The sequence below is a fragment of the Natrix helvetica genome, assembly GCF_964273705.1.
Source record: "Natrix helvetica genome assembly, chromosome: 4".
Lineage (NCBI taxonomy): Eukaryota > Metazoa > Chordata > Lepidosauria > Squamata > Natricidae > Natrix > Natrix helvetica.
Genome location: NC_138550.1, coordinates 110,612,961 through 110,756,625, shown reverse-complemented (window position 1 = coordinate 110,756,625; position 143,665 = coordinate 110,612,961).

Genomic DNA, 143,665 nt, shown 5'->3' with positions numbered 1-143,665 from the left:
AATGGGATTTTCCCATGTATTTTAGCAGGAATCCTCGATAAGGTACGCTGGAAAAGTCGGTGCCCTCCTAAGCATACCAAAGCGCTCCAACTCTGTTAGCGATGTCCATTTTGCAGTACGAGTTCAGGGGGAGCTAACCCTAACCCTAAGTGGGATATTCCCATGTATTTTACCAGGAAACATCATTGACTTTTCCTGCCTACCTTATCCACGTTTCCTGGTAAAATACATGGGAAAATCCCATAAGGGGAAAATCCCATTTAGGGTTAGGGTTAGCTCCCCCTGAACTCGTACAGCAAAATGGACATCGCCAAGAGATTTGAAGCGCTTTGGTATGCTTAGGAGGGCACCGACTTTTCCTGCCTACCTTATCCACGTTTCCCAATAAAATACATGGGAAAATCCCATTAGGGGAAAATCCCACTTAGGGTTAGGGTTAGCTCCCCCTGAACTCGTACAGCAAAATGGACATCGCCAACAGATTTGGAGCGCTTTGATATGCTTAGGACATCATTGAATATTCCTGCCTACTTTATCCACGTTTCCTGGTAAAATGCAACTTCGCCACTTACGAATTACCAAAGCACTCCAAATCTGTTGGCGATATCAATTTTGCTGTACGAGTTCAGGGGGAGCTAACCCTAACCCTAAGTAGGTTTTTCCCCTAATGGTATTTTCCCATGTATTTTACCAGGAAACGTGGATAAAGTAGATCGGAAAAGTCGCTACTCTCCTAAACGTACCAAAGCAATCCAAATCTGTTGGCGATGTCCATTTTGCTGTACGAGCTCAGTGGGAGCTAACCCTAACCCTAAGTGGGTTTTGCCCCTAATGGGATTTTCCCATGTAATTTACCAGGAAACGTCGATAAGGTAGGCAGGAAAAGTCGGTGCCCTCCTAAGCATACCAAAGTGCTCCAAATCTGTTGGCGATGTACATTTTGCTGTACGAGGTCAGAGGGAGCTAACAATAACCCTAAGTGGGATTTTCCCCTAAAGGGATTTTCCCATGTATTTTACCAGGAAACGTGGATAAGGTAAGGAGGAAAAGTAAATGATGTCCTAAGCATACCAAAGCGCTCCAAATCTGTTGGCAATATCAATTTTGCTGTACGAGTTCAGGGGGAGCTAACCCTAACCCTAAGTAGGTTTTTCCCCTAAAGGGATTTTCCCATGTATTTTACCAGGAAAGGTGGATAAGGTAGGCTGGAAAAGTCGGTGCCCTCCTAAGCATACCAAAGTGCTCCAAATCTGTTGGCGATATCCATTTTGCTGTAAGAGTTCATGGGGAGCTAACCCTAACCCTAAGTAGGTTTTACCCCTAATGGGATTACGCCATGAATTTGAGCAGGAAACGTGGATAAGGTAGGCAGGAAAAGTCAATGATGTATTAGCATACCAAAGCGCTACAAATCTGTTGGCGGTGTCCATTTTGCTGTACGAGTTCAGGGGGAGCTAAACCTAACCCTAAGTGGGATTTTCCCCTAATGGGATTTTCCCATGAATTTGAGCAGGAAACGTGGATAAGGTACGCTGGAAAAGTCGGTGCCCTCCTAAGCATACCAAAGCGCTCCAACTCTGTTGGCGATGTCCATTTTGCTGTACGAGTTCAGGGGGAGCTAACCCTAACCCTAAGTGGGATTTTCCCATGTATTTTACCAGGAAACGTGGATAATGTAGGCAGGAAAAGTCAATGATGTCCTAACCATACCAAAGCGCTCCAAATCTCTTGGCGATGTCCATTTTACTGTACGAGAAGGGTAGCTAACCCTAACCCTAAGTAGGTTTTTCCCCTAATGGGATTTTCCCATGTATTTTACCAGGAAACGTGGATAAAGTAGACAGGAAAAGTCGCTACTCTCCTAAACATACCAAAGCAATCCAAATCTGTTGGCGATATCAATTTTGCTGTACGAGTTAAGGGGGAGCTAACCCTAACCCTAAGTAGGTTTTTCTCCTAATGGGATTTTTCCATGTATTTTACCAGGAAACGTGGATAAGGTAGGAAGGAAAAGTCGGTGCCCTCCTAAGCATACCAAAGCGCTCCAAATCTGTTGGCGATGTACATTTTGCTGTACGAGGTCAGAGGGAGCTAACAATAACCCTAAGTGGGATTTTCCCCTAATGGGATTTTCCCATGTATTTTACCTGGAAACGTGGATAAGGTAAGCAGGAAAAGTAAATGATGTCCTAAGCATACCAAAGCGCTCCAAATCTGTTGGTGATGTCCATTTTGCTGTACGAGTTCCGGGGGAGCTAACCCTAACCCTAAGTGGGATTTTCGCCTAATGGGATTTTCCCATGTATTTTACCAGGAAACGTGGATAATGTAGGCAGGAAAAGTCGGTGCCCTCCTAAGCATACCAAAGTGCTCCAAATCTGTTGGCGATATCAATTTTGCTGTACGAGTTCAGGGGGAGCTAACCCTAACCCTAAGTAGGTTTTTCCCCTAAAGGGATTTTCCCATGTATTTTATCAGGAAACGTGGATAAGGTAGGCAAGAAAGGTCGGTGCCCTCCTAAGCATACCAAAGTGCTCCAAATCTGTTGGCGATATCCATTTTGCTGTACGAGTTCATGGGGAGCTAACCCTAACCCTAAGTAGGTTTTACCCCTAATGGGATTTTCCCATGAATTTGAGCAGGAAACGTGGATAAGGTAGGCAGGAAAAGTCAATGATGTATTAGCATACCCAAGCGCTACAAATCTGTTGGCGATGTCCATTTTGCTGTACGAGTTCAGGGGGAGCTAACCCTAACCCTAAGTGGGATTTTCCCATGTATTTTACCAGGAAACGTGGATAATGTAGGCAGGAAAAGTCAATGATGTCCTAAGCATACCAAAGCGCTCCAAATCTCTTGGCGATGTCCATTTTACTGTACGAGAAGGGTAGCTAACCCTAACCCTAAGGGGGATTTTCCCCTAATGGGATTTTCCCATGTATTTTACCAGGAAACATCATTGACTTTTCCTGCCTACTTTATCCACGTTTCCTGGTAAAATACATGGGAAAATCCCATTAGGGGAAAATCCCAGTTAGGGTTAGGGTTAGCTCCCCCTGAACTCGTACAGCAAAATGGACATCGCCAAGAGATTTGGAGCGCTTTGGTATGCTTAGGAGGGCACCGACTTTTCCTGCCTACCTTATCCACGTTTCCTGGTAAAATACATGGGAAAATCCCATTAGGGGAAAATCCCACTTAGGGTTAGGGTTAGCTCCCCCTGAACTCGTACAGCAAAATGGACATCGCCAACAGATTTGGAGCACTTTGGTATGCTTAGGACATCATTGACTTTTCCTGCCTACCTTACCCACGTTTCCTGGTAAAATACATGGGAAAATCCCATTAGTGGAAAATCCCACTTACCAAACACCAAAGCGCTCCAAATCTGTTGGCGATATCAATTTTGCTGTACGAGTTTAGGGGGAACTAACCCTAACCCTAAGTGGGATTTTCTGCTAATGAGATTTTCCCATGTATTTTACCAGGAAACGTGGATAAAGTAGACAGGAAAAGTCGCTACTCTCCTAAACATACCAAAGCACTCCAAATCTGTTGGCGATGTCCATTTTGCTGTACGAGCTCAGGGGGAGCTAACCCTAACCCTAAGTGGGTTTTGCCCATAATGGGATTTTCCCATGTATTTTACCAGGAAACGTGGATATGGTAGATAAGAAGAGTTGGTGCCATCCTAAACATACCAAAGCGCTCCAAATCTGTTGGCGATATAAATTTTGCTGTACGAGTTCAGGGAGAGCTAACCCTAACCCTAAGTAGCTTTTTCCCCTAATGGGATTTTCCCATGTATTTTACCAGGAAACGTGGATAAGGTAGGCAGGAAAAGTTGGTGCCTTCCTAAGCAAACCAAAGTGCTCCAAATCTGTTGGTGATGTCCATTTTGCTGTACAAGTTCAGGGGGAGCTAACGCTAACCCTAAGTGGGATTTTCGCCTAATGGGATTTTCCCATGTATTTTACCAGGAAACGTGGATAAGGTAGGCAGGAAAAGTCGGTGTCCTCCTAAGCATACCAAAGCGCTCCAAATCTGTTGGCAATATCAATTTTGCTGTACGAGTTCAGGGGGAGCTAACCTTAACCCTAAGTGGGATTTTCGCCAAATGGGATTTTACCATGTATATTACCAGGAAATGTGGATAAGGTAGGCAGGAAAAGTCGGTGCCCTCCTAAGCATACCAAAGCGCTCCAAATCTGTTGGCGGTGTCCATTTTGCTGTATGAGTTCAGAGGGAGCTAACCCTATCCCTAAGTGGGATTTTCCCATAATGGGATTTTCCCATGTATTTTACCAGGAAACGTGGATAAGGTAGGCAGGAAAAGTCAATGATGTCCTAAGCATACCAAAGCGCTCCAAATCTGTTGGCAATATCAATTTTGCTGTATGAGTTCAGAGGAAGCTAACCCTAACCCTAAGTGGGATTTTCCCATGTATTTTACCAGGAAACGTGGATAAGGTAGGCAGTAAAAGTCTCTACTCTCCTAAACATACCAAAGCGCTCCAAATCTGTTGGCGGTGTCCATTTTGCTGTATGAGTTCAGAGGGAGCTAACCCTATCCCTAAGTGGGATTTTCCCATAATGGGATTTTCCCATGTATTTTACCAGGAAACGTGGATAAGGTAGGCAGGAAAAGTCAATGATGTCCTAAGCATACCAAAGCGCTCCAAATCTGTTGGCAATATCAATTTTGCTGTATGAGTTCAGAGGAAGCTAACCCTAACCCTAAGTGGGATTTTCCCATGTATTTTACCAGGAAACGTGGATAAGGTAGGCAGTAAAAGTCTCTACTCTCCTAAACATACCAAAGCGCTCCAAATCTGTTGGCGATGTCCATTTTGCTGTACGAGCTTAGGGGGAGCTAACCCTAACCCTAAGTTGGTTTTGCCCCTAATGGGATTTTCCCATGTATTTTACCAGGAAACGTGGATATGGTAGATAGGAAAAGTTGGTGCCCTCCTAAACATACCAAACCGCTCCAAATCTGTTGGTGATGTCCATTTTGCTGTACGAGTTCAGGGGGAGCTAACCCTAACCCTAAGTGGGATTTTCCCCTAATGGGATTTTCCCATGCATTTTACCAGAAAACGTGGATAAGGTAGGCAGGAAAAGTCGGTGCCCTCCTATGCATACCAAAGTGCTCCAAATCTGTTGGCGATATCAATTTTGCTGTACGAGTTCAGGGGGAGCTAACCCTAAGCCTAAGTAGGTTTTTCCCCTAATGGGATTTTCCAATATATTTTACCAGGAAACGTGGATAAGGTAGGCAGGAAAAGTCGGTGCCCTCCTAAGCATACCAAAGTGCTCCAAATCTGTTGGCGATATAAATTTTGCTGTTCGAGTTCAGGGGTAGCTAAACATAACCCTAAGTAGGTTTTTCCCCTAAAGGGATTTTCCCATGTATTTTACCAGGAAACGTGGATAAGGTAGGTAGGAAAAGCCGGTGCCCTCCTAAGCATACCAAAGCGCTCCAAATCTGTTGGCGATGTCCATTTTGCTGTACAAGTTCAGGGGGAGCTAACCCTAACCCTAAGTGGGATTTTCCCCTAATGGGAATTTCCCATGTATTTTACCAGGAAACGTGGATAAAGTAGACAGGAAAAGTCGCTACTCTCCTAAACATACCAAAGCTCTCCAAATCTGTTGGCGATGTCCATTTTGCTGTATGAGTTCAGAGGGAGCTAACCCTAACCCTAAGTGGGATTTTCCCCTAATGGGATTTTCCCATGTATTTTACCAGGAAACGTGCATAAGGTTGGCAGGAAAAGTCGGTGCCCTCCTAAGCATACCAAAGCGCTCCAAATCTGTTGGCAATATCAATTTTGCTGTACGAGTTCAGGGGGAGCTAACCCTAATCCTAAGTAGGTTTTTCCCCTAATGGGATTTTCCCATGTATTTTACCAGGAAACGTGGATAAGGTAGGCAGGAAAAGTCGGTGCCTTCCTAAGCATACCAAAGCGCTCCAAATCTGTTGGCAATATCAATTTTGCTGTACGAGTTCAGGGGGAGCTAACCCTAATCCTAAGTAGGTTTTTCCCCTAATGGGATTTTCCCATGTATTTTACCAGGAAACGTGGATAAGGTAGGCAGGAAAAGTCGGTGCCCTCCTCAGCATACCAAAGCGCTCCAAATCTGTTGGCGATGTCCATTTTGCTGTATGAGTTCAGAGGGAGCTAACCCTAACCCTAAGTAGGATTTTCCCCTAATGGGATTTTCCCATGTATTTTACCAGGAAACGTGGATACGGTAGGCAGGAAAAGTCAGTGATGTCCTAAGCATACCAAAGCGCTCCAAATCTGTTGGTGATGTCCATTTTGCTGTACGAGTTCAAGGGGAGCTAACCCTAACCCTAAGTAGGATTTTCCCCTAATGGGATTTTCCCATGTATTTTACCAGGAAACGTGGATAAGGTAGGCAGGAAAAGTCAATGATGTCCTAAGCATACCAAAGCGCTCCAAATCTGTTGGTGATGTCCATTTTGCTGTACGAGTTCAGGGGGAGCTAACCCTAACCCTAAGTGGGATTTTCCCCTAATGGGATTTTCCCATGTATTTTACCAGGAAACGTGGATAAGGTAGGCAGGAAAAGTCGGTGCCCTCCTCAGCATACCAAAGCGCTCCAAATCTGTTGGCGATATAAATTTTGCTGTACGAGTTCAGGGGGAGCTAACCCTAACCCTAAGTAGGTTTTTCCCCTAATGGGATTTTCCAATGTATTGTACCAGGAAACGTGGATAAGGTAGGCAGGAAAAGTCGGTGCCCCCCTAAGCATAGCAAAGCGCTCCGAATCTGTTGGCGATGTCCATTTTGCTGTATGAGTTCAGGGGGAGCTAACCCTAACCCTAAGTGGGATTTTCCCCTAATGGGATTTTCCCATGTATTTTACCAGGAAACGTGGATAAGGTAGGCAGGAAAAGTCAATGATGTCCTAAGGATACCAAAGTGCTCCAAATCTGTTGGCGATATCAATTTTGCTGTACGAGTTAAGGGGGAGCTAACCCTAACCCTAAGTAGGTTTTTCCCCTAATGGGATTTTCCCATGTATTTTACCAGGAAACGTGGATAAGGTAGGTAGGAAAAGTCGGTGCCCTCCTAAGCATAGCAAAGCGCTCCGAATCTGTTGGTGATGTCCATTTTGCTGTACGAGTTCAGGGGGACCTAACCCTATCTCTAAGTGGGATTTTCGCCTAATGGGATTTTCCCATGTATTTTACCAGGAAACGTGGATAAGGTAGTCAGGAAAAGTCAATGATGTCCTAAGGATACCAAAGCACTCCAAATCTGTTGTTGATGTCCATTTTGCTGTACGAATTCAGGGGGAGCTAACCCTAACCCTAAGTGGGATTTTCATTCGGTGCCCTCCTAAGCATACCAAAGCACTCCAAATCTGTTGGCGATATCAATTTTGCTGTACGAGTTAAGGGGGAGCTAACCCTAACCCTAAGTAGGTTTTTCCCCTAATGGGATTTTCCCATGTATTTTACCAGGAAACGTGGATAAGGTAGGTAGGAAAAGTCGGTGCCCTCCTAAGCATAGCAAAGCGCTCCGAATCTGTTGGTGATGTCCATTTTGCTGTACGAGTTCAGGGGGACCTAACCCTATCTCTAAGTGGGATTTTCGCCTAATGGGATTTTCCCATGTATTTTACCAGGAAACGTGGATAAGGTAGTCAGGAAAAGTCAATGATGTCCTAAGGATACCAAAGCACTCCAAATCTGTTGTTGATGTCCATTTTGCTGTACGAATTCAGGGGGAGCTAACCCTAACCCTAAGTGGGATTTTCATTCGGTGCCCTCCTAAGCATACCAAAGCACTCCAAATCTGTTGGCGATATCAATTTTGCTGTACGAGTTAAGGGGGAGCTAACCCTAACCCTAAGTAGGTTTTTCTCCTAATGGGATTTTCCCATGTATTTTACCAGGAAACGTGGATAAGGTAGGCAGGAAAAGTCGGTGCCCTCCTAAGCATACCAAAGCGCTCCAAATCTGTTGGCGATATTAATTTTGCTGTACGAGTTAAGGGGGAGCTAACCCTAACCCTAAGTAGGTTTTTCCCCTAATGGGATTTTCCCATGTATTTTACCAGGAAACGTGGATAAGGTAGGCAGGAAAAGTCTGTGCCCTCCTATGCATACCAAAGTGCTCCAAATCTGTTGGCGATATCAATTTTGCTGTACGAGTTCAGGGGGAGCTAACCCTAACCCTAATTGGGATTTTCAGTCGGTGCCCTCCTAAGCATACCAAAGTGCTCCAAATCTGTTGGCGATATCAATTTTGCTCTACGAGTTCAGGGGGAACTAACCCTAACCCTAAGTTGGTTTTTCCCCTAATGGGATTTTCCCATGTATTTTACCAGGAAACGTGGATAAGGTAGGCAGGAAAAGTCTGTGCCCTCCTATGCATACCAAAGTGCTCCAAATCTGTTGGCGATATCAATTTTGTTGTACGAGTTCAGGGGGAGCTAACCCTAACCCTAAGTAGGTTTTTCCCCTAATGGGATTTTCCAATGTATTTTACCAGGAAACGTGGATAAGGTAGGCAGGAAAAGTCAATGATGTCCTAAGGATACCAAAGCGCTCCGAATCTGTTGGCGATGTCCATTTTGCTGTATGAGTTCAGGGGGAGCTAACCCTAACCCTAAGTAGGTTTTTCTCCTAATGGGATTTTCCCATGTATTTTACCAGGAAACGTGGATAAGGTAGGCAGGAAAAGTCGGTGCCCTCCTAAGCATACCAAAGCGCTCCAAATCTGTTGGCGATATCAATTTTGCTGTACGAGTTAAGGGGGAGCTAACCCTAACCCTAAGTAGGTTTTTCCCCTAATGGGATTTTCCCATGTATTTTACCAGGAAACGTGGATAAGGTAGGCAGGAAAAGTCGGTGCCTTCCTAAGCATACCAAAGTGCTCCAAATCTGTTGGTGATGTCCCTTTTGCTGTTCGAGTTCAGGGGGAGCTAACCCTAACCCTAAGTGGGATTTTCCCCTAATGGGATTTTCCCATGTATTTTACCAGGAAACGTGGATAAGGTAGGCAGGAAAAGTCTGTGCCCTCCTATGCATACCAAAGTGCTCCAAATCTGTTGGCGATATCAATTTTGCTGTACGAGTTCAGGGGGAGCTAACCCTAACCCTAAGTAGGTTTTTCCCCTAATGGGATTTTCCAATGTATTTTACCAGGAAACGTGGATAAGGTAGGCAGGAAAAGTCGGTGCCCCCCTAAGCATAGCAAAGCGCTCCGAATCTGTTGGCGATGTCCATTTTGCTGTATGAGTTCAGGGGGAGCTAACCCTAACCCTTAGTGGTATTTTCCCCTAATGGGATTTTCCCATGTATTTTACCAGGAAACGTGGATAAGGTAGGCAGGAAAAGTCGGTGCCCTCCTAAGCATACCAAAGCGCTCCAAATCTGTTGGCGATATCAATTTTGCTGTACGAGTTCAGGGGGAGCTAACCCTAACCCTAAGTAGGTTTTTCCCCTAATGGGATTTTCCAATGTATTTTACCAGGAAACGTGGATAAGGTAGGCAGGAAAAGTCAATGATGTCCTAAGGATACCAAAGCACTCCAAATCTGTTGGTGATGTCCATTTTGCTATACGAGTTCAGGGGGAGCTAACCCTAACCCTAATTGGGATTTTCAGTCGGTGCCCTCCTAAGCGTACCAAAGTGCTCCAAATCTGTTGGCGATATCGTTTTTGCTGTACGAGTTCAGGGGGAACTAACCCTAACCCTAAGTAGGTTTTTCCCCTAATGGGATTTTCCCATGTATTTTACCAGGAAACATGGATAAGGTAGGCAGGAAAAGTCGGTGCCCTCCTAAGCATACCAAAGCGCTCCAAATCTGTTGGCGATATCAATTTTGCTGTACGAGTTAAGGGGGAGCTAACCCTAACCCTAAGTAGGTTTTTCTCCTAATGGGATTTTCCCATGTATTTTACCAGGAAACGTGGATAAGGTAGGCAGGAAAAGTCGGTGCCCTCCTAAGCATACCAAAGCGCTCCAAATCTGTTGGCGATATCAATTTTGCTGTACGAGTTAAGGGGGAGCTAACCCTAACCCTAAGTAGGTTTTTCCCCTAATGGGATTTTCCCATGTATTTTACCAGGAAACGTGGATAAGGTAGGCAGGAAAAGTCAATGATGTCCTAAGCATACCAAAGCTCTCCAAATCTGTTGGTGATGTCCATTTTGCTGTACGAGTTCAAGGGGAGCTAACCTTAACCCTAAGTGGGATTTTCGCCTAATGGGATTTTCCCATGTATTTTACCAGGAAACGTGGATAAGGTAGTCAGGAAAAGTCAATGATGTCCTAAGGATACCAAAGCACTCCAAATCTGTTGGCGATGTCCATTTTGCTGTACGAGCTCAGGGGGAGCTAACCGTAACCCTAAGTAGGTTTTTCCCCTAATGGGATTTTCCCATGTATTTTACCAGGAAACGTGGATAAGATAGGCAGGAAAAGTCGGTGCCCTCCTAAGCATACCAAAGCGCTCCAAATCTGTTGGCGATATCAATTTTGCTGTACGAGTTCAGGGGGAGCTAACCCTAACCCTAATTGGGATTTTCAGTCGGTGCCCTCCTAAGCATACCAAAGTGCTCCAAATCTGTTGGCGATAACAATTTTGCTGTACGAGTTCAGGGGGAACTAACCCTAACCCTAAGTAGGTTTTTCCCCTAATGGGATTTTCCCATGTATTTTACCAGGAAACATGGATAAGGTAGGCAGGAAAAGTCGGTGCCCTCCTAAGCATACCAAAGCGCTCCAAATCTGTTGGCGATATCAATTTTGCTGTACGAGTTAAGGGGGAGCTAACCCTAACCCTAAGTAGGTTTTTCCCCTAATGGGATTTTCCCATGTATTTTACCAGGAAACGTGGATAAGGTAGGCAGGAAAAGTCGGTGCCCCCCTAAGCATACCAAAGTGCTCCAAATCTGTTGGTGATGTCCCTTTTGCTGTTCGAGTTCAGGGGGAGCTAACCCTAACCCTAAGTGGGATTTTCCCCTAATGGGATTTTCCCATGTATTTTACCAGGAAACGTGGATAAGGTAGGCAGGAAAAGTCTGTGCCCTCCTATGCATACCAAAGTGCTCCAAATCTGTTGGCGATATCAATTTTGCTGTACGAGTTCAGGGGGAGCTAACCCTAACCCTAAGTAGGTTTTTCCCCTAATGGGATTTTCCAATGTATTTTACCAGGAAACGTGGATAAGGTAGGCAGGAAAAGTCGGTGCCCCCCTAAGCATAGCAAAGCGCTCCGAATCTGTTGGCGATGTCCATTTTGCTGTATGAGTTCAGGGGGAGCTAACCCTAACCCTTAGTGGTATTTTCCCCTAATGGGATTTTCCCATGTATTTTACCAGGAAACGTGGATAAGGTAGGCAGGAAAAGTCGGTGCCCTCCTAAGCATACCAAAGCGCTCCAAATCTGTTGGCGATATCAATTTTGCTGTACGAGTTAAGGGGGAGCTAACCCTAACCCTAAGTAGGTTTTTCTCCTAATGGGATTTTCCCATGTATTTTACCAGGAAACGTGGATAAGGTAGGCAGGAAAAGTCGGTGCCCTCCTAAGCATACCAAAGCGCTCCAAATCTGTTGGCGATATCAATTTTGCTGTACGAGTTCAGGGGGAGCTAACCCTAACCCTAAGTAGGTTTTTCCCCTAATGGGATTTACCAATGTATTTTACCAGGAAACGTGGATAAGGTAGGCAGGAAAAGTCGGTGCCCCCCTAAGCATAGCAAAGCGCTCCGAATCTGTTGGCGATGTCCATTTTGCTGTATGAGTTCAGGGGGAGCTAACCCTAACCCTTAGTGGTATTTTCCCCTAATGGGATTTTCCCATGTATTTTACCAGGAAACGTGGATAAGGTAGGCAGGAAAAGTCAATGATGTCCTAAGGATACCAAAGCACTCCAAATCTGTTGGTGATGTCCATTTTGCTGTACGAGTTCAGGGGGAGCTAACCCTAACCCTAATTGGGATTTTCAGTCGGTGCCCTCCTAAGCATACCAAAGTGCTCCAAATCTGTTGGCGATATCGTTTTTGCTGTACGAGTTCAGGGGGAACTAACCCTAACCCTAAGTAGGTTTTTCCCCTAATGGGATTTTCCCATGTATTTTACCAGGAAACATGGATAAGGTAGGCAGGAAAAGTCGTTGCCCTCCTAAGCATACCAAAGCGCTCCAAATCTGTTGGCGATATCAATTTTGCTGTACGAGTTAAGGGGGAGCTAACCCTAACCCTAAGTAGGTTTTTCCCCTAATGGGATTTTCCCATGTATTTTACCAGGAAACGTGGATAAGGTAGGCAGGAAAAGTCAATGATGTCCTAAGCATACCAAAGCTCTCCAAATCTGTTGGTGATGTCCATTTTGCTGTACGAGTTCAAGGGGAGCTAACCTTAACCCTAAGTGGGATTTTCGCCTAATGGGATTTTCCCATGTATTTTACCAGGAAACGTGGATAAGGTAGTCAGGAAAAGTCAATGATGTCCTAAGGATACCAAAGCACTCCAAATCTGTTGGCGATGTCCATTTTGCTGTACGAGCTCAGGGGGAGCTAACCGTAACCCTAAGTAGGTTTTTCCCCTAATGGGATTTTCCCATGTATTTTACTAGGAAACGTGGATAAGATAGGCAGGAAAAGTCGGTGCCCTCCTAAGCATACCAAAGCGCTCCAAATCTGTTGGCGATGTCCTTTTTGCTGTACGAGTTCAGGGGGAGCTAACCCTAACCCTAAGTAGGTTTTTCCCCTAATGGGATTTTCCCATGTATTTTACCAGGAAACGTGGATAAGGTAGGCAGGAAAAGTCTGTGCCCTCCTATGCATACCAAAGTGCTCCAAATCTGTTGGCGATATCAATTTTGCTGTACGAGTTCAGGGGGAGCTAACCCTAACCCTAATTGGGATTTTCAGTCGGTGCCCTCCTAAGCATAACAAAGTGCTCCAAATCTGTTGGCGATATCAATTTTGCTCTACGAGTTCAGGGGGAACTAACCCTAACCCTAAGTTGGTTTTTCCCCTAATGGGATTTTCCCATGTATTTTACCAGGAAACGTTGATAAGGTAGGCAGGAAAAGTCTGTGCCCTCCTATGCATACCAAAGTGCTCCAAATCTGTTGGCGATATCAATTTTGCTGTACGAGTTCAGGGGGAGCTAACCCTAACCCTAAGTAGGTTTTTCCCCTAATGGGATTTTCCCATGTATTTTACCAGGAAACGTGGATAAGGTAGGCAGGAAAAGTCAATGATGTCCTAAGGATACCAAAGCACTCCAAATCTGTTGGTGATGTCCATTTTGCTGTACGAGTTCAGGGGGAGCTAACCCTAACCCTAAGTAGGTTTTTCCCCTAATGGGATTTTCCAATGTATTTTACCAGGAAACGTGGATAAGGTAGGCAGGAAAAGTCGGTGCCCCCCTAAGCATAGCAAAGCGCTCCGAATCTGTTGGCGATGTCCATTTTGCTGTATGAGTTCAGGGGGAGCTAACCCTAACCCTTAGTGGTATTTTCCCCTAACGGGATTTTCCCATGTATTTTACCAGGAAACGTGGATAAGGTAGGCAGGAAAAGTCGGTGCCCTCCTAAGCATACCAAAGCGCTCCAAATCTGTTGGCGATATCAATTTTGCTGTACGAGTTAAGGGGGAGCTAACCCTAACCCTAAGTAGGTTTTTCTCCTAAAGGGATTTTCCCATGTATTTTACCAGGAAACGTGGATAAGGTAGGCAGGAAAAGTCGGTGCCCTCCTAAGCATACCAAAGCGCTCCAAATCTGTTGGCGATATCAATTTTGCTCTACGAGTTCAGGGGGAACTAACCCTAACCCTAAGTTGGTTTTTCCCCTAATGGGATTTTCCCATGTATTTTACCAGGAAACGTGGATAAGGTAGGCAGGAAAAGTCTGTGCCCTCCTATGCATACCAAAGTGCTCCAAATCTGTTGGCGATATCAATTTTGCTGTACGAGTTCAGGGGAGCTAACCCTAACCCTAAGTAGGTTTTTCCCCTAATGGGATTTTCACATGTATTTTACCAGGAAACGTGGATAAGGTAGGCAGGAAAAGTCAATGATGTCCTAAGGATACCAAAGCACTCCAAATCTGTTGGTGATGTCCATTTTGCTGTACGAGTTCAGGGGGAGCTAACCCTAACCCTAATTGGGATTTTCAGTCGGTGCCCTCCTAAGCATACCAAAGTGCTCCAAATCTGTTGGCGATATCAATTTTGCTGTACGAGTTCAGGGGGAACTAACCCTAACCCTTAGTGGTATTTTCCCCTAACGGGATTTTCCCATGTATTTTACCAGGAAACGTGGATAAGGTAGGCAGGAAAAGTCGGTGCCCTCCTAAGCATACCAAAGCGCTCCAAATCTGTTGGCGATATTAATTTTGCTGTACGAGTTAAGGGGGAGCTAACCCTAACCCTAAGTAGGTTTTTCTCCTAATGGGATTTTCCCATGTATTTTACCAGGAAACGTGGATAAGGTAGGCAGGAAAAGTCGGTGCCCTCCTAAGCATACCAAAGCGCTCCAAATCTGTTGGCGATATCAATTTTGCTGTACGAGTTAAGGGGGAGCTAACCCTAACCCTAAGTAGGTTTTTCTCCTAATGGGATTTTCCCATGTGTTTTACCAGGAAACGTGGATAAGGTAGGCAGGAAAAGTCGGTGCCCTCCTAAGCATACCAAAGCGCTCCAAATCTGTTGGCGATATCAATTTTGCTCTACGAGTTCAGGGGGAACTAACCCTAACCCTAAGTTGGTTTTTCCCCTAATGGGATTTTCCCATGTATTTTACCAGGAAACTTGGATAAGGTAGGCAGGAAAAGTCTCTGCCCTCCTATGCATACCAAAGTGCTCCAAATCTGTTGGCGATATCAATTTTGCTGTACGAGTTCAGGGGGAGCTAACCCTAACCCTAAGTAGGTTTTTCCCCTAATGGGATTTTCCAATGTATTTTACCAGGAAACGTGGATAAGGTAGGCAGGAAAAGTCGGTGCCCCCCTAAGCATAGCAAAGCGCTCCGAATCTGTTGGCGACGTCCATTTTGCTGTATGAGTTCAGGGGGAGCTAACCCTAACCCTTAGTGGTATTTTCCCCTAATGGGATTTTCCCATGTATTTTACCAGGAAACGTGGATAAGGTAGGCAGGAAAAGTCAATGATGTCCTAAAGATACCAAAGCACTCCAAATCTGTTGGTGATGTCCATTTTGCTGTACGAGTTCAGGGGGAGCTAACCCTAACCCTAATTGGGATTTTCAGTCGGTGCCCTCCTAAGCATACCAAAGCGCTCCAAATCTGTTGGCGATATCAATTTTGCTGTACGAGTTCAGGGGGAACTAACCCTAACCCTAAGTAGGTTTTTCCCCTAATGGGATTTTCCCATGTATTTTACCAGGAAACATGGATAAGGTAGGCAGGAAAAGTCGGTGCCCTCCTAAGCATACCAAAGCGCTCCAAATCTGTTGGCGATATCAATTTTGCTGTACGAGTTAAGGGGCAGCTAACCCTAACCCTAAGTAGGTTTTTCCCCTAATGGGATTTTCCCATGTATTTTACCAGGAAACGTGGATAAGGTAGGCAGGAAAAGTCGGTGCCTTCCTAAGCATACCAAAGTGCTCCAAATCTGTTGGTGATGTCCCTTTTGCTGTTCGAGTTCAGGGGGAGCTAACCCTAACCCTAAGTGGGATTTTCCCCTAATGGGATTTTCCCATGTATTTTACAAGGAAACGTGGATAAGGTAGGCAGGAAAAGTCTGTGCCCTCCTATGCATACCAAAGTGCTCCAAATCTGTTGGCGATATCAATTTTGCTGTACGAGTTCAGGGGGAGCTAACCCTAACCCTAAGTAGGGTTTTCCCCTAATGGGATTTTCCAATGTATTTTACCAGGAAACGTGGATAAGGTAGGCAGGAAAAGTCAGTGCCCCCCTAAGCATAGCAAAGCGCTCCGAATCTGTTGGCGATGTCCATTTTGCTGTATGAGTTCAGGGGGAGGTAACCCTAACCCTTAGTGGTATTTTCCCCTAATGGGATTTTCCCATGTATTTTACCAGGAAACGTGGATAAGGTAGGCAGGAAAAGTCGGTGCCCTCCTAAGCATACCAAAGCGCTCCAAATCTGTTGGCGATATCAATTTTGCTGTACGAGTTCAGGGGGAGCTAACCCTAACCCTAAGTAGGTTTTTCCCCTAATGGGATTTTCCAATGTATTTTACCAGGAAACGTGGATAAGGTAGGCAGGAAAAGTCGGTGCCCCCCTAAGCATAGCAAAGCGCTCCGAATCTGTTGGCGATGTCCATTTTGCTGTATGAGTTCAGGGGGAGGTAACCCTAACCCTTAGTGGTATTTTCCCCTAATGGGATTTTCCCATGTATTTTACCAGGAAACGTGGATAAGGTAGGCAGGAAAAGTCGGGTCCCTCCTAAGCATACCAAAGAGCTCCAAATCTGTTGGCGATATCAATTTTGCTGTACGAGTTAAGGGGGAGCTAACCCTAACCCTAAGTAGGTTTTTCTCCTAATGGGATTTTCCCATGTATTTTACCAGGAAACGTGGATAAGGTAGGCAGGAAAAGTCGGTGCCCTCCTAAGCATACCAAAGCGCTCCAAATCTGTTGGCGATATCAATTTTGCTGTACGAGTTAAGGGGGAGCTAACCCTAACCCTAAGTAGGTTTTTCCCCTAATGGGATTTTCCCATGTATTTTACCAGGAAACGTGGATAAGGTAGGCAGGAAAAGTCAATGATGTCCTAAAGATACCAAAGCACTCCAAATCTGTTGGTGATGTCCATTTTGCTGTACGAGTTCAGGGGGAGCTAACCCTAACCCTAATTGGGATTTTCAGTCGGTGCCCTCCTAAGCATACCAAAGTGCTCCAAATCTGTTGGTGATATCAATTTTGCTGTACAAGTTCAGGGGGAATTAACTCTAACCCTAAGTAGGTTTTTCCCCTAATGGGATTTTCCCATGTATTTTACCAGGAAACGTGGATAAGGTAGGCAGGAAAAGTCGGTGCCCTCCTAAGCATACCAAAGCGCTCCAAATCTGTTGGCGATATCAATTTTGCTGTACGAGTTAAGGGGGAGCTAACCCTAACCCTAAGTAGGTTTTTCCCCTAATGGGATTTTCCTATGTATTTTACCAGGAAACGTGGATAAGGTAGGCAGGAAAAGTCGGTGCCTTCCTAAGCATACCAAAGTGCTCCAAATCTGTTGGTGATGTACCTTTTGCTGTACGAGTTCAGGGGGAGCTAACCCTAACCCTAAGTAGGTTTTTCCCCTAATGGGATTTTCCTATGTATTTTACCAGGAAACGTGGATAAGGTAGGCAGGAAAAGTCGGTGCCCTCCTAAGCATACCAAAGCGCTCCAAATCTGTTGGCGATATCAATATTGCTGTACGAGTTAAGGGGGAGCTAACCCTAACCCTAAGTAGGTTTTTCTCCTAATGGGATTTTCCCATGTATTTTACCAGGAAACGTGGATAAGGTAGGCAGGAAAAGTCAATGATGTCCTAAGCATACCAAAGCTCTCCAAATCTGTTGGTGATGTCCATTTTGCTGTACGAGTTCAAGGGGAGCTAACCTTAACCCTAAGTGGGATTTTCGCCTAATGGGATTTTCCCATGTATTTTACCAGGAAACGTGGATAAGGTAGTCAGGAAAAGTCAATGATGTCCTAAGGATACCAAAGCACTCCAAATCTGTTGGCGATGTCCATTTTGCTGTACGAGCTCAGGGGGAGCTAACCGTAACCCTAAGTAGGTTTTTCCCCTAATGGGATTTTCCCATGTATTTTACCAGGAAACGTGGATAAGATAGGCAGGAAAAGTCGGTGCCCTCCTAAGCATACCAAAGCGCTCCAAATCTGTTGGCGATGTCCTTTTTGCTGTACAAGTTCAGGGGGAGCTAACCCTAACCCTAAGTAGGTTTTTCCCCTAATGGGATTTTCCCATGTATTTTACCAGGAAACGTGGATAAGGTAGGCAGGAAAAGTCTGTGCCCTCCTAGGCATACCATAGTGCTCCAAATCTGTTGGCGATATCAATTTTGCTGTACGAGTTCAGGGGGAGCTAACCCTAACCCTAATTGGGATTTTCAGTCGGTGCCCTCCTAAGCATACCAAAGTGCTCCAAATCTGTTGGTGATATCAATTTTGCTGTACAAGTTCAGGGGGAATTAACTCTAACCCTAAGTAGGTTTTTCCCCTAATGGGATTTTCCCATGTATTTTACCAGGAAACGTGGATAAGGTAGGCAGGAAAAGTCGGTGCCCTCCTAAGCATACCAAAGCGCTCCAAATCTGTTGGCGATATCAATTTTGCTGTACGAGTTAAGGGGGAGCTAACCCTAACCCTAAGTAGGTTTTTCCCCTAATGGGATTTTCCTATGTATTTTACCAGGAAACGTGGATAAGGTAGGCAGGAAAAGTCGGTGCCTTCCTAAGCATACCAAAGTGCTCCAAATCTGTTGGTGATGTACCTTTTGCTGTACGAGTTCAGGGGGAGCTAACCCTAACCCTAAGTAGGTTTTTCCCCTAATGGGATTTTCCTATGTATTTTACCAGGAAACGTGGATAAGGTAGGCAGGAAAAGTCGGTGCCCTCCTAAGCATACCAAAGCGCTCCAAATCTGTTGGCGATATCAATATTGCTGTACGAGTTAAGGGGGAGCTAACCCTAACCCTAAGTAGGTTTTTCTCCTAATGGGATTTTCCCATGTATTTTACCAGGAAACGTGGATAAGGTAGGCAGGAAAAGTCAATGATGTCCTAAGCATACCAAAGCTCTCCAAATCTGTTGGTGATGTCCATTTTGCTGTACGAGTTCAAGGGGAGCTAACCTTAACCCTAAGTGGGATTTTCGCCTAATGGGATTTTCCCATGTATTTTACCAGGAAACGTGGATAAGGTAGGCAGGAAAAGTCGGTGCCCCCCTAAGCATAGCAAAGCGCTCCGAATCTGTTGGCGACGTCCATTTTGCTCTACGAGTTCAGGGGGAACTAACCCTAACCCTAAGTTGGTTTTTCCCCTAATGGGATTTTCCCATGTATTTTACCAGGAAACGTTGATAAGGTAGGCAGGAAAAGTCTGTGCCCTCCTATGCATACCAAAGTGCTCCAAATCTGTTGGCGATATCAATTTTGCTGTACGAGTTCAGGGGGAGCTAACCCTAACCCTAAGTAGGTTTTTCCCCTAATGGGATTTTCCCATGTATTTTACCAGGAAACGTGGATAAGGTAGGCAGGAAAAGTCAATGATGTCCTAAGGATACCAAAGCACTCCAAATCTGTTGGTGATGTCCATTTTGCTGTACGAGTTCAGGGGGAGCTAACCCTAACCCTAAGTAGGTTTTTCCCCTAATGGGATTTTCCAATGTATTTTACCAGGAAACGTGGATAAGGTAGGCAGGAAAAGTCGGTGCCCCCCTAAGCATAGCAAAGCGCTCCGAATCTGTTGGCGATGTCCATTTTGCTGTATGAGTTCAGGGGGAGCTAACCCTAACCCTTAGTGGTATTTTCCCCTAACGGGATTTTCCCATGTATTTTACCAGGAAACGTGGATAAGGTAGGCAGGAAAAGTCGGTGCCCTCCTAAGCATACCAAAGCGCTCCAAATCTGTTGGCGATATCAATTTTGCTGTACGAGTTAAGGGGGAGCTAACCCTAACCCTAAGTAGGTTTTTCTCCTAAAGGGATTTTCCCATGTATTTTACCAGGAAACGTGGATAAGGTAGGCAGGAAAAGTCGGTGCCCTCCTAAGCATACCAAAGCGCTCCAAATCTGTTGGCGATATCAATTTTGCTCTACGAGTTCAGGGGGAACTAACCCTAACCCTAAGTTGGTTTTTCCCCTAATGGGATTTTCCCATGTATTTTACCAGGAAACGTGGATAAGGTAGGCAGGAAAAGTCTGTGCCCTCCTATGCATACCAAAGTGCTCCAAATCTGTTGGCGATATCAATTTTGCTGTACGAGTTCAGGGGAGCTAACCCTAACCCTAAGTAGGTTTTTCCCCTAATGGGATTTTCACATGTATTTTACCAGGAAACGTGGATAAGGTAGGCAGGAAAAGTCAATGATGTCCTAAGGATACCAAAGCACTCCAAATCTGTTGGTGATGTCCATTTTGCTGTACGAGTTCAGGGGGAGCTAACCCTAACCCTAATTGGGATTTTCAGTCGGTGCCCTCCTAAGCATACCAAAGTGCTCCAAATCTGTTGGCGATATCAATTTTGCTGTACGAGTTCAGGGGGAACTAACCCTAACCCTTAGTGGTATTTTCCCCTAACGGGATTTTCCCATGTATTTTACCAGGAAACGTGGATAAGGTAGGCAGGAAAAGTCGGTGCCCTCCTAAGCATACCAAAGCGCTCCAAATCTGTTGGCGATATTAATTTTGCTGTACGAGTTAAGGGGGAGCTAACCCTAACCCTAAGTAGGTTTTTCTCCTAATGGGATTTTCCCATGTATTTTACCAGGAAACGTGGATAAGGTAGGCAGGAAAAGTCGGTGCCCTCCTAAGCATACCAAAGCGCTCCAAATCTGTTGGCGATATCAATTTTGCTGTACGAGTTAAGGGGGAGCTAACCCTAACCCTAAGTAGGTTTTTCTCCTAATGGGATTTTCCCATGTGTTTTACCAGGAAACGTGGATAAGGTAGGCAGGAAAAGTCGGTGCCCTCCTAAGCATACCAAAGCGCTCCAAATCTGTTGGCGATATCAATTTTGCTCTACGAGTTCAGGGGGAACTAACCCTAACCCTAAGTTGGTTTTTCCCCTAATGGGATTTTCCCATGTATTTTACCAGGAAACTTGGATAAGGTAGGCAGGAAAAGTCTCTGCCCTCCTATGCATACCAAAGTGCTCCAAATCTGTTGGCGATATCAATTTTGCTGTACGAGTTCAGGGGGAGCTAACCCTAACCCTAAGTAGGTTTTTCCCCTAATGGGATTTTCCAATGTATTTTACCAGGAAACGTGGATAAGGTAGGCAGGAAAAGTCGGTGCCCCCCTAAGCATAGCAAAGCGCTCCGAATCTGTTGGCGACGTCCATTTTGCTGTATGAGTTCAGGGGGAGCTAACCCTAACCCTTAGTGGTATTTTCCCCTAATGGGATTTTCCCATGTATTTTACCAGGAAACGTGGATAAGGTAGGCAGGAAAAGTCAATGATGTCCTAAAGATACCAAAGCACTCCAAATCTGTTGGTGATGTCCATTTTGCTGTACGAGTTCAGGGGGAGCTAACCCTAACCCTAATTGGGATTTTCAGTCGGTGCCCTCCTAAGCATACCAAAGCGCTCCAAATCTGTTGGCGATATCAATTTTGCTGTACGAGTTCAGGGGGAACTAACCCTAACCCTAAGTAGGTTTTTCCCCTAATGGGATTTTCCCATGTATTTTACCAGGAAACATGGATAAGGTAGGCAGGAAAAGTCGGTGCCCTCCTAAGCATACCAAAGCGCTCCAAATCTGTTGGCGATATCAATTTTGCTGTACGAGTTAAGGGGCAGCTAACCCTAACCCTAAGTAGGTTTTTCCCCTAATGGGATTTTCCCATGTATTTTACCAGGAAACGTGGATAAGGTAGGCAGGAAAAGTCGGTGCCTTCCTAAGCATACCAAAGTGCTCCAAATCTGTTGGTGATGTCCCTTTTGCTGTTCGAGTTCAGGGGGAGCTAACCCTAACCCTAAGTGGGATTTTCCCCTAATGGGATTTTCCCATGTATTTTACAAGGAAACGTGGATAAGGTAGGCAGGAAAAGTCTGTGCCCTCCTATGCATACCAAAGTGCTCCAAATCTGTTGGCGATATCAATTTTGCTGTACGAGTTCAGGGGGAGCTAACCCTAACCCTAAGTAGGGTTTTCCCCTAATGGGATTTTCCAATGTATTTTACCAGGAAACGTGGATAAGGTAGGCAGGAAAAGTCAGTGCCCCCCTAAGCATAGCAAAGCGCTCCGAATCTGTTGGCGATGTCCATTTTGCTGTATGAGTTCAGGGGGAGGTAACCCTAACCCTTAGTGGTATTTTCCCCTAATGGGATTTTCCCATGTATTTTACCAGGAAACGTGGATAAGGTAGGCAGGAAAAGTCGGTGCCCTCCTAAGCATACCAAAGCGCTCCAAATCTGTTGGCGATATCAATTTTGCTGTACGAGTTCAGGGGGAGCTAACCCTAACCCTAAGTAGGTTTTTCCCCTAATGGGATTTTCCAATGTATTTTACCAGGAAACGTGGATAAGGTAGGCAGGAAAAGTCGGTGCCCCCCTAAGCATAGCAAAGCGCTCCGAATCTGTTGGCGATGTCCATTTTGCTGTATGAGTTCAGGGGGAGGTAACCCTAACCCTTAGTGGTATTTTCCCCTAATGGGATTTTCCCATGTATTTTACCAGGAAACGTGGATAAGGTAGGCAGGAAAAGTCGGGTCCCTCCTAAGCATACCAAAGAGCTCCAAATCTGTTGGCGATATCAATTTTGCTGTACGAGTTAAGGGGGAGCTAACCCTAACCCTAAGTAGGTTTTTCTCCTAATGGGATTTTCCCATGTATTTTACCAGGAAACGTGGATAAGGTAGGCAGGAAAAGTCGGTGCCCTCCTAAGCATACCAAAGCGCTCCAAATCTGTTGGCGATATCAATTTTGCTGTACGAGTTAAGGGGGAGCTAACCCTAACCCTAAGTAGGTTTTTCCCCTAATGGGATTTTCCCATGTATTTTACCAGGAAACGTGGATAAGGTAGGCAGGAAAAGTCAATGATGTCCTAAAGATACCAAAGCACTCCAAATCTGTTGGTGATGTCCATTTTGCTGTACGAGTTCAGGGGGAGCTAACCCTAACCCTAATTGGGATTTTCAGTCGGTGCCCTCCTAAGCATACCAAAGTGCTCCAAATCTGTTGGTGATATCAATTTTGCTGTACAAGTTCAGGGGGAATTAACTCTAACCCTAAGTAGGTTTTTCCCCTAATGGGATTTTCCCATGTATTTTACCAGGAAACGTGGATAAGGTAGGCAGGAAAAGTCGGTGCCCTCCTAAGCATACCAAAGCGCTCCAAATCTGTTGGCGATATCAATTTTGCTGTACGAGTTAAGGGGGAGCTAACCCTAACCCTAAGTAGGTTTTTCCCCTAATGGGATTTTCCTATGTATTTTACCAGGAAACGTGGATAAGGTAGGCAGGAAAAGTCGGTGCCTTCCTAAGCATACCAAAGTGCTCCAAATCTGTTGGTGATGTACCTTTTGCTGTACGAGTTCAGGGGGAGCTAACCCTAACCCTAAGTAGGTTTTTCCCCTAATGGGATTTTCCTATGTATTTTACCAGGAAACGTGGATAAGGTAGGCAGGAAAAGTCGGTGCCCTCCTAAGCATACCAAAGCGCTCCAAATCTGTTGGCGATATCAATATTGCTGTACGAGTTAAGGGGGAGCTAACCCTAACCCTAAGTAGGTTTTTCTCCTAATGGGATTTTCCCATGTATTTTACCAGGAAACGTGGATAAGGTAGGCAGGAAAAGTCAATGATGTCCTAAGCATACCAAAGCTCTCCAAATCTGTTGGTGATGTCCATTTTGCTGTACGAGTTCAAGGGGAGCTAACCTTAACCCTAAGTGGGATTTTCGCCTAATGGGATTTTCCCATGTATTTTACCAGGAAACGTGGATAAGGTAGTCAGGAAAAGTCAATGATGTCCTAAGGATACCAAAGCACTCCAAATCTGTTGGCGATGTCCATTTTGCTGTACGAGCTCAGGGGGAGCTAACCGTAACCCTAAGTAGGTTTTTCCCCTAATGGGATTTTCCCATGTATTTTACCAGGAAACGTGGATAAGATAGGCAGGAAAAGTCGGTGCCCTCCTAAGCATACCAAAGCGCTCCAAATCTGTTGGCGATGTCCTTTTTGCTGTACAAGTTCAGGGGGAGCTAACCCTAACCCTAAGTAGGTTTTTCCCCTAATGGGATTTTCCCATGTATTTTACCAGGAAACGTGGATAAGGTAGGCAGGAAAAGTCTGTGCCCTCCTAGGCATACCATAGTGCTCCAAATCTGTTGGCGATATCAATTTTGCTGTACGAGTTCAGGGGGAGCTAACCCTAACCCTAATTGGGATTTTCAGTCGGTGCCCTCCTAAGCATACCAAAGTGCTCCAAATCTGTTGGTGATATCAATTTTGCTGTACAAGTTCAGGGGGAATTAACTCTAACCCTAAGTAGGTTTTTCCCCTAATGGGATTTTCCCATGTATTTTACCAGGAAACGTGGATAAGGTAGGCAGGAAAAGTCGGTGCCCTCCTAAGCATACCAAAGCGCTCCAAATCTGTTGGCGATATCAATTTTGCTGTACGAGTTAAGGGGGAGCTAACCCTAACCCTAAGTAGGTTTTTCCCCTAATGGGATTTTCCTATGTATTTTACCAGGAAACGTGGATAAGGTAGGCAGGAAAAGTCGGTGCCTTCCTAAGCATACCAAAGTGCTCCAAATCTGTTGGTGATGTACCTTTTGCTGTACGAGTTCAGGGGGAGCTAACCCTAACCCTAAGTAGGTTTTTCCCCTAATGGGATTTTCCTATGTATTTTACCAGGAAACGTGGATAAGGTAGGCAGGAAAAGTCGGTGCCCTCCTAAGCATACCAAAGCGCTCCAAATCTGTTGGCGATATCAATATTGCTGTACGAGTTAAGGGGGAGCTAACCCTAACCCTAAGTAGGTTTTTCTCCTAATGGGATTTTCCCATGTATTTTACCAGGAAACGTGGATAAGGTAGGCAGGAAAAGTCAATGATGTCCTAAGCATACCAAAGCTCTCCAAATCTGTTGGTGATGTCCATTTTGCTGTACGAGTTCAAGGGGAGCTAACCTTAACCCTAAGTGGGATTTTCGCCTAATGGGATTTTCCCATGTATTTTACCAGGAAACGTGGATAAGGTAGTCAGGAAAAGTCAATGATGTCCTAAGGATACCAAAGCACTCCAAATCTGTTGGCGATGTCCATTTTGCTGTACGAGCTCAGGGGGAGCTAACCGTAACCCTAAGTAGGTTTTTCCCCTAATGGGATTTTCCCATGTATTTTACCAGGAAACGTGGATAAGATAGGCAGGAAAAGTCGGTGCCCTCCTAAGCATACCAAAGCGCTCCAAATCTGTTGGCGATGTCCTTTTTGCTGTACAAGTTCAGGGGGAGCTAACCCTAACCCTAAGTAGGTTTTTCCCCTAATGGGATTTTCCCATGTATTTTACCAGGAAACGTGGATAAGGTAGGCAGGAAAAGTCTGTGCCCTCCTAGGCATACCAAAGTGCTCCAAATCTGTTGGCGATATCAATTTTGCTGTACGAGTTCAGGGGGAGCTAACCCTAACCCTAATTGGGATTTTCAGTCGGTGCCCTCCTAAGCATACCAAAGTGCTCCAAATCTGTTGGCGATAACAATTTTGCTGTACGAGTTCAGGGGGAACTAACCCTAACCCTAAGTAGGTTTTTCCCCTAATGGGATTTTCCCATGTATTTTACCAGGAAACATGGATAAGGTAGGAAGGAAAAGTCGGTGCCCTCCTAAGCATACCAAAGCGCTCCAAATCTGTTGGCGATATCAATTTTGCTGTACGAGTTAAGGGGGAGCTAACCCTAACCCTAAGTAGGTTTTTCCCCTAATGGGATTTTCCCATGTATTTTACCAGGAAACGTGGATAAGGTAGGCAGGAAAAGTCGGTGCCCCCCTAAGCATACCAAAGTGCTCCAAATCTGTTGGTGATGTCCCTTTTGCTGTTCGAGTTCAGGGGGAGCTAACCCTAACCCTAAGTGGGATTTTCCCCTAATGGGATTTTCCCATGTATTTTACCAGGAAACGTGGATAAGGTAGGCAGGAAAAGTCTGTGCCCTCCTATGCATACCAAAGTGCTCCAAATCTGTTGGCGATATCAATTTTGTTGTACGAGTTCAGGGGGAGCTAACCCTAACCCTAAGTAGGTTTTTCCCCTAATGGGATTTTCCCATGTATTTTACCAGGAAACGTGGATAAGGTAGGCAGGAAAAGTCAATGATGTCCTAAGGATACCAAAGCACTCCAAATCTGTTGGTGATGTCCATTTTGCTGTACGAGTTCAGGGGGAGCTAACCCTAACCCTAAGTAGGTTTTTCCCCTAATGGGATTTTCCAATGTATTTTACCAGGAAACGTGGATAAGGTAGGCAGGAAAAGTCGGTGCCCCCCTAAGCATAGCAAAGCGCTCCGAATCTGTTGGCGATGTCCATTTTGCTGTATGAGTTCAGGGGGAGCTAACCCTAACCCTTAGTGGTATTTTCCCCTAACGGGATTTTCCCATGTATTTTACCAGGAAACGTGGATAAGGTAGGCAGGAAAAGTCGGTGCCCTCCTAAGCATACCAAAGCGCTCCAAATCTGTTGGCGATATCAATTTTGCTGTACGAGTTAAGGGGGAGCTAACCCTAACCCTAAGTAGGTTTTTCTCCTAAAGGGATTTTCCCATGTATTTTACCAGGAAACGTGGATAAGGTAGGCAGGAAAAGTCGGTGCCCTCCTAAGCATACCAAAGCGCTCCAAATCTGTTGGCGATATCAATTTTGCTCTACGAGTTCAGGGGGAACTAACCCTAACCCTAAGTTGGTTTTTCCCCTAATGGGATTTTCCCATGTATTTTACCAGGAAACGTGGATAAGGTAGGCAGGAAAAGTCTGTGCCCTCCTATGCATACCAAAGTGCTCCAAATCTGTTGGCGATATCAATTTTGCTGTACGAGTTCAGGGGAGCTAACCCTAACCCTAAGTAGGTTTTTCCCCTAATGGGATTTTCACATGTATTTTACCAGGAAACGTGGATAAGGTAGGCAGGAAAAGTCAATGATGTCCTAAGGATACCAAAGCACTCCAAATCTGTTGGTGATGTCCATTTTGCTGTACGAGTTCAGGGGGAGCTAACCCTAACCCTAATTGGGATTTTCAGTCGGTGCCCTCCTAAGCATACCAAAGTGCTCCAAATCTGTTGGCGATATCAATTTTGCTGTACGAGTTCAGGGGGAACTAACCCTAACCCTTAGTGGTATTTTCCCCTAACGGGATTTTCCCATGTATTTTACCAGGAAACGTGGATAAGGTAGGCAGGAAAAGTCGGTGCCCTCCTAAGCATACCAAAGCGCTCCAAATCTGTTGGCGATATCAATTTTGCTGTACGAGTTAAGGGGGAGCTAACCCTAACCCTAAGTAGGTTTTTCTCCTAATGGGATTTTCCCATGTATTTTACCAGGAAACGTGGATAAGGTAGGCAGGAAAAGTCGGTGCCCTCCTAAGCATACCAAAGCGCTCCAAATCTGTTGGCGATATCAATTTTGCTGTACGAGTTAAGGGGGAGCTAACCCTAACCCTAAGTAGGTTTTTCTCCTAATGGGATTTTCCCATGTGTTTTACCAGGAAACGTGGATAAGGTAGGCAGGAAAAGTCGGTGCCCTCCTAAGCATACCAAAGCGCTCCAAATCTGTTGGCGATATCAATTTTGCTCTACGAGTTCAGGGGGAACTAACCCTAACCCTAAGTTGGTTTTTCCCCTAATGGGATTTTCCCATGTATTTTACCAGGAAACTTGGATAAGGTAGGCAGGAAAAGTCTCTGCCCTCCTATGCATACCAAAGTGCTCCAAATCTGTTGGCGATATCAATTTTGCTGTACGAGTTCAGGGGGAGCTAACCCTAACCCTAAGTAGGTTTTTCCCCTAATGGGATTTTCCAATGTATTTTACCAGGAAACGTGGATAAGGTAGGCAGGAAAAGTCGGTGCCCCCCTAAGCATAGCAAAGCGCTCCGAATCTGTTGGCGACGTCCATTTTGCTGTATGAGTTCAGGGGGAGCTAACCCTAACCCTTAGTGGTATTTTCCCCTAATGGGATTTTCCCATGTATTTTACCAGGAAACGTGGATAAGGTAGGCAGGAAAAGTCAATGATGTCCTAAAGATACCAAAGCACTCCAAATCTGTTGGTGATGTCCATTTTGCTGTACGAGTTCAGGGGGAGCTAACCCTAACCCTAATTGGGATTTTCAGTCGGTGCCCTCCTAAGCATACCAAAGCGCTCCAAATCTGTTGGCGATATCAATTTTGCTGTACGAGTTCAGGGGGAACTAACCCTAACCCTAAGTAGGTTTTTCCCCTAATGGGATTTTCCCATGTATTTTACCAGGAAACATGGATAAGGTAGGCAGGAAAAGTCGGTGCCCTCCTAAGCATACCAAAGCGCTCCAAATCTGTTGGCGATATCAATTTTGCTGTACGAGTTAAGGGGCAGCTAACCCTAACCCTAAGTAGGTTTTTCCCCTAATGGGATTTTCCCATGTATTTTACCAGGAAACGTGGATAAGGTAGGCAGGAAAAGTCGGTGCCTTCCTAAGCATACCAAAGTGCTCCAAATCTGTTGGTGATGTCCCTTTTGCTGTTCGAGTTCAGGGGGAGCTAACCCTAACCCTAAGTGGGATTTTCCCCTAATGGGATTTTCCCATGTATTTTACAAGGAAACGTGGATAAGGTAGGCAGGAAAAGTCTGTGCCCTCCTATGCATACCAAAGTGCTCCAAATCTGTTGGCGATATCAATTTTGCTGTACGAGTTCAGGGGGAGCTAACCCTAACCCTAAGTAGGTTTTTCCCCTAATGGGATTTTCCAATGTATTTTACCAGGAAACGTGGATAAGGTAGGCAGGAAAAGTCAGTGCCCCCCTAAGCATAGCAAAGCGCTCCGAATCTGTTGGCGATGTCCATTTTGCTGTATGAGTTCAGGGGGAGGTAACCCTAACCCTTAGTGGTATTTTCCCCTAATGGGATTTTCCCATGTATTTTACCAGGAAACGTGGATAAGGTAGGCAGGAAAAGTCGGTGCCCTCCTAAGCATACCAAAGCGCTCCAAATCTGTTGGCGATATCAATTTTGCTGTACGAGTTCAGGGGGAGCTAACCCTAACCCTAAGTAGGTTTTTCCCCTAATGGGATTTTCCAATGTATTTTACCAGGAAACGTGGATAAGGTAGGCAGGAAAAGTCGGTGCCCCCCTAAGCATAGCAAAGCGCTCCGAATCTGTTGGCGATGTCCATTTTGCTGTATGAGTTCAGGGGGAGGTAACCCTAACCCTTAGTGGTATTTTCCCCTAATGGGATTTTCCCATGTATTTTACCAGGAAACGTGGATAAGGTAGGCAGGAAAAGTCGGGTCCCTCCTAAGCATACCAAAGAGCTCCAAATCTGTTGGCGATATCAATTTTGCTGTACGAGTTAAGGGGGAGCTAACCCTAACCCTAAGTAGGTTTTTCTCCTAATGGGATTTTCCCATGTATTTTACCAGGAAACGTGGATAAGGTAGGCAGGAAAAGTCGGTGCCCTCCTAAGCATACCAAAGCGCTCCAAATCTGTTGGCGATATCAATTTTGCTGTACGAGTTAAGGGGGAGCTAACCCTAACCCTAAGTAGGTTTTTCCCCTAATGGGATTTTCCCATGTATTTTACCAGGAAACGTGGATAAGGTAGGCAGGAAAAGTCAATGATGTCCTAAAGATACCAAAGCACTCCAAATCTGTTGGTGATGTCCATTTTGCTGTACGAGTTCAGGGGGAGCTAACCCTAACCCTAATTGGGATTTTCAGTCGGTGCCCTCCTAAGCATACCAAAGTGCTCCAAATCTGTTGGTGATATCAATTTTGCTGTACAAGTTCAGGGGGAATTAACTCTAACCCTAAGTAGGTTTTTCCCCTAATGGGATTTTCCCATGTATTTTACCAGGAAACGTGGATAAGGTAGGCAGGAAAAGTCGGTGCCCTCCTAAGCATACCAAAGCGCTCCAAATCTGTTGGCGATATCAATTTTGCTGTACGAGTTAAGGGGGAGCTAACCCTAACCCTAAGTAGGTTTTTCCCCTAATGGGATTTTCCTATGTATTTTACCAGGAAACGTGGATAAGGTAGGCAGGAAAAGTCGGTGCCTTCCTAAGCATACCAAAGTGCTCCAAATCTGTTGGTGATGTACCTTTTGCTGTACGAGTTCAGGGGGAGCTAACCCTAACCCTAAGTAGGTTTTTCCCCTAATGGGATTTTCCTATGTATTTTACCAGGAAACGTGGATAAGGTAGGCAGGAAAAGTCGGTGCCCTCCTAAGCATACCAAAGCGCTCCAAATCTGTTGGCGATATCAATATTGCTGTACGAGTTAAGGGGGAGCTAACCCTAACCCTAAGTAGGTTTTTCTCCTAATGGGATTTTCCCATGTATTTTACCAGGAAACGTGGATAAGGTAGGCAGGAAAAGTCAATGATGTCCTAAGCATACCAAAGCTCTCCAAATCTGTTGGTGATGTCCATTTTGCTGTACGAGTTCAAGGGGAGCTAACCTTAACCCTAAGTGGGATTTTCGCCTAATGGGATTTTCCCATGTATTTTACCAGGAAACGTGGATAAGGTAGTCAGGAAAAGTCAATGATGTCCTAAGGATACCAAAGCACTCCAAATCTGTTGGCGATGTCCATTTTGCTGTACGAGCTCAGGGGGAGCTAACCGTAACCCTAAGTAGGTTTTTCCCCTAATGGGATTTTCCCATGTATTTTACCAGGAAACGTGGATAAGATAGGCAGGAAAAGTCGGTGCCCTCCTAAGCATACCAAAGCGCTCCAAATCTGTTGGCGATGTCCTTTTTGCTGTACAAGTTCAGGGGGAGCTAACCCTAACCCTAAGTAGGTTTTTCCCCTAATGGGATTTTCCCATGTATTTTACCAGGAAACGTGGATAAGGTAGGCAGGAAAAGTCTGTGCCCTCCTAGGCATACCATAGTGCTCCAAATCTGTTGGCGATATCAATTTTGCTGTACGAGTTCAGGGGGAGCTAACCCTAACCCTAATTGGGATTTTCAGTCGGTGCCCTCCTAAGCATACCAAAGTGCTCCAAATCTGTTGGTGATATCAATTTTGCTGTACAAGTTCAGGGGGAATTAACTCTAACCCTAAGTAGGTTTTTCCCCTAATGGGATTTTCCCATGTATTTTACCAGGAAACGTGGATAAGGTAGGCAGGAAAAGTCGGTGCCCTCCTAAGCATACCAAAGCGCTCCAAATCTGTTGGCGATATCAATTTTGCTGTACGAGTTAAGGGGGAGCTAACCCTAACCCTAAGTAGGTTTTTCCCCTAATGGGATTTTCCTATGTATTTTACCAGGAAACGTGGATAAGGTAGGCAGGAAAAGTCGGTGCCTTCCTAAGCATACCAAAGTGCTCCAAATCTGTTGGTGATGTACCTTTTGCTGTACGAGTTCAGGGGGAGCTAACCCTAACCCTAAGTAGGTTTTTCCCCTAATGGGATTTTCCTATGTATTTTACCAGGAAACGTGGATAAGGTAGGCAGGAAAAGTCGGTGCCCTCCTAAGCATACCAAAGCGCTCCAAATCTGTTGGCGATATCAATATTGCTGTACGAGTTAAGGGGGAGCTAACCCTAACCCTAAGTAGGTTTTTCTCCTAATGGGATTTTCCCATGTATTTTACCAGGAAACGTGGATAAGGTAGGCAGGAAAAGTCAATGATGTCCTAAGCATACCAAAGCTCTCCAAATCTGTTGGTGATGTCCATTTTGCTGTACGAGTTCAAGGGGAGCTAACCTTAACCCTAAGTGGGATTTTCGCCTAATGGGATTTTCCCATGTATTTTACCAGGAAACGTGGATAAGGTAGTCAGGAAAAGTCAATGATGTCCTAAGGATACCAAAGCACTCCAAATCTGTTGGCGATGTCCATTTTGCTGTACGAGCTCAGGGGGAGCTAACCGTAACCCTAAGTAGGTTTTTCCCCTAATGGGATTTTCCCATGTATTTTACCAGGAAACGTGGATAAGATAGGCAGGAAAAGTCGGTGCCCTCCTAAGCATACCAAAGCGCTCCAAATCTGTTGGCGATGTCCTTTTTGCTGTACAAGTTCAGGGGGAGCTAACCCTAACCCTAAGTAGGTTTTTCCCCTAATGGGATTTTCCCATGTATTTTACCAGGAAACGTGGATAAGGTAGGCAGGAAAAGTCTGTGCCCTCCTAGGCATACCAAAGTGCTCCAAATCTGTTGGCGATATCAATTTTGCTGTACGAGTTCAGGGGGAGCTAACCCTAACCCTAATTGGGATTTTCAGTCGGTGCCCTCCTAAGCATACCAAAGTGCTCCAAATCTGTTGGCGATAACAATTTTGCTGTACGAGTTCAGGGGGAACTAACCCTAACCCTAAGTAGGTTTTTCCCCTAATGGGATTTTCCCATGTATTTTACCAGGAAACATGGATAAGGTAGGAAGGAAAAGTCGGTGCCCTCCTAAGCATACCAAAGCGCTCCAAATCTGTTGGCGATATCAATTTTGCTGTACGAGTTAAGGGGGAGCTAACCCTAACCCTAAGTAGGTTTTTCCCCTAATGGGATTTTCCCATGTATTTTACCAGGAAACGTGGATAAGGTAGGCAGGAAAAGTCGGTGCCCCCCTAAGCATACCAAAGTGCTCCAAATCTGTTGGTGATGTCCCTTTTGCTGTTCGAGTTCAGGGGGAGCTAACCCTAACCCTAAGTGGGATTTTCCCCTAATGGGATTTTCCCATGTATTTTACCAGGAAACGTGGATAAGGTAGGCAGGAAAAGTCTGTGCCCTCCTATGCATACCAAAGTGCTCCAAATCTGTTGGCGATATCAATTTTGTTGTACGAGTTCAGGGGGAGCTAACCCTAACCCTAAGTAGGTTTTTCCCCTAATGGGATTTTCCAATGTATTTTACCAGGAAATGTGGATAAGGTAGGCAGGAAAAGTCGGTGCCCCCCTAAGCATAGCAAAGCGCTCCGAATCTGTTGGCGATGTCCATTTTGCTGTATGAGTTCAGGGGGAGCTAACCCTAACCCTTAGTGGTATTTTCCCCTAATGGGATTTTCCCATGTATTTTACCAGGAAACGTGGATAAGGTAGGCAGGAAAAGTCGGTGCCCTCCTAAGCATACCAAAGCGCTCCAAATCTGTTGGCGATATCAATTTTGCTGTACGAGTTAAGGGGGAGCTAACCCTAACCCTAAGTAGGTTTTTCTCCTAATGGGATTTTCCCATGTATTTTACCAGGAAACGTGGATAAGGTAGGCAGGAAAAGTCGGTGCCCTCCTAAGCATACCAAAGCGCTCCAAATCTGTTGGCGATATCAATTTTGCTGTACGAGTTAAGGGGGAGCTAACCCTAACCCTAAGTAGGTTTTTCTCCTAATGGGATTTTCCCATGTATTTTACCAGGAAACGTGGATAAGGTAGGCAGGAAAAGTCGGTGCCCTCCTAAGCATACCAAAGCGCTCCAAATCTGTTGGCGATATCAATTTTGCTCTACGAGTTCAGGGGGAACTAACCCTAACCCTAAGTTGGTTTTTCCCCTAATGGGATTTTCCCATGTATTTTACCAGGAAACGTGGATAAGGTAGGCAGGAAAAGTCTGTGCCCTCCTATGCATACCAAAGTGCTCCAAATCTGTTGGCGATATCAATTTTGCTGTACGAGTTCAGGGGGAGCTAACCCTAACCCTAAGTAGGTTTTTCCCCTAATGGGATTTACCAATGTATTTTACCAGGAAACGTGGATAAGGTAGGCAGGAAAAGTCAATGATGTCCTAAGGATACCAAAGCACTCCAAATCTGTTGGTGATGTCCATTTTGCTGTACGAGTTCAGGGGGAGCTAACCCTAACCCTAATTGGGATTTTCAGTCGGTGCCCTCCTAAGCATACCAAAGTGCTCCAAATCTGTTGGCGATATCGTTTTTGCTGTACGAGTTCAGGGGGAACTAACCCTAACCCTAAGTAGGTTTTTCCCCTAATGGGATTTTCCCATGTATTTTACCAGGAAACGTGGTTAAGGTAGGCAGGAAAAGTCGTTGCCCTCCTAAGCATACCAAAGCGCTCCAAATCTGTTGGCGATATCAATTTTGCTGTACGAGTTAAGGGGGAGCTAACCCTAACCCTAAGTAGGTTTTTCCCCTAATGGGATTTTCCCATGTATTTTACCAGGAAACGTGGATAAGGTAGGCAGGAAAAGTCAATGATGTCCTAAGCATACCAAAGCTCTCCAAATCTGTTGGTGATGTCCATTTTGCTGTACGAGTTCAAGGGGAGCTAACCTTAACCCTAAGTGGGATTTTCGCCTAATGGGATTTTCCCATGTATTTTACCAGGAAACGTGGATAAGGTAGTCAGGAAAAGTCAATGATGTCCTAAGGATACCAAAGCACTCCAAATCTGTTGGCGATGTCCATTTTGCTGTACGAGCTCAGGGGGAGCTAACCGTAACCCTAAGTAGGTTTTTCCCCTAATGGGATTTTCCCATGTATTTTACTAGGAAACGTGGATAAGATAGGCAGGAAAAGTCGGTGCCCTCCTAAGCATACCAAAGCGCTCCAAATCTGTTGGCGATGTCCTTTTTGCTGTACGAGTTCAGGGGGAGCTAACCCTAACCCTAAGTAGGTTTTTCCCCTAATGGGATTTTCCCATGTATTTTACCAGGAAACGTGGATAAGGTAGGCAGGAAAAGTCGGTGCCCTCCTAAGCATACCAAAGCGCTCCAAATCTGTTGGCGATATCAATTTTGCTGTACGAGTTAAGGGGGAGCTAACCCTAACCCTAAGTAGGTTTTTCTCCTAAAGGGATTTTCCCATGTATTTTACCAGGAAACGTGGATAAGGTAGGCAGGAAAAGTCGGTGCCCTCCTAAGCATACCAAAGCGCTCCAAATCTGTTGGCGATATCAATTTTGCTCTACGAGTTCAGGGGGAACTAAACCTAACCCTAAGTTGGTTTTTCCCCTAATGGGATTTTCCCATGTATTTTACCAGGAAACGTGGATAAGGTAGGCAGGAAAAGTCTGTGCCCTCCTATGCATACCAAAGTGCTCCAAATCTGTTGGCGATATCAATTTTGCTGTACGAGTTCAGGGGGAGCTAACCCTAACCCTAAGTAGGTTTTTCCCCTAATGGGATTTTCACATGTATTTTACCAGGAAACGTGGATAAGGTAGGCAGGAAAAGTCAATGATGTCCTAAGGATACCAAAGCACTCCAAATCTGTTGGTGATGTCCATTTTGCTGTACGAGTTCAGGGGGAGCTAACCCTAACCCTAATTGGGATTTTCAGTCGGTGCCCTCCTAAGCATACCAAAGTGCTCCAAATCTGTTGGCGATATCAATTTTGCTGTACGAGTTCAGGGGGAACTAACCCTAACCCTTAGTGGTATTTTCCCCTAACGGGATTTTCCCATGTATTTTACCAGGAAACGTGGATAAGGTAGGCAGGAAAAGTCAGTGCCCTCCTAAGCATACCAAAGCGCTCCAAATCTGTTGGCGATATCAATTTTGCTGTACGAGTTAAGGGGGAGCTAACCCTAACCCTAAGTAGGTTTTTCTCCTAATGGGATTTTCCCATGTATTTTACCAGGAAACGTGGATAAGGTAGGCAGGAAAAGTCGGTGCCCTCCTAAGCATACCAAAGCGCTCCAAATCTGTTGGCGATATCAATTTTGCTGTACGAGTTAAGGGGGAGCTAACCCTAACCCTAAGTAGGTTTTTCTCCTAATGGGATTTTCCCATGTGTTTTACCAGGAAACGTGGATAAGGTAGGCAGGAAAAGTCGGTGCCCTCCTAAGCATACCAAAGCGCTCCAAATCTGTTGGCGATATCAATTTTGCTGTACGAGTTCAGGGGGAGCTAACCCTAACCCTAAGTAGGTTTTTCCCCTAATGGGATTTTCCAATGTATTTTACCAGGAAACGTGGATAAGGTAGGCAGGAAAAGTCGGTGCCCCCCTAAGCATAGCAAAGCGCTCCGAATCTGTTGGCGATGTCCATTTTGCTGTATGAGTTCAGGGGGAGCTAACCCTAACCCTTAGTGGTATTTTCCCCTAATGGGATTTTCCCATGTATTTTACCAGGAAACGTGGATAAGGTAGGCAGGAAAAGTCAATGATGTCCTAAAGATACCAAAGCACTCCAAATCTGTTGGTGATGTCCATTTTGCTGTACGAGTTCAGGGGGAGCTAACCCTAACCCTAATTGGGATTTTCAGTCGGTGCCCTCCTAAGCATACCAAAGTGCTCCAAATCTGTTGGCGATATCAATTTTGCTGTACGAGTTCAGGGGGAACTAACCCTAACCCTAAGTAGGTTTTTCCCCTAATGGGATTTTCCCATGTATTTTACCAGGAAACATGGATAAGGTAGGCAGGAAAAGTCGGTGCCCTCCTAAGCATACCAAAGCGCTCCAAATCTGTTGGCGATATCAATTTTGCTGTACGAGTTAAGGGGCAGCTAACCCTAACCCTAAGTAGGTTTTTCCCCTAATGGGATTTTCCCATGTATTTTACCAGGAAACGTGGATAAGGTAGGCAGGAAAAGTCGGTGCCTTCCTAAGCATACCAAAGTGCTCCAAATCTGTTGGTGATGTCCCTTTTGCTGTTCGAGTTCAGGGGGAGCTAACCCTAACCCTAAGTGGGATTTTCCCCTAATGGGATTTTCCCATGTATTTTACAAGGAAACGTGGATAAGGTAGGCAGGAAAAGTCTGTGCCCTCCTATGCATACCAAAGTGCTCCAAATCTGTTGGCGATATCAATTTTGCTGTACGAGTTCAGGGGGAGCTAACCCTAACCCTAAGTAGGTTTTTCCCCTAATGGGATTTTCCAATGTATTTTACCAGGAAACGTGGATAAGGTAGGCAGGAAAAGTCAGTGCCCCCCTAAGCATAGCAAAGCGCTCCGAATCTGTTGGCGATGTCCATTTTGCTGTATGAGTTCAGGGGGAGGTAACCCTAACCCTTAGTGGTATTTTCCCCTAATGGGATTTTCCCATGTATTTTACCAGGAAACGTGGATAAGGTAGGCAGGAAAAGTCGGGTCCCTCCTAAGCATACCAAAGCGCTCCAAATCTGTTGGCGATATCAATTTTGCTGTACGAGTTAAGGGGGAGCTAACCCTAACCCTAAGTAGGTTTTTCTCCTAATGGGATTTTCCCATGTATTTTACCAGGAAACGTGGATAAGGTAGGCAGGAAAAGTCGGTGCCCTCCTAAGCATACCAAAGCGCTCCAAATCTGTTGGCGATATCAATTTTGCTGTACGAGTTAAGGGGGAGCTAACCCTAACCCTAAGTAGGTTTTTCCCCTAATGGGATTTTCCCATGTATTTTACCAGGAAACGTGGATAAGGTAGGCAGGAAAAGTCAATGATGTCCTAAAGATACCAAAGCACTCCAAATCTGTTGGTGATGTCCATTTTGCTGTACGAGTTCAGGGGGAGCTAACCCTAACCTTAATTGGGATTTTCAGTCGGTGCCCTCCTAAGCATACCAAAGTGCTCCAAATCTGTTGGTGATATCAATTTTGCTGTACAAGTTCAGGGGGAATTAACTCTAACCCTAAGTAGGTTTTTCCCCTAATGGGATTTTCCCATGTATTTTACCAGGAAACGTGGATAAGGTAGGCAGGAAAAGTCGGTGCCCTCCTAAGCATACCAAAGCGCTCCAAATCTGTTGGCGATATCAATTTTGCTGTACGAGTTAAGGGGGAGCTAACCCTAACCCTAAGTAGGTTTTTCCCCTAATGGGATTTTCCTATGTATTTTACCAGGAAACGTGGATAAGGTAGGCAGGAAAAGTCGGTGCCTTCCTAAGCATACCAAAGTGCTCCAAATCTGTTGGTGATGTACCTTTTGCTGTACGAGTTCAGGGGGAGCTAACCCTAACCCTAAGTAGGTTTTTCCCCTAATGGGATTTTCCTATGTATTTTACCAGGAAACGTGGATAAGGTAGGCAGGAAAAGTCGGTGCCCTCCTAAGCATACCAAAGCGCTCCAAATCTGTTGGCGATATCAATATAGCTGTACGAGTTAAGGGGGAGCTAACCCTAACCCTAAGTAGGTTTTTCTCCTAATGGGATTTTCCCATGTATTTTACCAGGAAACGTGGATAAGGTAGGCAGGAAAAGTCGGTGCCCTCCTAAGCATACCAAAGCGCTCCAAATCTGTTGGCGATATCAATTTTGCTGTACGAGTTAAGGGGGAGCTAACCCTAACCCTAAGTAGGTTTTTCCCCTAATGGGATTTTCCCATGTATTTTACCAGGAAACGTGGATAAGGTAGGCAGGAAAAGTCAATGATGTCCTAAAGATACCAAAGCACTCCAAATCTGTTGGTGATGTCCATTTTGCTGTACGAGTTCAGGGGGAGCTAACCCTAACCTTAATTGGGATTTTCAGTCGGTGCCCTCCTAAGCATACCAAAGTGCTCCAAATCTGTTGGTGATATCAATTTTGCTGTACAAGTTCAGGGGGAATTAACTCTAACCCTAAGTAGGTTTTTCCCCTAATGGGATTTTCCCATGTATTTTACCAGGAAACGTGGATAAGGTAGGCAGGAAAAGTCGGTGCCCTCCTAAGCATACCAAAGCGCTCCAAATCTGTTGGCGATATCAATTTTGCTGTACGAGTTAAGGGGGAGCTAACCCTAACCCTAAGTAGGTTTTTCCCCTAATGGGATTTTCCTATGTATTTTACCAGGAAACGTGGATAAGGTAGGCAGGAAAAGTCGGTGCCTTCCTAAGCATACCAAAGTGCTCCAAATCTGTTGGTGATGTACCTTTTGCTGTACGAGTTCAGGGGGAGCTAACCCTAACCCTAAGTAGGTTTTTCCCCTAATGGGATTTTCCTATGTATTTTACCAGGAAACGTGGATAAGGTAGGCAGGAAAAGTCGGTGCCCTCCTAAGCATACCAAAGCGCTCCAAATCTGTTGGCGATATCAATATAGCTGTACGAGTTAAGGGGGAGCTAACCCTAACCCTAAGTAGGTTTTTCTCCTAATGGGATTTTCCCATGTATTTTACCAGGAAACGTGGATAAGGTAGGCAGGAAAAGTCGGTGCCCTCCTAAGCATACCAAAGCGCTCCAAATCTGTTGGCGATATCAATTTTGCTGTACGAGTTAAGGGGGAGCTAACCCTAACCCTAAGTAGGTTTTTCTCCTAATGGGATTTTCCCATGTATTTTACCAGGAAACGTGGATAAGGTAGGCAGGAAAAGTCGGTGCCCTCCTAAGCATACCAAAGCGCTCCAAATCTGTTGGCGATATCAATTTTGCTGTACGAGTTAAGGGGGAGCTAACCCTAACCCTAAGTAGGTTTTTCCCCTAATGGGATTTTCCTATGTATTTTACCAGGAAACGTGGATAAGGTAGGCAGGAAAAGTCGGTGCCTTCCTAAGCATACCAAAGTGCTCCAAATCTGTTGGTGATGTCCCTTTTGCTGTACGAGTTCAGGGGGAGCTAACCCTAACCCTAAGTGGGATTTTCCCCTAATGGGATTTTCCCATGTATTTTACCAGGAAACGTGGATAAGGTAGGCAGGAAAAGTCTGTGCCCTCCTATGCATACCAAAGTGCTCCAAATCTGTTGGCGATATCAATTTTGCTGTACGAGTTCAGGGGGAGCTAACCCTAACCCTAAGTAGGTTTTTCCCCTAATGGGATTTTCCAATGTATTTTACCAGGAAACGTGGATAAGGTAGGCAGGAAAAGTCGGTGCCCCCCTAAGCATAGCAAAGCGCTCCGAATCTGTTGGCGATGTCCATTTTGCTGTATGAGTTCAGGGGGAGGTAACCCTAACCCTTAGTGGTATTTTCCCCTAATGGGATTTTCCCATGTATTTTACCAGGAAACGTGGATAAGGTAGGCAGGAAAAGTCGGGTCCCTCCTAAGCATACCAAAGTGCTCCAAATCTGTTGGCGATATCAATTTTGCTGTACGAGTTAAGGGGGAGCAAACCCTAACCCTAAGTAGGTTTTTCTCCTAATGGGATTTTCCCATGTATTTTACCAGGAAACGTGGATAAGGTAGGCAGGAAAAGTCGGTGCCCTCCTAAGCATACCAAAGCGCTCCAAATCTGTTGGCGATATCAATTTTGCTGTACGAGTTAAGGGGGAGCTAACCCTAACCCTAAGTAGGTTTTTCCCCTAATGGGATTTTCCCATGTATTTTACCAGGAAACGTGGATAAGGTAGGCAGGAAAAGTCAATGATGTCCTAAAGATACCAAAGCACTCCAAATCTGTTGGTGATGTCCATTTTGCTGTACGAGTTCAGGGGGAGCTAACCCTAACCCTAATTGGGATTTTCAGTCGGTGCCCTCCTAAGCATACCAAAGTGCTCCAAATCTGTTGGTGATATCAATTTTGCTGTACAAGTTCAGGGGGAATTAACTCTAACCCTAAGTAGGTTTTTCCCCTAATGGGATTTTCCCATGTATTTTACCAGGAAACGTGGATAAGGTAGGCAGGAAAAGTCGGTGCCCTCCTAAGCATACCAAAGCGCTCCAAATCTGTTGGCGATATCAATTTTGCTGTACGAGTTAAGGGGGAGCTAACCCTAACCCTAAGTAGGTTTTTCCCCTAATGGGATTTTCCTATGTATTTTACCAGGAAACGTGGATAAGGTAGGCAGGAAAAGTCGGTGCCTTCCTAAGCATACCAAAGTGCTCCAAATCTGTTGGTGATGTACCTTTTGCTGTACGAGTTCAGGGGGAGCTAACCCTAACCCTAAGTAGGTTTTTCCCCTAATGGGATTTTCCTATGTATTTTACCAGGAAACGTGGATAAGGTAGGCAGGAAAAGTCGGTGCCCTCCTAAGCATACCAAAGCGCTCCAAATCTGTTGGCGATATCAATTTTGCTGTACGAGTTAAGGGGGAGCTAACCCTAACCCTAAGTAGGTTTTTCTCCTAATGGGATTTTCCCATGTATTTTACCAGGAAACGTGGATAAGGTAGGCAGGAAAAGTCGGTGCCCTCCTAAGCATACCAAAGCGCTCCAAATCTGTTGGCGATATCAATTTTGCTGTACGAGTTAAGGGGGAGCTAACCCTATCCCTAAGTAGGTTTTTCTCTTAATGGGATTTTCCCATGTATTTTACCAGGAAACGTGGATAAGGTAGGCAGGAAAAGTCGGTGCCCTCCTAAGCATACCAAAGCGCTCCAAATCTGTTGGCGATATCAATTTTGCTGTACGAGTTAAGGGGGAGCTAACCCTAACCCTAAGTAGGTTTTTCCCCTAATGGGATTTTCCTATGTATTTTACCAGGAAACGTGGATAAGGTAGGCAGGAAAAGTCGGTGCCTTCCTAAGCATACCAAAGTGCTCCAAATCTGTTGGTGATGTCCCTTTTGCTGTACGAGTTCAGGGGGAGCTAACCCTAACCCTAAGTGGGATTTTCCCCTAATGGGATTTTCCCATGTATTTTACCAGGAAACGTGGATAAGGTAGGCAGGAAAAGTCTGTGCCCTCCTATGCATACCAAAGTGCTCCAAATCTGTTGGCGATATCAATTTTGCTGTACGAGTTCAGGGGGAGCTAACCCTAACCCTAAGTAGTTTTTTCCCCTAATGGGATTTTCCAATGTATTTTACCAGGAAACGTGGATAAGGTAGGCAGGAAAAGTCGGTGCCCCCCTAAGCATAGCAAAGCGCTCCGAATCTGTTGGCGATGTCCATTTTGCTGTATGAGTTCAGGGGGAGCTAACCCTAACCCTTAGTGGTATTTTCCCCTAATGGGATTTTCCCATGTATTTTACCAGGAAACGTGGATAAGGTAGGCAGGAAAAGTCAATGATGTCCTAAGGATACCAAAGCACTCCAAATCTGTTGGTGATGTCCATTTTGCTGTACGAGTTCAGGGGGAGCTAACCCTAACCCTAATTGGGATTTTCAGTCGGTGCCCTCCTAAGCATACCAAAGTGCTCCAAATCTGTTGGCGATATCAATTTTGCTGTACGAGTTCAGGGGGAACTAACCCTAACCCTAAGTAGGTTTTTCCCCTAATGGGATTTTCCCATGTATTTTACCAGGAAACGTGGATAAGGTAGGCAGGAAAAGTCGGAGCCCTCCTAAGCATACCAAAGCGCTCCAAATCTGTTGGCGATATCAATTTTGCTGTACGAGTTAAGGGGGAGCTAACCCTAACCCTAAGTAGGTTTTTCCCCTAATGGGATTTTCCTATGTATTTTACCAGGAAACGTGGATAAGGTAGGCAGGAAAAGTCGGTGCCCCCCTAAGCATAGCAAAGCTCTCCGAATCTGTTGGCGATGAACATTTTGCTGTACGAGTTAAGGGGGAGCTAACCCTAACCCTTAGTGGTATTTTCCCCTAATGGGATTTTCCCATGTATTTTACCAGGAAACGTGGATAAGGTAGGCAGGAAAAGTCGGTGCCCTCCTAAGCATACCAAAGCGCTCCAAATCTGTTGGCGATATCAATTTTGCTGTACGAGTTAAGGGGGAGCTAACCCTAACCCTAAGTAGGTTTTTCCCCTAATGGGATTTTCCCATGTATTTTACCAGGAAACGTGGATAAAGTAGGCAGGAAAAGTCGGTGCCCTCCTAAGCATACCAAAGCGCTCCAAATCTGTTGGCGATATCAATTTTGCTGTACGAGTTAAGGGGGAGCTAACCCTAACCCTAAGTAGGTTTTTCCCCTAATGGGATTTTCCAATGTATTTTACCAGGAAACGTGGATAAGGTAGGCAGGAAAAGTCGGTGCCTTCCTAAGCATACCAAAGTGCTCCAAATCTGTTGGTGATGTCCATTTTGCTGTACGAGTTCAGGGGGAGCTAACCCTAACCCTAAGTTGGATTTTCCCCTAATGGGATTTTCCCATGTATTTTACCAGGAAACGTGGATAACGTAGGCAGGAAAAGTCTGTGCCCTCCTATGCATACCAAAGCGCTCCAAATCTGTTGGCGATATCAATTTTGCTGTACGAGTTAAGGGGGAGCTAACCCTAACCCTAAGTAGGTTTTTCCCCTAATGGGATTTTCCCATGTATTTTACCAGGAAACGTGGATAAGGTAGGCAGGAAAAGTCGGTGCCTTCCTAAGCATACCAAAGTGCTCCAAATCTGTTGGTGATGTCCATTTTGCTGTCCGAGTTTAGGGGGAGCTAACCCTAACCCTAAGTGGGATTTTCCCCTAATGGGATTTTCCAATGTATTTTACCAGGAAACGTGGATAAGGTAGGCAGGAAAAGTCGGTGCCCCCCTAAGCATAGCAAAGCGCTCCGAATCTGTTGGCGATGTCCATTTTGCTGTATGAGTTCAGGGGGAGCTAACCCTAACCCTTAGTGGTATTTTCCCCTAATGGGATTTTCCCATGTATTTTACCAGGAAACGTGGATAAGGTAGGCAGGAAAAGTCGGTGCCCTCCTAAGCATACCAAAGCGCTCCAAATCTGTTGGCGATATCAATTTTGCTGTACGAGTTAAGGGGGAGCTAACCCTAACCCTAAGTAGGTTTTTCTCCTAATGGGATTTTCCCATGTATTTTACCAGGAAACGTGGATAAGGTAGGCAGGAAAAGTCGGTGCCCTCCTAAGCATACCAAAGCGCTCCAAATCTGTTGGCGATATCAATTTTGCTGTACGAGTTAAGGGGGAGCTAACCCTAACCCTAAGTAGGTTTTTCTCCTAATGGGATTTTCCCTTGTATTTTACCAGGAAACGTGGATAAGGTAGGCAGGAAAAGTCGGTGCCCTCCTAAGCATACCAAAGCGCTCCAAATCCGTTGGCGATATCAATTTTGCTGTACGAGTTAAGGGGGAGCTAACCCTAACCCTAAGTAGGTTTTTCCCCTAATGGGATTTTCCCATGTATTTTACCAGGAAACGTGGATAAGGTAGGCAGGAAAAGTCGGTGCCTTCCTAAGCATACCAAAGTGCTCCAAATCTGTTGGTGATGTCCATTTTGCTGTACGAGTTCAGGGGGAGCTAACCCTAACAATAAGTGGGATTTTCCCCTAATGGGATTTTCCCATGTATTTTACCAGGAAACGTGGATAAGGTAGGCAGGAAAAGTCTGTGCCCTCCTATGCATACCAAAGTGCTCCAAATCTGTTGGCGATATCAATTTTGCTGTACGAGTTCAGGGGGAGCTAACCCTAACCCTAAGTAGGTTTTTCCCCTAATGGGATTTTCCAATGTATTTTACCAGGAAACGTGGATAAGGTAGGCAGGAAAAGTCGGTGCCCCCCTAAGCATAGCAAAGCGCTCCGAATCTGTTGGCGATGTCCATTTTGCTGTATGAGTTCAGGGGAAGCTAACCCTAACCCTTAGTGGTATTTTCCCCTAATGGGATTTTCCCATGTATTTTACCAGGAAACGTGGATAAGGTAGGCAGGAAAAGTCGGTGCCCTCCTAAGCATACCAAAGCGCTCCAAATCTGTTGGCGATATCAATTTTGCTGTACGAGTTAAGGGGGAGCTAACCCTAACCCTAAGTAGGTTTTTCTCCTAATGGGATTTTCCCATGTATTTTACCAGGAAACGTGGATAAGGTAGGCAGGAAAAGTCGGTGCCCTCCTAAGCATACCAAAGAGCTCCAAATCTGTTGGCGATATCAATTTTGCTGTACGAGTTAAGGGGGAGCTAACCCTAACCCTAAGTAGGTTTTTCCCCTAATGGGATTTTCCCATGTATTTTACCAGGAAACGTGGATAAGGTAGGCAGGAAAAGTCGGTGCCTTCCTAAGCATACCAAAGTGCTCCAAATCTGTTGGTGATGTCCATTTTGCTGTACGAGTTCAGGGGGAGCTAACCCTAACCCTAAGTGGGATTTTCCCCTAATGGGATTTTACCATGTATTTTACCAGGAAACGTGGATAAGGTAGGCAGGAAAAGTCTGTGCCCTCCTATGCATACCAAAGTGCTCCAAATCTGTTGGCGATATCAATTTTGCTGTACGAGTTCAGGGGGAGCTAACCCTAACCCTAAGTAGGTTTTTCCCCTAATGGGATTTTCCAATGCATTTTACCAGGAAACGTGGATAAGGTAGGCAGGAAAAGTCGGTGCCCCCCTAAGCATAGCAAAGCGCTCCGAATCTGTTGGCGATGTCCATTTTGCTGTATGAGTTCAGGGGGAGCTAACCCTAACCCTTAGTGGTATTTTCCCCTAATGGGATTTTCCCATGTATTTTACCAGGAAACGTGGATAAGGTAGGCAGGAAAAGTCAATGATGTCCTAAGGCTACCAAAGCACTCCAAATCTGTTGGTGATGTCCATTTTGCTGTACGAGTTCAGGGGGAGCTAACCCTAACCCTAATTGGGATTTTCAGTCGGTGCCCTCCTAAGCATACCAAAGTGCTCCAAATCTGTTGGCGATATCAATTTTGCTGTACGAGTTCAGGGGGAACTAACCCTAACCCTAAGTAGGTTTTTCCCCTAATGGGATTTTCCCATGTATTTTACCAGGAAACGTGGATAAGGTATGCAGGAAAAGTCGGTGCCCTCCTAAGCATACCAAAGCGCTCCAAATCTGTTGGCGATATCAATTTTGCTGTACGAGTTAAGGGGGAGCTAACCCTAACCCTAAGTAGGTTTTTCCCCTAATGGGATTTTCCTATGTATTTTACCAGGAAACGTGGATAAGGTAGGCAGGAAAAGTCGGTGCCCCCCTAAGCATAGCAAAGCTCTCCGAATCTGTTGGCGATGAACATTTTGCTGTACGAGTTAAGGGGGAGCTAACCCTAACCCTTAGTGGTATTTTCCCCTAATGGGATTTTCACATGTATTTTACCAGGAAACGTGGATAAGGTAGGCAGGAAAAGTCGGTGCCCTCCTAAGCATACCAAAGCGCTCCAAATCTGTTGGCGATATCAATTTTGCTGTACGAGTTAAGGGGGAGCTAACCCTAACCCTAAGTAGGTTTTTCCCCTAATGGGATTTTCCCATGTATTTTACCAGGAAACGTGGATAAAGTAGGCAGGAAAAGTCGGTGCCCTCCTAAGCATACCAAAGCGCTCCAAATCTGTTGGCGATATCAATTTTGCTGTACGAGTTAAGGGGGAGCTAACCCTAACCCCAAGTAGGTTTTTCCCCTAATGGGATTTTCCAATGTATTTTACCAGGAAACGTGGATAAGGTAGGCAGGAAAAGTCGGTGCCTTCCTAAGCATACCAAAGTGCTCCAAATCTGTTGGTGATGTCCATTTTGCTGTACGAGTTCAGGGGGAGCTAACCCTAACCCTAAGTTGGATTTTCCCCTAATGGGATTTTCCCATGTATTTTACCAGGAAACGTGGATAACGTAGGCAGGAAAAGTCTGTGCCCTCCTATGCATACCAAAGCGCTCCAAATCTGTTGGCGATATCAATTTTGCTGTACGAGTTAAGGGGGAGCTAACCCTAACCCTAAGTAGGTTTTTCCCCTAATGGGATTTTCCCATGTATTTTACCAGGAAACGTGGATAAGGTAGGCAGGAAAAGTCGGTGCCCCCCTAAGCATAGCAAAGCGCTCCGAATCTGTTGGCGATATCCATTTTGCTGTACGAGTTCAGGGGGAGCTAACCCTAACAATAAGTGGGATTTTCCCCTAATGGGATTTTCCCATGTATTTTACCAGGAAACGTGGATAAGGTAGGCAGGAAAAGTCTGTGCCCTCCTATGCATACCAAAGTGCTCCAAATCTGTTGGCGATATCAATTTTGCTGTACGAGTTCAGGGGGAGCTAACCCTAACCCTAAGTAGGTTTTTCCCCTAATGGGATTTTCCAATGTATTTTACCAGGAAACGTGGATAAGGTAGGCAGGAAAAGTCGGTGCCCCCCTAAGCATAGCAAAGCGCTCCGAATCTGTTGGCGATGTCCATTTTGCTGTATGAGTTCAGGGGGAGCTAACCCTAACCCTTAGTGGTATTTTCCCCTAATGGGATTTTCCCATGTATTTTACCAGGAAACGTGGATAAGGTAGGCAGGAAAAGTCGGTGCCCTCCTAAGCATACCAAAGCGCTCCAAATCTGTTGGCGATATCAATTTTGCTGTACGAGTTAAGGGGGAGCTAACCCTAACCCTAAGTAGGTTTTTCTCCTAATGGGATTTTCCCATGTATTTTACCAGGAAACGTGGATAAGGTAGGCAGGAAAAGTCGGTGCCCTCCTAAGCATACCAAAGCGCTCCAAATCTGTTGGCGATATCAATTTTGCTGTACGAGTTAAGGGGGAGCTAACCCTAACCCTAAGTAGGTTTTTCCCCTAATGGGATTTTCCCATGTATTTTACCAGGAAACGTGGATAAGGTAGGCAGGAAAAGTCGGTGCCTTCCTAAGCATACCAAAGTGCTCCAAATCTGTTGGTGATGTCCACTTTGCTGTACGAGTTCAGGGGGAGCTAACCCTAACCCTAAGTGGGATTTTCCCCTAATGGGATTTTCCCATGTATTTTACCAGGAAACGTGGATAAGGTAGGCAGGAAAAGTCTGTGCCCTCCTATGCATACCAAAGTGCTCCAAATCTGTTGGCGATATCAATTTTGCTGTACGAGTTCAGGGGGAGCTAACCCTAACCCTAAGTAGGTTTTCCCCTAATGGGATTTTCCAATGTATTTTACCAGGAAACGTGGATAAGGTAGGCAGGAAAAGTCGGTGCCCCCCTAAGCATAGCAAAGCGCTCCGAATCTGTTGGCGATGTCCATTTTGCTGTATGAGTTAAGGGGGAGCTAACCCTAACCCTAAGTAGGTTTTTCTCCTAATGGGATTTTCCCATGTATTTTACCAGGAAACGTGGATAAGGTAGGCAGGAAAAGTCGGTGCCCTCCTAAGCATACCAAAGCGCTCCAAATCTGTTGGCGATATCAATTTTGCTGTACAAGTTAAGGGGGAGCTAACCCTAACCCTAAGTAGGTTTTTCTCCTAATGGGATTTTCCCATGTATTTTACCAGGAAACGTGGATAAGGTAGGCAGGAAAAGTCGGTGCCCTCCTAAGCATACCAAAGCGCTCCAAATCTGTTGGCGATATCAATTTTGCTGTACGAGTTAAGGGGGAGCTAACCCTAACCCTAAGTAGGTTTTTCCCCTAATGGGATTTTCCCATGTATTTTACCAGGAAACGTGGATAAGGTAGGCAGGAAAAGTCGGTGCCCTCCTAAGCATACCAAAGCGCTCCAAATCTGTTGGCGATATCAATTTTGCTGTACGAGTTAAGGGGGAGCTAACCCTAACCCTAAGTAGGTTTTTCTCCTAATGGGATTTTCCCATGTATTTTACCAGGAAACGTGGATAAGGTAGGCAGGAAAAGTCGGTGCCCTCCTAAGCATACCAAAGCGCTCCAAATCTGTTGGCGATATCCATTTTGCTGTACGAGTTAAGGGGGAGCTAACCCTAACCCTAAGTAGGTTTTTCCCCTAATGGGATTTTCCCATGTATTTTACCAGGAAACGTGGATAAGGTAGGCAGGAAAAGTCGGTGCCCCCCTAAGCATAGCAAAGCGCTCTGAATCTGTTGGCGATGTCCATTTTGCTGTATGAGTTCAGGGGGAGCTAACCCTAACCCTTAGTGGTATTTTCCCCTAATGGGATTTTCCCATGTATTTTACCAGGAAACGTGGATAAGGTAGGCAGGAAAAGTCGGTGCCCTCCTAAGCATAGCAAAGCGCTCTGAATCTGTTGGCGATGTCCATTTTGCTGTATGAGTTCAGGGGGAGCTAACCCTAACCCTTAGTGGTATTTTCCCCTAATGGGATTTTCCCATGTATTTTACCAGGAAACGTGGATAAGGTAGGCAGGAAAAGTCAATGATGTCCTAACGATACCAAAGCACTCCAAATCTGTTGGTGATGTCCATTTTGCTGTACGAGTTCAGGGGGAGCTAACCCTAACCCTAATTGGGATTTTCAGTCGGTGCCCTCCTAAGCATACCAAAGTGCTCCAAATCTGTTGGTGATATCAATTTTGCTGTACGAGTTCAGGGGGAATTAACTCTAACCCTAAGTAGGTTTTTCCCCTAATGGGATTTTCCCATGTATTTTACCAGGAAACGTGGATAAGGTAGGCAGGAAAAGTCGGTTCCCTCCTAAGCATACCAAAGCGCTCCAAATCTGTTGGCGATATCAATTTTGCTGTACGAGTTAAGGGGGAGCTAACCCTAACCCTAAGTAGGTTTTTCCCCTAATGGGATTTTCCTATGTATTTTACCAGGAAACGTGGATAAGGTAGGCAGGAAAAGTCGGTGCCTTCCTAAGCATACCAAAGTGCTCCAAATCTGTTGGTGATGTACCTTTTGCTGTACGAGTTCAGGGGGAGCTAACCCTAACCCTTAGTGGTATTTTCCCCTAATGGGATTTTCCCATGTATTTTACCAGGAAACGTGGATAAGGTAGGCAGGAAAAGTCGGTGCCCTCCTAAGCATACCAAAGCGCTCCAAATCTGTTGGCGATATCAATTTTGCTGTACGAGTTAAGGGGGAGCTAACCCTAACCCTAAGTAGGTTTTTCTCCTAATGGGATTTTCCCATGTATTTTACCAGGAAACGTGGATAAGGTAGGCAGGAAAAGTCGGTGCCCTCCTAAGCATACCAAAGCGCTCCAAATCTGTTGGCGATATCAATTTTGCTGTACGAGTTAAGGGGGAGCTAACCCTAACCCTAAGTAGGTTTTTCTCCTAATGGGATTTTCCCTTGTATTTTACCAGGAAACGTGGATAAGGTAGGCAGGAAAAGTCGGTGCCCTCCTAAGCATACCAAAGCGCTCCAAATCCGTTGGCGATATCAATTTTGCTGTACGAGTTAAGGGGGAGCTAACCCTAACCCTAAGTAGGTTTTTCCCCTAATGGGATTTTCCCATGTATTTTACCAGGAAACGTGGATAAGGTAGGCAGGAAAAGTCGGTGCCTTCCTAAGCATACCAAAGTGCTCCAAATCTGTTGGTGATGTCCATTTTGCTGTACGAGTTCAGGGGGAGCTAACCCTAACAATAAGTGGGATTTTCCCCTAATGGGATTTTCCCATGTATTTTACCAGGAAACGTGGATAAGGTAGGCAGGAAAAGTCTGTGCCCTCCTATGCATACCAAAGTGCTCCAAATCTGTTGGCGATATCAATTTTGCTGTACGAGTTCAGGGGGAGCTAACCCTAACCCTTAGTGGTATTTTCCCCTAATGGGATTTTCCCATGTATTTTACCAGGAAACGTGGATAAGGTAGGCAGGAAAAGTCGGTGCCCTCCTAAGCATACCAAAGCGCTCCAAATCTGTTGGCGATATCAATTTTGCTGTACGAGTTAAGGGGGAGCTAACCCTAACCCTAAGTAGGTTTTTCTCCTAATGGGATTTTCCCATGTATTTTACCAGGAAACGTGGATAAGGTAAGCAGGAAAAGTCGGTGCCCTCCTAAGCATACCAAAGCGCTCCAAATCTGTTGGCGATATCAATTTTGCTGTACGAGTTAAGGGGGAGCTAACCCTAACCCTAAGTAGGTTTTTCCCCTAATGGGATTTTCCCATGTATTTTACCAGGAAACGTGGATAAGGTAGGCAGGAAAAGTCGGTGCCTTCCTAAGCATACCAAAGTGCTCCAAATCTGTTGGTGATGTCCATTTTGCTGTACGAGTTCAGGGGGAGCTAACCCTAACCCTAAGTGGGATTTTCCCCTAATGGGATTTTCCCATGTATTTTACCAGGAAACGTGGATAAGGTAGGCAGGAAAAGTCTGTGCCCTCCTATGCATACCAAAGTGCTCCAAATCTGTTGGCGATATCAATTTTGCTGTACGAGTTCAGGGGGAGCTAACCCTAACCCTAAGTAGGTTTTCCCCTAATGGGATTTTCCAATGTATTTTACCAGGAAACGTGGATAAGGTAGGCAGGAAAAGTCGGTGCCCCCCTAAGCATAGCAAAGCGCTCCGAATCTGTTGGCGATGTCCATTTTGCTGTATGAGTTCAGGGGGAGCTAACCCTAACCCTTAGTGGTATTTTCCCCTAATGGGATTTTCCCATGTATTTTACCAGGAAACGTGGATAAGGTAGGCAGGAAAAGTCGGTGCCCTCCTAAGCATACCAAAGCGCTCCAAATCTGTTGGCGATATCAATTTTGCTGTACGAGTTAAGGGGGAGCTAACCCTAACCCTAAGTAGGTTTTTCTCCTAATGGGATTTTCCCATGTATTTTACCAGGAAACGTGGATAAGGTAGGCAGGAAAAGTCGGTGCCCTCCTAAGCATACCAAAGCGCTCCAAATCTGTTGGCGATATCAATTTTGCTGTACGAGTTAAGGGGGAGCTAACCCTAACCCTAAGTAGGTTTTTCCCCTAATGGGATTTTCCCATGTATTTTACCAGGAAACGTGGATAAGGTAGGCAGGAAAAGTCGGTGCCTTCCTAAGCATACCAAAGTGCTCCAAATCTGTTGGTGATGTCCATTTTGCTGTATGAGTTCAGGGGGAGCTAACCCTAACCCTTAGTGGTATTTTCCCCTAATGGGATTTTCCCATGTATTTTACCAGGAAACGTGGATAAGGTAGGCAGGAAAAGTCGGTGCCCTCCTAAGCATAGCAAAGCGCTCTGAATCTGTTGGCGATGTCCATTTTGCTGTATGAGTTCAGGGGGAGCTAACTCTAACCCTAAGTGGTATTTTCCCCTAATGGGATTTTCCCATGTATTTTACCAGGAAACGTGGATAAGGTAGGCAGGAAAAGTCAATGATGTCCTAACGATACCAAAGCACTCCAAATCTGTTGGTGATGTCCATTTTGCTGTACGAGTTCAGGGGGAGCTAACCCTAACCCTAATTGGGATTTTCAGTCGGTGCCCTCCTAAGCATACCAAAGTGCTCCAAATCTGTTGGTGATATCAATTTTGCTGTACGAGTTCAGGGGGAATTAACTCTAACCCTAAGTAGGTTTTTCCCCTAATGGGATTTTCCCATGTATTTTACCAGGAAACGTGGATAAGGTAGGCAGGAAAAGTCGGTGCCCTCCTAAGCATACCAAAGCCCTCCAAATCTGTTGGCGATATCAATTTTGCTGTACGAGTTAAGGGGGAGCTAACCCTAACCCTAAGTAGGTTTTTCTCCTAATGGGATTTTCCCATGTATTTTACCAGGAAACGTGGATAAGGTAGGCAGGAAAAGTCGGTGCCCTCCTAAGCATACCAAAGCGCTCCAAATCTGTTGGCGATATCAATTTTGCTGTACGAGTTAAGGGGGAGCTAACCCTAACCCTAAGTAGGTTTTTCCCCTAATGGGATTTTCCCATGTATTTTACCAGGAAACGTGGATAAGGTAGGCAGGAAAAGTCGGTGCCTTCCTAAGCATACCAAAGTGCTCCAAATCTGTTGGTGATGTCCATTTTGCTGTATGAGTTCAGGGGGAGCTAACCCTAACCCTTAGTGGTATTTTCCCCTAATGGGATTTTCCCATGTATTTTACCAGGAAACGTGGATAAGGTAGGCAGGAAAAGTCGGTGCCCTCCTAAGCATAGCAAAGCGCTCTGAATCTGTTGGCGATGTCCATTTTGCTGTATGAGTTCAGGGGGAGCTAACCCTAACCCTTAGTGGTATTTTCCCCTAATGGGATTTTCCCATGTATTTTACCAGGAAACGTGGATAAGGTAGGCAGGAAAAGTCAATGATGTCCTAACGATACCAAAGCACTCCAAATCTGTTGGTGATGTCCATTTTGCTGTACGAGTTCAGGGGGAGCTAACCCTAACCCTAATTGGGATTTTCAGTCGGTGCCCTCCTAAGCATACCAAAGTGCTCCAAATCTGTTGGTGATATCAATTTTGCTGTACGAGTTCAGGGGGAATTAACTCTAACCCTAAGTAGGTTTTTCCCCTAATGGGATTTTCCCATGTATTTTACCAGGAAACGTGGATAAGGTAGGCAGGAAAAGTCGGTTCCCTCCTAAGCATACCAAAGCGCTCCAAATCTGTTGGCGATATCAATTTTGCTGTACGAGTTAAGGGGGAGCTAACCCTAACCCTAAGTAGGTTTTTCCCCTAATGGGATTTTCCTATGTATTTTACCAGGAAACGTGGATAAGGTAGGCAGGAAAAGTCGGTGCCTTCCTAAGCATACCAAAGTGCTCCAAATCTGTTGGTGATGTACCTTTTGCTGTACGAGTTCAGGGGGAGCTAACCCTAACCCTTAGTGGTATTTTCCCCTAATGGGATTTTCCCATGTATTTTACCAGGAAACGTGGATAAGGTAGGCAGGAAAAGTCGGTGCCCTCCTAAGCATACCAAAGCGCTCCAAATCTGTTGGCGATATCAATTTTGCTGTACGAGTTAAGGGGGAGCTAACCCTAACCCTAAGTAGGTTTTTCTCCTAATGGGATTTTCCCATGTATTTTACCAGGAAACGTGGATAAGGTAGGCAGGAAAAGTCGGTGCCCTCCTAAGCATACCAAAGCGCTCCAAATCTGTTGGCGATATCAATTTTGCTGTACGAGTTAAGGGGGAGCTAACCCTAACCCTAAGTAGGTTTTTCTCCTAATGGGATTTTCCCATGTATTTTACCAGGAAACGTGGATAAGGTAGGCAGGAAAAGTCGGTGCCCTCCTAAGCATACCAAAGCGCTCCAAATCTGTTGGCGATATCAATTTTGCTGTACGAGTTAAGGGGGAGCTAACCCTAACCCTAAGTAGGTTTTTCCCCTAATGGGATTTTCCCATGTATTTTACCAGGAAACGTGGATAAGGTAGGCAGGAAAAGTCGGTGCCCTCCTAAGCATACCAAAGCGCTCCAAATCTGTTGGCGATATCAATTTTGCTGTACGAGTTAAGGGGGAGCTAACCCTAACCCTAAGTAGGTTTTTCTCCTAAAGGGATTTTCCCATGTATTTTACCAGGAAACGTGGATAAGGTAGGCAGGAAAAGTCGGTGCCCTCCTAAGCATACCAAAGCGCTCCAAATCTGTTGGCGATATCAATTTTGCTGTACGAGTTAAGGGGGAGCTAACCCTAACCCTAAGTAGGTTTTTCCCCTAATGGGATTTTCCCATGTATTTTACCAGGAAACGTGGATAAGGTAGGCAGGAAAAGTCGGTGCCCTCCTAAGCATACCAAAGCGCTCCAAATCTGTTGGCGATATCAATTTTGCTGTACGAGTTAAGGGGGAGCTAACCCTAACCCTAAGTAGGTTTTTCTCCTAATGGGATTTTCCCATGTATTTTACCAGGAAACGTGGATAAGGTAGGCAGGAAAAGTCGGTGCCCTCCGAAGCATACTAAAGCGCTCCAAATCTGTTGGCGATATCAATTTTGCTGTACGAGTTAAGGGGGAGCTAACCCTAACCCTAAGTAGGTTTTTCCCCTAATGGGATTTTCCCATGTATTTTACCAGGAAACGTGGATAAGGTAGGCAGGAAAAGTCGGTGCCCCCCTAAGCATAGCAAAGCGCTCCGAATCTGTTGGCGATGTCCATTTTGCTGTATGAGTTCAGGGGGAGCTAACCCTAACCCTTAGTGGTATTTTCCCCTAATGGGATTTTCCCATGTATTTTACCAGGAAACGTGGATAAGGTAGGCAGGAAAAGTCGGTGCCCTCCTAAGCATAGCAAAGCGCTCTGAATCTGTTGGCGATGTCCATTTTGCTGTATGAGTTCAGGGGGAGCTAACCCTAACCCTTAGTGGTATTTTCCACTAATGGGATTTTCCCATGTATTTTACCAGGAAACGTGGATAAGGTAGGCAGGAAAAGTCAATGATGTCCTAAGGATACCAAAGCACTCCAAATCTGTTGGTGATGTCCATTTTGCTGTACGAGTTCAGGGGGAGCTAACCCTAACCCTAATTGGGATTTTCAGTCGGTGCCCTCCTAAGCATACCAAAGTGCTCCAAATCTGTTGGTGATATCAATTTTGCTGTACGAGTTCAGGGGGAATTAACTCTAACCCTAAGTAGGTTTTTCCCCTAATGGGATTTTCCCATGTATTTTACCAGGAAACGTGGATAAGGTAGGCAGGAAAAGTCGGTGCCCTCCTAAGCATACCAAAGCGCTCCAAATCTGTTGGCGATATCAATTTTGCTGTACGAGTTAAGGGGGAGCTAACCCTAACCCTAAGTAGGTTTTTCCCCTAATGGGATTTTCCAATGTATTTTACCAGGAAACGTGGATAAGGTAGGCAGGAAAAGTCGGTGCCCCCCTAAGCATAGCAAAGCGCTCCGAATCTGTTGGCGATGTCCATTTTGCTGTATGAGTTCAGGGGGAGCTAACCCTAACCCTTAGTGGTATTTTCCCCTAATGGGATTTTCCCATGTATTTTACCAGGAAACGTGGATAAGGTAGGCAGGAAAAGTCGGTGCCCTCCTAAGCATACCAAAGCGCTCCAAATCTGTTGGCGATATCAATTTTGCTGTACGAGTTAAGGGGGAGCTAACCCTAACCCTAAGTAGTTTTTTCTCCTAATGGGATTTTCCCATGTATTTTACCAGGAAACGTGGATAAGGTAGGCAGGAAAAGTCGGTGCCCTCCTAAGCATACCAAAGCGCTCCAAATCTGTTGGCGATATCAATTTTGCTGTACGAGTTAAGGGGGAGCTAACCCTAACCCTAAGTAGGTTTTTCCCCTAATGGGATTTTCCCATGTATTTTACCAGGAAACGTGGATAAGGTAGGCAGGAAAAGTCGGTGCCCTCCTAAGCATACCAAAGCGCTCCGAATCTGTTGGCGATGTCCATTTTGCTGTATGAGTTCAGGGGGAGCTAACCCTAACCCTTAGTGGTATTTTCCCCTAATGGGATTTTCCCATGTATTTTACCAGGAAACGTGGATAAGGTAGGCAGGAAAAGTCAATGATGTCCTAAGGATACCAAAGCACTCCAAATCTGTTGGTGATGTCCATTTTGCTGTACGAGTTCAGGGGGAGCTAACCCTAACCCTAATTGGGATTTTCAGTCGGTGCCCTCCTAAGCATACCAAAGTGCTCCAAATCTGTTGGCGATATCAATTTTGCTGTACGAGTTAAGGGGGAGCTAACCCTAACCCTAAGTAGGTTTTTCCCCTAATGGGATTTTCCAATGTATTTTACCAGGAAACGTGGATAAGGTAGGCAGGAAAAGTCGGTGCCTTCTTAAGCATACCAAAGTGCTCCAAATCTGTTGGTGATGTCCATTTTGCTGTACGAGTTCAGGGGGAGCTAACCCTAACCCTAAGTAGGTTTTTCCCCTAATGGGATTTTCCCATGTATTTTACCAGGAAACGTGGATAACGTAGGCAGGAAAAGTCTGTGCCCTCCTATGCATACCAAAGCGCTCCAAATCTGTTGGCGATATCAATTTTGCTGTACGAGTTAAGGGGGAGCTAACCCTAACCCTAAGTAGGTTTTTCCTATAATGGGATTTTCCCATGTATTTTACCAGGAAACGTGGATAAGGTAGGCAGGAAAAGTCGGTGCCTTCCTAAGCATACCAAAGTGCTCCAAATCTGTTGGTGATGTCCATTTTGCTGTCCGAGTTTAGGGGGAGCTAACCCTAACCCTAAGTGGGATTTTCCCCTAATGGGATTTTCCCATGTATTTTACCAGGAAACGTGGATAAGGTAGGCAGGAAAAGTCTGTGCCCTCCTATGCATACCAAAGTGCTCCAAATCTGTTGGCGATATCAATTTTGCTGTACGAGTTCAGGGGGAGCTAACCCTAACCCTAAGTAGGTTTTTCCCCTAATGGGATTTTCCAATGTATTTTACCAGGAAACGTGGATAAGGTAGGCAGGAAAAGTCGGTGCCCCCCTAAGCATAGCAGAGCGCTCCGAATCTGTTGGCGATGTCCATTTTGCTGTATGAGTTCAGGGGGAGCTAACCCTAACCCTTAGTGGTATTTTCCCCTAATGGGATTTTCCCATGTATTTTACCAGGAAACGTGGATAAGGTAGGCAGGAAAAGTCGGTGCCCTCCTAAGCATACCAAAGCGCTCCAAATCTGTTGGCGATATCAATTTTGCTGTACGAGTTAAGGGGGAGCTAACCCTAACCCTAAGTAGGTTTTTCTCCTAATGGGATTTTCCCATGTATTTTACCAGGAAACGTGGATAAGGTAGGCAGGAAAAGTCGGTGCCCTCCTAAGCATACCAAAGCGCTCCAAATCTGTTGGCGATATCAATTTTGCTGTACGAGTTAAGGGGGAGCTAACCCTAACCCTAAGTAGGTTTTTCTCCTAATGGGATTTTCCCTTGTATTTTACCAGGAAACGTGGATAAGGTAGGCAGGAAAAGTCGGTGCCCTCCTAAGCATACCAAAGCGCTCCAAATCCGTTGGCGATATCAATTTTGCTGTACGAGTTAAGGGGGAGCTAACCCTAACCCTAAGTAGGTTTTTCCCCTAATGGGATTTTCCCATGTATTTTACCAGGAAACGTGGATAAGGTAGGCAGGAAAAGTCGGTGCCTTCCTAAGCATACCAAAGTGCTCCAAATCTGTTGGTGATGTCCATTTTGCTGTACGAGTTCAGGGGGAGCTAACCCTAACCCTAAGTGGGATTTTCCCCTAATGGGATTTTCCCATGTATTTTACCAGGAAACGTGGATAAGGTAGGCAGGAAAAGTCGGTGCCCTCCTAAGCATACCAAAGCGCTCCAAATCTGTTGGCGATATCAATTTTGCTGTACGAGTTAAGGGGGAGCTAACCCTAACCCTAAGTAGGTTTTTCTCCTAATGGGATTTTCCCATGTATTTTACCAGGAAACGTGGATAAGGTAGGCAGGAAAAGTCGGTGCCCTCCTAAGCATACCAAAGCGCTCCAAATCTGTTGGCGATATCAATTTTGCTGTACGAGTTAAGGGGGAGCTAACCCTAACCCTAAGTAGGTTTTTCCCCTAATGGGATTTTCCCATGTATTTTACCAGGAAACGTGGATAAGGTAGGCAGGAAAAGTCGGTGCCTTCCTAAGCATACCAAAGTGCTCCAAATCTGTTGGTGATGTCCATTTTGCTGTACGAGTTCAGGGGGAGCTAACCCTAACCCTAAGTGGGATTTTCCCCTAATGGGATTTTCCCATGTATTTTACCAGGAAACGTGGATAAGGTAGGCAGGAAAAGTCGGTGCCCTCCTAAGCATACCAAAGCGCTCCAAATCTGTTGGCGATATCAATTTTGCTGTACGAGTTAAGGGGGAGCTAACCCTAACCCTAAGTAGGTTTTTCTCCTAATGGGATTTTCCCATGTATTTTACCAGGAAACGTGGATAAGGTAGGCAGGAAAAGTCGGTGCCCTCCTAAGCATACCAAAGCGCTCCAAATCTGTTGGCGATATCAATTTTGCTGTACGAGTTAAGGGGGAGCTAACCCTAACCCTAAGTAGGTTTTTCCCCTAATGGGATTTTCCCATGTATTTTACCAGGAAACGTGGATAAGGTAGGCAGGAAAAGTCGGTGCCTTCCTAAGCATACCAAAGTGCTCCAAATCTGTTGGTGATGTCCATTTTGCTGTACGAGTTCAGGGGGAGCTAACCCTAACCCTAAGTGGGATTTTCCCCTAATGGGATTTTCCCATGTATTTTACCAGGAAACGTGGATAAGGTAGGCAGGAAAAGTCTGTGCCCTCCTATGCATACCAAAGTGCTCCAAATCTGTTCGCGATATCAATTTTGCTGTACGAGTTCAGGGGGAGCTAACCCTAACCCTAAGTAGGTTTTCCCCTAATGGGATTTTCCAATGTATTTTACCAGGAAACGTGGATAAGGTAGGCAGGAAAAGTCGGTGCCCCCCTAAGCATAGCAAAGCGCTCTGAATCTGTTGGCGATGTCCATTTTGCTGTATGAGTTCAGGGGGAGCTAACCCTAACCCTTAGTGGTATTTTCCCCTAATGGGATTTTCCCATGTATTTTACCAGGAAACGTGGATAAGTTAGGCAGGAAAAGTCGGTGCCCTCCTAAGCATACCAAAGCGCTCCAAATCTGTTGGCGATATCAATTTTGCTGTACGAGTTAAGGGGGAGCTAACCCTAACCCTAAGTAGGTTTTTCCCCTAATGGGATTTTCCCATGTATTTTACCAGGAAACGTGGATAAGGTAGGCAGGAAAAGTCGGTGCCCCCCTAAGCATAGCAAAGCGCTCCGAATCTGTTGGCGATGTCCATTTTGCTGTATGAGTTCAGGGGGAGCTAACCCTAACCCTTAGTGGTATTTTCCCCTAATGGGATTTTCCCATGTATTTTACCAGGAAACGTGGATAAGGTAGGCAGGAAAAGTCGGTGCCCTCCTAAGCATAGCAAAGCGCTCTGAATCTGTTGGCGATGTCCATTTTGCTGTATGAGTTCAGGGGGAGCTAACCCTAACCCTTAGTGGTATTTTCCACTAATGGGATTTTCCCATGTATTTTACCAGGAAACGTGGATAAGGTAGGCAGGAAAAGTCAATGATGTCCTAAGGATACCAAAGCACTCCAAATCTGTTGGTGATGTCCATTTTGCTGTACGAGTTCAGGGGGAGCTAACCCTAACCCTAATTGGGATTTTCAGTCGGTGCCCTCCTAAGCATACCAAAGTGCTCCAAATCTGTTGGTGATATCAATTTTGCTGTACGAGTTCAGGGGGAATTAACTCTAACCCTAAGTAGGTTTTTCCCCTAATGGGATTTTCCCATGTATTTTACCAGGAAACGTGGATAAGGTAGGCAGGAAAAGTCGGTGCCCTCCTAAGCATACCAAAGCGCTCCAAATCTGTTGGCGATATCAATTTTGCTGTACGAGTTAAGGGGGAGCTAACCCTAACCCTAAGTAGGTTTTTCCCCTAATGGGATTTTCCAATGTATTTTACCAGGAAACGTGGATAAGGTAGGCAGGAAAAGTCGGTGCCCCCCTAAGCATAGCAAAGCGCTCCGAATCTGTTGGCGATGTCCATTTTGCTGTATGAGTTCAGGGGGAGCTAACCCTAACCCTTAGTGGTATTTTCCCCTAATGGGATTTTCCCATGTATTTTACCAGGAAACGTGGATAAGGTAGGCAGGAAAAGTCGGTGCCCTCCTAAGCATACCAAAGCGCTCCAAATCTGTTGGCGATATCAATTTTGCTGTACGAGTTAAGGGGGAGCTAACCCTAACCCTAAGTAGTTTTTTCTCCTAATGGGATTTTCCCATGTATTTTACCAGGAAACGTGGATAAGGTAGGCAGGAAAAGTCGGTGCCCTCCTAAGCATACCAAAGCGCTCCAAATCTGTTGGCGATATCAATTTTGCTGTACGAGTTAAGGGGGAGCTAACCCTAACCCTAAGTAGGTTTTTCCCCTAATGGGATTTTCCCATGTATTTTACCAGGAAACGTGGATAAGGTAGGCAGGAAAAGTCGGTGCCCTCCTAAGCATACCAAAGCGCTCCGAATCTGTTGGCGATGTCCATTTTGCTGTATGAGTTCAGGGGGAGCTAACCCTAACCCTTAGTGGTATTTTCCCCTAATGGGATTTTCCCATGTATTTTACCAGGAAACGTGGATAAGGTAGGCAGGAAAAGTCAATGATGTCCTAAGGATACCAAAGCACTCCAAATCTGTTGGTGATGTCCATTTTGCTGTACGAGTTCAGGGGGAGCTAACCCTAACCCTAATTGGGATTTTCAGTCGGTGCCCTCCTAAGCATACCAAAGTGCTCCAAATCTGTTGGCGATATCAATTTTGCTGTACGAGTTAAGGGGGAGCTAACCCTAACCCTAAGTAGGTTTTTCCCCTAATGGGATTTTCCAATGTATTTTACCAGGAAACGTGGATAAGGTAGGCAGGAAAAGTCGGTGCCTTCTTAAGCATACCAAAGTCCTCCAAATCTGTTGGTGATGTCCATTTTGCTGTACGAGTTCAGGGGGAGCTAACCCTAACCCTAAGTAGGTTTTTCCCCTAATGGGATTTTCCCATGTATTTTACCAGGAAACGTGGATAACGTAGGCAGGAAAAGTCTGTGCCCTCCTATGCATACCAAAGCGCTCCAAATCTGTTGGCGATATCAATTTTGCTGTACGAGTTAAGGGGGAGCTAACCCTAACCCTAAGTAGGTTTTTCCTATAATGGGATTTTCCCATGTATTTTACCAGGAAACGTGGATAAGGTAGGCAGGAAAAGTCGGTGCCTTCCTAAGCATACCAAAGTGCTCCAAATCTGTTGGTGATGTCCATTTTGCTGTCCGAGTTTAGGGGGAGCTAACCCTAACCCTAAGTGGGATTTTCCCCTAATGGGATTTTCCCATGTATTTTACCAGGAAACGTGGATAAGGTAGGCAGGAAAAGTCTGTGCCCTCCTATGCATACCAAAGTGCTCCAAATCTGTTGGCGATATCAATTTTGCTGTACGAGTTCAGGGGGAGCTAACCCTAACCCTAAGTAGGTTTTTCCCCTAATGGGATTTTCCAATGTATTTTACCAGGAAACGTGGATAAGGTAGGCAGGAAAAGTCGGTGCCCCCCTAAGCATAGCAGAGCGCTCCGAATCTGTTGGCGATGTCCATTTTGCTGTATGAGTTCAGGGGGAGCTAACCCTAACCCTTAGTGGTATTTTCCCCTAATGGGATTTTCCCATGTATTTTACCAGGAAACGTGGATAAGGTAGGCAGGAAAAGTCGGTGCCCTCCTAAGCATACCAAAGCGCTCCAAATCTGTTGGCGATATCAATTTTGCTGTACGAGTTAAGGGGGAGCTAACCCTAACCCTAAGTAGGTTTTTCTCCTAATGGGATTTTCCCATGTATTTTACCAGGAAACGTGGATAAGGTAGGCAGGAAAAGTCGGTGCCCTCCTAAGCATACCAAAGCGCTCCAAATCTGTTGGCGATATCAATTTTGCTGTACGAGTTAAGGGGGAGCTAACCCTAACCCTAAGTAGGTTTTTCTCCTAATGGGATTTTCCCTTGTATTTTACCAGGAAACGTGGATAAGGTAGGCAGGAAAAGTCGGTGCCCTCCTAAGCATACCAAAGCGCTCCAAATCCGTTGGCGATATCAATTTTGCTGTACGAGTTAAGGGGGAGCTAACCCTAACCCTAAGTAGGTTTTTCCCCTAATGGGATTTTCCCATGTATTTTACCAGGAAACGTGGATAAGGTAGGCAGGAAAAGTCGGTGCCTTCCTAAGCATACCAAAGTGCTCCAAATCTGTTGGTGATGTCCATTTTGCTGTACGAGTTCAGGGGGAGCTAACCCTAACCCTAAGTGGGATTTTCCCCTAATGGGATTTTCCCATGTATTTTACCAGGAAACGTGGATAAGGTAGGCAGGAAAAGTCGGTGCCCTCCTAAGCATACCAAAGCGCTCCAAATCTGTTGGCGATATCAATTTTGCTGTACGAGTTAAGGGGGAGCTAACCCTAACCCTAAGTAGGTTTTTCTCCTAATGGGATTTTCCCATGTATTTTACCAGGAAACGTGGATAAGGTAGGCAGGAAAAGTCGGTGCCCTCCTAAGCATACCAAAGCGCTCCAAATCTGTTGGCGATATCAATTTTGCTGTACGAGTTAAGGGGGAGCTAACCCTAACCCTAAGTAGGTTTTTCCCCTAATGGGATTTTCCCATGTATTTTACCAGGAAACGTGGATAAGGTAGGCAGGAAAAGTCAATGATGTCCTAAGGATACCAAAGCACTCCAAATCTGTTGGTGATGTCCATTTTGCTGTACGAGTTCAGGGGGAGCTAACCCTAACCCTAATTGGGATTTTCAGTCGGTGCCCTCCTAAGCATACCAAAGTGCTCCAAATCTGTTGGCGATATCAATTTTGCTGTACGAGTTAAGGGGGAGCTAACCCTAACCCTAAGTAGGTTTTTCCCCTAATGGGATTTTCCAATGTATTTTACCAGGAAACGTGGATAAGGTAGGCAGGAAAAGTCGGTGCCTTCTTAAGCATACCAAAGTCCTCCAAATCTGTTGGTGATGTCCATTTTGCTGTACGAGTTCAGGGGGAGCTAACCCTAACCCTAAGTAGGTTTTTCCCCTAATGGGATTTTCCCATGTATTTTACCAGGAAACGTGGATAACGTAGGCAGGAAAAGTCTGTGCCCTCCTATGCATACCAAAGCGCTCCAAATCTGTTGGCGATATCAATTTTGCTGTACGAGTTAAGGGGGAGCTAACCCTAACCCTAAGTAGGTTTTTCCTATAATGGGATTTTCCCATGTATTTTACCAGGAAACGTGGATAAGGTAGGCAGGAAAAGTCGGTGCCTTCCTAAGCATACCAAAGTGCTCCAAATCTGTTGGTGATGTCCATTTTGCTGTCCGAGTTTAGGGGGAGCTAACCCTAACCCTAAGTGGGATTTTCCCCTAATGGGATTTTCCCATGTATTTTACCAGGAAACGTGGATAAGGTAGGCAGGAAAAGTCTGTGCCCTCCTATGCATACCAAAGTGCTCCAAATCTGTTGGCGATATCAATTTTGCTGTACGAGTTCAGGGGGAGCTAACCCTAACCCTAAGTAGGTTTTTCCCCTAATGGGATTTTCCAATGTATTTTACCAGGAAACGTGGATAAGGTAGGCAGGAAAAGTCGGTGCCCCCCTAAGCATAGCAGAGCGCTCCGAATCTGTTGGCGATGTCCATTTTGCTGTATGAGTTCAGGGGGAGCTAACCCTAACCCTTAGTGGTATTTTCCCCTAATGGGATTTTCCCATGTATTTTACCAGGAAACGTGGATAAGGTAGGCAGGAAAAGTCGGTGCCCTCCTAAGCATACCAAAGCGCTCCAAATCTGTTGGCGATATCAATTTTGCTGTACGAGTTAAGGGGGAGCTAACCCTAACCCTAAGTAGGTTTTTCTCCTAATGGGATTTTCCCATGTATTTTACCAGGAAACGTGGATAAGGTAGGCAGGAAAAGTCGGTGCCCTCCTAAGCATACCAAAGCGCTCCAAATCTGTTGGCGATATCAATTTTGCTGTACGAGTTAAGGGGGAGCTAACCCTAACCCTAAGTAGGTTTTTCTCCTAATGGGATTTTCCCTTGTATTTTACCAGGAAACGTGGATAAGGTAGGCAGGAAAAGTCGGTGCCCTCCTAAGCATACCAAAGCGCTCCAAATCCGTTGGCGATATCAATTTTGCTGTACGAGTTAAGGGGGAGCTAACCCTAACCCTAAGTAGGTTTTTCCCCTAATGGGATTTTCCCATGTATTTTACCAGGAAACGTGGATAAGGTAGGCAGGAAAAGTCGGTGCCTTCCTAAGCATACCAAAGTGCTCCAAATCTGTTGGTGATGTCCATTTTGCTGTACGAGTTCAGGGGGAGCTAACCCTAACCCTAAGTGGGATTTTCCCCTAATGGGATTTTCCCATGTATTTTACCAGGAAACGTGGATAAGGTAGGCAGGAAAAGTCGGTGCCCTCCTAAGCATACCAAAGCGCTCCAAATCTGTTGGCGATATCAATTTTGCTGTACGAGTTAAGGGGGAGCTAACCCTAACCCTAAGTAGGTTTTTCTCCTAATGGGATTTTCCCATGTATTTTACCAGGAAACGTGGATAAGGTAGGCAGGAAAAGTCGGTGCCCTCCTAAGCATACCAAAGCGCTCCAAATCTGTTGGCGATATCAATTTTGCTGTACGAGTTAAGGGGGAGCTAACCCTAACCCTAAGTAGGTTTTTCCCCTAATGGGATTTTCCCATGTATTTTACCAGGAAACGTGGATAAGGTAGGCAGGAAAAGTCGGTGCCTTCCTAAGCATACCAAAGTGCTCCAAATCTGTTGGTGATGTCCATTTTGCTGTACGAGTTCAGGGGGAGCTAACCCTAACCCTAAGTGGGATTTTCCCCTAATGGGATTTTCCCATGTATTTTACCAGGAAACGTGGATAAGGTAGGCAGGAAAAGTCGGTGCCCTCCTAAGCATACCAAAGCGCTCCAAATCTGTTGGCGATATCAATTTTGCTGTACGAGTTAAGGGGAGCTAACCCTAACCCTAAGTAGGTTTTTCTCCTAATGGGATTTTCCCATGTATTTTACCAGGAAACGTGGATAAGGTAGGCAGGAAAAGTCGGTGCCCTCCTAAGCATAGCAAAGCGCTCTGAATCTGTTGGCGATGTCCATTTTGCTGTATGAGTTCAGGGGGAGCTAACCCTAACCCTTAGTGGTATTTTCCCCTAATGGGATTTTCCCATGTATTTTACCAGGAAACGTGGATAAGGTAGGCAGGAAAAGTCTGTGCCCTCCTATGCATACCAAAGTGCTCCAAATCTGTTCGCGATATCAATTTTGCTGTACGAGTTCAGGGGGAGCTAACCCTAACCCTAAGTAGGTTTTCCCCTAATGGGATTTTCCAATGTATTTTACCAGGAAACGTGGATAAGGTAGGCAGGAAAAGTCGGTGCCCCCCTAAGCATAGCAAAGCGCTCTGAATCTGTTGGCGATGTCCATTTTGCTGTATGAGTTCAGGGGGAGCTAACCCTAACCCTTAGTGGTATTTTCCCCTAATGGGATTTTCCCATGTATTTTACCAGGAAACGTGGATAAGTTAGGCAGGAAAAGTCGGTGCCCTCCTAAGCATACCAAAGCGCTCCAAATCTGTTGGCGATATCAATTTTGCTGTACGAGTTAAGGGGGAGCTAACCCTAACCCTAAGTAGGTTTTTCTCCTAATGGGATTTTCCCATGTATTTTACCAGGAAACGTGGATAAGGTAGGCAGGAAAAGTCGGTGCCCTCCTAAGCATACCAAAGCGCTCCAAATCTGTTGGCGATATCAATTTTGCTGTACGAGTTAAGGGGGAGCTAACCCTAACCCTAAGTAGGTTTTTCTCCTAATGGGATTTTCCCATGTATTTTACCAGGAAACGTGGATAAGGTAGGCAGGAAAAGTCGGTGCCCTCCTAAGCATACCAAAGCGCTCCAAATCTGTTGGCGATATCAATTTTGCTGTACGAGTTAAGGGGGAGCTAACCCTAACCCTAAGTAGGTTTTTCCCCTAATGGGATTTTCCCATGTATTTTACCAGGAAACGTGGATAAGGTAGGCAGGAAAAGTCGGTGCCCTCCTAAGCATACCAAAGCGCTCCAAATCTGTTGGCGATATCAATTTTGCTGTACGAGTTAAGGGGGAGCTAACCCTAACCCTAAGTAGGTTTTTCTCCTAATGGGATTTTCCCATGTATTTTACCAGGAAACGTGGATAAGGTAGGCAGGAAAAGTCGGTGCCCTCCTAAGCATACCAAAGCGCTCCAAATCTGCTGGCGATATCAATTTTGCTGTATGAGTTAAGGGGGAGCTAACCCTAACCCTAAGTAGGTTTTTCTCCTAATGGGATTTTCCCATGTATTTTACAAGGAAACGTGGATAAGGTAGGCAGGAAAAGTCGGTGCCCTCCTAAGCATACCAAAGCGCTCCAAATCTGTTGGCGATATCAATTTTGCTGTACGAGTTAAGGGGGAGCTAACCCTAACCCTAAGTAGGTTTTTCCCCTAATGGGATTTTCCTATGTATTTTACCAGGAAACGTGGATAAGGTAGGCAGGAAAAGTCTGTGCCCTCCTATGCATACCAAAGTGCTCCAAATCTGTTGGCGATATCAATTTTGCTGTACGAGTTCAGGGGGAGCTAACCCTAACCCTAAGTAGGTTTTTCCCCTAATGGGATTTTCCAATGTATTTTACCAGGAAACGTGGATAAGGTAGGCAGGAAAAGTCGGTGCCCCCCTAAGCATAGCAAAGCGCTCCGAATCTGTTGGCGATGTCCATTTTGCTGTATGAGTTAAGGGGGAGCTAACCCTAACCCTTAGTGGTATTTTCCCCTAATGGGATTTTCCCATGTATTTTACCAGGAAACGTTGATAAGGTAGGCAGGAAAAGTCAATGATGTCCTAAGGATACCAAATCACTCCAAATCTGTTGGTGATGTCCATTTTGCTGTACGAGTTCAGGGGGAGCTAACCCTAACCCTAATTGGGATTTTCAGTCGGTGCCCTCCTAAGCATACCAAAGTGCTCCAAATCTGTTGGCGATATCAATTTTGCTGTACGAGTTCAGGGTGAACTAACCCTAACCCTAAGTAGGTTTTTCCCCTAATGGGATTTTCCCATGTATTTTACCAGGAAACGTGGATAAGGTAGGCAGGAAAAGTTGGTGCCCTCCTAAGCATACCAAAGCGCTCCAAACTGTTGGCGATATCAATTTTGCTGTACGAGTTAAGGGGGAGCTAACCCTAACCCTAAGTAGGTTTTTCCCCTAATGGGATTTTCCTATGTATTTTACCAGGAAACGTGGATAAGGTAGGCAGGAAAAGTCGGTGCCTTCCTAAGCATACCAAAGTGCTCCAAATCTGTTGGTGATGTCCCTTTTGCTGTACGAGTTCAGGGGGAGCTAACCCTAACCCTAAGTGGGATTTTCCCCTAATGGGATTTTCCCATGTATTTTACCAGGAAACGTGGATAAGGTAGGCAGGAAAAGTCTGTGCCCTCCTATGCATACCAAAGTGCTCCAAATCTGTTGGCGATATCAATTTTGCTGTACGAGTTCAGGGGGAGCTAACCCTAACCCTAAGTAGGTTTTTCCCCTAATGGGATTTTCCAATGTATTTTACCAGGAAACGTGGATAAGGTAGGCAGGAAAAGTCGGTGCCCCCCTAAGCATAGCAAAGCTCTCCGAATCTGATGGCGATGTCCATTTTGCTGTATGAGTTCAGGGGGAGCTAACCCTAACCCTTAGTGGTATTTTCCCCTAATGGGATTTTCCCATGTATTTTACCAGGAAACGTGGATAAGGTAGGCAGGAAAAGTCGGTGCCCTCCTAAGCATACCAAAGCGCTCCAAATCTGTTGGCGATATCAATTTTGCTGTACGAGTTAAGGGGGAGCTAACCCTAACCCTAAGTAGGTTTTTCTCCTAATGGGATTTTCCCATGTATTTTACCAGGAAACGTGGATAAGGTAGGCAGGAAAAGTCGGTGCCCTCCTAAGCATACCAAAGCGCTCCAAATCTGCTGGCGATATCAATTTTGCTGTATGAGTTAAGGGGGAGCTAACCCTAACCCTAAGTAGGTTTTTCTCCTAATGGGATTTTCCCATGTATTTTACCAGGAAACGTGGATAAGGTAGGCAGGAAAAGTCGGTGCCCTCCTAAGCATACCAAAGCGCTCCAAATCTGTTGGCGATATCAATTTTGCTGTACGAGTTAAGGGGGAGCTAACCCTAACCCTAAGTAGGTTTTTCCCCTAATGGGATTTTCCTATGTATTTTACCAGGAAACGTGGATAAGGTAGGCAGGAAAAGTCTGTGCCCTCCTATGCATACCAAAGTGCTCCAAATCTGTTGGCGATATCAATTTTGCTGTACGAGTTCAGGGGGAGCTAACCCTAACCCTAAGTAGGTTTTTCCCCTAATGGGATTTTCCAATTTATTTTACCAGGAAACGTGGATAAGGTAGGCAGGAAAAGTCGGTGCCCCCCTAAGCATAGCAAAGCGCTCCGAATCTGTTGGCGATGTCCATTTTGCTGTATGAGTTCAGGGGGAGCTAACCCTAACCCTTAGTGGTATTTTCCCCTAATGGGATTTTCCCATGTATTTTACCAGGAAACGTTGATAAGGTAGGCAGGAAAAGTCAATGATGTCCTAAGGATACCAAATCACTCCAAATCTGTTGGTGATGTCCATTTTGCTGTACGAGTTCAGGGGGAGCTAACCCTAACCCTAATTGGGATTTTCAGTCGGTGCCCTCCTAAGCATACCAAAGTGCTCCAAATCTGTTGGCGATATCAATTTTGCTGTACGAGTTCAGGGGGAACTAACCCTAACCCTAAGTAGGTTTTTCCCCTAATGGGATTTTCCCATGTATTTTACCAGGAAACGTGGATAAGGTAGGCAGGAAAAGTCGGTGCCCTCCTAAGCATACCAAAGCGCTCCAAACTGTTGGCGATATCAATTTTGCTGTACGAGTTAAGGGGGAGCTAACTCTAACCCTAAGTAGGTTTTTCCCCTAATGGGATTTTCCTATGTATTTTACCAGGAAACGTGGATAAGGTAGGCAGGAAAAGTCGGTGCCCCCCTAAGCATAGCAAAGCTCTCCGAATCTGATGGCGATGTCCATTTTGCTGTATGAGTTCAGGGGGAGCTAACCCTAACCCTTAGTGGTATTTTCCCCTAATGGGATTTTCCCATGTATTTTACCAGGAAACGTGGATAAGGTAGGCAGGAAAAGTCGGTGCCCTCCTAAGCATACCAAAGCGCTCCAAATCTGTTGGCGATATCAATTTTGCTGTACGAGTTAAGGGGGAGCTAACCCTAACCCTAAGTAGGGTTTTCTCCTAATGGGATTTTCCCATGTATTTTACCAGGAAACGTGGATAAGGTAGGCAGGAAAAGTCGGTGCCCTCCTAAGCATACCAAAGCGCTCCAAATCTGTTGGCGATATCAATTTTGCTGTACGAGTTAAGGGGGAGCTAACCCTAACCCTAAGTAGGTTTTTCCCCTAATGGGATTTTCCCATGTATTTTACCAGGAAACGTGGATAAAGTAGGCAGGAAAAGTCGGTGCCCTCCTAAGCATACCAAAGCGATCCAAATCTGTTGGCGATATCAATTTTGCTGTACGAGTTAAGGGGGAGCTAACCCTAACCCTAAGTAGGTTTTTCCCCTAATGGGATTTTCCAATGTATTTTACCAGGAAACGTGGATAAGGTAGGCAGGAAAAGTCGGTGCCTTCCTAAGCATACCAAAGTGCTCCAAATCTGTTGGTCATGTCCATTTTGCTGTACGAGTTCAGGGGGAGCTAACCCTAACCCTAAGTTGGATTTTCCCCTAATGGGATTTTCCCATGTATTTTACCAGGAAACGTGGATAACGTAGGCAGGAAAAGTCGGTGCCTTCCTAAGCATACCAAAGTGCTCCAAATCTGTTGGTGATGTCCCTTTTGCTGTACGAGTTCAGGGGGAGCTAACCCTAACCCTAAGTGGGATTTTCCCCTAATGGGATTTTCCCATGTATTTTACCAGGAAACGTGGATAAGGTAGGCAGGAAAAGTCTGTGCCCTCCTATGCATACCAAAGCGCTCCAAATCTGTTGGCGATATCAATTTTGCTGTACGAGTTAAGGGGGAGCTAACCCTAACCCTAAGTAGGGTTTTCTCCTAATGGGATTTTCCCATGTATTTTACCAGGAAACGTGGATAAGGTAGGCAGGAAAAGTCGGTGCCCTCCTAAGCATACCAAAGCGCTCCAAATCTGTTGGCGATATCAATTTTGCTGTACGAGTTAAGGGGGAGCTAACCCTAACCCTAAGTAGGTTTTTCCCCTAATGGGATTTTCCCATGTATTTTACCAGGAAACGTGGATAAAGTAGGCAGGAAAAGTCGGTGCCCTCCTAAGCATACCAAAGCGATCCAAATCTGTTGGCGATATCAATTTTGCTGTACGAGTTAAGGGGGAGCTAACCCTAACCCTAAGTAGGTTTTTCCCCTAATGGGATTTTCCAATGTATTTTACCAGGAAACGTGGATAAGGTAGGCAGGAAAAGTCGGTGCCTTCCTAAGCATACCAAAGTGCTCCAAATCTGTTGGTGATGTCCATTTTGCTGTACGAGTTCAGGGGGAGCTAACCCTAACCCTAAGTTGGATTTTCCCCTAATGGGATTTTCCCATGTATTTTTCCAGGAAACGTGGATAACGTAGGCAGGAAAAGTCGGTGCCTTCCTAAGCATACCAAAGTGCTCCAAATCTGTTGGTGATGTCCCTTTTGCTGTACGAGTTCAGGGGGAGCTAACCCTAACCCTAAGTGGGATTTTCCCCTAATGGGATTTTCCCATGTATTTTACCAGGAAACGTGGATAAGGTAGGCAGGAAAAGTCTGTGCCCTCCTATGCATACCAAAGTGCTCCAAATCTGTTGGCGATATCAATTTTGCTGTACGAGTTCAGGGGGAGCTAACCCTAACCCTAAGTAGGTTTTTCCCCTAATGGGATTTTCCAATGTATTTTACCAGGAAACGTGGATAAGGTAGGCAGGAAAAGTCGGTGCCCCCCTAAGCATAGCAAAGCTCTCCGAATCTGATGGCGATGTCCATTTTGCTGTATGAGTTCAGGGGGAGCTAACCCTAACCCTTAGTGGTATTTTCCCCTAATGGGATTTTCCCATGTATTTTACCAGGAAACGTGGATAAGGTAGGCAGGAAAAGTCGGTGCCCTCCTAAGCATACCAAAGCGCTCCAAATCTGTTGGCGATATCAATTTTGCTGTACGAGTTAAGGGGGAGCTAACCCTAACCCTAAGTAGGTTTTTCTCCTAATGGGATTTTCCCATGTATTTTACCAGGAAACGTGGATAAGGTCGGCAGGAAAAGTCGGTGCCCTCCTAAGCATACCAAAGCGCTCCAAATCTGTTGGCGATATCAATTTTGCTGTACGAGTTAAGGGGGAGCTAACCCTAACCCTAAGTAGGGTTTTCTCCTAATGGGATTTTCCCATGTATTTTACCAGGAAACGTGGATAAGGTAGGCAGGAAAAGTCGGTGCCCTCCTAAGCATACCAAAGCGCTCCAAATCTGTTGGCGATATCAATTTTGCTGTACGAGTTAAGGGGGAGCTAACCCTAACCCTAAGTAGGTTTTTCCCCTAATGGGATTTTCCCATGTATTTTACCAGGAAACGTGGATAAAGTAGGCAGGAAAAGTCGGTGCCCTCCTAAGCATACCAAAGCGATCCAAATCTGTTGGCGATATCAATTTTGCTGTACGAGTTAAGGGGGAGCTAACCCTAACCCTAAGTAGGTTTTTCCCCTAATGGGATTTTCCAATGTATTTTACCAGGAAACGTGGATAAGGTAGGCAGGAAAAGTCGGTGCCTTCCTAAGCATACCAAAGTGCTCCAAATCTGTTGGTGATGTCCATTTTGCTGTACGAGTTCAGGGGGAGCTAACCCTAACCCTAAGTTGGATTTTCCCCTAATGGGATTTTCCCATGTATTTTACCAGGAAACGTGGATAACGTAGGCAGGAAAAGTCTGTGCCCTCCTATGCATACCAAAGCGCTCCAAATCTGTTGGCGATATCAATTTTGCTGTACGAGTTAAGGGGGAGCTAACCCTAACCCTAAGTAGGTTTTTCCCCTAATGGTATTTTCCCATGTATTTTACCAGGAAACGTGGATAAAGTAGGCAGGAAAAGTCAGTGCCTTCCTAAGCAAACCAAAGTGCTCCAAATCTGTTGGTGATGTCCATTTTGCTGTACGAGTTTAGGGGGAGCTAACCCTAACCCTAAGTGGGATTTTCCCCTAATGGGATTTTCCCATGTATTTTACCAGGAAACGTGGATAAGGTAGGCAGGAAAAGTCTGTGCCCTCCTATGCATACCAAAGTGCTCCAAATCTGTTGGCGATATCAATTTTGCTGTACGAGTTCAGGGGGAGCTAACCCTAACCCTAAGTAGGTTTTTCCCCTAATGGGATTTTCCAATGTATTTTACCAGGAAACGTGGATAAGGTAGGCAGGAAAAGTCGGTGCCCCCCTAATCATAGCAAAGCGCTCCGAATCTGTTGGCGATGTCCATTTTGCTGTATGAGTTCAGGGGGAGCTAACCCTAACCCTTAGTGGTATTTTCCCCTAATGGGATTTTCCCATGTATTTTACCAGGAAACGTGGATAAGGTAGGCAGGAAAAGTCGGTGCCCTCCGAAGCATACCAAAGCGCTCCAAATCTGTTGGCGATATCAATTTTGCTGTACGAGTTAAGGGGGAGCTAACCCTAACCCTAAGTAGGTTTTTCCCCTAATGGGATTTTCCCATGTATTTTACCAGGAAACGTGGATAAGGTAGGTAGGAAAAGTCGGTGCCCTCCTAAGCATAGCAAAGTGCTCCGAATCTGTTGGCGATGTCCATTTTGCTGTACGAGTTCAGGGGGACCTAACCCTATCTCTAAGTGGGATTTTCTCCTAATGGGATTTTCCCATGTATTTTACCAGGAAACGTGGATAAGGTAGGCAGGAAAAGTCAATGATGTCCTAAGGATACCAAAGCACTCCAAATCTGTTGTTGATGTCCATTTTGCTGTTCGAATTCAGGGGGTGCTAACCCTAACCCTAAGTGGGATTTTCATTCGGTGCCCTCCTAAGCATACCAAAGTGCTCCAAATCTGTTGGCGATATCAATTTTTCTGTACGAGTTCAGGGGGAGCTAACCCTAACCCTAAGTGGGATTTTCCCCTAATTGGATTTTCCCATGTATTTTACTAGGAAACGTGGATAAGGTAGGCAGGAAAAGTCAATGATGTCCTAAGGATACCAAAGCACTCCAAATCTGTTGGTGATGTCCATTTTGCTGTACGAGTTCAGGGGAAGCTAACCCTAACCCTAAGTGGTATTTTCCCCTAATGGGATTTTCCCTTGTATTTTACGAGGAAACGTGGATAAGGAAGGCAAGAAAAGTCGGTGCCCTCCTAAGCATACCAAAGCGCTCCAAATCTGTTGGCGATATCAATTTTGCTGTACGAGTTCAGGAGGAGCTAACCCTAACCCTAAGTGGGATTTTCCCCTAATGGGATTTTCCCATGTATTTTACTAGGAAACGTGGATAAGGTAGGCAGGAAAAGTCAATGATGTCCTAAGCATACCAAAGTGCTCCAAATCTGTTGGTGATGTCCATTTTGCTGTACGAGTTCAGGGGGAGCTAACCCTAACCCTAAGTGGGATTTTCCCCTAATGGGATTTTCCCATGTATTTTACCAGGAAACGTGGATAAGGTAGGCATGAAAAGTCTGTGCCCTCCTATGCATACCAAAGTGCTCCAAATCTGTTGGCGATATCAATTTTGCTGTACGAGTTCAGGGGGAGCTAACCCTAACCCTAAGTAGGTTTTTCCCCTAATGGGATTTTCCAATGTATTTTACCAGGAAACGTGGATAAGGTAGGCAGGAAAAGTCGGTGCCCCCCTAAGCATAGCAAAGCGCTCCGAATCTGTTGGCGATGTCCATTTTGCTGTATGAGTTCAGGGGGAGCTAACCCTAACCCTAAGTGGGATTTTCATTCGGTGCCCTCCTAAGCATACCAAAGTGCTCCAAATCTGTTGGCGATATCAATTTTTCTGTACGAGTTCAGGGGGAGCTAACCCTAACCCTAAGTGGGATTTTCCCCTAATGGGATTTTCCCATGTATTTTACCAGGAAACGTGGATAAGGTAGGCAGGAAAAGTCTGTGCCCTCCTATGCATACCAAAGTGCTCCAAATCTGTTGGCGATATCAATTTTGCTGTACGAGTTAAGGGGGAGCTAACCCTAACCCTAAGTAGGTTTTTCTCCTAATGGGATTTTCCCATGTATTTTACCAGGAAACGTGGATAAGGTAGGCAGGAAAAGTCGGTGCCCTCCTAAGCATACCAAAGCGCTCCAAATCTGTTGGCGATATCAATTTTGCTGTACGAGTTAAGGGGGAGCTAACCCTAACCCTAAGTAGGTTTTTCCCCTAATGGGATTTTCCTATGTATTTTACCAGGAAACGTGGATAAGGTAGGCAGGAAAAGTCGGTTCCTTCCTAAGCATACCAAAGTGCTCCAAATCTGTTGGTGATGTCCCTTTTGCTGTACGAGTTCAGGGGGAGCTAACCCTAACCCTAAGTGGGATTTTCCCCTAATGGGATTTTCCCATGTATTTTACCAGGAAACGTGGATAAGGTAGGCAGGAAAAGTCTGTGCCCTCCTATGCATACCAAAGTGCTCCAAATCTGTTGGCGATATCAATTTTGCTGTACGAGTTCAGGGGGAGCTAACCCTAACCCTAAGTAGGTTTTTCCCCTAATGGGATTTTCCAATGTATTTTACCAGGAAACGTGGATAAGGTAGGCAGGAAAAGTCGGTGCCCCCCTAAGCATAGCAAAGCGCTCCGAATCTGTTGGCGATGTCCATTTTGCTGTATGAGTTCAGGGGGAGCTAACCCTAACCCTTAGTGGTATTTTCCCCTAATGGGATTTTCCCATGTATTTTACCAGGAAACGTTGATAAGGTAGGCAGGAAAAGTCAATGATGTCCTAAGGATACCAAATCACTCCAAATCTGTTGGTGATGTCCATTTTGCTGTACGAGTTCAGGGGGAGCTAACCCTAACCCTAATTGGGATTTTCAGTCGGTGCCCTCCTAAGCATACCAAAGTGCTCCAAATCTGTTGGCGATATCAATTTTGCTGTACGAGTTCAGGGGGAACTAACCCTAACCCTAAGTAGGTTTTTCCCCTAATGGGATTTTCCCATGTATTTTACCAGGAAACGTGGATAAGGTAGGCAGGAAAAGTCGGTGCCCCCCTAAGCATAGCAAAGCTCTCCGAATCTGTTGGCGATGTCCATTTTGCTGTATGAGTTCAGGGGGAGCTAACCCTAACCCTTAGTGGTATTTTCCCCTAATGGGATTTTCCCATGTATTTTACCAGGAAACGTGGATAAGGTAGGCAGGAAAAGTCGGTGCCCTCCTAAGCATACCAAAGCGCTCCAAATCTGTTGGCGATATCAATTTTGCTGTACGAGTTAAGGGGGAGCTAACCCTAACCCTAAGTAGGTTTTTCTCCTAATGGGATTTTCCCATGTATTTTACCAGGAAACGTGGATAAGGTCGTCAGGAAAAGTCGGTGCCCTCCTAAGCATACCAAAGCGCTCCAAATCTGTTGGCGATATCAATTTTGCTGTACGAGTTAAGGGGGAGCTAACCCTAACCCTAAGTAGGGTTTTCTCCTAATGGGATTTTCCCATGTATTTTACCAGGAAACGTGGATAAGGTAGGCAGGAAAAGTCGGTGCCCTCCTAAGCATACCAAAGCGCTCCAAATCTGTTGGCGATATCAATTTTGCTGTACGAGTTAAGGGGGAGCTAACCCTAACCCTAAGTAGGTTTTTCCCCTAATGGGATTTTCCCATGTATTTTACCAGGAAACGTGGATAAAGTAGGCAGGAAAAGTCGGTGCCCTCCTAAGCATACCAAAGCGATCCAAATCTGTTGGCGATATCAATTTTGCTGTACGAGTTAAGGGGGAGCTAACCCTAACCCTAAGTAGGTTTTTCCCCTAATGGGATTTTCCAATGTATTTTACCAGGAAACGTGGATAAGGTAGGCAGGAAAAGTCGGTGCCTTCCTAAGCATACCAAAGTGCTCCAAATCTGTTGGTGATGTCCATTTTGCTGTACGAGTTCAGGGGGAGCTAACCCTAACCCTAAGTTGGATTTTCCCCTAATGGGATTTTCCCATGTATTTTACCAGGAAACGTGGATAACGTAGGCAGGAAAAGTCTGTGCCCTCCTATGCATACCAAAGCGCTCCAAATCTGTTGGCGATATCAATTTTGCTGTACGAGTTAAGGGGTAGCTAACCCTAACCCTAAGTAGGTTTTTCCCCTAATGGGATTTTCCCATGTATTTTACCAGGAAACGTGGATAAGGTAGGCAGGAAAAGTCAGTGCCTTCCTAAGCAAACCAAAGTGCTCCAAATCTGTTGGTGATGTCCATTTTGCTGTACGAGTTTAGGGGGAGCTAACCCTAACCCTAAGTGGGATTTTCCCCTAATGGGATTTTCCCATGTATTTTACCAGGAAACGTGGATAAGGTAGGCAGGAAAAGTCTGTGCCCTCCTATGCATACCAAAGTGCTCCAAATCTGTTGGCGATATCAATTTTGCTGTACGAGTTCAGGGGGAGCTAACCCTAACCCTAAGTAGGTTTTTCCCCTAATGGGATTTTCCAATGTATTTTACCAGGAAACGTGGATAAGGTAGGCAGGAAAAGTCGGTGCCCCCCTAAGCATAGCAAAGCGCTCCGAATCTGTTGGCGATGTCCATTTTGCTGTATGAGTTCAGGGGGAGCTAACCCTAACCCTTAGTGGTATTTTCCCCTAATGGGATTTTCCCATGTATTTTACCAGGAAACGTGGATAAGGTAGGCAGGAAAAGTCGGTGCCCTCCTAAGCATAGCAAAGTGCTCCGAATCTGTTGGCGATGTCCATTTTGCTGTACGAGTTCAGGGGGACCTAACCCTATCTCTAAGTGGGATTTTCTCCTAATGGGATTTTCCCATGTATTTTACCAGGAAACGTGGATAAGGTAGGCAGGAAAAGTCAATGATGTCCTAAGGATACCAAAGCACTCCAAATCTGTTGTTGATGTCCATTTTGCTGTTCGAATTCAGGGGGTGCTAACCCTAACCCTAAGTGGGATTTTCATTCGGTGCCCTCCTAAGCATACCAAAGTGCTCCAAATCTGTTGGCGATATCAATTTTTCTGTACGAGTTCAGGGGGAGCTAACACTAACCCTAAGTGGGATTTTCCCCTAATGGGATTTTCCCATGTATTTTACTAGGAAACGTGGATAAGGTAGGCAGGAAAAGTCAATGATGTCCTAAGGATACCAAAGCACTCCAAATCTGTTGGTGATGTCCATTTTGCTGTACGAGTTCAGGGGAAGCTAACCCTAACCCTAAGTGGTATTTTCCCCTAATGGGATTTTCCCTTGTATTTTACGAGGAAACGTGGATAAGGAAGGCAAGAAAAGTCGGTGCCCTCCTAAGCATACCAAAGCGCTCCAAATCTGTTGGCGATATCAATTTTGCTGTACGAGTTCAGGAGGAGCTAACCCTAACCCTAAGTGGGATTTTCCCCTAATGGGATTTTCCCATGTATTTTACGAGGAAACGTGGATAAGGAAGGCAAGAAAAGTCGGTGCCCTCCTAAGCATACCAAAGCGCTCCAAATCTGTTGGCGATATCAATTTTGCTGTACGAGTTCAGGGGGAGCTAACCCTAACCCTAAGTAGGTTTTTCCCCTAATGGGATTTTCCAATGTATTTTACCAGGAAACGTGGATAAGGTAGGCAGGAAAAGTCGGTGCCTTCCTAAGCATACCAAAGTGCTCCAAATCTGTTGGTGATGTCCATTTTGCTGTACGAGTTCAGGGGGAGCTAACCCTAACCCTAAGTTGGATTTTCCCCTAATGGGATTTTCCCATGTATTTTACCAGGAAACGTGGATAACGTAGGCAGGAAAAGTCGGTGCCTTCCTAAGCATACCAAAGTGCTCCAAATCTGTTGGTGATGTCCCTTTTGCTGTACGAGTTCAGGGGGAGCTAACCCTAACCCTAAGTGGGATTTTCCCCTAATGGGATTTTCCCATGTATTTTACCAGGAAACGTGGATAAGGTAGGCAGGAAAAGTCTGTGCCCTCCTATGCATACCAAAGTGCTCCAAATCTGTTGGCGATATCAATTTTGCTGTACGAGTTCAGGGGGAGCTAACCCTAACCCTAAGTAGGTTTTTCCCCTAATGGGATTTTCCAATGTATTTTACCAGGAAACGTGGATAAGGTAGGCAGGAAAAGTCGGTGCCCCCCTAAGCATAGCAAAGCTCTCCGAATCTGATGGCGATGTCCATTTTGCTGTATGAGTTCAGGGGGAGCTAACCCTAACCCTTAGTGGTATTTTCCCCTAATGGGATTTTCCCATGTATTTTACCAGGAAACGTGGATAAGGTAGGCAGGAAAAGTCGGTGCCCTCCTAAGCATACCAAAGCGCTCCAAATCTGTTGGCGATATCAATTTTGCTGTACGAGTTAAGGGGGAGCTAACCCTAACCCTAAGTAGGTTTTTCTCCTAATGGGATTTTCCCATGTATTTTACCAGGAAACGTGGATAAGGTCGGCAGGAAAAGTCGGTGCCCTCCTAAGCATACCAAAGCGCTCCAAATCTGTTGGCGATATCAATTTTGCTGTACGAGTTAAGGGGGAGCTAACCCTAACCCTAAGTAGGGTTTTCTCCTAATGGGATTTTCCCATGTATTTTACCAGGAAACGTGGATAAGGTAGGCAGGAAAAGTCGGTGCCCTCCTAAGCATACCAAAGCGCTCCAAATCTGTTGGCGATATCAATTTTGCTGTACGAGTTAAGGGGGAGCTAACCCTAACCCTAAGTAGGTTTTTCCCCTAATGGGATTTTCCCATGTATTTTACCAGGAAACGTGGATAAAGTAGGCAGGAAAAGTCGGTGCCCTCCTAAGCATACCAAAGCGATCCAAATCTGTTGGCGATATCAATTTTGCTGTACGAGTTAAGGGGGAGCTAACCCTAACCCTAAGTAGGTTTTTCCCCTAATGGGATTTTCCAATGTATTTTACCAGGAAACGTGGATAAGGTAGGCAGGAAAAGTCGGTGCCTTCCTAAGCATACCAAAGTGCTCCAAATCTGTTGGTGATGTCCATTTTGCTGTACGAGTTCAGGGGGAGCTAACCCTAACCCTAAGTTGGATTTTCCCCTAATGGGATTTTCCCATGTATTTTACCAGGAAACGTGGATAACGTAGGCAGGAAAAGTCTGTGCCCTCCTATGCATACCAAAGCGCTCCAAATCTGTTGGCGATATCAATTTTGCTGTACGAGTTAAGGGGGAGCTAACCCTAACCCTAAGTAGGTTTTTCCCCTAATGGTATTTTCCCATGTATTTTACCAGGAAACGTGGATAAGGTAGGCAGGAAAAGTCAGTGCCTTCCTAAGCAAACCAAAGTGCTCCAAATCTGTTGGTGATGTCCATTTTGCTGTACGAGTTTAGGGGGAGCTAACCCTAACCCTAAGTGGGATTTTCCCCTAATGGGATTTTCCCATGTATTTTACCAGGAAACGTGGATAAGGTAGGCAGGAAAAGTCTGTGCCCTCCTATGCATACCAAAGTGCTCCAAATCTGTTGGCGATATCAATTTTGCTGTACGAGTTCAGGGGGAGCTAACCCTAACCCTAAGTAGGTTTTTCCCCTAATGGGATTTTCCAATGTATTTTACCAGGAAACGTGGATAAGGTAGGCAGGAAAAGTCGGTGCCCCCCTAATCATAGCAAAGCGCTCCGAATCTGTTGGCGATGTCCATTTTGCTGTATGAGTTCAGGGGGAGCTAACCCTAACCCTTAGTGGTATTTTCCCCTAATGGGATTTTCCCATGTATTTTACCAGGAAACGTGGATAAGGTAGGCAGGAAAAGTCGGTGCCCTCCTAAGCATACCAAAGCGCTCCAAATCTGTTGGCGATATCAATTTTGCTGTACGAGTTAAGGGGGAGCTAACCCTAACCCTAAGTAGGTTTTTCCCCTAATGGGATTTTCCCATGTATTTTACCAGGAAACGTGGATAAGGTAGGTAGGAAAAGTCGGTGCCCTCCTAAGCATAGCAAAGTGCTCCGAATCTGTTGGCGATGTCCATTTTGCTGTACGAGTTCAGGGGGACCTAACCCTATCTCTAAGTGGGATTTTCTCCTAATGGGATTTTCCCATGTATTTTACCAGGAAACGTGGATAAGGTAGGCAGGAAAAGTCAATGATGTCCTAAGGATACCAAAGCACTCCAAATCTGTTGTTGATGTCCATTTTGCTGTTCGAATTCAGGGGGTGCTAACCCTAACCCTAAGTGGGATTTTCATTCGGTGCCCTCCTAAGCATACCAAAGTGCTCCAAATCTGTTGGCGATATCAATTTTTCTGTACGAGTTCAGGGGGAGCTAACCCTAACCCTAAGTGGGATTTTCCCCTAATTGGATTTTCCCATGTATTTTACTAGGAAACGTGGATAAGGTAGGCAGGAAAAGTCAATGATGTCCTAAGGATACCAAAGCACTCCAAATCTGTTGGTGATGTCCATTTTGCTGTACGAGTTCAGGGGAAGCTAACCCTAACCCTAAGTGGTATTTTCCCCTAATGGGATTTTCCCTTGTATTTTACGAGGAAACGTGGATAAGGAAGGCAAGAAAAGTCGGTGCCCTCCTAAGCATACCAAAGCGCTCCAAATCTGTTGGCGATATCAATTTTGCTGTACGAGTTCAGGAGGAGCTAACCCTAACCCTAAGTGGGATTTTCCCCTAATGGGATTTTCCCATGTATTTTACTAGGAAACGTGGATAAGGTAGGCAGGAAAAGTCAATGATGTCCTAAGCATACCAAAGTGCTCCAAATCTGTTGGTGATGTCCATTTTGCTGTACGAGTTCAGGGGGAGCTAACCCTAACCCTAAGTGGGATTTTCCCCTAATGGGATTTTCCCATGTATTTTACCAGGAAACGTGGATAAGGTAGGCATGAAAAGTCTGTGCCCTCCTATGCATACCAAAGTGCTCCAAATCTGTTGGCGATATCAATTTTGCTGTACGAGTTCAGGGGGAGCTAACCCTAACCCTAAGTAGGTTTTTCCCCTAATGGGATTTTCCAATGTATTTTACCAGGAAACGTGGATAAGGTAGGCAGGAAAAGTCGGTGCCCCCCTAAGCATAGCAAAGCGCTCCGAATCTGTTGGCGATGTCCATTTTGCTGTATGAGTTCAGGGGGAGCTAACCCTAACCCTAAGTGGGATTTTCATTCGGTGCCCTCCTAAGCATACCAAAGTGCTCCAAATCTGTTGGCGATATCAATTTTTCTGTACGAGTTCAGGGGGAGCTAACCCTAACCCTAAGTGGGATTTTCCCCTAATGGGATTTTCCCATGTATTTTACTAGGAAACGTGGATAAGGTAGGCAGGAAAAGTCGGTGCCTTCCTAAGCATACCAAAGTGCTCCAAATCTGTTGGTGATGTCCCTTTTGCTGTACGAGTTCAGGGGGAGCTAACCCTAACCCTAAGTGGGATTTTCCCCTAATGGGATTTTCCCATGTATTTTACCAGGAAACGTGGATAAGGTAGGCAGGAAAAGTCTGTGCCCTCCTATGCATACCAAAGTGCTCCAAATCTGTTGGCGATATCAATTTTGCTGTACGAGTTAAGGGGGAGCTAACCCTAACCCTAAGTAGGTTTTTCTCCTAATGGGATTTTCCCATGTATTTTACCAGGAAACGTGGATAAGGTAGGCAGGAAAAGTCGGTGCCCTCCTAAGCATACCAAAGCGCTCCAAATCTGTTGGCGATATCAATTTTGCTGTACGAGTTAAGGGGGAGCTAACCCTAACCCTAAGTAGGTTTTTCCCCTAATGGGATTTTCCTATGTATTTTACCAGGAAACGTGGATAAGGTAGGCAGGAAAAGTCGGTTCCTTCCTAAGCATACCAAAGTGCTCCAAATCTGTTGGTGATGTCCCTTTTGCTGTACGAGTTCAGGGGGAGCTAACCCTAACCCTAAGTGGGATTTTCCCCTAATGGGATTTTCCCATGTATTTTACCAGGAAACGTGGATAAGGTAGGCAGGAAAAGTCTGTGCCCTCCTATGCATACCAAAGTGCTCCAAATCTGTTGGCGATATCAATTTTGCTGTACGAGTTCAGGGGGAGCTAACCCTAACCCTAAGTAGGTTTTTCCCCTAATGGGATTTTCCAATGTATTTTACCAGGAAACGTGGATAAGGTAGGCAGGAAAAGTCGGTGCCCCCCTAAGCATAGCAAAGCGCTCCGAATCTGTTGGCGATGTCCATTTTGCTGTATGAGTTCAGGGGGAGCTAACCCTAACCCTTAGTGGTATTTTCCCCTAATGGGATTTTCCCATGTATTTTACCAGGAAACGTTGATAAGGTAGGCAGGAAAAGTCAATGATGTCCTAAGGATACCAAATCACTCCAAATCTGTTGGTGATGTCCATTTTGCTGTACGAGTTCAGGGGGAGCTAACCCTAACCCTAATTGGGATTTTCAGTCGGTGCCCTCCTAAGCATACCAAAGTGCTCCAAATCTGTTGGCGATATCAATTTTGCTGTACGAGTTCAGGGGGAACTAACCCTAACCCTAAGTAGGTTTTTCCCCTAATGGGATTTTCCCATGTATTTTACCAGGAAACGTGGATAAGGTAGGCAGGAAAAGTCGGTGCCCTCCTAAGCATACCAAAGCGCTCCAAATCTGTTGGCGATATCAATTTTGCTGTACGAGTTAAGGGGGAGCTAACCCTAACCCTAAGTAGGTTTTTCCCCTAATGGGATTTTCCCATGTATTTTACCAGGAAACGTGGATAAAGTAGGCAGGAAAAGTCGGTGCCCTCCTAAGCATACCAAAGCGATCCAAATCTGTTGGCGATATCAATTTTGCTGTACGAGTTAAGGGGGAGCTAACCCTAACCCTAAGTAGGTTTTTCCCCTAATGGGATTTTCCAATGTATTTTACCAGGAAACGTGGATAAGGTAGGCAGGAAAAGTCGGTGCCTTCCTAAGCATACCAAAGTGCTCCAAATCTGTTGGTGATGTCCATTTTGCTGTACGAGTTCAGGGGGAGCTAACCCTAACCCTAAGTTGGATTTTCCCCTAATGGGATTTTCCCATGTATTTTACCAGGAAACGTGGATAACGTAGGCAGGAAAAGTCTGTGCCCTCCTATGCATACCAAAGCGCTCCAAATCTGTTGGCGATATCAATTTTGCTGTACGAGTTAAGGGGTAGCTAACCCTAACCCTAAGTAGGTTTTTCCCCTAATGGGATTTTCCCATGTATTTTACCAGGAAACGTGGATAAGGTAGGCAGGAAAAGTCAGTGCCTTCCTAAGCAAACCAAAGTGCTCCAAATCTGTTGGTGATGTCCATTTTGCTGTACGAGTTTAGGGGGAGCTAACCCTAACCCTAAGTGGGATTTTCCCCTAATGGGATTTTCCCATGTATTTTACCAGGAAACGTGGATAAGGTAGGCAGGAAAAGTCTGTGCCCTCCTATGCATACCAAAGTGCTCCAAATCTGTTGGCGATATCAATTTTGCTGTACGAGTTCAGGGGGAGCTAACCCTAACCCTAAGTAGGTTTTTCCCCTAATGGGATTTTCCAATGTATTTTACCAGGAAACGTGGATAAGGTAGGCAGGAAAAGTCGGTGCCCCCCTAAGCATAGCAAAGCGCTCCGAATCTGTTGGCGATGTCCATTTTGCTGTATGAGTTCAGGGGGAGCTAACCCTAACCCTTAGTGGTATTTTCCCCTAATGGGATTTTCCCATGTATTTTACCAGGAAACGTGGATAAGGTAGGCAGGAAAAGTCGGTGCCCTCCTAAGCATAGCAAAGTGCTCCGAATCTGTTGGCGATGTCCATTTTGCTGTACGAGTTCAGGGGGACCTAACCCTATCTCTAAGTGGGATTTTCTCCTAATGGGATTTTCCCATGTATTTTACCAGGAAACGTGGATAAGGTAGGCAGGAAAAGTCAATGATGTCCTAAGGATACCAAAGCACTCCAAATCTGTTGTTGATGTCCATTTTGCTGTTCGAATTCAGGGGGTGCTAACCCTAACCCTAAGTGGGATTTTCATTCGGTGCCCTCCTAAGCATACCAAAGTGCTCCAAATCTGTTGGCGATATCAATTTTTCTGTACGAGTTCAGGGGGAGCTAACACTAACCCTAAGTGGGATTTTCCCCTAATGGGATTTTCCCATGTATTTTACTAGGAAACGTGGATAAGGTAGGCAGGAAAAGTCAATGATGTCCTAAGGATACCAAAGCACTCCAAATCTGTTGGTGATGTCCATTTTGCTGTACGAGTTCAGGGGAAGCTAACCCTAACCCTAAGTGGTATTTTCCCCTAATGGGATTTTCCCTTGTATTTTACGAGGAAACGTGGATAAGGAAGGCAAGAAAAGTCGGTGCCCTCCTAAGCATACCAAAGCGCTCCAAATCTGTTGGCGATATCAATTTTGCTGTACGAGTTCAGGAGGAGCTAACCCTAACCCTAAGTGGGATTTTCCCCTAATGGGATTTTCCCATGTATTTTACGAGGAAACGTGGATAAGGAAGGCAAGAAAAGTCGGTGCCCTCCTAAGCATACCAAAGCGCTCCAAATCTGTTGGCGATATCAATTTTGCTGTACGAGTTCAGGGGGAGCTAACCCTAACCCTAAGTAGGTTTTTCCCCTAATGGGATTTTCCAATGTATTTTACCAGGAAACGTGGATAAGGTAGGCAGGAAAAGTCGGTGCCCCCCTAAGCATAGCAAAGCGCTCCGAATCTGTTGGCGATGTCCATTTTGCTGTATGAGTTCAGGGGGAGCTAACCCTAACCCTTAGTGGTATTTTCCCCTAATGGGATTTTCCCATGTATTTTACCAGGAAACGTGGATAAGGTAGGCAGGAAAAGTCGGGTCCCTCCTAAGCATACCAAAGCGCTCCAAATCTGTTGGCGATATCAATTTTGCTGTACGAGTTAAGGGGGAGCTAACCCTAACCCTAAGTATGGTTTTCTCCTAATGGGATTTTCCCATGTATTTTACCAGGAAACGTGGATAAGGTAGGCAGGAAAAGTCGGTGCCCTCCTAAGCATACCAAAGCGCTCCAAATCTGTTGGCGATATCAATTTTGCTGTACGAGTTAAGGGGGAGCTAACCCTAACCCTAAGTAGGTTTTTCCCCTAATGGGATTTTCCCATGTATTTTACCAGGAAACGTGGATAAAGTAGGCAGGAAAAGTCGGTGCCCTCCTAAGCATACCAAAGCGATCCAAATCTGTTGGCGATATCAATTTTGCTGTACGAGTTAAGGGGGAGCTAACCCTAACCCTAAGTAGGTTTTTCCCCTAATGGGATTTTCCAATGTATTTTACCAGGAAACGTGGATAAGGTAGGCAGGAAAAGTCGGTGCCTTCCTAAGCATACCAAAGTGCTCCAAATCTGTTGGTGATGTCCATTTTGCTGTACGAGTTCAGGGGGAGCTAACCCTAACCCTAAGTTGGATTTTCCCCTAATGGGATTTTCCCATGTATTTTACCAGGAAACGTGGATAACGTAGGCAGGAAAAGTCTGTGCCCTCCTATGCATACCAAAGCGCTCCAAATCTGTTGGCGATATCAATTTTGCTGTACGAGTTAAGGGGGAGCTAACCCTAACCCTAAGTAGGTTTTTCCCCTAATGGGATTTTCCCATGTATTTTACCAGGAAACGTGGATAAGGTAGGCAGGAAAAGTCAGTGCCTTCCTAAGCAAACCAAAGTGCTCCAAATCTGTTGGTGATGTCCATTTTGCTGTACGAGTTTAGGGGGAGCTAACCCTAACCCTAAGTGGGATTTTCCCCTAATGGGATTTTCCCATGTATTTTACCAGGAAACGTGGATAAGGTAGGCAGGAAAAGTCTGTGCCCTCCTATGCATACCAAAGTGCTCCAAATCTGTTGGCGATATCAATTTTGCTGTACGAGTTCAGGGGGAGCTAACCCTAACCCTAAGTAGGTTTTTCCCCTAATGGGATTTTCCAATGTATTTTACCAGGAAACGTGGATAAGGTAGGCAGGAAAAGTTGGTGCCCCCCTAAGCATAGCAAAGCGCTCCGAATCTGTTGGCGATGTCCATTTTGCTGTATGAGTTCAGGGGGAGCTAACCCTAACCCTTAGTGGTATTTTCCCCTAATGGGATTTTCCCATGTATTTTACCAGGAAACGTGGATAAGGTAGGCAGGAAAAGTCGGTGCCCTCCTAAGCATACCAAAGCGCTCCAAATCTGTTGGCGATATCAATTTTGCTGTACGAGTTAAGGGGGAGCTAACCCTAACCCTAAGTAGGTTTTTCCCCTAATGGGATTTTCCCATGTATTTTACCAGGAAACGTGGATAAGGTAGGTAGGAAAAGTCGGTGCCCTCCTAAGCATAGCAAAGTGCTCCGAATCTGTTGGCGATGTCCATTTTGCTGTACGAGTTCAGGGGGACCTAACCCTATCTCTAAGTGGGATTTTCTCCTAATGGGATTTTCCCATGTATTTTACCAGGAAACGTGCATAAGGTAGGCAGGAAAAGTCAATGATGTCCTAAGGATACCAAAGCACTCCAAATCTGTTGTTGATGTCCATTTTGCTGTTCGAATTCAGGGGGTGCTAACCCTAACCCTAAGTGGGATTTTCATTCGGTGCCCTCCTAAGCATACCAAAGTGCTCCAAATCTGTTGGCGATATCAATTTTTCTGTACGAGTTCAGGGGGAGCTAACCCTAACCCTAAGTGGGATTTTCCCCTAATGGGATTTTCCCATGTATTTTACTAGGAAACGTGGATAAGGTAGGCAGGAAAAGTCAATGATGTCCTAAGGATACCAAAGCACTCCAAATCTGTTGGTGATGTCCATTTTGCTGTACGAGTTCAGGGGAAGCTAACCCTAACCCTAAGTGGTATTTTCCCCTAATGGGATTTTCCCTTGTATTTTACGAGGAAACGTGGATAAGGAAGGCAAGAAAAGTCGGTGCCCTCCTAAGCATACCAAAGCGCTCCAAATCTGTTGGCGATATCAATTTTGCTGTACGAGTTCAGGAGGAGCTAATCCTAACCCTAAGTGGGATTTTCCCCTAATGGGATTTTCCCATGTATTTTACTAGGAAACGTGGATAAGGTAGGCAGGAAAAGTCAATGATGTCCTAAGCATACCAAAGTGCTCCAAATCTGTTGGTGATGTCCATTTTGCTGTACGAGTTCAGGGGAAGCTAACCCTAACCCTAAGTGGTATTTTCCCCTAATGGGATTTTCCCTTGTATTTTACGAGGAAACGTGGATAAGGAAGGCAAGAAAAGTCGGTGCCCTCCTAAGCATACCAAAGCGCTCCAAATCTGTTGGCGATATCAATTTTGCTGTACGAGTTCAGGGGGAGCTAACCCTAACCCTAAGTAGGTTTTTCTCCTAATGGGATTTTCCCATGTATTTTACCAGGAAACGTGGATAAGGTAGGCAGGAAAAGTCGGTGCCCTCCTAAGCATACCAAAGCGCTCCAAATCTGTTGGCGATATCAATTTTGCTGTACGAGTTAAGTGGGAGCTAACCCTAACCCTAAGTAGGTTTTTCCCCTAATGGGATTTTCCCTTGTATTTTACCAGGAAACGTGGATAAGGTAGGCAGGAAAAGTCGGTGCCCTCCTAAGCATACCAAAGCGCTCCAAATCTGTTGGCGATATCAATTTTGCTGTACGAGTTCAGGGGGAGCTAACCCTAACCCTAAGTAGGTTTTTCCCCTAATGGGATTTTCCCATGTATTTTACCAGGAAACGTGGATAAGGTAGGCAGGAAAAGTCGGTGCCTTCCTAAGCATACCAAAGTGCTCCAAATCTGTTGGTGATGTCCATTTTGCTGTCCGAGTTTAGGGGGAGCTAACCCTAACCCTAAGTGGGATTTTCCCCTAATGGGATTTTCCCATGTATTTTACCAGGAAACGTGGATAAGGTAGGCAGGAAAAGTCTGTGCCCTCCTATGCATACCAAAGTGCTCCAAATCTGTTGGCGATATCAATTTTGCTGTACGAGTTCAGGGGGAGCTAACCCTAACCCTAAGTAGGTTTTTCCCCTAATGGGATTTTCCAATGTATTTTACCAGGAAACGTGGATAAGGTAGGCAGGAAAAGTCGGTGCCCCCCTAAGCATAGCAAAGCGCTCCGAATCTGTTGGCGATGTCCATTTTGCTGTATGAGTTCAGGGGGAGCTAACCCTAACCCTTAGTGGTATTTTCCCCTAATGGGATTTTCCCATGTATTTTACCAGGAAACGTGGATAAGGTAGGCAGGAAAAGTCGGTGCCCTCCTAAGCATACCAAAGCGCTCCAAATCTGTTGGCGATATCAATTTTGCTGTACGAGTTAAGGGGGAGCTAACCCTAACCCTAAGTAGGTTTTTCTCCTAATGGGATTTTCCCATGTATTTTACCAGGAAACGTGGATAAGGTAGGCAGGAAAAGTCGGTGCCCTCCTAAGCATACCAAAGCGCTCCAAATCTGTTGGCGATATCAATTTTGCTGTACGAGTTAAGGGGGAGCTAACCCTAACCCTAAGTAGGTTTTTCTCCTAGTGGGATTTTCCCTTGTATTTTACCAGGAAACGTGGATAAGGTAGGCAGGAAAAGTCGGTGCCCTCCTAAGCATACCAAAGCGCTCCAAATCCGTTGGCGATATCAATTTTGCTGTACGAGTTCAGGGGGAGCTAACCCTAACCCTAAGTAGGTTTTTCCCCTAATGGGATTTTCCAATGTATTTTACCAGGAAACGTGGATAAGGTAGGCAGGAAAAGTCGGTGCCCCCCTAAGCATAGCAAAGCGCTCCGAATCTGTTGGCGATGTCCATTTTGCTGTATGAGTTCAGGGGGAGCTAACCCTAACCCTTAGTGGTATTTTCCCCTAATGGGATTTTCCCATGTATTTTACCAGGAAACGTGGATAAGGTAGGCAGGAAAAGTCGGTGCCCTCCTAAGCATACCAAAGCGCTCCAAATCTGTTGGCGATATCAATTTTGCTGTACGAGTTAAGGGGGAGCTAACCCTAACCCTAAGTAGGTTTTTCTCCTAATGGGATTTTCCCATGTATTTTACCAGGAAACGTGGATAAGGTAGGCAGGAAAAGTCGGTGCCCTCCTAAGCATACCAAAGCGCTCCAAATCTGTTGGCGATATCAATTTTGCTGTACGAGTTAAGGGGGAGCTAACCCTAACCCTAAGTAGGTTTTTCTCCTAGTGGGATTTTCCCTTGTATTTTACCAGGAAACGTGGATAAGGTAGGCAGGAAAAGTCGGTGCCCTCCTAAGCATACCAAAGCGCTCCAAATCCGTTGGCGATATCAATTTTGCTGTACGAGTTAAGGGGGAGCTAACCCTAACCCTAAGTAGGTTTTTCCCCTAATGGGATTTTCCCATGTATTTTACCAGGAAACGTGGATAAGGTAGGCAGGAAAAGTCGGTGCCTTCCTAAGCATACCAAAGTGCTCCAAATCTGTTGGTGATGTCCATTTTGCTGTACGAGTTCAGGGGGAGCTAACCCTAACCCTAAGTGGGATTTTCCCCTAATGGGATTTTCCCATGTATTTTACCAGGAAACGTGGATAAGGTAGGCAGGAAAAGTCGGTGCCCTCCTAAGCATACCAAAGCGCTCCAAATCTGTTGGCGATATCAATTTTGCTGTACGAGTTAAGGGGGAGCTAACCCTAACCCTAAGTAGGTTTTTCTCCTAATGGGATTTTCCCATGTATTTTACCAGGAAACGTGGATAAGGTAGGCAGGAAAAGTCGGTGCCCTCCTAAGCATACCAAAGCGCTCCAAATCTGTTGGCGATATCAATTTTGCTGTACGAGTTAAGGGGGAGCTAACCCTAACCCTAAGTAGGTTTTTCCCCTAATGGGATTTTCCCATGTATTTTACCAGGAAACGTGGATAAGGTAGGCAGGAAAAGTCGGTGCCTTCCTAAGCATACCAAAGTGCTCCAAATCTGTTGGTGATGTCCATTTTGCTGTACGAGTTCAGGGGGAGCTAACCCTAACCCTAAGTGGGATTTTCCCCTAATGGGATTTTCCCATGTATTTTACCAGGAAACGTGGATAAGGTAGGCAGGAAAAGTCTGTGCCCTCCTATGCATACCAAAGTGCTCCAAATCTGTTGGCGATATCAATTTTGCTGTACGAGTTCAGGGGGAGCTAACCCTAACCCTAAGTAGGTTTTCCCCTAATGGGATTTTCCAATGTATTTTACCAGGAAACGTGGATAAGGTAGGCAGGAAAAGTTGGTGCCCCCCTAAGCATAGCAACGCGCTCTGAATCTGTTGGCGATGTCCATTTTGCTGTATGAGTTCAGGGGGAGCTAACCCTAACCCTTAGTGGTATTTTCCCCTAATGGGATTTTCCCATGTATTTTACCAGGAAACGTGGATAAGGTAGGCAGGAAAAGTCGGTGCCCTCCTAAGCATACCAAAGCGCTCCAAATCTGTTGGCGATATCAATTTTGCTGTACGAGTTAAGGGGGAGCTAACCCTAACCCTAAGTAGGTTTTTCTCCTAATGGGATTTTCCCATGTATTTTACCAGGAAACGTGGATAAGGTAGGCAGGAAAAGTCGGTGCCCTCCTAAGCATACCAAAGCGCTCCAAATCTGTTGGCGATATCAATTTTGCTGTACGAGTTAAGGGGGAGCTAACCCTAACCCTAAGTAGGTTTTTCTCCTAATGGGATTTTCCCATGTATTTTACCAGGAAACGTGGATAAGGTAGGCAGGAAAAGTCGGTGCCCTCCTAAGCATACCAAAGCGCTCCAAATCTGTTGGCGATATCAATTTTGCTGTACGAGTTAAGGGGGAGCTAACCCTAACCCTAAGTAGGTTTTTCCCCTAATGGGATTTTCCCATGTATTTTACCAGGAAACGTGGATAAGGTAGGCAGGAAAAGTCGGTGCCCTCCTAAGCATACCAAAGCGCTCCAAATCTGTTGGCGATATCAATTTTGCTGTACGAGTTAAGGGGGAGCTAACCCTAACCCTAAGTAGGTTTTTCTCCTAATGGGATTTTCCCATGTATTTTACCAGGAAACGTGGATAAGGTAGGCAGGAAAAGTCGGTGCCCTCCTAAGCATACCAAAGCGCTCCAAATCTGTTGGCGATATCAATTTTGCTGTACGAGTTAAGGGGGAGCTAACCCTAACCCTAAGTAGGTTTTTCTCCTAATGGGATTTTCCCATGTATTTTACCAGGAAACGTGGATAAGGTAGGCAGGAAAAGTCGGTGCCCTCCTAAGCATACCAAAGCGCTCCAAATCTGTTGGCGATATCAATTTTGCTGTACGAGTTAAGGGGGAGCTAACCCTAACCCTAAGTAGGTTTTTCCCCTAATGGGATTTTCCTATGTATTTTACCAGGAAACGTGGATAAGGTAGGCAGGAAAAGTCGGTTCCTTCCTAAGCATACCAAAGTGCTCCAAATCTGTTGGTGATGTCCCTTTTGCTGTACGAGTTCAGGGGGAGCTAACCCTAACCCTAAGTGGGATTTTCCCCTAATGGGATTTTCCCATGTATTTTACCAGGAAACGTGGATAAGGTAGGCAGGAAAAGTCTGTGCCCTCCTATGCATACCAAAGTGCTCCAAATCTGTTGGCGATATCAATTTTGCTGTACGAGTTCAGGGGGAGCTAACCCTAACCCTAAGTAGGTTTTTCCCCTAATGGGATTTTCCAATGTATTTTACCAGGAAACGTGGATAAGGTAGGCAGGAAAAGTCGGTGCCCCCCTAAGCATAGCAAAGCGCTCCGAATCTGTTGGCGATGTCCATTTTGCTGTATGAGTTCAGGGGGAGCTAACCCTAACCCTTAGTGGTATTTTCCCCTAATGGGATTTTCCCATGTATTTTACCAGGAAACGTTGATAAGGTAGGCAGGAAAAGTCAATGATGTCCTAAGGATACCAAATCACTCAAAATCTGTTGGTGATGTCCATTTTGCTGTACGAGTTCAGGGGGAGCTAACCCTAACCCTAATTGGGATTTTCAGTCGGTGCCCTCCTAAGCATACCAAAGTGCTCCAAATCTGTTGGCGATATCAATTTTGCTGTACGAGTTCAGGGGGAACTAACCCTAACCCTAAGTAGGTTTTTCCCCTAATGGGATTTTCCCATGTATTTTACCAGGAAACGTGGATAAGGTAGGCAGGAAAAGTCGGTGCCCCCCTAAGCATAGCAAAGCTCTCCGAATCTGTTGGCGATGTCCATTTTGCTGTATGAGTTCAGGGGGAGCTAACCCTAACCCTTAGTGGTATTTTCCCCTAATGGGATTTTCCCATGTATTTTACCAGGAAACGTGGATAAGGTAGGCAGGAAAAGTCGGTGCCCTCCTAAGCATACCAAAGCGCTCCAAATCTGTTGGCGATATCAATTTTGCTGTACGAGTTAAGGGGGAGCTAACCCTAACCCTAAGTAGGTTTTTCTCCTAATGGGATTTTCCCATGTATTTTACCAGGAAACGTGGATAAGGTCGGCAGGAAAAGTCGGTGCCCTCCTAAGCATACCAAAGCGCTCCAAATCTGTTGGCGATATCAATTTTGCTGTACGAGTTAAGGGGGAGCTAACCCTAACCCTAAGTAGGGTTTTCTCCTAATGGGATTTTCCCATGTATTTTACCAGGAAACGTGGATAAGGTAGGCAGGAAAAGTCGGTGCCCTCCTAAGCATACCAAAGCGCTCCAAATCTGTTGGCGATATCAATTTTGCTGTACGAGTTAAGGGGGAGCTAACCCTAACCCTAAGTAGGTTTTTCCCCTAATGGGATTTTCCCATGTATTTTACCAGGAAACGTGGATAAAGTAGGCAGGAAAAGTCGGTGCCCTCCTAAGCATACCAAAGCGATCCAAATCTGTTGGCGATATCAATTTTGCTGTACGAGTTAAGGGGGAGCTAACCCTAACCCTAAGTAGGTTTTTCCCCTAATGGGATTTTCCAATGTATTTTACCAGGAAACGTGGATAAGGTAGGCAGGAAAAGTCGGTGCCTTCCTAAGCATACCAAAGTGCTCCAAATCTGTTGGTGATGTCCATTTTGCTGTACGAGTTCAGGGGGAGCTAACCCTAACCCTAAGTTGGATTTTCCCCTAATGGGATTTTCCCATATATTTTACCAGGAAACGTTGATAACGTAGGCAGGAAAAGTCTGTGCCCTCCTATGCATACCAAAGCGCTCCAAATCTGTTGGCGATATCAATTTTGCTGTACGAGTTAAGGGGGAGCTAACCCTAACCCTAAGTAGGTTTTTCCCCTAATGGGATTTTCCCATGTATTTTACCAGGAAACGTGGATAAGGTAGGCAGGAAAAGTCAGTGCCTTCCTAAGCAAACCAAAGTGCTCCAAATCTGTTGGTGATGTCCATTTTGCTGTACGAGTTTAGGGGGAGCTAACCCTAACCCTAAGTGGGATTTTCCCCTAATGGGATTTTCCCATGTATTTTACCAGGAAACGTGGATAAGGTAGGCAGGAAAAGTCTGTGCCCTCCTATGCATACCAAAGTGCTCCAAATCTGTTGGCGATATCAATTTTGCTGTACGAGTTCAGGGGGAGCTAACCCTAACCCTAAGTAGGTTTTTCCCCTAATGGGATTTTCCAATGTATTTTACCAGGAAACGTGGATAAGGTAGGCAGGAAAAGTCGGTGCCCCCCTAAGCATAGCAAAGCGCTCCGAATCTGTTGGCGATGTCCATTTTGCTGTATGAGTTCAGGAGGAGCTAACCCTAACCCTTAGTGGTATTTTCCCCTAATGGGATTTTCCCATGTATTTTACCAGGAAACGTGGATAAGGTAGGCAGGAAAAGTCGGTGCCCTCCTAAGCATACCAAAGCGCTCCAAATCTGTTGGCGATATCAATTTTGCTGTACGAGTTAAGGGGGAGCTAACCCTAACCCTAAGTAGGTTTTTCCCCTAATGGGATTTTCCCATGTATTTTACCAGGAAACGTGGATAAGGTAGGCAGGAAAAGTCGGTGCCCTCCTAAGCATACCAAAGCGCTCCAAATCTGTTGGCGATATCAATTTTGCTGTACGAGTTAAGGGGGAGCTAACCCTAACCCTAAGTAGGTTTTTCTCCTAATGGGATTTTCCCATGTATTTTACCAGGAAACGTGGATAAGGTAGGCAGGAAAAGTCGGTGCCCTCCTAAGCATACCAAAGCGCTCCAAATCTGTTGGCGATATCAATTTTGCTGTACGAGTTAAGGGGGAGCTAACCCTAACCCTAAGTAGGTTTTTCTCCTAGTGGGATTTTCCCTTGTATTTTACCAGGAAACGTGGATAAGGTAGGCAGGAAAAGTCGGTGCCCTCCTAAGCATACCAAAGCGCTCCAAATCCGTTGGCGATATCAATTTTGCTGTACGAGTTAAGGGGGAGCTAACCCTAACCCTAAGTAGGTTTTTCCCCTAATGGGATTTTCCCATGTATTTTACCAGGAAACGTGGATAAGGTAGGCAGGAAAAGTCGGTGCCTTCCTAAGCATACCAAAGTGCTCCAAATCTGTTGGTGATGTCCATTTTGCTGTACGAGTTCAGGGGGAGCTAACCCTAACCCTAAGTGGGATTTTCCCCTAATGGGATTTTCCCATGTATTTTACCAGGAAACGTGGATAAGGTAGGCAGGAAAAGTCGGTGCCCTCCTAAGCATACCAAAGCGCTCCAAATCTGTTGGCGATATCAATTTTGCTGTACGAGTTAAGGGGGAGCTAACCCTAACCCTAAGTAGGTTTTTCTCCTAATGGGATTTTCCCATGTATTTTACCAGGAAACGTGGATAAGGTAGGCAGGAAAAGTCGGTGCCCTCCTAAGCATACCAAAGCGCTCCAAATCTGTTGGCGATATCAATTTTGCTGTACGAGTTAAGGGGGAGCTAACCCTAACCCTAAGTAGGTTTTTCCCCTAATGGGATTTTCCCATGTATTTTACCAGGAAACGTGGATAAGGTAGGCAGGAAAAGTCGGTGCCTTCCTAAGCATACCAAAGTGCTCCAAATCTGTTGGTGATGTCCATTTTGCTGTACGAGTTCAGGGGGAGCTAACCCTAACCCTAAGTGGGATTTTCCCCTAATGGGATTTTCCCATGTATTTTACCAGGAAACGTGGATAAGGTAGGCAGGAAAAGTCTGTGCCCTCCTATGCATACCAAAGTGCTCCAAATCTGTTGGCGATATCAATTTTGCTGTACGAGTTCAGGGGGAGCTAACCCTAACCCTAAGTAGGTTTTCCCCTAATGGGATTTTCCAATGTATTTTACCAGGAAACGTGGATAAGGTAGGCAGGAAAAGTTGGTGCCCCCCTAAGCATAGCAACGCGCTCTGAATCTGTTGGCGATGTCCATTTTGCTGTATGAGTTCAGGGGGAGCTAACCCTAACCCTTAGTGGTATTTTCCCCTAATGGGATTTTCCCATGTATTTTACCAGGAAACGTGGATAAGGTAGGCAGGAAAAGTCGGTGCCCTCCTAAGCATACCAAAGCGCTCCAAATCTGTTGGCGATATCAATTTTGCTGTACGAGTTAAGGGGGAGCTAACCCTAACCCTAAGTAGGTTTTTCTCCTAATGGGATTTTCCCATGTATTTTACCAGGAAACGTGGATAAGGTAGGCAGGAAAAGTCGGTGCCCTCCTAAGCATACCAGAGCGCTCCAAATCTGTTGGCGATATCAATTTTGCTGTACGAGTTAAGGGGGAGCTAACCCTAACCCTAAGTAGGTTTTTCTCCTAATGGGATTTTCCCATGTATTTTACCAGGAAACGTGGATAAGGTAGGCAGGAAAAGTCGGTGCCCTCCTAAGCATACCAAAGCGCTCCAAATCTGTTGGCGATATCAATTTTGCTGTACGAGTTAAGGGGGAGCTAACCCTAACCCTAAGTAGGTTTTTCCCCTAATGGGATTTTCCCATGTATTTTACCAGGAAACGTGGATAAGGTAGGCAGGAAAAGTCGGTGCCCTCCTAAGCATACCAAAGCGCTCCAAATCTGTTGGCGATATCAATTTTGCTGTACGAGTTAAGGGGGAGCTAACCCTAACCCTAAGTAGGTTTTTCTCCTAATGGGATTTTCCCATGTATTTTACCAGGAAACGTGGATAAGGTAGGCAGGAAAAGTCGGTGCCCTCCTAAGCATACCCAAGCGCTCCAAATCTGTTGGCGATATCAATTTTGCTGTACGAGTTAAGGGGGAGCTAACCCTAACCCTAAGTAGGTTTTTCTCCTAATGGGATTTTCCCATGTATTTTACCAGGAAACGTGGATAAGGTAGGCAGGAAAAGTCGGTGCCCTCCTAAGCATACCAAAGCGCTCCAAATCTGTTGGCGATATCAATTTTGCTGTACGAGTTAAGGGGGAGCTAACCCTAACCCTAAGTAGGTTTTTCCCCTAATGGGATTTTCCTATGTATTTTACCAGGAAACGTGGATAAGGTAGGCAGGAAAAGTCGGTTCCTTCCTAAGCATACCAAAGTGCTCCAAATCTGTTGGTGATGTCCCTTTTGCTGTACGAGTTCAGGGGGAGCTAACCCTAACCCTAAGTGGGATTTTCCCCTAATGGGATTTTCCCATGTATTTTACCAGGAAACGTGGATAAGGTAGGCAGGAAAAGTCTGTGCCCTCCTATGCATACCAAAGTGCTCCAAATCTGTTGGCGATATCAATTTTGCTGTACGAGTTCAGGGGGAGCTAACCCTAACCCTAAGTAGGTTTTTCCCCTAATGGGATTTTCCAATGTATTTTACCAGGAAACGTGGATAAGGTAGGCAGGAAAAGTCGGTGCCCCCCTAAGCATAGCAAAGCGCTCCGAATCTGTTGGCGATGTCCATTTTGCTGTATGAGTTCAGGGGGAGCTAACCCTAACCCTTAGTGGTATTTTCCCCTAATGGGATTTTCCCATGTATTTTACCAGGAAACGTTGATAAGGTAGGCAGGAAAAGTCAATGATGTCCTAAGGATACCAAATCACTCAAAATCTGTTGGTGATGTCCATTTTGCTGTACGAGTTCAGGGGGAGCTAACCCTAACCCTAATTGGGATTTTCAGTCGGTGCCCTCCTAAGCATACCAAAGTGCTCCAAATCTGTTGGCGATATCAATTTTGCTGTACGAGTTCAGGGGGAACTAACCCTAACCCTAAGTAGGTTTTTCCCCTAATGGGATTTTCCCATGTATTTTACCAGGAAACGTGGATAAGGTAGGCAGGAAAAGTCGGTGCCCCCCTAAGCATAGCAAAGCTCTCCGAATCTGTTGGCGATGTCCATTTTGCTGTATGAGTTCAGGGGGAGCTAACCCTAACCCTTAGTGGTATTTTCCCCTAATGGGATTTTCCCATGTATTTTACCAGGAAACGTGGATAAGGTAGGCAGGAAAAGTCGGTGCCCTCCTAAGCATACCAAAGCGCTCCAAATCTGTTGGCGATATCAATTTTGCTGTACGAGTTAAGGGGGAGCTAACCCTAACCCTAAGTAGGTTTTTCTCCTAATGGGATTTTCCCATGTATTTTACCAGGAAACGTGGATAAGGTCGGCAGGAAAAGTCGGTGCCCTCCTAAGCATACCAAAGCGCTCCAAATCTGTTGGCGATATCAATTTTGCTGTACGAGTTAAGGGGGAGCTAACCCTAACCCTAAGTAGGGTTTTCTCCTAATGGGATTTTCCCATGTATTTTACCAGGAAACGTGGATAAGGTAGGCAGGAAAAGTCGGTGCCCTCCTAAGCATACCAAAGCGCTCCAAATCTGTTGGCGATATCAATTTTGCTGTACGAGTTAAGGGGGAGCTAACCCTAACCCTAAGTAGGTTTTTCCCCTAATGGGATTTTCCCATGTATTTTACCAGGAAACGTGGATAAAGTAGGCAGGAAAAGTCGGTGCCCTCCTAAGCATACCAAAGCGATCCAAATCTGTTGGCGATATCAATTTTGCTGTACGAGTTAAGGGGGAGCTAACCCTAACCCTAAGTAGGTTTTTCCCCTAATGGGATTTTCCAATGTATTTTACCAGGAAACGTGGATAAGGTAGGCAGGAAAAGTCGGTGCCTTCCTAAGCATACCAAAGTGCTCCAAATCTGTTGGTGATGTCCATTTTGCTGTACGAGTTCAGGGGGAGCTAACCCTAACCCTAAGTTGGATTTTCCCCTAATGGGATTTTCCCATATATTTTACCAGGAAACGTGGATAACGTAGGCAGGAAAAGTCTGTGCCCTCCTATGCATACCAAAGCGCTCCAAATCTGTTGGCGATATCAATTTTGCTGTACGAGTTAAGGGGGAGCTAACCCTAACCCTAAGTAGGTTTTCCCCTAATGGGATTTTCCCATGTATTTTACCAGGAAACGTGGATAAGGTAGGCAGGAAAAGTCGGTGCCTTCCTAAGCATACCAAAGTGCTCCAAATCTGTTGGTGATGTCCATTTTGCTGTACGAGTTTAGGGGGAGCTAACCCTAACCCTAAGTGGGATTTTCCCCTAATGGGATTTTCCCATGTATTTTACCAGGAAACGTGGATAAGGTAGGCAGGAAAAGTCTGTGCCCTCCTATGCATACCAAAGTGCTCCAAATCTGTTGGCGATATCAATTTTGCTGTACGAGTTCAGGGGGAGCTAACCCTAACCCTAAGTAGGTTTTTCCCCTAATGGGATTTTCCAATGTATTTTACCAGGAAACGTGGATAAGGTAGGCAGGAAAAGTCGGTGCCCCCCTAAGCATAGCAAAGCGCTCCGAATCTGTTGGCGATGTCCATTTTGCTGTATGAGTTCAGGGGGAGCTAACCCTAACCCTTAGTGGTATTTTCCCCTAATGGGATTTTCCCATGTATTTTACCAGGAAACGTGGATAAGGTAGGCAGGAAAAGTCAGTGCCCTCCTAAGCATACCAAAGCGCTCCAAATCTGTTGGCGATATCAATTTTGCTGTACGAGTTAAGGGGGAGCTAACCCTAACCCTAAGTAGGTTTTTCCCCTAATGGGATTTTCCCATGTATTTTACCAGGAAACGTGGATAAGGTAGGTAGGAAAAGTCGGTGCCCTCCTAAGCATAGCAAAGTGCTCTGAATCTGTTGGCGATGTCCATTTTGCTGTACGAGTTCAGGGGGACCTAACCCTATCTCTAAGTGGGATTTTCTCCTAATGGGATTTTCCCATGTATTTTACCAGGAAACGTGGATAAGGTAGGCAGGAAAAGTCAATGATGTCCTAAGGATACCAAAGCACTCCAAATCTGTTGTTGATGTCCATTTTGCTGTTCGAATTCAGGGGGTGCTAACCCTAACCCTAAGTGGGATTTTCATTCGGTGCCCTCCTAAGCATACCAAAGTGCTCCAAATCTGTTGGCGATATCAATTTTTCTGTACGAGTTCAGGGGGAGCTAACCCTAACCCTAAGTGGGATTTTCCCCTAATGGGATTTTCCCATGTATTTTACTAGGAAACGTGGATAAGGTAGGCAGGAAAAGTCAATGATGTCCTAAGGATACCAAAGCACTCCAAATCTGTTGGTGATGTCCATTTTGCTGTACGAGTTCAGGGGAAGCTAACCCTAACCCTAAGTGGTATTTTCCCCTAATGGGATTTTCCCTTGTATTTTACGAGGAAACGTGGATAAGGAAGGCAAGAAAAGTCGGTGCCCTCCTAAGCATACCAAAGCGCTCCAAATCTGTTGGCGATATCAATTTTGTGGTACGAGTTCAGGAGGAGCTAACCCTAACCCTAAGTGGGATTTTCCCCTAATGGGATTTTCCCATGTATTTTACTAGGAAACGTGGATAAGGTAGGCAGGAAAAGTCAATGATGTCCTAAGCATACCAAAGTGCTCCAAATCTGTTGGTGATGTCCATTTTGCTGTACGAGTTCAGGGGGAGCTAACCCTAACCCTAAGTGGGATTTTCCCCTAATGGGATTTTCCCATGTATTTTACCAGGAAACGTGGATAAGGTAGGCAGGAAAAGTCTGTGCCCTCCTATGCATACCAAAGTGCTCTAAATCTGTTGGCGATATCAATTTTGCTGTACGAGTTAAGGGGGAGCTAACCCTAACCCTAAGTAGGTTTTTCCCCTAATGGGATTTTCCAATGTATTTTACCAGGAAACGTGGATAAGGTAGGCAGGAAAAGTCGGTGCCCCCCTAAGCATAGCAAAGCGCTCCGAATCTGTTGGCGATGTCCATTTTGCTGTATGAGTTCAGGGGGAGCTAACCCTAACCCTTAGTGGTATTTTCCCCTAATGGGATTTTCCCATGTATTTTACCAGGAAACGTGGATAAGGTAGGCAGGAAAAGTCGGTGCCCTCCTAAGCATACCAAAGCGCTCCAAATCTGTTGGCGATATCAATTTTGCTGTACGAGTTAAGGGGGAGCTAACCCTAACCCTAAGTAGGTTTTTCTCCTAATGGGATTTTCCCATGTATTTTACCAGGAAACGTGGATAAGGTAGGCAGGAAAAGTCGGTGCCCTCCTAAGCATACCAAAGCGCTCCAAATCTGTTGGCGATATCAATTTTGCTGTACGAGTTAAGGGGGAGCTAACCCTAACCCTAAGTAGGTTTTTCCCCTAATGGGATTTTCCCTTGTATTTTACCAGGAAACGTGGATAAGGTAGGCAGGAAAAGTCGGTGCCCTCCTAAGCATACCAAAGCGCTCCAAATCTGTTGGCGATATCAATTTTGCTGTACGAGTTAAGGGGGAGCTAACCCTAACCCTAAGTAGGTTTTTCTCCTAATGGGATTTTCCCATGTATTTTACCAGGAAACGTGGATAAGGTAGGCAGGAAAAGTCGGTGCCCTCCTAAGCATACCAAAGCGCTCCAAATCTGTTGGCGATATCAATTTTGCTGTACGAGTTAAGGGGGAGCTAACCCTAACCCTAAGTAGGTTTTTCCCCTAATGGGATTTTCCCTTGGATTTTACCAGGAAACGTGGATAAGGTAGGCAGGAAAAGTCGGTGCCCTCCTAAGCATACCAAAGCGCTCCAAATCTGTTGGCGATATCAATTTTGCTGTACGAGTTAAGGGGGAGCTAACCCTAACCCTAAGTAGGTTTTTCCCCTAATGGGATTTTCCCATGTATTTTACCAGGAAACGTGGATAAGGTAGGCAGGAAAAGTCGGTGCCTTCCTAAGCATACCAAAGTGCTCCAAATCTGTTGGTGATGTCCATTTTGCTGTACGAGTTTAGGGGGAGCTAACCCTAACCCTAAGTGGGATTTTCCCCTAATGGGATTTTCCCATGTATTTTACCAGGAAACGTGGATAAGGTAGGCAGGAAAAGACTGTGCCCTCCTATGCATACCAAAGTGCTCCAAATCTTTTGGCGATATCAATTTTGCTGTACGAGTTCAGGGGGAGCTAACCCTAACCCTAAGTAGGTTTTTCCCCTAATGGGATTTTCCAATGTATTTTACCAGGAAACGTGGATAAGGTAGGCAGGAAAAGTCGGTGCCCCCCTAAGCATAGCAAAGCGCTCCGAATCTGTTGGCGATGTCCATTTTGCTGTATGAGTTCAGGGGGAGCTAACCCTAACCCTTAGTGGTATTTTCCCCTAATGGGATTTTCCCATGTATTTTACCAGGAAACGTGGATAAGGTAGGCAGGAAAAGTCGGTGCCCTCCTAAGCATACCAAAGCGCTCCAAATCTGTTGGCGATATCAATTTTGCTGTACGAGTTAAGGGGGAGCTAACCCTAACCCTAAGTAGGTTTTTCCCCTAATGGGATTTTCCCATGTATTTTACCAGGAAACGTGGATAAGGTAGGTAGGAAAAGTCGGTGCCCTCCTAAGCATAGCAAAGTGCTCCGAATCTGTTGGCGATGTCCATTTTGCTGTACGAGTTCAGGGGGACCTAACCCTATCTCTAAGTGGGATTTTCTCCTAATGGGATTTTCCCATGTATTTTACCAGGAAACGTGGATAAGGTAGGCAGGAAAAGTCAATGATGTCCTAAGGATACCAAAGCACTCCAAATCTGTTGTTGATGTCCATTTTGCTGTTCGAATTCAGGGGGTGCTAACCCTAACCCTAAGTGGGATTTTCATTCGGTGCCCTCCTAAGCATACCAAAGTGCTCCAAATCTGTTGGCGATATCAATTTTTCTGTACGAGTTCAGGGGGAGCTAACCCTAACCCTAAGTGGGATTTTCCCCTAATGGGATTTTCCCATGTATTTTACTAGGAAACGTGGATAAGGTAGGCAGGAAAAGTCAATGATGTCCTAAGGATACCAAAGCACTCCAAATCTGTTGGTGATGTCCATTTTGCTGTACGAGTTCAGGGGAAGCTAACCCTAACCCTAAGTGGTATTTTCCCCTAATGGGATTTTCCCTTGTATTTTACGAGGAAACGTGGATAAGGAAGGCAAGAAAAGTCGGTGCCCTCCTAAGCATACCAAAGCGCTCCAAATCTGTTGGCGATATCAATTTTGCTGTACGAGTTCAGGAGGAGCTAACCCTAACCCTAAGTGGGATTTTCCCCTAATGGGATTTTCCCATGTATTTTACTAGGAAACGTGGATAAGGTAGGCAGGAAAAGTCAATGATGTCCTAAGCATACCAAAGTGCTCCAAATCTGTTGGTGATGTCCATTTTGCTGTACGAGTTCAGGGGGAGCTAACCCTAACCCTAAGTGGGATTTTCCCCTAATGGGATTTTCCCATGTATTTTACCAGGAAACGTGGATAAGGTAGGCAGGAAAAGTCTGTGCCCTCCTATGCATACCAAAGTGCTCCAAATCTGTTGGCGATATCAATTTTGCTGTACGAGTTCAGGGGGAGCTAACCCTAACCCTAAGTAGGTTTTTCCCCTAATGGGATTTTCCAATGTATTTTACCAGGAAACGTGGATAAGGTAGGCAGGAAAAGTCGGTGCCCCCCTAAGCATAGCAAAGCGCTCCGAATCTGTTGGCGATGTCCATTTTGCTGTATGAGTTCAGGGGGAGCTAACCCTAACCCTTAGTGGTATTTTCCCCTAATGGGATTTTCCCATGTATTTTACCAGGAAACGTGGATAAGGTAGGCAGGAAAAGTCGGTGCCCTCCTAAGCATACCAAAGCGCTCCAAATCTGTTGACGATATCAATTTTTCTGTACGAGTTAAGGGGGAGCTAACCCTAACCCTAAGTAGGTTTTTCTCCTAATGGGATTTTCCCATGTATTTTACCAGGAAACGTGGATAAGGTAGGCAGGAAAAGTCGGTGCCCTCCTAAGCATACCAAAGCGCTCCAAATCTGTTGGCGATATCAATTTTGCTGTACGAGTTAAGGGGGAGCTAACCCTAACCCTAAGTAGGTTTTTCCCCTAATGGGATTTTCCCTTGTATTTTACCAGGAAACGTGGATAAGGTAGGCAGGAAAAGTCGGTGCCCTCCTAAGCATACCAAAGCGCTCCAAATCTGTTGGCGATATCAATTTTGCTGTACGAGTTAAGGGGGAGCTAACCCTAACCCTAAGTAGGTTTTTCCCCTAATGGGATTTTCCCTTGTATTTTACCAGGAAACGTGGATAAGGTAGGCAGGAAAAGTCGGTGCCCTCCTAAGCATACCAAAGCGCTCCAAATCTGTTGGCGATATCAATTTTGCTGTACGAGTTAAGGGGGAGCTAACCCTAACCCTAAGTAGGTTTTTCCCCTAATGGGATTTTCCCATGTATTTTACCAGGAAACGTGGATAAGGTAGGTAGGAAAAGTCGGTGCCCTCCTAAGCATAGCAAAGTGCTCCGAATCTGTTGGCGATGTCCATTTTGCTGTACGAGTTCAGGGGGACCTAACCCTATCTCTAAGTGGGATTTTCTCCTAATGGGATTTTCCCATGTATTTTACCAGGAAACGTGGATAAGGTAGGCAGGAAAAGTCAATGATGTCCTAAGGATACCAAAGCACTCCAAATCTGTTGTTGATGTCCATTTTGCTGTTCGAATTCAGGGGGTGCTAACCCTAACCCTAAGTGGGATTTTCATTCGGTGCCCTCCTAAGCATACCAAAGTGCTCCAAATCTGTTGGCGATATCAATTTTTCTGTACGAGTTCAGGGGGAGCTAACCCTAACCCTAAGTGGGATTTTCCCCTAATGGGATTTTCCCATGTATTTTACTAGGAAACGTGGATAAGGTAGGCAGGAAAAGTCAATGATGTCCTAAGGATACCAAAGCACTCCAAATCTGTTGGTGATGTCCATTTTGCTGTACGAGTTCAGGGGAAGCTAACCCTAACCCTAAGTGGGATTTTCCCCTAATGGGATTTTCCCATGTATTTTACTAGGAAACGTGGATAAGGTAGGCAGGAAAAGTCAATGATGTCCTAAGCATACCAAAGTGCTCCAAATCTGTTGGTGATGTCCATTTTGCTGTACGAGTTCAGGGGGAGCTAACCCTAACCCTAAGTGGGATTTTCCCCTAATGGGATTTTCCCATGTATTTTACCAGGAAACGTGGATAAGGTAGGCAGGAAAAGTCTGTGCCCTCCTATGCATACCAAAGTGCTCCAAATCTGTTGGCGATATCAATTTTGCTGTACGAGTTCAGGGGGAGCTAACCCTAACCCTAAGTAGGTTTTTCCCCTAATGGGATTTTCCAATGTATTTTACCAGGAAACGTGGATAAGGTAGGCAGGAAAAGTCGGTGCCCCCCTAAGCATAGCAAAGCGCTCCGAATCTGTTGGCGATGTCCATTTTGCTGTATGAGTTCAGGGGGAGCTAACCCTAACCCTTAGTGGTATTTTCCCCTAATGGGATTTTCCCATGTATTTTACCAGGAAACGTGGATAAGGTAGGCAGGAAAAGTCGGTGCCCTCCTAAGCATACCAAAGCGCTCCAAATCTGTTGACGATATCAATTTTTCTGTACGAGTTAAGGGGGAGCTAACCCTAACCCTAAGTAGGTTTTTCTCCTAATGGGATTTTCCCATGTATTTTACCAGGAAACGTGGATAAGGTAGGCAGGAAAAGTCGGTGCCCTCCTAAGCATACCAAAGCGCTCCAAATCTGTTGGCGATATCAATTTTGCTGTACGAGTTAAGGGGGAGCTAACCCTAACCCTAAGTAGGTTTTTCCCCTAATGGGATTTTCCCTTGTATTTTACCAGGAAACGTGGATAAGGTAGGCAGGAAAAGTCGGTGCCCTCCTAAGCATACCAAAGCGCTCCAAATCTGTTGGCGATATCAATTTTGCTGTACGAGTTAAGGGGGAGCTAACCCTAACCCTAAGTAGGTTTTTCCCCTAATGGGATTTTCCCTTGTATTTTACCAGGAAACGTGGATAAGGTAGGCAGGAAAAGTCGGTGCCCTCCTAAGCATACCAAAGCGCTCCAAATCTGTTGGCGATATCAATTTTGCTGTACGAGTTAAGGGGGAGCTAACCCTAACCCTAAGTAGGTTTTTCTCCTAATGGGATTTTCCCATGTATTTTACCAGGAAACGTGGATAAGGTAGGCAGGAAAAGTCGGTGCCCTCCTAAGCATACCAAAGCGCTCCAAATCTGTTGGCGATATCAATTTTGCTGTACGAGTTAAGGGGGAGCTAACCCTAACCCTAAGTAGGTTTTTCCCCTAATGGGATTTTCCCATGTATTTTACCAGGAAACGTGGATAAGGTAGGTAGGAAAAGTCGGTGCCCTCCTAAGCATAGCAAAGTGCTCCGAATCTGTTGGCGATGTCTATTTTGCTGTACGAGTTCAGGGGGAGCTAACCCTAACCCTAAGTGGGATTTTCCCCTAATGGGATTTTCCCATGTATTTTACTAGGAAACGTGGATAAGGTAGGCAGGAAAAGTCAATGATGTCCTAAGGATACCAAAGCACTCCAAATCTGTTGGTGATGTCCATTTTTCTGTACGAGTTAAGGGGGAGCTAACCCTAACCCTAAGTAGGTTTTTCTCCTAATGGGATTTTCCCATGTATTTTACCAGGAAACGTGGATAAGGTAGGCAGGAAAAGTCGGTGCCCTCCTAAGCATACCAAAGCGCTCCAAATCTGTTGGCGATATCAATTTTGCTGTACGAGTTAAGGGGGAGCTAACCCTAACCCTAAGTAGGTTTTTCCCCTAATGGGATTTTCCTATGTATTTTACCAGGAAACGTGGATAAGGTAGGCAGGAAAAGTCGGTGCCCTCCTAAGCATACCAAAGCGCTCCAAATCTGTTGGCGATATCAATTTTGCTGTACGAGTTCAGGGGAAGCTAACCCTAACCCTAAGTGGGATTTTCCCCTAATGGGATTTTCCCATGTATTTTACCAGGAAACGTGGATAAGGTAGGCAGGAAAAGTCTGTGCCCTCCTATGCATACCAAAGCACTCCAAATCTGTTGGCGATATCAATTTTGCTGTACGAGTTAAGGGGGAGCTAACCCTAACCCTAAGTAGGTTTTTCTCCTAATGGGATTTTCCCATGTATTTTACCAGGAAACGTGGATAAGGTAGGCAGGAAAAGTCGGTGCCCTCCTAAGCATACCAAAGCGCTCCAAATCTGTTGGCGATATCAATTTTGCTGTACGAGTTAAGGGGGAGCTAACCCTAACCCTAAGTAGGTTTTTCCCCTAATGGGATTTTCCCTTGTATTTTACCAGGAAACGTGGATAAGGTAGGCAGGAAAAGTCGGTGCCCTCCTAAGCATACCAAAGCGCTCCAAATCTGTTGGCGATATCAATTTTGCTGTACGAGTTAAGGGGGAGCTAACCCTAACCCTAAGTAGGTTTTTCTCCTAATGGGATTTTCCCATGTATTTTACCAGGAAACGTGGATAAGGTAGGCAGGAAAAGTCGGTGCCCTCCTAAGCATACCAAAGCGCTCCAAATCTGTTGGCGATATCAATTTTGCTGTACGAGTTAAGGGGGAGCTAACCCTAACCCTAAGTAGGTTTTTCTCCTAATGGGATTTTCCCATGTATTTTACCAGGAAACGTGGATAAGGTAGGCAGGAAAAGTCGGTGCCCTCCTAAGCATACCAAAGCGCTCCAAATCTGTTGGCGATATCAATTTTGCTGTACGAGTTCAGGGGGAGCTAACCCTAACCCTAAGTGGGATTTTCCCCTAATGGGATTTTCCCATGTATTTTACTAGGAAACGTCGATAAGGTAGGCAGGAAAAGTCAATGATGTCCTAAGGATACCAAAGCACTCCAAATCTGTTGGTGATGTCCATTTTTCTGTACGAGTTAAGGGGGAGCTAACCCTAACCCTAAGTAGGTTTTTCTCCTAATGGGATTTTCCCATGTATTTTACCAGGAAATGTGGATAAGGTAGGCAGGAAAAGTCGGTGCCCTCCTAAGCATACCAAAGCGCTCCAAATCTGTTGGCGATATCAATTTTGCTGTACGAGTTAAGGGGGAGCTAACCCTAACCCTAAGTAGGTTTTTCCCCTAATGGGATTTTCCCTTGTATTTTACCAGGAAACGTGGATAAGGTAGGCAGGAAAAGTCGGTGCCCTCCTAAGCATACCAAAGCGCTCCAAATCTGTTGGCGATATCAATTTTGCTGTACGAGTTAAGGGGGAGCTAACCCTAACCCTAAGTAGGTTTTTCCCCTAATGGGATTTTCCCTTGTATTTTACCAGGAAACGTGGATAAGGTAGGCAGGAAAAGTCGGTGCCCTCCTAAGCATACCAAAGCGCTCCAAATCTGTTGGCGATATCAATTTTGCTGTACGAGTTAAGGGGGAGCTAACCCTAACCCTAAGTAGGTTTTTCTCCTAATGGGATTTTCCCATGTATTTTACCAGGAAACGTGGATAAGGTAGGCAGGAAAAGTCGGTGCCCTCCTAAGCATACCAAAGCGCTCCAAATCTGTTGGCGATATAAATTTTGCTGTACGAGTTAAGGGGGAGCTAACCCTAACCCTAAGTAGGTTTTTCCCCTAATGGGATTTTCCCATGTATTTTACCAGGAAACGTGGATAAGGTAGGTAGGAAAAGTCGGTGCCCTCCTAAGCATAGCAAAGTGCTCCGAATCTGTTGGCGATGTCTATTTTGCTGTACGAGTTCAGGGGGAGCTAACCCTAACCCTAAGTGGGATTTTCCCCTAATGGGATTTTCCCATGTATTTTACTAGGAAACGTGGATAAGGTAGGCAGGAAAAGTCAATGATGTCCTAAGGATACCAAAGCACTCCAAATCTGTTGGTGATGTCCATTTTTCTGTACGAGTTAAGGGGGAGCTAACCCTAACCCTAAGTAGGTTTTTCTCCTAATGGGATTTTCCCATGTATTTTACGAGGAAACGTGGATAAGGTAGGCAGGAAAAGTCGGTGCCCTCCTAAGCATACCAAAGCGCTCCAAATCTGTTGGCGATATCAATTTTGCTGTACGAGTTAAGGGGGAGCTAACCCTAACCCTAAGTAGGTTTTTCCCCTAATGGGATTTTCCTATGTATTTTACCAGGAAACGTGGATAAGGTAGGCAGGAAAAGTCGGTGCCCTCCTAAGCATACCAAAGCGCTCCAAATCTGTTGGCGATATCAATTTTGCTGTACGAGTTCAGGGGAAGCTAACCCTAACCCTAAGTGGGATTTTCCCCTAATGGGATTTTCCCATGTATTTTACCAGGAAACGTGGATAAGGTAGGCAGGAAAAGTCTGTGCCCTCCTATGCATACCAAAGTGCTCCAAATCTGTTGGCGATATCAATTTTGCTGTACGAGTTAAGGGGGAGCTAACCCTAACCCTAAGTAGGTTTTTCTCCTAATGGGATTTTCCCATGTATTTTACCAGGAAACGTGGATAAGGTAGGCAGGAATATTCGGTGCCCTCCTAAGCATACCAAAGCGCTCCAAATCTGTTGGCGATATCAATTTTGCTGTACGAGTTAAGGGGGAGCTAACCCTAACCTTAAGTAAGTTTTTCCCCTAATGGGATTTTCCCTTGTATTTTACCAGGAAACGTGGATAAGGTAGGCAGGAAAAGTCGGTGCCCTCCTAAGCATACCAAAGCGCTCCAAATCTGTTGGCGATATCAATTTTGCTGTACGAGTTAAGGGGGAGCTAACCCTAACCCTAAGTAGGTTTTTCTCCTAATGGGATTTTCCCATGTATTTTACCAGGAAACGTGGATAAGGTAGGCAGGAAAAGTCGGTGCCCTCCTAAGCATACCAAAGCGCTCCAAATCTGTTGGCGATATCAATTTTGCTGTACGAGTTAAGGGGGAGCTAACCCTAACCCTAAGTAGGTTTTTCCCCTAATGGGATTTTCCCATGTATTTTACCAGGAAACGTGGATAAGGTAGGCAGGAAAAGTCGGTGCCCTCCTAAGCATACCAAAGCGCTCCAAATCTGTTGGCGATATCAATTTTGCTGTACGAGTTAAGGGGGAGCTAACCCTAACCCTAAGTAGGTTTTTCTCCTAATGGGATTTTCCCATGTATTTTACCAGGAAACGTGGATAAGGTAGGCAGGAAAAGTCGGTGCCCTCCTAAGCATACCAAAGCGCTCCAAATCTGTTGGCGATATCAATTTTGCTGTACGAGTTAAGGGGGAGCTAACCCTAACCCTAAGTAGGTTTTTCTCCTAATGGGATTTTCCCATGTATTTTACCAGGAAACGTGGATAAGGTAGGCAGGAAAAGTCGGTGCCCTCCTAAGCATACCAAAGCGCTCCAAATCTGTTGGCGATATCAATTTTGCTGTACGAGTTCAGGGGAAGCTAACCCTAACCCTAAGTGGGATTTTCCCCTAATGGGATTTTCCCATGTATTTTACCAGGAAACGTGGATAAGGTAGGCAGGAAAAGTCTGTGCCCTCCTATGCATACCAAAGTGCTCCAAATCTGTTGGCGATATCAATTTTGCTGTACGAGTTAAGGGGGAGCTAACCCTAACCCTAAGTAGGTTTTTCTCCTAATGGGATTTTCCCATGTATTTTACCAGGAAACGTGGATAAGGTAGGCAGGAATATTCGGTGCCCTCCTAAGCATACCAAAGCGCTCCAAATCTGTTGGCGATATCAATTTTGCTGTACGAGTTAAGGGGGAGCTAACCCTAACCCTAAGTAAGTTTTTCCCCTAATGGGATTTTCCCTTGTATTTTACCAGGAAACGTGGATAAGGTAGGCAGGAAAAGTCGGTGCCCTCCTAAGCATACCAAAGCGCTCCAAATCTGTTGGCGATATCAATTTTGCTGTACGAGTTAAGGGGGAGCTAACCCTAACCCTAAGTAGGTTTTTCTCCTAATGGGATTTTCCCATGTATTTTACCAGGAAACGTGGATAAGGTAGGCAGGAAAAGTCGGTGCCCTCCTAAGCATACCAAAGCGCTCCAAATCTGTTGGCGATATCAATTTTGCTGTACGAGTTAAGGGGGAGCTAACCCTAACCCTAAGTAGGTTTTTCCCCTAATGGGATTTTCCCATGTATTTTACCAGGAAACGTGGATAAGGTAGGCAGGAAAAGTCGGTGCCCTCCTAAGCATACCAAAGCGCTCCAAATCTGTTGGCGATATCAATTTTGCTGTACGAGTTAAGGGGGAGCTAACCCTAACCCTAAGTAGGTTTTTCTCCTAATGGGATTTTCCCATGTATTTTACCAGGAAACGTGGATAAGGTAGGCAGGAAAAGTCGGTGCCCTCCTAAGCATACCAAAGCGCTCCAAATCTGTTGGCGATATCAATTTTGCTGTACGAGTTAAGGGGGAGCTAACCCTAACCCTAAGTAGGTTTTTCTCCTAATGGGATTTTCCCATGTATTTTACCAGGAAACGTGGATAAGGTAGGCAGGAAAAGTCGGTGCCCTCCTAAGCATACCAAAGCGCTCCAAATCTGTTGGCGATATCAATTTTGCTGTACGAGTTCAGGGGGAGCTAACCCTAACCCTAAGTGGGATTTTCCCCTAATGGGATTTTCCCATGTATTTTACTAGGAAACGTCGATAAGGTAGGCAGGAAAAGTCAATGATGTCCTAAGGATACCAAAGCACTCCAAATCTGTTGGTGATGTCCATTTTTCTGTACGAGTTAAGGGGGAGCTAACCCTAACCGTAAGTAGGTTTTTCTCCTAATGGGATTTTCCCATGTATTTTACCAGGAAACGTGGATAAGGTAGGCAGGAAAAGTCGGTGCCCTCCTAAGCATACGAAAGCGCTCCAAATCTGTTGGCGATATCAATTTTGCTGTACGAGTTAAGGGGGAGCTAACCCTAACCCTAAGTAGGTTTTTCCCCTAATGGGATTTTCCTATGTATTTTACCAGGAAACGTGGATAAGGTAGGCAGGAAAAGTCGGTGCCTTCCTAAGCATACCAAAGTGCTCCAAATCTGTTGGTGATGTCCCTTTTGCTGTACGAGTTCAGGGGGAGCTAACCCTAACCCTAAGTGGGATTTTCCCCTAATGGGATTTTCCCATGTATTTTACCAGGAAACGTGGATAAGGTAGGCAGGAAAAGTCTGTGCCCTCCTATGCATACCAAAGTGCTCCAAATCTGTTGGCGATATCAATTTTGCTGTACGAGTTCAGGGGGAGCTAACCCTAACCCTAAGTAGGTTTTTCTCCTAATGGGATTTTCCCATGTATTTTACCAGGAAACGTGGATAAGGTAGGCAGGAAAAGTCGGTGCCCTCCTAAGCATACCAAAGCGCTCCAAATCTGTTGGCGATATCAATTTTGCTGTACGAGTTAAGGGGGAGCTAACCCTAACCCTAAGTAGGTTTTTCCCCTAATGGGATTTTCCCATGTATTTTACCAGGAAACGTGGATAAGGTAGGCAGGAAAAGTCGGTGCCCTCCAAAGCATACCAAAGCGCTCCAAATCTGTTGGCGATATCAATTTTGCTGTACGAGTTAAGGGGGAGCTAACCCTAACCCTAAGTAGGTTTTTCTCCTAATGGGATTTTCCCATGTATTTTACCAGGAAACGTGGATAAGGTAGGCAGGAAAAGTCGGTGCCCTCCTAAGCATACCAAAGCGCTCCAAATCTGTTGGCGATATCAATTTTGCTGTACGAGTTAAGGGGGAGCTAACCCTAACCCTAAGTAGGTTTTTCCCCTAATGGGATTTTCCCATGTATTTTACCAGGAAACGTGGATAAGGTAGGCAGGAAAAGTCGGTGCCCTCCTAAGCATACCAAAGCGCTCCAAATCTGTTGGCGATATCAATTTTGCTGTACGAGTTAAGGGGGAGCTAACCCTAACCCTAAGTAGGTTTTTCTCCTAATGGGATTTTCCCATGTATTTTACCAGGAAACGTGGATAAGGTAGGCAGGAAAAGTCGGTGCCCTCCTAAGCATACCAAAGCGCTCCAAATCTGTTGGCGATATCAATTTTGCTGTACGAGTTAAGGGGGAGCTAACCCTAACCCTAAGTAGGTTTTTCTCCTAATGGGATTTTCCCATGTATTTTACCAGGAAACGTGGATAAGGTAGGCAGGAAAAGTCGGTGCCCTCCTAAGCATACCAAAGCGCTCCAAATCTGTTGGCGATATCAATTTTGCTGTACGAGTTCAGGGGGAGCTAACCCTAACCCTAAGTGGGATTTTCCCCTAATGGGATTTTCCCATGTATTTTACTAGGAAACGTCGATAAGGTAGGCAGGAAAAGTCAATGATGTCCTAAGGATACCAAAGCACTCCAAATCTGTTGGTGATGTCCATTTTTCTGTACGAGTTAAGGGGGAGCTAACCCTAACCCTAAGTAGGTTTTTCTACTAATGGGATTTTCCCATGTATTTTACCAGGAAACGTGGATAAGGTAGGCAGGAAAAGTCGGTGCCCTCCTAAGCATACCAAAGCGCTCCAAATCTGTTGGCGATATCAATTTTGCTGTACGAGTTAAGGGGGAGCTAACCCTAACCCTAAGTAGGTTTTTCCCCTAATGGGATTTTCCTATGTATTTTACCAGGAAACGTGGATAAGGTAGGCAGGAAAAGTCGGTGCCTTCCTAAGCATACCAAAGTGCTCCAAATCTGTTGGTGATGTCCCTTTTGCTGTACGAGTTCAGGGGGAGCTAACCCTAACCCTAAGTGGGATTTTCCCCTAATGGGATTTTCCCATGTATTTTACCAGGAAACGTGGATAAGGTAGGCAGGAAAAGTCTGTGCCCTCCTATGCATACCAAAGTGCTCCAAATCTGTTGGCGATATCAATTTTGCTGTACGAGTTAAGGGGGAGCTAACCCTAACCCTAAGTAGGTTTTTCTCCTAATGGGATTTTCCCATGTATTTTACCAGGAAACGTGGATAAGGTAGGCAGGAAAAGTCGGTGCCCTCCTAAGCATACCAAAGCGCTCCAAATCTGTTGGCGATATCAATTTTGCTGTACGAGTTAAGGGGGAGCTAACCCTAACCCTAAGTAGGTTTTTCCCCTAATGGGATTTTCCCATGTATTTTACCAGGAAACGTGGATAAGGTAGGCAGGAAAAGTCGGTGCCCTCCTAAGCATACCAAAGCGCTCCAAATCTGTTGGCGATATCAATTTTGCTGTACGAGTTAAGGGGGAGCTAACCCTAACCCTAAGTAGGTTTTTCTCCTAATGGGATTTTCCCATGTATTTTACCAGGAAACGTGGATAAGGTAGGCAGGAAAAGTCGGTGCCCTCCTAAGCATACCAAAGCGCTCCAAATCTGTTGGCGATATCAATTTTGCTGTACGAGTTAAGGGGGAGCTAACCCTAACCCTAAGTAGGTTTTTCCCCTAATGGGATTTTCCCATGTATTTTACCAGGAAACGTGGATAAGGTAGGCAGGAAAAGTCGGTGCCCTCCTAAGCATACCAAAGCGCTCCAAATCTGTTGGCGATATCAATTTTGCTGTACGAGTTCAGGGGGAGCTAACCCTAACCCTAAGTAGGTTTTTCCCCTAATGGGATTTTCCAATGTATTTTACCAGGAAACGTGGATAAGGTAGGCAGGAAAAGTCGGTGCCCCCCTAAGCATAGCAAAGCGCTCCGAATCTGTTGGCGATGTCCATTTTGCTGTATGAGTTCAGGGGGAGCTAACCCTAACCCTTAGTGGTATTTTCCCCTAATGGGATTTTCCCATGTATTTTACCAGGAAACGTGGATAAGGTAGGCAGGAAAAGTCAATGATGTCCTAAGGATACCAAAGCACTCCAAATCTGTTGGTGATGTCCATTTTGCTGTACGAGTTCAGGGGGAGCTAACCCTAACCCTAATTGGGATTTTCAGTCGGTGCCCTCCTAAGCATACCAAAGTGCTCCAAATCTGTTGGCGATATCAATTTTGCTGTACGAGTTCAGGGGGAACTAACCCTAACCCTAAGTAGGTTTTTCCCCTAATGGGATTTTCCCATGTATTTTACCAGGAAACGTGGATAAGGTAGGCAGGAAAAGTCGGTGCCCTCCTAAGCATACCAAAGCGCTCCAAATCTGTTGGCGATATCAATTTTGCTGTACGAGTTAAGGGGGAACTAACCCTAACCCTAAGTAGGTTTTTCCCCTAATGGGATTTTCCAATGTATTTTACCAGGAAACGTGGATAAGGTAGGCAGGAAAAGTCGGTGCCCCCCTAAGCATAGCAAAGCGCTCCGAATCTGTTGGCGATGTCCATTTTGCTGTATGAGTTCAGGGGGAGCTAACCCTAACCCTTAGTGGTATTTTCCCCTAATGGGATTTTCCCATGTATTTTACCAGGAAACGTGGATAAGGTAGGCAGGAAAAGTCAATGATGTCCTAAGGATACCAAAGCACTCCAAATCTGTTGGTGATGTCCATTTTGCTGTACGAGTTCAGGGGGAGCTAACCCTAACCCTAATTGGGATTTTCAGTCGGTGCCCTCCTAAGCATACCAAAGTGCTCCAAATCTGTTGGCGATATCAATTTTGCTGTACGAGTTCAGGGGGAACTAACCCTAACCCTAAGTAGGTTTTTCCCCTAATGGGATTTTCCCATGTATTTTACCAGGAAACGTGGATAAGGTAGGCAGGAAAAGTCGGTGCCCTCCTAAGCATACCAAAGCGCTCCAAATCTGTTGGCGATATCAATTTTGCTGTACGAGTTAAGGGGGAGCTAACCCTAACCCTAAGTAGGTTTTTCCCCTAATGGGATTTTCCTATGTATTTTACCAGGAAACGTGGATAAGGTAGGCAGGAAAAGTCGGTGCCTTCCTAAGCATACCAAAGTGCTCCAAATCTGTTGGTGATGTCCCTTTTGCTGTACGAGTTCAGGGGGAGCTAACCCTAACCCTAAGTGGGATTTTCCCATGTATTTTACCAGGAAACGTGGATAAGGTAGGCAGGAAAAGTCTGTGCCCTCCTATGCATACCAAAGTGCTCCAAATCTGTTGGCGATATCAATTTTGCTGTACGAGTTCAGGGGGAGCTAACCCTTACCCTAAGTAGGTTTTTCCCCTAATGGGATTTTCCAATGTATTTTACCAGGAAACGTGGATAAGGTAGGCAGGAAAAGTTGGTGCCCCCCTAAGCATAGCAAAGCGCTCCGAATCTGTTGGCGATGTCCATTTTGCTGTATGAGTTCAGGGGGAGCTAACCCTAACCCTTAGTGGTATTTTTCCCTAATGGGATTTTCCCATGTATTTTACTAGGAAACGTGGATAAGGTAGGCTGGAAAAGTCAATGATGTCCTAAGGATACCAAAGCACTCCAAATCTGTTGGTGATGTCCATTTTTCTGTACGAGTTAAGGGGGATCTAACCCTAACCCTAAGTAGGTTTTTCTCCTAATGGGATTTTCCTATGTATTTTACCAGGAAACGTGGATAAGGTAGGCAGGAAAAGTCGGTGCCCTCCTAAGCATACCAAAGCGCTCCAAATCTGTTGGCGATATCAATTTTGCTGTACGAGTTAAGGGGGAGCTAACCCTAACCCTAAGTAGGTTTTTCCCCTAATGGGATTTTCCTATGTATTTTACCAGGAAACGTGGATAAGGTAGGCAGGAAAAGTCGGTGCCTTCCTAAGCATACCAAAGTGCTCCAAATCTGTTGGTGATGTCCCTTTTGCTGTACGAGTTCAGGGGGAGCTAACCCTAACCCTAAGTGGGATTTTCCCCTAATGGGATTTTCCCATGTATTTTACCAGGAAACGTGGATAAGGTAGGCAGGAAAAGTCTGTGCCCTCCTATGCATACCAAAGTGCTCCAAATCTGTTGGCGATATCAATTTTGCTGTACGAGTTAAGGGGGAGCTAACCCTAACCCTAAGTAGGTTTTTCCCCTAATGGGATTTTCCCTTGTATTTTACCAGGAAACGTGGATAAGGTAGGCAGGAAAAGTCGGTGCCCTCCTAAGCATACCAAAGCGCTCCAAATCTGTTGGCGATATCAATTTTGCTGTACGAGTTAAGGGGGAGCTAACCCTAACCCTAAGTAGGTTTTTCCCCTAATGGGATTTTCCTATGTATTTTACCAGGAAACGTGGATAAGGTAGGCAGGAAAAGTCGGTGCCTTCCTAAGCATACCAAAGTGCTCCAAATCTGTTGGTGATGTCCCTTTTGCTGTACGAGTTCAGGGGGAGCTAACCCTAACCCTAAGTGGGATTTTCCCCTAATGGGATTTTCCCATGTATTTTACCAGGAAACGTGGATAAGGTAGGCAGGAAAAGTCTGTGCCCTCCTATGCATACCAAAGTGCTCCAAATCTGTTGGCGATATCAATTTTGCTGTACGAGTTAAGGGGGAGCTAACCCTAACCCTAAGTAGGTTTTTCTCCTAATGGGATTTTCCCATGTATTTTACCAGGAAACGTGGATAAGGTAGGCAGGAAAAGTCGGTGCCCTCCTAAGCATACCAAAGCGCTCCAAATCTGTTGGCGATATCAATTTTGCTGTACGAGTTAAGGGGGAGCTAACCCTAACCCTAAGTAGGTTTTTCCCCTAATGGGATTTTCCCATGTATTTTACCAGGAAACGTGGATAAGGTAGGCAGGAAAAGTCGGTGCCCTCCTAAGCATACCAAAGCGCTCCAAATCTGTTGGCGATATCAATTTTGCTGTACGAGTTAAGGGGGAGCTAACCCTAACCCTAAGTAGGTTTTTCTCCTAATGGGATTTTCCCATGTATTTTACCAGGAAACGTGGATAAGGTAGGCAGGAAAAGTCGGTGCCCTCCTAAGCATACCAAAGCGCTCCAAATCTGTTGGCGATATCAATTTTGCTGTACGAGTTAAGGGGGAGCTAACCCTAACCCTAAGTAGGTTTTTCCCCTAATGGGATTTTCCCATGTATTTTACCAGGAAACGTGGATAAGGTAGGCAGGAAAAGTCGGTGCCCTCCTAAGCATACCAAAGCGCTCCAAATCTGTTGGCGATATCAATTTTGCTGTACGAGTTCAGGGGGAGCTAACCCTAACCCTAAGTAGGTTTTTCCCCTAATGGGATTTTCCAATGTATTTTACCAGGAAACGTGGATAAGGTAGGCAGGAAAAGTCGGTGCCCCCCTAAGCATAGCAAAGCGCTCCGAATCTGTTGGCGATGTCCATTTTGTTGTATGAGTTCAGGGGGAGCTAAACCTAACCCTTAGTGGTATTTTCCCATAATGGGATTTTCCCATGTATTTTACCAGGAAACGTGGATAAGGTAGGCAGGAAAAGTCAATGATGTCCTAAGGATACCAAAGCACTCCAAATCTGTTGGTGATGTCCATTTTGCTGTACGAGTTCAGGGGGAGCTAACCCTAACCCTAATTGGGATTTTCAGTCGGTGCCCTCCTAAGCATACCAAAGTGCTCCAAATCTGTTGGCGATATCAATTTTGCTGTACGAGTTCAGGGGGAACTAACCCTAACCCTAAGTAGGTTTTTCCCCTAATGGGATTTTCCCATGTATTTTACCAGGAAACGTGGATAAGGTAGGCAGGAAAAGTCGGTGCCCTCCTAAGCATACCAAAGCGCTCCAAATCTGTTGGCGATATCAATTTTGCTGTACGAGTTAAGGGGGAACTAACCCTAACCCTAAGTAGGTTTTTCCCCTAATGGGATTTTCCAATGTATTTTACCAGGAAACGTGGATAAGGTAGGCAGGAAAAGTCGGTGCCCCCCTAAGCATAGCAAAGCGCTCCGAATCTGTTGGCGATGTCCATTTTGCTGTATGAGTTCAGGGGGAGCTAACCCTAACCCTTAGTGGTATTTTCCCCTAATGGGATTTTCCCATGTATTTTACCAGGAAACGTGGATAAGGTAGTCAGGAAAAGTCAATGATGTCCTAAGGATACCAAAGCACTCCAAATCTGTTGGTGATGTCCATTTTGCTGTACGAGTTCAGGGGGAGCTAACCCTAACCCTAATTGGGATTTTCAGTCGGTGCCCTCCTAAGCATACCAAAGTGCTCCAAATCTGTTGGCGATATCAATTTTGCTGTACGACTTCAGGGGGAACTAACCCTAACCCTAAGTAGGTTTTTCCCCTAATGGGATTTTCCCATGTATTTTACCAGGAAACGTGGATAAGGTAGGCAGGAAAAGTCGGTGCCCTCCTAAGCATACCAAAGCGCTCCAAATCTGTTGGCGATATCAATTTTGCTGTACGAGTTAAGGGGGAGCTAACCCTAACCCTAAGTAGGTTTTTCCCCTAATGGGATTTTCCTATGTATTTTACCAGGAAACGTGGATAAGGTAGGCAGGAAAAGTCGGTGCCTTCCTAAGCATACCAAAGTGCTCCAAATCTGTTGGTGATGTCCCTTTTGCTGTACGAGTTCAGGGGGAGCTAACCCTAACCCTAAGTGGGATTTTCCCATGTATTTTACCAGGAAACGTGGATAAGGTAGGCAGGAAAAGTCTGTGCCCTCCTATGCATACCAAAGTGCTCCAAATCTGTTGGCGATATCAATTTTGCTGTACGAGTTCAGGGGGAGCTAACCCTTACCCTAAGTAGGTTTTTCCCCTAATGGGATTTTCCAATGTATTTTACCAGGAAACGTGGATAAGGTAGGCAGGAAAAGTTGGTGCCCCCCTAAGCATAGCAAAGCGCTCCGAATCTGTTGGCGATGTCCATTTTGCTGTATGAGTTCAGGGGGAGCTAACCCTAACCCTTAGTGGTATTTTTCCCTAATGGGATTTTCCCATGTATTTTACTAGGAAACGTGGATAAGGTAGGCTGGAAAAGTCAATGATGTCCTAAGGATACCAAAGCACTCCAAATCTGTTGGTGATGTCCATTTTTCTGTACGAGTTAAGGGGGATCTAACCCTAACCCTAAGTAGGTTTTTCTCCTAATGGGATTTTCCTATGTATTTTACCAGGAAACGTGGATAAGGTAGGCAGGAAAAGTCGGTGCCCTCCTAAGCATACCAAATCGCTCCAAATCTGTTGGCGATATCAATTTTGCTGTACGAGTTAAGGGGGAGCTAACCCTAACCCTAAGTAGGTTTTTCCCCTAATGGGATTTTCCTATGTATTTTACCAGGAAACGTGGATAAGGTAGGCAGGAAAAGTCGGTGCCTTCCTAAGCATACCAAAGTGCTCCAAATCTGTTGGTGATGTCCCTTTTGCTGTACGAGTTCAGGGGGAGCTAACCCTAACCCTAAGTGGGATTTTCCCCTAATGGGATTTTCCCATGTATTTTACCAGGAAACGTGGATAAGGTAGGCAGGAAAAGTCTGTGCCCTCCTATGCATACCAAAGTGCTCCAAATCTGTTGGCGATATCAATTTTGCTGTACGAGTTAAGGGGGAGCTAACCCTAACCCTAAGTAGGTTTTTCCCCTAATGGGATTTTCCCTTGTATTTTACCAGGAAACGTGGATAAGGTAGGCAGGAAAAGTCGGTGCCCTCCTAAGCATACCAAAGCGCTCCAAATCTGTTGGCGATATCAATTTTGCTGTACGAGTTAAGGGGGAGCTAACCCTAACCCTAAGTAGGTTTTTCCCCTAATGGGATTTTCCCATGTATTTTACCAGGAAACGTGGATAAGGTAGGTAGGAAAAGTCGGTGCCCTCCTAAGCATAGCAAAGTGCTCCGAATCTGTTGGCGATGTCCATTTTGCTGTACGAGTTCAGGGGGAGCTAACCATAACCCTAAGTGGGATTTTCCCCTAATGGGATTTTCCCATGTATTTTACTAGGAAACGTGGATAAGGTAGGCAGGAAAAGTCAATGATGTCCTAAGGATACCAAAGCACTCCAAATCTGTTGGTGATGTCCATTTTTCTGTACGAGTTAAGGGGGATCTAACCCTAACCCTAAGTAGGTTTTTCTCCTAATGGGATTTTCCTATGTATTTTACCAGGAAACGTGGATAAGGTAGGCAGGAAAAGTCGGTGCCCTCCTAAGCATACCAAAGCGCTCCAAATCTGTTGGCGATATCAATTTTGCTGTACGAGTTAAGGGGGAGCTAACCCTAACCCTAAGTAGGTTTTTCCCCTAATGGGATTTTCCTATGTATTTTACCAGGAAACGTGGATAAGGTAGGCAGGAAAAGTCGGTGCCTTCCTAAGCATACCAAAGTGCTCCAAATCTGTTGGTGATGTCCCTTTTGCTGTACGAGTTCAGGGGGAGCTAACCCTGACCCTAAGTGGGATTTTCCCCTAATGGGATTTTCCCATGTATTTTACCAGGAAACGTGGATAAGGTAGGCAGGAAAAGTCTGTGCCCTCCTATGCATACCAAAGTGCTCCAAATCTGTTGGCGATATCAATTTTGCTGTACGAGTTAAGGGGGAGCTAACCCTAACCCTAAGTAGGTTTTTCTCCTAATGGGATTTTCCCATGTATTTTACCAGGAAACGTGGATAAGGTAGGCAGGAAAAGTCGGTTCCCTCCTAAGCATACCAAAGCGCTCCAAATCTGTTGGCGATATCAATTTTGCTGTACGAGTTAAGGGGGAGCTAACCCTAACCCTAAGTAGGTTTTTCCACTAATGGGATTTTCCCATGTATTTTACCAGGAAACGTGGATAAGGTAGGCAGGAAAAGTCGGTGCCCTCCTAAGCATACCAAAGCGCTCCAAATCTGTTGGCAATATCAATTTTGCTGTACGAGTTAAGGGGGAGCTAACCCTAACCCTAAGTAGGTTTTTCTCCTAATGGGATTTTCCAATGTATTTTACCAGGAAACGTGGATAAGGTAGGCAGGAAAAGTCGGTGCCCTCCTAAGCATACCAAAGCGCTCCAAATCTGTTGGCGATATCAATTTTGCTGTACGAGTTAAGGGGGAGCTAACCCTAACCCTAAGTAGGTTTTTCCCCTAATGGGATTTTCCCATGTATTTTACCAGGAAACGTGGATAAGGTAGGCAGGAAAAGTCGGTGCCCTCCTAAGCATACCAAAGCGCTCCAAATCTGTTGGCGATATCAATTTTGCTGTACGAGTTAAGGGGGAGCTAACCCTAACCCTAAGTAGGTTTTTCCCCTAATGGGATTTTCCCATGTATTTTACCAGGAAACGTGGATAAGGTAGGCAGGAAAAGTCGGTGCCCTCCTAAGCATACCAAAGCGCTCCAAATCTGTTGGCGATATCAATTTTGCTGTACGAGTTAAGGGGGAGCTAACCCTAACCCTAAGTAGGTTTTTCTCCTAATGGGATTTTCCCATGTATTTTACCAGGAAACGTGGATAAGGTAGGCAGGAAAAGTCGGTGCCCTCCTGAGCATACCAAAGCGCTCCAAATCTGTTGGCGATATCAATTTTGCTGTACGAGTTAAGGGGGAGCTAACCCTAACCCTAAGTAGGTTTTTCCCCTAATGGGATTTTCCTATGTATTTTACCAGGAAACGTGGATAAGGTAGGCAGGAAAAGTCGGTGCCTTCCTAAGCATACCAAAGTGCTCCAAATCTGTTGGTGATGTCCCTTTTGCTGTACGAGTTCAGGGGGAGCTAACCCTAACCCTAAGTGGGATTTTCCCCTAATGGGATTTTCCCATGTATTTTACCAGGAAACGTGGATAAGGTAGGCAGGAAAAGTCTGTGCCCTCCTATGCATACCAAAGCGCTCCGAATCTGTTGGCGATGTCCATTTTGCTGTATGAGTTCAGGGGGAGCTAACCCTAACCCTTAGTGGTATTTTCCCCTAATGGGATTTTCCCATGTATTTTACCAGGAAACGTGGATAAGGTAGGCAGGAAAAGTCAATGATGTCCTAAGGATACCAAAGCACTCCAAATCTGTTGGTGATGTCCATTTTGCTGTACGAGTTCAGGGGGAGCTAACCCTAACCCTAATTGGGATTTTCAGTCGGTGGCCTCCTAAGCATACCAAAGTGCACCAAATCTGTTGGCGATATCAATTTTGCTGTACGAGTTCAGGGGGAACTAACCCTAACCCTAAGTAGGTTTTTCCCCTAATGGGATTTTCCCATGTATTTTACCAGGAAACGTGGATAAGGTAGGCAGGAAAAGTCGGTGCCCTCCTAAGCATACCAAAGCGCTCCAAATCTGTTGGTGATATCAATTTTGCTGTACGAGTTAAGGGGGAGCTAACCCTAACCCTAAGTAGGTTTTTCCCCTAATGGGATTTTCCTATGTATTTTACCAGGAAACGTGGATAAGGTAGGCAGGAAAAGTCGGTGCCTTCCTAAGCATACCAAAGTGCTCCAAATCTGTTGGTGAGGTCCCTTTTGCTGTACGAGTTCAGGGGGAGCTAACCCTAACCCTAAGTGGGATTTTCCCCTAATGGGATTTTCCCATGTATTTTACCAGGAAACGTGGATAAGGTAGGCAGAAAAAGTCTGTGCCCTCCTATGCATACCAAAGTGCTCCAAATCTGTTGGCGATATCAATTTTGCTGTACGAGTTCAGGGGGAGCTAACCCTAACCCTAAGTAGGTTTTTCCCCTAATGGGATTTTCCAATGTATTTTACCAGGAAACGTGGATAAGGTAGGCAGGAAAAGTTGGTGCCCCCCTAAGCGTAGCAAAGCGCTCCGAATCTGTTGGCGATGTCCATTTTGCTGTATGAGTTCAGGGGGAGCTAACCCTAACCCTTAGTGGTATTTTCCCCTAATGGGATTTTCCCATGTATTTTACCAGGAAACGTGGATAAGGTAGGCAGGAAAAGTCGGTGCCCTCCTAAGCATACCAAAGCGCTCCAAATCTGTTGGCGATATTAATTTTGCTGTACGAGTTAAGGGGGAGCTAACCCTAACCCTAAGTAGGTTTTTCTCCTAATGGGATTTTCCCATGTATTTTACCAGGAAACGTGGATAAGGCAGGCAGGAAAAGTCGGTGCCCTCCTAAGCATACCAAAGCGCTCCAAATCTGTTGGCGATATCAATTTTGCTGTACGAGTTAAGGGGGAGCTAACCCTAACCCTAAGTAGGTTTTTCCCCTAATGGGATTTTCCCATGTATTTTACCAGGAAACGTGGATAAGGTAGGCAGAAAAAGTCTGTGCCCTCCTATGCATACCAAAGTGCTCCAAATCTGTTGGCGATATCAATTTTGCTGTACGAGTTCAGGGGGAGCTAACCCTAACCCTAAGTAGGTTTTTCCCCTAATGGGATTTTCCAATGTATTTTACCAGGAAACGTGGATAAGGTAGGCAGGAAAAGTTGGTGCCCCCCTAAGCGTAGCAAAGCGCTCCGAATCTGTTGGCGATGTCCATTTTGCTGTATGAGTTCAGGGGGAGCTAACCCTAACCCTTAGTGGTATTTTCCCCTAATGGGATTTTCCCATGTATTTTACCAGGAAACGTGGATAAGGTAGGCAGGAAAAGTCGGTGCCCTCCTAAGCATACCAAAGCGCTCCAAATCTGTTGGCGATATTAATTTTGCTGTACGAGTTAAGGGGGAGCTAACCCTAACCCTAAGTAGGTTTTTCTCCTAATGGGATTTTCCCATGTATTTTACCAGGAAACGTGGATAAGGCAGGCAGGAAAAGTCGGTGCCCTCCTAAGCATACCAAAGCGCTCCAAATCTGTTGGCGATATCAATTTTGCTGTACGAGTTAAGGGGGAGCTAACCCTAACCCTAAGTAGGTTTTTCTCCTAATGGGATTTTCCCATGTATTTTACCAGGAAACGTGGATAAGGTAGGCAGGAAAAGTCGGTGCCCTCCTAAGCATACCAAAGCGCTCCAAATCTGTTGGCGATATCAATTTTGCTGTACGAGTTAAGGGGGAGCTAACCCTAACCCTAAGTAGGTTTTTCCCCTAATGGGATTTTCCCATGTATTTTACCAGGAAACGTGGATAAGGTAGGCAGGAAAAGTCGGTGCCCTCCTAAGCATACCAAAGCGCTCCAAATCTGTTGGCGATATCAATTTTGCTGTACGAGTTCAGGGGGAACTAACCCTAACCCTAAGTAGGTTTTTCCCCTAATGGGATTTTCCCATGTATTTTACCAGGAAACGTGGATAAGGTAGGCAGGAAAAGTCGGTGCCCTCCTAAGCATACCAAAGCGCTCCAAATCTGTTGGCGATATCAATTTTGCTGTACGAGTTAAGGGGGAGCTAACCCTAACCCTAAGTAGGTTTTTCCCCTAATGGGATTTTCCTATGTATTTTACCAGGAAACGTGGATAAGGTAGGCAGGAAAAGTCGGTGCCTTCCTAAGGATACCAAAGTGCTCCAAATCTGTTGGTGATGTCCCTTTTGCTGTACGAGTTCAGGGGGAGCTAACCCTAACCCTAAGTGGGATTTTCCCCTAATGGGATTTTCCCATGTATTTTACCAGGAAACGTGGATAAGGTAGGCAGGAAAAGTCGGTGCTCCCCTAAGCATAGCAAAGCGCTCCGAATCTGTTGGCGATGTCCATTTTGCTGTATGAGTTCAGGGGGAGCTAACCCTAACCCTAAGTAGGTTTTTCTCCTAATGGGATTTTCCCATGTATTTTACCAGGAAACGTGGATAAGGTAGGCAGGAAAAGTCGGTGCCCTCCTAAGCATACCAAAGCGCTCCAAATCTGTTGGCGATATCAATTTTGCTGTACGAGTTAAGGGGGAGCTAACCCTAACCCTAAGTAGGTTTTTCCCCTAATGGGATTTTCCCATGTATTTTACCAGGAAACGTGGATAAGGTAGGCAGGAAAAGTCGGTGCCCTCCTAAGCATACCAAAGCGCTCCAAATCTGTTGGCGATATCAATTTTGCTGTACGAGTTATGGGGGAGCTAACCCTAACCCTAAGTAGGTTTTTCTCCTAATGGGATTTTCCCATGTATTTTACCAGGAAACGTGGATAAGGTAGGCAGGAAAAGTCGGTGCCCTCCTAAGCATACCAAAGCGCTCCAAATCTGTTGGCGATATCAATTTTGCTGTACGAGTTAATGGGGAGCTAACCCTAACCCTAAGTAGGTTTTTCCCCTAATGGGATTTTCCCATGTATTTTACCAGGAAACGTGGATAAGGTAGGCAGGAAAAGTCGGTGCCCTCCTAAGCATACCAAAGCGCTCCAAATCTGTTGGCGATATCAATTTTGCTGTACGAGTTAAGGGGGAGCTAACCCTAACCCTAAGTAGGTTTTTCCCCTAATGGGATTTTCCTATGTATTTTACCAGGAAACGTGGATAAGGTAGGCAGGAAAAGTCGGTGCCTTCCTAAGCATACCAAAGTGCTCCAAATCTGTTGGTGATGTCCCTTTTGCTGTACGAGTTCAGGGGGAGCTAACCCTAACCCTAAGTGGGATTTTCCCCTAATGGGATTTTCCCATGTATTTTACCAGGAAACGTGGATAAGGTAGGCAGGAAAAGTCTGTGCCCTCCTATGCATACCAAAGCGCTCCGAATCTGTTGGCGATGTACATTTTGCTGTATGAGTTCAGGGGGAGCTAACCCTAACCCTTAGTGGTATTTTCCCCTAATGGGATTTTCCCATGTATTTTACCAGGAAACGTGGATAAGGTAGGCAGGAAAAGTCAATGATGTCCTAAGGATACCAAAGCACTCCAAATCTGTTGGTGATGTCCATTTTGCTGTACGAGTTCAGGGGGAGCTAACCCTAACCCTAATTGGGATTTTCAGTCGGTGCCCTCCTAAGCATACCAAAGTGCTCCAAATCTGTTGGCGATATCAATTTTGCTGTACGAGTTAAGGGGGAGCTAACCCTAACCCTAAGTAGGTTTTTCCCCTAATGGGATTTTCCTATGTATTTTACCAGGAAACGTGGATAAGGTAGGCAGGAAAAGTCGGTGCCTTCCTAAGCATACCAAAGTGCTCCAAATCTGTTGGTGATGTCCCTTTTGCTGTACGAGTTCAGGGGGAGCTAACCCTAACCCTAAGTGGGATTTTCCCCTAATGGGATTTTCCCATGTATTTTACCAGGAAACGTGGATAAGGTAGGCAGGAAAAGTCTGTGCCCTCCTATGCATACCAAAGCGCTCCGAATCTGTTGGCGATGTCCATTTTGCTGTATGAGTTCAGGGGGAGCTAACCCTAACCCTTAGTGGTATTTTCCCCTAATGGGATTTTCCCATGTATTTTACCAGGAAACGTGGATAAGGTAGGCAGGAAAAGTCAATGATGTCCTAAGGATACCAAAGCACTCCAAATCTGTTGGTGATGTCCATTTTGCTGTACGAGTTCAGGGGGAGCTAACCCTAACCCTAATTGGGATTTTCAGTCGGTGCCCTCCTAAGCATACCAAAGTGCTCCAAATCTGTTGGCGATATCAATTTTGCTGTACGAGTTAAGGGGGAGCTAACCCTCACCCTAAGTAGGTTTTTCTACTAATGGGATTTTCCCATGTATTTCACCAGGAAACGTGGATAAGGTAGGCAGGAAAAGTCTGTGCCCTCCTATGCATACCAAAGCGCTCCGAATCTGTTGGCGATGTCCATTTTGCTGTATGAGTTAAGGGGGAGCTAACCCTAACCCTAAGTAGGTTTTTCCCCTAATGGGATTTTCCTATGTATTTTACCAGGAAACGTGGATAAGGTAGGCAGGAAAAGTCGGTGCCTTCCTAAGCATACCAAAGTGCTCCAAATCTGTTGGTGAGGTCCCTTTTGCTGTACGAGTTCAGGGGGAGCTAACCCTAACCCTAAGTGGGATTTTCCCCTAATGGGATTTTCCCATGTATTTTACCAGGAAACGTGGATAAGGTAGGCAGAAAAAGTCTGTGCCCTCCTATGCATACCAAAGTGCTCCAAATCTGTTGGCGATATCAATTTTGCTGTACGAGTTCAGGGGGAGCTAACCCTAACCCTAAGTAGGTTTTTCCCCTAATGGGATTTTCCAATGTATTTTACCAGGAAACGTGGATAAGGTAGGCAGGAAAAGTTGGTGCCCCCCTAAGCGTAGCAAAGCGCTCCGAATCTGTTGGCGATGTCCATTTTGCTGTATGAGTTCAGGGGGAGCTAACCCTAACCCTTAGTGGTATTTTCCCCTAATGGGATTTTCCCATGTATTTTACCAGGAAACGTGGATAAGGTAGGCAGGAAAAGTCGGTGCCCTCCTAAGCATACCAAAGCGCTCCAAATCTGTTGGCGATATTAATTTTGCTGTACGAGTTAAGGGGGAGCTAACCCTAACCCTAAGTAGGTTTTTCTCCTAATGGGATTTTCCCATGTATTTTACCAGGAAACGTGGATAAGGCAGGCAGGAAAAGTCGGTGCCCTCCTAAGCATACCAAAGCGCTCCAAATCTGTTGGCGATATCAATTTTGCTGTACGAGTTAAGGGGGAGCTAACCCTAACCCTAAGTAGGTTTTTCTCCTAATGGGATTTTCCCATGTATTTTACCAGGAAACGTGGATAAGGTAGGCAGGAAAAGTCGGTGCCCTCCTAAGCATACCAAAGCGCTCCAAATCTGTTGGCGATATCAATTTTGCTGTACGAGTTAAGGGGGAGCTAACCCTAACCCTAAGTAGGTTTTTCCCCTAATGGGATTTTCCCATGTATTTTACCAGGAAACGTGGATAAGGTAGGCAGGAAAAGTCGGTGCCCTCCTAAGCATACCAAAGCGCTCCAAATCTGTTGGCGATATCAATTTTGCTGTACGAGTTCAGGGGGAACTAACCCTAACCCTAAGTAGGTTTTTCCCCTAATGGGATTTTCCCATGTATTTTACCAGGAAACGTGGATAAGGTAGGCAGGAAAAGTCGGTGCCCTCCTAAGCATACCAAAGCGCTCCAAATCTGTTGGCGATATCAATTTTGCTGTACGAGTTAAGGGGGAGCTAACCCTAACCCTAAGTAGGTTTTTCCCCTAATGGGATTTTCCTATGTATTTTACCAGGAAACGTGGATAAGGTAGGCAGGAAAAGTCGGTGCCTTCCTAAGGATACCAAAGTGCTCCAAATCTGTTGGTGATGTCCCTTTTGCTGTACGAGTTCAGGGGGAGCTAACCCTAACCCTAAGTGGGATTTTCCCCTAATGGGATTTTCCCATGTATTTTACTAGGAAACGTGGATAAGGTAGGCAGGAAAAGTCGGTGCTCCCCTAAGCATAGCAAAGCGCTCCGAATCTGTTGGCGATGTCCATTTTGCTGTATGAGTTCAGGGGGAGCTAACGCTAACCCTAAGTAGGTTTTTCTCCTAATGGGATTTTCCCATGTATTTTACCAGGAAACGTGGATAAGGTAGGCAGGAAAAGTCGGTGCCCTCCTAAGCATACCAAAGCGCTCCAAATCTGTTGGCGATATCAATTTTGCTGTACGAGTTAAGGGGGAGCTAACCCTAACCCTAAGTAGGTTTTTCCCCTAATGGGATTTTCCCATGTATTTTACCAGGAAACGTGGATAAGGTAGGCAGGAAAAGTCGGTGCCCTCCTAAGCATACCAAAGCGCTCCAAATCTGTTGGCGATATCAATTTTGCTGTACGAGTTAAGGGGGAGCTAACCCTAACCCTAAGTAGGTTTTTCCCCTAATGGGATTTTCCCATGTATTTTACCAGGAAACGTGGATAAGGTAGGCAGGAAAAGTCGGTGCCCTCCTAAGCATACCAAAGCGCTCCAAATCTGTTGGCGATATCAATTTTGCTGTACGAGTTAAGGGGGAGCTAACCCTAACCCTAAGTAGGTTTTTCTCCTAATGGGATTTTCCCATGTATTTTACCAGGAAACGTGGATAAGGTAGGCAGGAAAAGTCGGTGCCCTCCTAAGCATACCAAAGCGCTCCAAATCTGTTGGCGATATCAATTTTGCTGTACGAGTTAAGGGGGAGCTAACCCTAACCCTAAGTAGGTTTTTCCCCTAATGGGATTTTCCCATGTATTTTACCAGGAAACGTGGATAAGGTAGGCAGGAAAAGTCGGTGCCCTCCTAAGCATACCAAAGCGCTCCAAATCTGTTGGCGATATCAATTTTGCTGTACGAGTTAAGGGGGAGCTAACCCTAACCCTAAGTAGGTTTTTCTCCTAATGGGATTTTCCCATGTATTTTACCAGGAAACGTGGATAAGGTAGGCAGGAAAAGTCGGTGCCCTCCTGAGCATACCAAAGCGCTCCAAATCTGTTGGCGATATCAATTTTGCTGTACGAGTTAAGGGGGAGCTAACCCTAACCCTAAGTAGGTTTTTCCCCTAATGGGATTTTCCTATGTATTTTACCAGGAAACGTGGATAAGGTAGGCAGGAAAAGTCGGTGCCTTCCTAAGCATACCAAAGTGCTCCAAATCTGTTGGTGATGTCCCTTTTGCTGTACGAGTTCAGGGGGAGCTAACCCTAACCCTAAGTGGGATTTTCCCCTAATGGGATTTTCCCATGTATTTTACCAGGAAACGTGGATAAGGTAGGCAGGAAAAGTCTGTGCCCTCCTATGCATACCAAAGCGCTCCGAATCTGTTGGCGATGTCCATTTTGCTGTATGAGTTCAGGGGGAGCTAACCCTAACCCTTAGTGGTATTTTCCCCTAATGGGATTTTCCCATGTATTTTACCAGGAAACGTGGATAAGGTAGGCAGGAAAAGTCAATGATGTCCTAAGGATACCAAAGCACTCCAAATCTGTTGGTGATGTCCATTTTGCTGTACGAGTTCAGGGGGAGCTAACCCTAACCCTAATTGGGATTTTCAGTCGGTGGCCTCCTAAGCATACCAAAGTGCACCAAATCTGTTGGCGATATCAATTTTGCTGTACGAGTTCAGGGGGAACTAACCCTAACCCTAAGTAGGTTTTTCCCCTAATGGGATTTTCCCATGTATTTTACCAGGAAACGTGGATAAGGTAGGCAGGAAAAGTCGGTGCCCTCCTAAGCATACCAAAGCGCTCCAAATCTGTTGGTGATATCAATTTTGCTGTACGAGTTAAGGGGGAGCTAACCCTAACCCTAAGTAGGTTTTTCCCCTAATGGGATTTTCCTATGTATTTTACCAGGAAACGTGGATAAGGTAGGCAGGAAAAGTCGGTGCCTTCCTAAGCATACCAAAGTGCTCCAAATCTGTTGGTGAGGTCCCTTTTGCTGTACGAGTTCAGGGGGAGCTAACCCTAACCCTAAGTGGGATTTTCCCCTAATGGGATTTTCCCATGTATTTTACCAGGAAACGTGGATAAGGTAGGCAGAAAAAGTCTGTGCCCTCCTATGCATACCAAAGTGCTCCAAATCTGTTGGCGATATCAATTTTGCTGTACGAGTTCAGGGGGAGCTAACCCTAACCCTAAGTAGGTTTTTCCCCTAATGGGATTTTCCAATGTATTTTACCAGGAAACGTGGATAAGGTAGGCAGGAAAAGTTGGTGCCCCCCTAAGCGTAGCAAAGCGCTCCGAATCTGTTGGCGATGTCCATTTTGCTGTATGAGTTCAGGGGGAGCTAACCCTAACCCTTAGTGGTATTTTCCCCTAATGGGATTTTCCCATGTATTTTACCAGGAAACGTGGATAAGGTAGGCAGGAAAAGTCGGTGCCCTCCTAAGCATACCAAAGCGCTCCAAATCTGTTGGCGATATTAATTTTGCTGTACGAGTTAAGGGGGAGCTAACCCTAACCCTAAGTAGGTTTTTCTCCTAATGGGATTTTCCCATGTATTTTACCAGGAAACGTGGATAAGGCAGGCAGGAAAAGTCGGTGCCCTCCTAAGCATACCAAAGCGCTCCAAATCTGTTGGCGATATCAATTTTGCTGTACGAGTTAAGGGGGAGCTAACCCTAACCCTAAGTAGGTTTTTCCCCTAATGGGATTTTCCCATGTATTTTACCAGGAAACGTGGATAAGGTAGGCAGAAAAAGTCTGTGCCCTCCTATGCATACCAAAGTGCTCCAAATCTGTTGGCGATATCAATTTTGCTGTACGAGTTCAGGGGGAGCTAACCCTAACCCTAAGTAGGTTTTTCCCCTAATGGGATTTTCCAATGTATTTTACCAGGAAACGTGGATAAGGTAGGCAGGAAAAGTTGGTGCCCCCCTAAGCGTAGCAAAGCGCTCCGAATCTGTTGGCGATGTCCATTTTGCTGTATGAGTTCAGGGGGAGCTAACCCTAACCCTTAGTGGTATTTTCCCCTAATGGGATTTTCCCATGTATTTTACCAGGAAACGTGGATAAGGTAGGCAGGAAAAGTCGGTGCCCTCCTAAGCATACCAAAGCGCTCCAAATCTGTTGGCGATATTAATTTTGCTGTACGAGTTAAGGGGGAGCTAACCCTAACCCTAAGTAGGTTTTTCTCCTAATGGGATTTTCCCATGTATTTTACCAGGAAACGTGGATAAGGCAGGCAGGAAAAGTCGGTGCCCTCCTAAGCATACCAAAGCGCTCCAAATCTGTTGGCGATATCAATTTTGCTGTACGAGTTAAGGGGGAGCTAACCCTAACCCTAAGTAGGTTTTTCTCCTAATGGGATTTTCCCATGTATTTTACCAGGAAACGTGGATAAGGTAGGCAGGAAAAGTCGGTGCCCTCCTAAGCATACCAAAGCGCTCCAAATCTGTTGGCGATATCAATTTTGCTGTACGAGTTAAGGGGGAGCTAACCCTAACCCTAAGTAGGTTTTTCCCCTAATGGGATTTTCCCATGTATTTTACCAGGAAACGTGGATAAGGTAGGCAGGAAAAGTCGGTGCCCTCCTAAGCATACCAAAGCGCTCCAAATCTGTTGGCGATATCAATTTTGCTGTACGAGTTCAGGGGGAACTAACCCTAACCCTAAGTAGGTTTTTCCCCTAATGGGATTTTCCCATGTATTTTACCAGGAAACGTGGATAAGGTAGGCAGGAAAAGTCGGTGCCCTCCTAAGCATACCAAAGCGCTCCAAATCTGTTGGCGATATCAATTTTGCTGTACGAGTTAAGGGGGAGCTAACCCTAACCCTAAGTAGGTTTTTCCCCTAATGGGATTTTCCTATGTATTTTACCAGGAAACGTGGATAAGGTAGGCAGGAAAAGTCGGTGCCTTCCTAAGGATACCAAAGTGCTCCAAATCTGTTGGTGATGTCCCTTTTGCTGTACGAGTTCAGGGGGAGCTAACCCTAACCCTAAGTGGGATTTTCCCCTAATGGGATTTTCCCATGTATTTTACCAGGAAACGTGGATAAGGTAGGCAGGAAAAGTCGGTGCTCCCCTAAGCATAGCAAAGCGCTCCGAATCTGTTGGCGATGTCCATTTTGCTGTATGAGTTCAGGGGGAGCTAACCCTAACCCTAAGTAGGTTTTTCTCCTAATGGGATTTTCCCATGTATTTTACCAGGAAACGTGGATAAGGTAGGCAGGAAAAGTCGGTGCCCTCCTAAGCATACCAAAGCGCTCCAAATCTGTTGGCGATATCAATTTTGCTGTACGAGTTAAGGGGGAGCTAACCCTAACCCTAAGTAGGTTTTTCCCCTAATGGGATTTTCCCATGTATTTTACCAGGAAACGTGGATAAGGTAGGCAGGAAAAGTCGGTGCCCTCCTAAGCATACCAAAGCGCTCCAAATCTGTTGGCGATATCAATTTTGCTGTACGAGTTATGGGGGAGCTAACCCTAACCCTAAGTAGGTTTTTCTCCTAATGGGATTTTCCCATGTATTTTACCAGGAAACGTGGATAAGGTAGGCAGGAAAAGTCGGTGCCCTCCTAAGCATACCAAAGCGCTCCAAATCTGTTGGCGATATCAATTTTGCTGTACGAGTTAATGGGGAGCTAACCCTAACCCTAAGTAGGTTTTTCCCCTAATGGGATTTTCCCATGTATTTTACCAGGAAACGTGGATAAGGTAGGCAGGAAAAGTCGGTGCCCTCCTAAGCATACCAAAGCGCTCCAAATCTGTTGGCGATATCAATTTTGCTGTACGAGTTAAGGGGGAGCTAACCCTAACCCTAAGTAGGTTTTTCCCCTAATGGGATTTTCCTATGTATTTTACCAGGAAACGTGGATAAGGTAGGCAGGAAAAGTCGGTGCCTTCCTAAGCATACCAAAGTGCTCCAAATCTGTTGGTGATGTCCCTTTTGCTGTACGAGTTCAGGGGGAGCTAACCCTAACCCTAAGTGGGATTTTCCCCTAATGGGATTTTCCCATGTATTTTACCAGGAAACGTGGATAAGGTAGGCAGGAAAAGTCTGTGCCCTCCTATGCATACCAAAGCGCTCCGAATCTGTTGGCGATGTACATTTTGCTGTATGAGTTCAGGGGGAGCTAACCCTAACCCTTAGTGGTATTTTCCCCTAATGGGATTTTCCCATGTATTTTACCAGGAAACGTGGATAAGGTAGGCAGGAAAAGTCAATGATGTCCTAAGGATACCAAAGCACTCCAAATCTGTTGGTGATGTCCATTTTGCTGTACGAGTTCAGGGGGAGCTAACCCTAACCCTAATTGGGATTTTCAGTCGGTGCCCTCCTAAGCATACCAAAGTGCTCCAAATCTGTTGGCGATATCAATTTTGCTGTACGAGTTAAGGGGGAGCTAACCCTAACCCTAAGTAGGTTTTTCCCCTAATGGGATTTTCCTATGTATTTTACCAGGAAACGTGGATAAGGTAGGCAGGAAAAGTCGGTGCCTTCCTAAGCATACCAAAGTGCTCCAAATCTGTTGGTGATGTCCCTTTTGCTGTACGAGTTCAGGGGGAGCTAACCCTAACCCTAAGTGGGATTTTCCCCTAATGGGATTTTCCCATGTATTTTACCAGGAAACGTGGATAAGGTAGGCAGGAAAAGTCTGTGCCCTCCTATGCATACCAAAGCGCTCCGAATCTGTTGGCGATGTCCATTTTGCTGTATGAGTTCAGGGGGAGCTAACCCTAACCCTTAGTGGTATTTTCCCCTAATGGGATTTTCCCATGTATTTTACCAGGAAACGTGGATAAGGTAGGCAGGAAAAGTCAATGATGTCCTAAGGATACCAAAGCACTCCAAATCTGTTGGTGATGTCCATTTTGCTGTACGAGTTCAGGGGGAGCTAACCCTAACCCTAATTGGGATTTTCAGTCGGTGCCCTCCTAAGCATACCAAAGTGCTCCAAATCTGTTGGCGATATCAATTTTGCTGTACGAGTTAAGGGGGAGCTAACCCTCACCCTAAGTAGGTTTTTCTACTAATGGGATTTTCCCATGTATTTCACCAGGAAACGTGGATAAGGTAGGCAGGAAAAGTCTGTGCCCTCCTATGCATACCAAAGCGCTCCGAATCTGTTGGCGATGTCCATTTTGCTGTATGAGTTAAGGGGGAGCTAACCCTAACCCTAAGTAGGTTTTTCCCCTAATGGGATTTTCCTATGTATTTTACCAGGAAACGTGGATAAGGTAGGCAGGAAAAGTCGGTGCCTTCCTAAGCATACCAAAGTGCTCCAAATCTGTTGGTGAGGTCCCTTTTGCTGTACGAGTTCAGGGGGAGCTAACCCTAACCCTAAGTGGGATTTTCCCCTAATGGGATTTTCCCATGTATTTTACCAGGAAACGTGGATAAGGTAGGCAGAAAAAGTCTGTGCCCTCCTATGCATACCAAAGTGCTCCAAATCTGTTGGCGATATCAATTTTGCTGTACGAGTTCAGGGGGAGCTAACCCTAACCCTAAGTAGGTTTTTCCCCTAATGGGATTTTCCAATGTATTTTACCAGGAAACGTGGATAAGGTAGGCAGGAAAAGTTGGTGCCCCCCTAAGCGTAGCAAAGCGCTCCGAATCTGTTGGCGATGTCCATTTTGCTGTATGAGTTCAGGGGGAGCTAACCCTAACCCTTAGTGGTATTTTCCCCTAATGGGATTTTCCCATGTATTTTACCAGGAAACGTGGATAAGGTAGGCAGGAAAAGTCGGTGCCCTCCTAAGCATACCAAAGCGCTCCAAATCTGTTGGCGATATTAATTTTGCTGTACGAGTTAAGGGGGAGCTAACCCTAACCCTAAGTAGGTTTTTCTCCTAATGGGATTTTCCCATGTATTTTACCAGGAAACGTGGATAAGGCAGGCAGGAAAAGTCGGTGCCCTCCTAAGCATACCAAAGCGCTCCAAATCTGTTGGCGATATCAATTTTGCTGTACGAGTTAAGGGGGAGCTAACCCTAACCCTAAGTAGGTTTTTCTCCTAATGGGATTTTCCCATGTATTTTACCAGGAAACGTGGATAAGGTAGGCAGGAAAAGTCGGTGCCCTCCTAAGCATACCAAAGCGCTCCAAATCTGTTGGCGATATCAATTTTGCTGTACGAGTTAAGGGGGAGCTAACCCTAACCCTAAGTAGGTTTTTCCCCTAATGGGATTTTCCCATGTATTTTACCAGGAAACGTGGATAAGGTAGGCAGGAAAAGTCGGTGCCCTCCTAAGCATACCAAAGCGCTCCAAATCTGTTGGCGATATCAATTTTGCTGTACGAGTTCAGGGGGAACTAACCCTAACCCTAAGTAGGTTTTTCCCCTAATGGGATTTTCCCATGTATTTTACCAGGAAACGTGGATAAGGTAGGCAGGAAAAGTCGGTGCCCTCCTAAGCATACCAAAGCGCTCCAAATCTGTTGGCGATATCAATTTTGCTGTACGAGTTAAGGGGGAGCTAACCCTAACCCTAAGTAGGTTTTTCCCCTAATGGGATTTTCCTATGTATTTTACCAGGAAACGTGGATAAGGTAGGCAGGAAAAGTCGGTGCCTTCCTAAGGATACCAAAGTGCTCCAAATCTGTTGGTGATGTCCCTTTTGCTGTACGAGTTCAGGGGGAGCTAACCCTAACCCTAAGTGGGATTTTCCCCTAATGGGATTTTCCCATGTATTTTACTAGGAAACGTGGATAAGGTAGGCAGGAAAAGTCGGTGCTCCCCTAAGCATAGCAAAGCGCTCCGAATCTGTTGGCGATGTCCATTTTGCTGTATGAGTTCAGGGGGAGCTAACGCTAACCCTAAGTAGGTTTTTCTCCTAATGGGATTTTCCCATGTATTTTACCAGGAAACGTGGATAAGGTAGGCAGGAAAAGTCGGTGCCCTCCTAAGCATACCAAAGCGCTCCAAATCTGTTGGCGATATCAATTTTGCTGTACGAGTTAAGGGGGAGCTAACCCTAACCCTAAGTAGGTTTTTCCCCTAATGGGATTTTCCCATGTATTTTACCAGGAAACGTGGATAAGGTAGGCAGGAAAAGTCGGTGCCCTCCTAAGCATACCAAAGCGCTCCAAATCTGTTGGCGATATCAATTTTGCTGTACGAGTTAAGGGGGAGCTAACCCTAACCCTAAGTAGGTTTTTCCCCTAATGGGATTTTCCCATGTATTTTACCAGGAAACGTGGATAAGGTAGGCAGGAAAAGTCGGTGCCCTCCTAAGCATACCAAAGCGCTCCAAATCTGTTGGCGATATCAATTTTGCTGTACGAGTTAAGGGGGAGCTAACCCTAACCCTAAGTAGGTTTTTCTCCTAATGGGATTTTCCCATGTATTTTACCAGGAAACGTGGATAAGGTAGGCAGGAAAAGTCGGTGCCCTCCTAAGCATACCAAAGCGCTCCAAATCTGTTGGCGATATCAATTTTGCTGTACGAGTTAAGGGGGAGCTAACCCTAACCCTAAGTAGGTTTTTCCCCTAATGGGATTTTCCCATGTATTTTACCAGGAAACGTGGATAAGGTAGGCAGGAAAAGTCGGTGCCCTCCTAAGCATACCAAAGCGCTCCAAATCTGTTGGCGATATCAATTTTGCTGTACGAGTTAAGGGGGAGCTAACCCTAACCCTAAGTAGGTTTTTCTCCTAATGGGATTTTCCCATGTATTTTACCAGGAAACGTGGATAAGGTAGGCAGGAAAAGTCGGTGCCCTCCTAAGCATACCAAAGCGCTCCAAATCTGTTGGCGATATCAATTTTGCTGTACGAGTTAAGGGGGAGCTAACCCTAACCCTAAGTAGGTTTTTCCCCTAATGGGATTTTCCTATGTATTTTACCAGGAAACGTGGATAAGGTAGGCAGGAAAAGTCGGTGCCTTCCTAAGCATACCAAAGTGCTCCAAATCTGTTGGTGATGTCCCTTTTGCTGTACGAGTTCAGGGGGAGCTAACCCTAACCCTAAGTGGGATTTTCCCCTAATGGGATTTTCCCATGTATTTTACCAGGAAACGTGGATAAGGTAGGCAGGAAAAGTCTGTGCCCTCCTATGCATACCAAAGCGCTCCGAATCTGTTGGCGATATCCATTTTGCTGTATGAGTTCAGGGGGAGCTAACCCTAACCCTTAGTGGTATTTTCCCCTAATGGGATTTTCCCATGTATTTTACCAGGAAACGTGGATAAGGTAGGCAGGAAAAGTCAATGATGTCCTAAGGATACCAAAGCACTCCAAATCTGTTGGTGATGTCCATTTTGCTGTACGAGTTCAGGGGGAGCTAACCCTAACCCTAATTGGGATTTTCAGTCGGTGCCCTCCTAAGCATACCAAAGTGCTCCAAATCTGTTGGCGATATCAATTTTGCTGTACGAGTTAAGGGGGAGCTAACCCTCACCCTAAGTAGGTTTTTCTCCTAATGGGATTTTCCCATGTATTTTACCAGGAAACGTGGATAAGGTAGGCAGGAAAAGTCAATGATGTCCTAAGCATACCAAAGCGCTCCAAATCTGTTGGCGATATCAATTTTGCTGTACGAGTTAAGGGGGAGCTAACCCTAACCCTAAGTAGGTTTTTCCCCTAATGGGATTTTCCCATGTATTTTACCAGGAAACGTGGATAAGGTAGGCAGGAAAAGTCGGTGCCCTCCTAAGCATACCAAAGCGCTCCAAATCTGTTGGCGATATCAATTTTGCTGTACGAGTTAAGGGGGAGCTAACCCTAACCCTAAGTAGGTTTTTCCCCTAATGGGATTTTCCCATGTATTTTACCAGGAAACGTGGATAAGGTAGGCAGGAAAAGTCGGTGCCCTCCTAAGCATACCAAAGCGCTCCAAATCTGTTGGCGATATCAATTTTGCTGTACGAGTTAAGGGGGAGCTAACCCTAACCCTAAGTAGGTTTTTCTCCTAATGGGATTTTCCCATGTATTTTACCAGGAAACGTGGATAAGGTAGGCAGGAAAAGTCGGTGCCCTCCTAAGCATACCAAAGCGCTCCAAATCTGTTGGCGATATCAATTTTGCTGTACGAGTTAAGGGGGAGCTAACCCTAACCCTAAGTAGGTTTTTCCCCTAATGGGATTTTCCTATGTATTTTACCAGGAAACGTGGATAAGGTAGGCAGGAAAAGTCGGTGCCTTCCTAAGCATACCAAAGTGCTCCAAATCTGTTGGTGATGTCCCTTTTGCTGTACGAGTTCAGGGGGAGCTAACCCTAACCCTAAGTGGGATTTTCCCCTAATGGGATTTTCCCATGTATTTTACCAGGAAACGTGGATAAGGTAGGCAGGAAAAGTCTGTGCCCTCCTATGCATACCAAAGCGCTCCGAATCTGTTGGCGATGTCCATTTTGCTGTATGAGTTCAGGGGGAGCTAACCCTAACCCTTAGTGGTATTTTCCCCTAATGGGATTTTCCCATGTATTTTACCAGGAAACGTGGATAAGGTAGGCAGGAAAAGTCAATGATGTCCTAAGGATACCAAAGCACTCCAAATCTGTTGGTGATGTCCATTTTGCTGTACGAGTTCAGGGGGAGCTAACCCTAACCCTAATTGGGATTTTCAGTCGGTGCCCTCCTAAGCATACCAAAGTGCTCCAAATCTGTTGGCGATATCAATTTTGCTGTACGAGTTAAGGGGGAGCTAACCCTCACCCTAAGTAGGTTTTTCTCCTAATGGGATTTTCCCATGTATTTTACCAGGAAACGTGGATAAGGTAGGCAGGAAAAGTCTGTGCCCTCCTATGCATACCAAAGCGCTCCGAATCTGTTGGCGATGTCCATTTTGCTGTATGAGTTCAGGGGGAGCTAACCCTAACCCTTAGTGGTATTTTCCCCTAATGGGATTTTCCCATGTATTTTACCAGGAAACGTGGATAAGGTAGGCAGGAAAAGTCAATGATGTCCTAAGGATACCAAAGCACTCCAAATCTGTTGGTGATGTCCATTTTGCTGTACGAGTTCAGGGGGAGCTAACCCTAACCCTAATTGGGATTTTCAGTCGGTGCCCTCCTAAGCATACCAAAGTGCTCCAAATCTGTTGGCGATATCAATTTTGCTGTACGAGTTAAGGGGGAGCTAACCCTCACCCTAAGTAGGTTTTTCTCCTAATGGGATTTTCCCATGTATTTTACCAGGAAACGTGGATAAGGTAGGCAGGAAAAGTCAATGATGTCCTAAGCATACCAAAGCGCTCCAAATCTGTTGGCGATATCAATTTTGCTGTACGAGTTAATGGGGAGCTAACCCTAACCCTAAGTAGGTTTTTCTCCTAATGGGATTTTCCCATGTATTTTACCAGGAAACGTGGATAAGGTAGGCAGGAAAAGTCGGTGCCCTCCTAAGCATACTAAAGCGCTCCAAATCTGTTGGCGATATCAATTTTGCTGTACGAGTTAAGGGGGAGCTAACCCTAACCGTAAATAGGTTTTTCTCCTAATGGGATTTTCCCATGTATTTTACCAGGAAACGTGGATAAGGTAGGCAGGAAAAGTCGGTGCCCTCCTAAGCATACCAAAGCGCTCCAAATCTGTTGGCGATATCAATTTTGCTGTACGAGTTAAGGGGGAGCTAACCCTAACCCTAAGTAGGTTTTTCCCCTAATGGGATTTTCCCATGTATTTTACCAGGAAACGTGGATAAGGTAGGCAGGAAAAGTCGGTGCCCTCCTAAGCATACCAAAGCGCTCCAAATCTGTTGGCGATATCAATTTTGCTGTACGAGTTAAGGGGGAGCTAACCCTAACCCTAAGTAGGTTTTTCTCCTAATGGGATTTTCCCATGTATTTTACCAGGAAACGTGGATAAGGTAGGCAGGAAAAGTCGGTGCCCTCCTAAGCATACCAAAGCGCTCCAAATCTGTTGGCGATATCAATTTTGCTGTACGAGTTAAGGGGGAGCTAACCCTAACTGTAAATAGGTTTTTCTCCTAATGGGATTTTCCCATGTATTTTACCAGGAAACGTGGATAAGGTAGGCAGGAAAAGTCGGTGCCCTCCTAAGCATACCAAAGCGCTCCAAATCTGTTGGCGATATCAATTTTGCTGTACGAGTTAAGGGGGAGCTAACCCTAATCGTAAGTAGGTTTTTCCCCTAATGGGATTTTCCCATGTATTTTACCAGGAAACGTGGATAAGGTAGGCAGGAAAAGTCGGTGCCTTCCTAAGCATACCAAAGTGCTCCAAATCTGTTGGCGATATCAATTTTGCTGTACGAGTTAAGGGGGAGCTAACCCTAACCCTAAGTAGGTTTTTCCCCTAATGGGATTTTCCCATGTATTTTACCAGGAAACGTGGATAAGGTAGGCAGGAAAAGTCGGTGCCCTCCTAAGCATACCAAAGCGCTCCAAATCTGTTGGCGATATCAATTTTGCTGTACGAGTTAAGGGGGAGCTAACCCTAACCCTAAGTAGGTTTTTCTCCTAATGGGATTTTTCCATGTATTTTACCAGGAAACGTGGATAAGGTAGGCAGGAAAAGTCGGTGCCCTCCTAAGCATACCAAAGCGCTCCAAATCTGTTGGCGATATCAATTTTGCTGTACGAGTTAAGGGGGAGCTAACCCTAACCCTAAGTAGGTTTTTCCCCTAATGGGATTTTCCTATGTATTTTACCAGGAAACGTGGATAAGGTAGGCAGGAAAAGTCGGTGCCTTCCTAAGCATACCAAAGTGCTCCAAATCTGTTGGTGATGTCCCTTTTGCTGTACGAGTTCAGGGGGAGCTAACCCTAACCCTAATTGGGATTTTCAGTCGGTGCCCTCCTAAGCATACCAAAGTGCTCCAAATCTGTTGGCGATATCAATTTTGCTGTACGAGTTAAGGGGGAGCTAACCCTCACCCTAAGTAGGTTTTTCTCCTAATGGGATTTTCCCATGTATTTTACCAGGAAACGTGGATAAGGTAGGCAGGAAAAGTCAATGATGTCCTAAGCATACCAAAGCGCTCCAAATCTGTTGGCGATATCAATTTTGCTGTACGAGTTAATGGGGAGCTAACCCTAACCCTAAGTAGGTTTTTCTCCTAATGGGATTTTCCCATGTATTTTACCAGGAAACGTGGATAAGGTAGGCAGGAAAAGTCGGTGCCCTCCTAAGCATACTAAAGCGCTCCAAATCTGTTGGCGATATCAATTTTGCTGTACGAGTTAAGGGGGAGCTAACCCTAACCGTAAATAGGTTTTTCTCCTAATGGGATTTTCCCATGTATTTTACCAGGAAACGTGGATAAGGTAGGCAGGAAAAGTCGGTGCCCTCCTAAGCATACCAAAGCGCTCCAAATCTGTTGGCGATATCAATTTTGCTGTACGAGTTAAGGGGGAGCTAACCCTAACCCTAAGTAGGTTTTTCCCCTAATGGGATTTTCCCATGTATTTTACCAGGAAACGTGGATAAGGTAGGCAGGAAAAGTCGGTGCCCTCCTAAGCATACCAAAGCGCTCCAAATCTGTTGGCGATATCAATTTTGCTGTACGAGTTAAGGGGGAGCTAACCCTAACCCTAAGTAGGTTTTTCTCCTAATGGGATTTTCCCATGTATTTTACCAGGAAACGTGGATAAGGTAGGCAGGAAAAGTCGGTGCCCTCCTAAGCATACCAAAGCGCTCCAAATCTGTTGGCGATATCAATTTTGCTGTACGAGTTAAGGGGGAGCTAACCCTAACCGTAAATAGGTTTTTCTCCTAATGGGATTTTCCCATGTATTTTACCAGGAAACGTGGATAAGGTAGGCAGGAAAAGTCGGTGCCCTCCTAAGCATACCAAAGCGCTCCAAATCTGTTGGCGATATCAATTTTGCTGTACGAGTTAAGGGGGAGCTAACCCTAACCGTAAGTAGGTTTTTCCCCTAATGGGATTTTCCCATGTATTTTACCAGGAAACGTGGATAAGGTAGGCAGGAAAAGTCGGTGCCTTCCTAAGCATACCAAAGTGCTCCAAATCTGTTGGCGATATCAATTTTGCTGTACGAGTTAAGGGGGAGCTAACCCTAACCCTAAGTAGGTTTTTCCCCTAATGGGATTTTCCCATGTATTTTACCAGGAAACGTGGATAAGGTAGGCAGGAAAAGTCGGTGCCCTCCTAAGCATACCAAAGCGCTCCAAATCTGTTGGCGATATCAATTTTGCTGTACGAGTTAAGGGGGAGCTAACCCTAACCCTAAGTAGGTTTTTCTCCTAATGGGATTTTTCCATGTATTTTACCAGGAAACGTGGATAAGGTAGGCAGGAAAAGTCGGTGCCCTCCTAAGCATACCAAAGCGCTCCAAATCTGTTGGCGATATCAATTTTGCTGTACGAGTTAAGGGGGAGCTAACCCTAACCCTAAGTAGGTTTTTCCCCTAATGGGATTTTCCTATGTATTTTACCAGGAAACGTGGATAAGGTAGGCAGGAAAAGTCGGTGCCTTCCTAAGCATACCAAAGTGCTCCAAATCTGTTGGTGATGTCCCTTTTGCTGTACGAGTTCAGGGGGAGCTAACCCTAACCCTAAGTGGGATTTTCCCCTAATGGGATTTTCCCATGTATTTTACCAGGAAACGTGGATAAGGTAGGCAGGAAAAGTCTGTGCCCTCCTATGCATACCAAAGTGCTCCAAATCTGTTGGCGATATCAATTTTGCTGTACGAGTTCAGGGGGAGCTAACCCTAACCCTAAGTAGGTTTTTCCCCTAATGGGATTTTCCAATGTATTTTACCAGGAAACGTGGATAAGGTAGGCAGGAAAAGTCGGTGCCCCCCTAAGCATAGCAAAGCGCTCCGAATCTGTTGGCGATATCAATTTTGCTGTACGAGTTAAGGGGGAGCTAACCCTAACCCTAAGTAGGTTTTTCCCCTAATGGGATTTTCCCATGTATTTTACCAGGAAACGTGGATAAGGTAGGCAGGAAAAGTCGGTGCCCTCCTAAGCATACCAAAGCGCTCCAAATCTGTTGGCGATATCAATTTTGCTGTACGAGTTAAGGGGGAGCTAACCCTAACCCTAAGTAGGTTTTTCTCCTAATGGGATTTTCCCATGTATTTTACCAGGAAACGTGGATAAGGTAGGCAGGAAAAGTCGGTGCCCTCCTAAGCATACCAAAGCGCTCCAAATCTGTTGGCGATATCAATTTTGCTGTACGAGTTAAGGGGGAGCTAACCCTAACCCTAAGTAGGTTTTTCCCCTAATGGGATTTTCCCATGTATTTTACCAGGAAACGTGGATAAGGTAGGCAGGAAAAGTCGGTGCCCTCCTAAGCATACCAAAGCGCTCCAAATCTGTTGGCGATATCAATTTTGCTGTACGAGTTAAGGGGGAGCTAACCCTAACCCTAAGTAGGTTTTTCTCCTAATGGGATTTTTCCATGTATTTTACCAGGAAACGTGGATAAGGTAGGCAGGAAAAGTCGGTGCCCTCCTAAGCATACCAAAGCGCTCCAAATCTGTTGGCGATATCAATTTTGCTGTACGAGTTAAGGGGGAGCTAACCCTAACCCTAAGTAGGTTTTTCCCCTAATGGGATTTTCCTATGTATTTTACCAGGAAACGTGGATAAGGTAGGCAGGAAAAGTCGGTGCCCTCCTAAGCATACCAAAGCGCTCCAAATCTGTTGGCGATATCAATTTTGCTGTACGAGTTAAGGGGGAGCTAACCCTAACCCTAAGTAGGTTTTTCCCCTAATGGGATTTTCCTATGTATTTTACCAGGAAACGTGGATAAGGTAGGCAGGAAAAGTCGGTGCCTTCCTAAGCATACCAAAGTGCTCCAAATCTGTTGGTGATGTCCCTTTTGCTGTACGAGTTCAGGGGGAGCTAACCCTAACCCTAAGTGGGATTTTCCCCTAATGGGATTTTCCCATGTATTTTACCAGGAAACGTGGATAAGGTAGGCAGGAAAAGTCTGTGCCCTCCTATGCATACCAAAGCGCTCCGAATCTGTTGGCGATGTCCATTTTGCTGTATGAGTTCAGGGGGAGCTAACCCTAACCCTTAGTGGTATTTTCCCCTAATGGGATTTTC